The sequence below is a fragment of the Natator depressus genome, chromosome 6 (assembly GCF_965152275.1).
Source record: "Natator depressus isolate rNatDep1 chromosome 6, rNatDep2.hap1, whole genome shotgun sequence".
Taxonomy (NCBI): Eukaryota; Metazoa; Chordata; order Testudines; family Cheloniidae; genus Natator; species Natator depressus.
This window is the reverse complement of record NC_134239.1, coordinates 11,883,292-12,018,476: the sequence shown is the minus strand read 5'-3', so window position 1 is coordinate 12,018,476 and position 135,185 is coordinate 11,883,292. Positions and strand designations below refer to the sequence as shown.

General features: G+C 49.2%; 4 protein-coding genes and 1 long non-coding RNA gene across 8 annotated transcripts; 3 read left to right on the top strand and 2 right to left on the bottom strand.

Annotated features, from left to right (window-relative positions):
* Positions 1-15,050: 15,050 nt before the first annotated feature.
* LOC141988634 (uncharacterized) lies at positions 15,051-34,369 on the bottom strand. Its single transcript, XR_012639803.1, has 4 exons — positions 34,087-34,369; positions 33,646-33,688; positions 16,614-16,734; positions 15,051-15,801 (listed from the first exon to the last, which is right to left on the bottom strand). It is a non-coding gene; the product is annotated as an uncharacterized LOC141988634 (long non-coding RNA).
* LOC141988355 (uncharacterized) lies at positions 26,914-33,618 on the bottom strand. Its single transcript, XM_074954138.1, has 3 exons — positions 33,613-33,618; positions 28,663-29,793; positions 26,914-27,520 (listed from the first exon to the last, which is right to left on the bottom strand). Exons 1-2 carry the CDS (start codon positions 33,616-33,618, stop codon positions 28,732-28,734), a joined length of 1,068 nt encoding a protein of 355 aa, XP_074810239.1. The 3' UTR covers positions 26,914-27,520; positions 28,663-28,731.
* On the top strand, positions 34,172-49,022 carry LOC141988625 (uncharacterized). Of its 4 annotated transcripts, none has more exons than XM_074954467.1 (5): positions 34,172-34,392; positions 34,898-34,997; positions 36,278-36,404; positions 45,040-45,156; positions 47,469-49,022. In XM_074954467.1, the coding sequence occupies exons 2-5, from the start codon at positions 34,968-34,970 to the stop codon at positions 48,587-48,589; spliced, it is 1,395 nt and encodes a 464-aa protein (XP_074810568.1). In that variant the 5' UTR covers positions 34,172-34,392; positions 34,898-34,967; the 3' UTR covers positions 48,590-49,022. The 4 variants fall into 4 exon arrangements, with proteins under 4 accessions (XP_074810568.1, XP_074810564.1, XP_074810565.1 ...); XM_074954463.1 differs by having other exon boundaries at positions 47,466-49,022; XM_074954464.1 differs by lacking the exon at positions 34,172-34,392 and adding an exon at positions 34,457-34,556 and having other exon boundaries at positions 47,466-49,022.
* A 20,110-nt stretch (positions 49,023-69,132) lies between these two features.
* LOC141988628 (uncharacterized) lies at positions 69,133-74,390 on the top strand. Its single transcript, XM_074954471.1, has 2 exons — positions 69,133-69,202; positions 73,247-74,390. Exon 2 carries the CDS (start codon positions 73,390-73,392, stop codon positions 74,251-74,253), a length of 864 nt encoding a protein of 287 aa, XP_074810572.1. The 5' UTR covers positions 69,133-69,202; positions 73,247-73,389; the 3' UTR covers positions 74,254-74,390.
* A 3,808-nt stretch (positions 74,391-78,198) lies between these two features.
* LOC141989695 (zinc finger protein 92 homolog) lies at positions 78,199-108,280 on the top strand. The gene is made up of 6 exons (XM_074956630.1): positions 78,199-78,260; positions 97,615-97,867; positions 98,134-98,260; positions 98,934-99,050; positions 107,217-107,580; positions 108,140-108,280. Exons 1-5 carry the CDS (start codon positions 78,199-78,201, stop codon positions 107,573-107,575), a joined length of 918 nt encoding a protein of 305 aa, XP_074812731.1. The 3' UTR covers positions 107,576-107,580; positions 108,140-108,280.
* Positions 108,281-135,185: the final 26,905 nt, after the last annotated feature.

Genomic DNA, 135,185 nt, shown 5'->3' with positions numbered 1-135,185 from the left:
CCCCCCACATGCCTCTGCACCCCACTTTGTTGACAAAAGTGGGCATTTGTCCCATTTGCTCTTGCCAACTTATCGACTGTGGCCAAAAAACAGTTGGGATGGCCAGGACAGGGCTTACATAAGGGACTGTCCCGGCCAAAACGGGACGTACGGTCACCTGTGATGGTGTGAACTCACCCCGCACTGGACAGGGAAGGGTTAACTCCTCAATGTGGGCAGAGGAAGCCCCGCCCCCACATTCCTACTGGGCATGGTTCAGGTGTAGCGCCAGCATAGGCGCCAACTTCCCCTCTGCCCCACAGGGGCTCGACCCCCCCCCCCGGCCCTGACCCTGCCCCACCCCAATTCCACCCCCTTCCCCCAAGTCCCTGCCCCTGCCCCGCCTCTTTACCGCCTCCTCCCCGGAGCGCACTGTGTCCCCACTCTTCACCCTCCCTCCAGAAAGTCCTAAGCGCCGCCAAACAGCTGTTAGGCGGTGGGTGGGAATCGCTGGGAGGGGGAGGAGCGGGGACGCGGCACACTCGGGGGAGGAGGAGGCGAGGAGGGGGTGGGGGCGCAGGGAGCTTGGCTGCCGGTGGGTGCAGAGCACCCACTAATTTTTCCCCATGGGTGCTCCAGCCCCGCAGCACCCACAGAGTCGGCACCTATGAGCACCAGTGTAAGAAAGCGCAGCTCACCACCAGAGAGGAAGGATGCCCCTTGCCGGCTCCGGCACAGGAACCACGGGAGCCCTGGACTGCAGAAGTCAGAGGCGCTGAGACCCTAGCAGATGCCCAGCCACCTGTGGATGCCCCAGGGAGGTCTGAGCTACAGGGAGTTGCACAAGCTGAGGAACCTGGAGACCCCAAAGACGTTCACACCACCACAAGAGTAACATAGTAGGAAGTAGCCCAGGGCATGGCGGACTAGCCATTGTCCTGATGATGATCCGCGTGTTGCTGGCGGATCCCTGCTGACCCAGTGGCGGACACACTCGACGCGAAGGGCAGGTCTGCACTACAGGGTTAAGTCAACATAAGTTATGCAACTTCAGCTACGTGAATAACGTAGGTGGAGTCGATGTAGCTTAGGTCGACTTATTGCAGTGTCTACACCGCACTGGGTCAACAGGAGAAACTCTCCCGTCAACTTACCTTACGCTTCACATTACGGTGGAGTACTGAAGTTGACAGGAGAGCGGTCTGCAGTTGATTTTGTGGGTAGACCTGCTAAATCGACCCCCAGTGGCTCGATCGCTGCAGCGTCGATCCACAGTAAGTGCAGACATACCCTGACAGGGCTCAGGGCTGGGACCCGATGGAGCAGGGAGGGCCCAGGTCCCCCTACCTGGCCGCCACCACCCCAACTGGCCGCTAGTGTCACAACCCAATGGCCCCCTCCCTTGGGGAGTCCCCTGGGAAGGCAGATCAGCGCTGTATATTGCTAATGCTGTTGCAAGCATCGCAAAGCATTTTGGGGAGGGTCAAAGGTGTGCGAGTGGGGAGTGGAAGTTTCCTTTGTAGATCACGAGAGGCCGAGGAGGGGAGAGGAAAAAGAGAGCAGAGAACGAGTTAACTCAACCCTGGAGCGCTAGCTCAGTGCAAAGATAAAGATGCTGGACCCCGCCCAAGGACACTGTTCACAGCCGAGACTTGGCTGACGGCCTAGAAAGACAGGGGCTTGCAGGTGCCCGAGCAGCCATGAGAAAGAAGATTCCAAATGCACAGATCTGCAAGACAGCAAGGCCAGCACAGAAGAAAACAAAGTCTAAGACGGCAGAGATGGAAAACGCCGGCAAGACTGAGCCAAGCCTTGCGTCCCTGAAGCCAAGGTGTTTTGGGAAGCTGAAGAGCCCACGAACAGCCGGCTTGGACTGGCACAGAGGGCACCAGGAGCAGAGGTCCCCGAACAGAACACCCACACCCACCCCCCGACTTAAAACCTCTTGAGAGCTGCAGCAATTGGGAGAACACAGCAAATCCTTGGACGGCCTGTGCCCAGGACAGCACTCCCGTCCACCTCCCCCACCTTTCTTCTTCTTCTTCTGACGTTACACCCAGACTTGGCCAGTCTGCGTCATGTGTGTGCGTGAGGATGAAAGTGGGTTAGAGCTTGGGGCATTAATGCTTGCTTTCTTCCCCTGCGTGACGTGGGAGCGTTCCCAGCGCTCTCTGCTGTAATTTCATTATTTGGTACCATTACTACTGAAATAAAGACAGATCAGAATAAACCCGTTTCATTTAGTTTTGGGAAGGTGAATGTTAAACTGCATTTGCGCCCCAGGAAAGTTGATGAATGGTGACAATAAAAAACTACGGGGACCCCATTTTGTATAGAAATTACTACAAGGCCCAGGCTGGTTATGCCTTACTGGGATTTCAAGGTGTCATAAATATAAAGGGAAGGGTAAACCCCTTTTAAATCCCTCCTGGCCAGAGGAAAACTCCTCTCACCTGTAAAGGGTTAAGAAGCTTAAGGTAACCTCGCTGGCACCTGACCAAAATGACCAATGAGGAGACAAGATACTTTCAAAAGCTGGGAGGAGGGAGAGAAACAAAGGGTCTCTGTCTGTCTATATGCTGCTTTTGCCGGGGATAGACCAGGAATGGAGTCTTAGAACTTTTAGTAAGTAATCTAGCTAGGTATGTGTTAGATTATGATTTCTTTAAATGGCTGAGAAAATAATTGTGCTGAATAGAATAACTATTTCTGTCTGTGTATCTTTTTTGTAACTTAAGGTTTTGCCTAGAGGGATTCTCTATGTTTTGAATCTAATTACCCTGTAAGGTATCTACCATCCTGATTTTACAGAGGGGATTTCTTTACTTCTATTTACTCCTATTTCTATTAAAAGTCTTCTTGTAAGAAAACTGAATGCTTTTTCATTGTTCTCAGATCCAAGGGTTTGGATGCAAATTGGTGAGGCTTTTTACCAAACCTTGTCCAGGAAGTGGGGTGCAAGGTTTTGGGAAGTATTTGGGGGGGAAAGACGTTTCCAAACAGCTCTTCCCCAGTAACCAGTATTTGTTTGGTGGTAGTAGCGGCCAATCCAAGGACAAAGGGTGGAATATTTTGTACCTTGGGGAAGTTTTGACCTAAGCTGGTAAAGATAAGCTTAGGAGGTTTTCGTGCAGGTCCCCACATCTGTACCCTAGAGTTCAGAGTGGGGGAGGAACCTTGACATGGTGGCAGAGTGGTGGGATTAACCTGAAATCATTTTGAGATCCAGTTGAGATTTTTTGAACTAGAAATACAGATTTTAAAAAGGAAAAAATTTTTTCCTTTGGAAAGGAAGTCCAGAAAGCAGCTGAAAGTGAAAGCAGCTTGTTTTTTCTCTGCTTTGTGGCCAAGCAGAGACAAAAGGGGATTATCTTTGTGAATTGCAGGTTTTCTTTGCCTGGAGGCAGGATACTTAACTCCTGCAGGGAAATTCAGAGTTCTTTTTCCCCCTAAAAGTAAACGGGGGGGGGGGGGGTGTTCTACCCATTTGCCTGGAGACAAAAGTGGCAGGGTTTGGTTTTTTTTAGGATTTTGATTTTTTTACAAGGAGCACAAGTTTGAAAAGGAATTTTTTTTCCTTTAGTCTGCTGGTAAGCAGGTTTCCAAGTAGTTGGAGGTTTTTTGCTTTGATTTGGGCCCAGAGCAGAGACAAGGGAATTGTCTTTTTCTGTAGGCTGACAATCACTATCAGAGAATAGGTATTCTATTCCAGCACAGCAAAATTTTACAGCCAAGTTTTGTTTGTTTATTTCTAAACCTCAGGTGTAAAGTTAGTTAAAAACAGAGAGGTTAGAATGACAAAATCCACGGCTTGACAAAAGCTGGAATTAGCCAGATTTCAGGCTGAGGAAAAACAAAGGGAACATGAAAGACAGATAGAACTCATGCGGCTGAAGGAGGAGGAGACGGAAAAAGAGAGGAAGCAGGTACTGGAGATGGAGAAGGTAAAGGCTCAGCAGAATATACCAACAAACCCTAGCAATCCTTCTCCAGGTACCACTTCCCATCCCAGAAAGTTCCCCACTACAAGGCAGGTGATGATACTGAGGCCTTCCTAGAAAACTTCAAAAGGGCCTGCCTTGGGTACAACATCTCTACTGACCAATACATGGTAGAGCTGAGGCCGCAGCTCAGTGGACCCTTAGCTGAGGTGGCAGCTGAAATGCCTAAAGAACACATGAACAAGTATGAACTATTTAAATCCAAGGTGAGTGTCAGAATGGGGATAACACCCGAGCAGTCTTGTCGGAGGTTCAGAGCCCTAAGGTGGAAACCAGACGTGTCATTTACCCGACATGCCTACCACATTGTGAAACATTGGGATGCCTGGATATCAGGAGCAAGTGTTGAATCTCCAGTAAATTTGCCCTTCCTAATGCAAATGGAACAATTCTTAGAGGGGGTTCCTGAGGAAATAGAAAGATACATCCTAGATGGGAAGCCCAAAACTGTAATCGAGGCAGGAGAGATTGGAGCCAGATGGGTGGAGGTGGCCGAGAAGAAGAAAACTGGTCGCAGTGGGAGCGGAGACCAGAAGGGACAACCCCAGACCACACCCTATCACCGGGGGCCGCCCAAAGCCCCACATACCTCCCAAAGAACCCTCCAGACACCTTATCGTCCCACCACCCCGTTCTCCAGTAACCCACCTTGCCCCAGTGACCCGTCAGCTGGACGATGTTTTAAATGTAATGAGCTGGGGCATGTAAAGGCCAACTGCCCCAAGAACCCCAACAGATTACAGTTCATTGCACCGGGATCACACCAGAGGTCCGCAGGCTCAGATACCTCCCAGATACCCTTGGAGCGGAGGGAAACTGTGAGTGTGGGCGGGAAGAAGGTCACCGCGTGGAGGGACACTGGAGCACAAGTGTCAGCTATCCATGCTTCCTTAGTGGACCCCAATTTAATCGACCCAGAGATCCAAGTGACAATTCAACCCTTCAAGTCCAACTCTTTGGATTTGCCTACAGCCAAGTTGCCTGTCCAGTACCAGGGCTGGTCAGGAACGTGGACTTTTGCAGTCTATGATAATTATCCCATCCCCATGCTGTTGGGGGAAGACTTGGCCAATCATGTGAAGCGGGCCAAGACGGAGGGAATGGTCACCCGTAGCCAGGCTAAACAAGCCGTGAGGCCTAGCTCTATTCTGGAAACTTCTATCAGGACCCAGTCAGAGGTGATGGACCTGGACCCCAGGCCAATGTCTGCAACAGCAGTAGTGGATCCAGTCCCAGAGACCCAGACGGAACCAGTCCCAGAACCAGAACCAGCCGAACAACCAACACCAAACCCATTGCCAGCACTGAATCCAGTACTTGCAACCTCAGCACCAGAGGGCCCCACCGACCCTGAACTGGCAGCAGCCCATAACCCTACACAAGAGGCTCAGCCGGAGCCTGAATCCCAACATAGTGCACCAGCGGAGAGCGGTTCACAGTCAACGGAAACAGCCCCATCCCCTACATCGCTTCCAGAGGGACCAAGCATAGGTCCACAATCCAATGAGGATCTGATGTCTCCAGCATCAAGGGAACAGGAAGCAGATGAAAGCCTCCAGAGAGCTTGGACGGCGGCACGGAGCAACCCACTGCCTCTCAGCTCTTCTAATCGATCCAGGTTTGTTGTAGAAAGAGGACTTTTATACAAGAAAACTCTTTCTGGTGGACACCAGGAAGACTGGCATCCTCAGAGACAGTTGGTAGTTCCAACTAAATACCGGGCCAAGCTCTTAAGCTTAGCCCATGATCACCCTAGTGGCCATGCTGGGGTGAACAGGACCAAAGACCGTTTGGGGGGGGTCATTCCACTGGGAGGGAATGGGCAAGGATGTTTCTACCTATGTCCGGTCTTGTGAAGTATGCCAAAGAGTGGGAAAACCCCAAGACCAGGTCAAAGCCCCTCTCCAGCCACTCCCCATCATTGAAGTTCCATTTCAGTGAATAGCTGTGGATATTCTGGGTCCTTTTCCGAAAAAGACACCCAGAGGAAAGCAGTACATACTGACTTTCATGGATTTTGCCACCCGATGGCCGGAAGCAGGAGCTCTAAACAACACCAGGGCTAAAAGTGTGTGCCAGGCACTAGCAGACATTTTTGCCAGGATAGGTTGGCCCTCCGACATCCTCACAGATGCAGGGACTAATTTCCTGGCAGGAACTATGGAAAACCTTTGGGAAGCTCATGGGGTAAATCACTTGGTTGCCACTCCTTACCACCATCAAACAAATGGCATGGTGGAGAAGTTTAATGGAACTTTGGGGGCATGATACGTAAATTTGTAAATGAGCACTCCAATGATTGGGACCTAGTGTTGCAGCAGTTGCTCTTTGCCTACAGAGCTGTACCACACCCCAGTTTAGGGTTTTCCCCATTTGAACTTGTATATGGCTGTGAGGTTAAGGGGCCATTACAGTTGGTGAAGCAGCAATGGGAGGGATTTACACCTTCTCCAGGAACTAACATTCTGGACTTTGTAACCAACCTACAAAACACCCTCCGAACCCCTTTAGCCCTTGCTAAAGAAAACTTACAGGATGCTCAAAAAGAGCAAAAAGCCTGGTATGATAAACATGCGAGAGAGCGTTCCTTCAAAGTAGGAGACCAGGTCATGGTCTTAAAGGCGCTCCAGGCCCATAAAATGGAAGCATCGTGGGAAGGGCCATTCACTGTCCAGGAGCGCCTGGGAGCTGTTAATTATCTCATAGCATTCCCCACCTCCAACCGAAAGCCTAAAGTGTACCATATTAATTCTCTAAAGCCCTTTTATTCCAGAGAATTAAAGGTTTGTCAGTTTACAGCCCAGGGAGGAGACGACGCTGAGTGGCCTGAAGGTGTCTACTACGAAGGGAAATGTGCTGGTGGTGTGGAAGAGGTGAACCTCTCCATGACCCTTGGGCATATGCAGGGACAGCAGATCCAGGAGCTGTGCACTAGCTACGCGCCAACGCTCTCAGCCACCCCAGGACTGACTGAACGGGCATACCACTCCATTGACACAGGTAATGCTCGCCCAATTAGAGTCCAACCTTACCGGGTGTCTCCTCAAGCTAAAACTGCTATAGAACGGGAGATCCAGAATATGTTACAGATGGGTGTAATCCGCCCCTCTGGCAGTGCATGGGCATCTCCAGTGGTTCTAGTTCCCAAACCAGATGGGGAAATACGTTTTTGCATGGACTACCGTAAGCTAAATGCTGTAACTCGCCCAGACAACTATCCAATGCCACGCACAGATGAACTATTAGAGAAACTGGGACGGGCCCAGTTCATCTCTACCTTGGACTTAACCAAGGGGTACTGGCAGGTACCGCTAGATGAGTCTGCCAAGGAAAGGTCAGCCTTCACCACACATCTCGGGCTGTATGAATTTAATGTACTCCCTTTCGGGCTGCGAAATGCACCCGCCACCTTCCAAAGACTTGTAGATCGTCTCCTAGCGGGATTAGGAGCATATGCAGTCGCCTACCTTGATGATGTGGCCATATTTTCGGATTCCTGGGCAGACCACCTGGAACATCTACAAAAAGTCCTTGAGCGCATAAGGGAGGCAGGACTAACTGTTAAGGCTAAGAAGTGTCAAATAGGCCTAAACAGAGTGACTTACCTTGGACACCAGGTGGGTCAAGAAACTATCAGCCCCCTACAGGCCAAAGTGGATGCTATCCAAAAGTGGCCTGTCCCAAAGTCAAAGAAACAGGTTCAATCCTTCTTAGGCTTGGCCGGTTATTACAGACGATTTGTACCGCAATACAGCCAAATCGCCGCCCCACTGACAGACCTAACCAAAAAGAAACAGCAAAATGCCGTTCAGTGGACCGAAAAGTGTCAGAAGGCCTTTAACAAGCTTAAAGCGACACTCATGTCTGACCCTGTACTAAGGGCCCCAGACTTTGACAAACCGTTCCTAGTAACCACAGATGTGTCCGAGCGTGGTGTGGGAGCAGTTTTAATGCAGAACGGACCTGATCAAGAATTCCACCCTGTAGTGTTTCTCAGCAAAAACCTGTCTGAGAGGGAAAGCAACTGGTCAGTCGGTGAAAAAGAATGTTACGCCATTGTCTACGCTCTGGAAAAGCTACGCCCCTATGTTTGGGGACGGCGTTTCCACCTGCAAACCGACCGTGCTGCACTGAAGTGGCTTCACACCATCAAAGAAAATAACAAAAAACTTCTTCGGTGGAGTTTAGCTCTCCAAGATCTTGATTTCGACATCCAACACATCTCAGGAGCTTCTAACAAAGTGGCTGATGCACTCTCCCGTGAAAGTTTCCCAGAATCAACTGGTTAAAATCGTCCTTGAGATGTGGAAAATATTGTTAGTCTTTATGTACTTGGTAGTATATTTAGAGATGCATGTGTCTTATTAACTCTGTTTTTCCTAGAGCTCCAGGAAGAAATCCCAGCCAGTGTTTCACCCTAGCTGAGATTTGGGGGGCGTGTCATAAATATAAAGGGAAGGGTAAACCCCTTTAAAATCCCTCCTGGCCAGAGGAAAACTCCTCTCACCTGTAAAGGGTTAAGAAGCTAAAGGTAACCTTGCTGGCACCTGACCAAAATGACCAATGAGGAGACAAGATACTTTCAAAAGCTGGGAGGAGGGAGAGAAACAAAGGGTCTCTGTCTATATGCTGCTTTTGCCGGGGATAGACCAGGAATGGAGTCTTAGAACTTTTAGTAAGTAATCTAGCTAGGTATGTGTTAGATTATGATTTCTTTAAATGGCTGAGAAAAGAATTGTGCTGAATAGAATAACTATTTCTGTCTGTGTATCTTTTTTGTAACTTAAGGTTTTGCCTAGAGGGATTCTCTATGTTTTGCATCTAATTACCCTGTAAGGTATCTACCATCCTGATTTTACAGAGGGGATTTCTTTACTTCTATTTACTCCTATTTCTATTAAAAGTCTTCTTGTAAGAAAACTGAATGCTTTTTCATTGTTCTCAGATCCAAGGGTTTGGGTCTGTGGTCACCTATGCAAATTGGTGAGGCTTTTTACCAAACCTTGTCCAGGAAGTGGGGTGCAAGGTTTTGGGAAGTATTTTGGGGGGAAAGACGTTTCCAAACAGCTCTTCCCCAGTAACCAGTATTTGTTTGGTGGTGGTAGCGGCCAATCCAAGGACAAAGGGTGGAATATTTTGTACCTTGGGGAAGTTTTGACCTAAGCTGGTAAAGATAAGCTTAGGAGGTTTTCATGCAGGTCCCCACATCTGTATCCTAGAGTTCAGAGTGGAGGAGGAACCTTGACACAAGGATTACCTGTTATGTACGGGGCCAGTTTAGGAGGGATATTTCGCAGTCTTTTTAGAAAAGCCATGCCGCTTTTGAGAAGGGGATTTGAAATTATTAAACCCCACATGAAAACAGCCTCAAAAAACATAACCAGAGACATAGTGACCCACGTGTCGAGCGCCGTTATAAACAAAATAGGAGCGCACGTGCCACAGGAAGATTCCGGTTTAGTGGTGATGAGGAGAAAAAGACCAGCGTTGCGCCAGCCGTTGAAAGGGCCTCCTAGGACCTTTAAAAAAAAAAAGCTGTCAAAAGACGTCTTAGCCATAAACCTAAAAGCCGCCCTAAGAAGAGGAAGCGGCGCGTCACCCATGGTAAAAGGGATATATTTTAAAATGGCTTTTATTCATTGTGGCTCTGACGAATGCACCAAATAGGAACTGGATTTATTTCAAATAGCCCCCACACAAACCAGTATCAAGAATAGCTTTTATGTAGAGGTGCCACCTTTGGCTGCTTTAATGGTGAATGCCCCTCTAGAATTTTTTATTTCGGGGCCCGGGGATCATTACTTAGACCTTAACAACACGCTGCTGTACGTGTGCTGCAAGGTGGTAAAAGAAGACGGGTCAGACATTGATGACGACGCCAGGATTGCCCTAACAAACTACCCCATTGCCACCCTTTTTAACCAGCTGGATGTTACTCTAGGTGACCATCTCATCAGTCAGAGCAACAATGGTTACCCTTACAGAGCCTTGATAGAGCTGATTTTAAACTACAGCCAGGACACCCTCGCTACGCAGTTTTCGACAGGAGGGTTTCATAAAGACACGGCGGGGACCCATGAAAGCACCCCTTTGGTCAGCACGACTAATGAGGGGTTTGTGCACAGGGCCAGACTAACGGAAGGCAGCAGGAAGCTGGATCTGTTGGGGCCTCTACACAGCGATTTGTTTTGTCAAGAAAAACGATTGCTGAACAGCGTGGATTTGAAAATTAAACTGATGCGTAGCAAAGATGTCTTCTGCCTCCTGAGCGGGGATGCTGACCAGAATTATAAAGTTCACATTATTTCAGTGTCCCTGTTTGTAAATCGGGTAAAAGTGACCCCGGGGGTCCGTTTGGGGCATGCTGAAGCTCTAATGACCGCCAATGCTAAGTACCTGGTAGACAGGGTGGGCCTAAAGGTTTTTAGCATTCCAGCCAGCAGTCATGTCAGTAACCAGGAAAACCTCTTTTTGGGACAGTTACCCAAGCAGCTTGTAATCGGTTTTATAGATAACGATGCCTTCAGTGGCACCTACGTAAAAAACCCTTTTAACTTTAAACACTATAACATTAATTTTGTGGCCTTGTATGTGGATGGCGAACAGGTGCCAGCGAAACCCCTACAATCTGATTTTGAGAATGGAAACTGTGTGAGGGAGTACATGCAGCTGGTGCAGGCGACTGAGAAAATATGTAAAAGACCGCTCGCTCTTGATTGACTGTGGTGAATTTGCCCAGGGCTATATGCAGTACGCTTTCGATCTGACCCCGGACCAGGAGTGCACCGATCATTATTCGATCATTATCATTATTCGAAGCAGACTTCGACTCCCTCAGGGAACAGATGGCCAGGATCCCCTGGGGGACTAACATGAAGGGGAAGGGAGTCCAGGAGAGCTGGCTGTATTTCAAGGAATCCCTGTTGAGGTTACAGGGACAAACCATCCCGATGAGTCGAAAGAATAGTAAACATGGCAGGCGACCAGCTTGGCTTAATGGTGAAATCCTAGCGGATCTTAAACATAAAAAAGAAGCTTACAAGAAGTGGAAGGTTGGACATATGACCAGGGAAGAGTATAAAAATATTGCTCGGGCATGTAGGAAAGATATCAGGAGGGCCAAATCGCACCTGGAGCTGCAGCTAGCAAGAGATGTCAAGAGTAACAAGAAGGGTTTCTTCAGGTATGTTGGCAACAAGAAGAAAGCCAAGGAAAGTGTGGGCCCCGTACTGAATGAGGGAGGCAACCTAGTGACAGAGGATGTGGAAAAAGCTAATGTACTCAATGCTTTTTTTGCCTCTGTTTTCACTAACAAGGTCAGCTCCCAGACTGCTGCGCTGGGCATCACAAAATGGGGAAGAGATGGCCAGCCCTCTGTGGAGATAGAGGTGGTTAGGGACTATTTAGAAAAGCTGGACGTGCACAAGTCCATGGGGCCGGACGAGTTGCATCCGAGAGTGCTGAAGGAATTGGCGGCTGTGATTGCAGAGCCCTTGGCCATTATCTTTGAAAACTCGTGGCGAACGGGGGAAGTCCCGGATGACTGGAAAAAGGCTAATGTAGTGCCAATCTTTAAAAAAGGGAAGAAGGAGGATCCTGGGAACTACAGGCCAGTCAGCCTCACCTCAGTCCCCGGAAAAATCATGGAGCAGGTCCTCAAAGAATCAATCCTGAAGCACTTACATGAGAGGAAAGTGATCAGGAACAGTCAGCATGGATTCACCAAGGGAAGGTCATGCCTGACTAATCTAATCGCCTTTTATGATGAGATTACTGGTTCTGTGGATGAAGGGAAAGCAGTGGATGTATTGTTTCTTGACTTTAGCAAAGCTTTTGACACGGTCTCCCACAGTATTCTTGTCAGCAAGTTAAGGAAGTATGGGCTGGATGAATGCACTATAAGGTGGGTAGAAAGCTGGCTAGATTGTCGGGCTCAACGGGTAGTGATCAATGGCTCCATGTCTAGTTGGCAGCCGGTGTCAAGTGGAGTGCCCCAGGGGTCGGTCCTGGGGCCAGTTTTGTTCAATATCTTCATAAATGATCTGGAGGATGGTGTGGATTGCACTCTCAGCAAATTTGCGGATGATACTAAACTGGGAGGAGTGGTAGATACGCTGGAGGGGAGGGATAGGATACAGAAGGACCTAGACAAATTGGAGGATTGGGCCAAAAGAAATCTGATGAGGTTCAATAAGGATAAGTGCAGGGTCCTACACTTAGGATGGAAGAATCCCATGCGCTGCTACAGACTAGGGACCGAATGGCTAGGCAGCAGTTCTGCGGAAAAGGACCTAGGGGTGACAGTGGACGAGAAGCTGGATATGAGTCAGCAGTGTGCCCTTGTTGCCAAGAAGGCCAATGGCATTTTGGGATGTATAAGTAGGGGCATAGCGAGCAGATCGAGGGACGTGATCATTCCCCTCTATTCGACACTGGTGAGGCCTCATCTGGAGTACTGTGTCCAGTTTTGGGCCCCACACTACAAGAAGGATGTGGATAAATTGGAGAGAGTCCAGCGAAGGGCAACAAAAATGATTAGGGGTCTGGAACACATGACTTATGAGGAGAGGCTGAGGGAGCTGGGATTGTTTAGTCTGCAGAAGAGAAGAATGAGGGGGGATTTGATAGCTGCTTTCAACTACCTGAAAGGGGGTTCCAAAGAGGATGGCTCTAGACTGTTCTCAATGGTTGCAGATGACAGAACGAGGAGTAATGGTCTCAAGTTGCAATGGGGGAGGTTTAGATTGGATATTAGGAAAAACTTTTTCACTAAGAGGGTGGTGAAACACTGGAATGCGTTACCTAGGGAGGTGGTAGAATCTCCTTCCTTAGAGGTTTTTAAGGTCAGGCTTGACAAAGCCCTGGCTGGGATGATTTAACTGGGAATTGGTCCTGCTTCGAGCAGGGGGTTGGACTAGATGACCTTCTGGGGTCCCTTCCAACCCTGATATTCTATGATTCTCTGATTAAAACTGGAAACCTAAGAGCGGAGATTTGGTTTGCAACAGCAGAATGGCAGAAGGGCTATCGTTCGCGGTTTTAAAAAATTAAACCGGTACATGGCCATTGAAATCGAGGCTAATGTAAGGTACTGAAAGAGGTCTATACACTCAGTGACCACCTCCTCATTATCCTGTCCTGGGCTTTTAACAATCTGCTTCTCTGTCATTTTTATGACTTCATTTCTGAACCGGTCGCAAGCCTCTTGCAAAATTTCAACATCTTTTTGACAATAATAGCGCAGTTCTTTCTGGAGATCGAATTTGTTCTGGCGATTGTGTTGGTACCAGTTCAGAAATTCCTTTTTTCTTCAGGCATCATATATTCTACTCCAAAGTACTTTATCCCGGGCATAGGCCTCACATAGTTCTGAGTTTCAACTGTGTTAAAAAATTGTGGAAAGTACCCCTTGACTTACCCAAAGCTATGGGGTTTGAGGAACTTCTTAAGTTTCATGAGAAGAAAATTTAAAGAATCTATAAATCTGATGACTAAGTCCACCACCGTTACACACATTAGTTTCCCCCCTTGCGTTATGGGGCTGAAGGCCATTTTTTTTCTTTAATCAACTGTCTAAGGATAAAATAACAATCGTAACCTTTAGCGTTATGAGTGATAAATGTGTATCCCTTAAAGCGTTTGTCTACAAAGGTTTGAACAAACTCAATGCATTCTTCACCCTTAAATTCCCAGCTGGTTTCTTTATCTAGGTGCAAGGCATAAACAGACTTTGGCACGTGTACCCCCATTTCTTGCATGCATTCAAAATCATAAAACACATAATCCTTCCCCACTTCTGGAGACCAAATATTACGCATAGAACATTCGTGACCCTCTATGTTGTCGGTCTTCTGATAGCACTGGGGACATTTTTTGCTTTTACACCTGTGATTTTTAACCTCGTAGAAGCCACACTTATCACAAAGACTTTTGTTTTTACAATCAACTTTACCATCTTTTGCCAGAGCGCTGTGCCTTTCTAAACAGGCCTCAGACCTGAAAAATAGCTTGCAACTGGGCCATCTCTTTTTTTCAGTGGCCACTTCAAGGCACTCAGCGCTATTACACACATGACAGTGATTTTTACAGGCGTGCTGATGTTTGTGGCTGCACGTGGCGTAACAGCAGCTGCACAAATACGGCGTGCCTATAAAGGCTTTAATATTTAGGATGCCATAATAATGTTTGTCATGTAACAGAACAAAAACAGTTTTGGGGCGTTGTACACCAGCTGTTGTAAAAAAAGCGCCAATTTCCATTTTCATGATACATAACGGTAATAGCCACGCCTAAGCGCTCTTCAAAAGAGCTCATGTCTGTAAAGCTAATCTGTTTTTGGTCCGAAAACCCCAACTCCTGATGGAAATGTCCGGCCCCTTCTAATAGTTGGGCATCTGTAAGTTTTTCATCTGATAAAAGACCCAGCAAAACACAGATTGTTACCTTGGTTATTTAAATCAATTAAATGTTTTCTCTTTTTCCCGATGATTTTACTGTATGTGATAGTTTTCAAGGGTCTTACAACCCCACCTCCACCAGCCCTGTTTCTAATAATCGTAACAACCAGCCTTAGAGTTCCGGACCCCACAATCTCAGCGTTACTTTGCAACACCGTAATGATGTTATTTAAAAAATCTATGGTGTTTAATCTTCCCAAGGCTTCCGTAAAGAAAAGAGAGGGTGATTTAGCCCCGGGGCATCTAAGCTTAGCTGTACAAAATCTTCAGGGCCCACCTGATTATTAATATCACCTAGCAAATTTTGAATAGCGGTGTCAACGGCCGCCATCGCCTCTGTAAACCCCATTACTCTGTCCAAATTAGCGAAACAAAATTCTTGAAAATATTCATAAGCGTTAAACTCTCTTCAGGGTCTTATCCAGTGTCTTACATGTTCCAAATACACCGGAGGTGGTATATTAGGAGCGGGAGAATCTGGACCTTCAGAAGAGGGGGTCGGGGAGTCTATGTCTATTTCCCTTTCTTGGTTGGGGGACTGTTTTCTTAATATAACTCTGGCTTTTTTAAGTTTTTTCGCCAAAAGCCTCCTCAGTTTTTTAGATCTCTTCCATTTTTTCCTCCAACCCCTCTTTATGTTTTTAGGTTTCAGGTTTAGTCTCACCCTCCCTTCCCCCTTTAACATGCTTTCCAACTTTTCAAGCAGTGCACGGGTCTCTGTTATCTTTTGGTCCAAAACCACCCTTTCTTCTGGAGCATTTTGCTTTTGAAACACCTCAAGAATTAGCTTCGAAAACTTTTTATCTATTAAACGCTTAGGAGACGTACAAACACTAAACAGCTCATTACAAACAACAACTGATGCTGCAAGGCCTACGGGGTGGTTCTTATTTGTAGCAGAGGTTCTGCTTTGCCCAGAAGCCGGGGGGCTGGCCTCTTGACTCTGCTCAAACCCACCCCTCGACACAGCGGCTGCTACAGGATTGTTTGCCTTTACCCTTTTTAAAGCTGGTTCCTTCGGGGCTGTAAAGGCTTGGGGTTGTTGAGAACTAGGGGTTTTAATCCCTTTGGATCGCTTAACCAGTGTCCCTGGAAGCTGCAGAGGTAGATCTTTTGGCCCTGGTGGTGCAGGGCAGTTCAAAATCGGGGGGGTCTAACCCCCTTGCTCCCAACTGCTGCTGTTTCAGTGGTAGATTTTTTGGCCCTCTTTAAAGACAGTTGGTTCTGTGTAACAGTGGAATTGGATGTGCTGGGCTGCTCCAAATCGAAGTGTCTAATACCCTTGCTTCCAGCTGTCGCTGATTCAGAGGGAAATTTCTTGGTCCCCTTCAACGTTTCTTCTTCAGGGATAACACTTGATAAGTCTATCAATACACATAAACAAAATGTTTTTAGCACATAAACCTGTAGGTTCTTTTTACTAACAGCCACAAACATATCCCCTACATATATACATTTCACATAACCCAACCCGTCACGCTAAATATAATGTAAAATACAAAAGCGCTATTCCCTCTTATGCCACATGGCGGTAGTATAGCTCCAAAATTCTCAACAACGGCCCGCAAAACATTTTTACAGGGTTCAGAGTAGCAGCCCTGTTAGTCTGTATCCGCAAAAAGAACAGGAGGACTTGTGGCACCTTAGACCTTATGCTCAAATAAATTTGTTAGTCTCTAAGGTGCCACAAGTCCTCCTTTTCTTTTTACAGTAAAACCTCTGAGGCAAAGGCAGGGCCAGCTCCAGGCACCAGCGGGCCTGTGTTCAGGGGGCAGGATTCCCCGTTCGGCGGCAAGTTGGGTTTTTTTTGCCGCTTGGGATTTCTTTTTTTTACTAACAACAGCAAACCCCTAGAAAAAATGTACACTATTTTAATAGCCGTTATTTCAAACACATATTTAAAAACAAATCATACCGTCTCCTGTAATCTCAGGAAAACCTGTCTGTTGGTTTTGACTTCCATCTTGTTATAAATTTAAAAAAAACTTAAACTCCTTAAAACCATTTCTTTTAAAAATAAACCATAAATGTGTAAGCAGCTTACCAAAATTTAAAACTTCTCGTGCAGAATCTGGTATATCAAGAAAAAAGGCCTTTATATATATATATAAACTTTTAACTAAGCACAACACAGGTATAAAACAAGGGTAACACACACCATAGTCATTTTTCTTACCATGTCGTTGCTTCCCATGATGCCAAAAGTCTTGTATCAGCGGTGTTTCTTTAACAGCCTTGTCCAGTTTTCTGTCCTTATTTATAGGTTTAAACCTGTTGAAAAAAGGGCTTGGGGCCTCCTAAAATTTAAAACCAGGGTGTGTAAGGGTCATTTGTTCTAGGAAAAAAGATGGGGAGGGGGAAGTACAGGGGAAGAAAGGGGCTACATACTTTAGCTTCTTTAAACTTTAATGGTTAAAAAGTTCTTATTTTCTATAGTGTCTTTAAACAGTTAATAAAAAGACACTGTAAATGGTAATATGCCCATTAACATATCTGTAACCAAAAGTCTTTAAAAGCTACAGCCTTTATTCTTTAATTCAATTTATTCAATTGTTTATGGTATGTGTTGGTCAGCATTTGTTACAGGGTCCTGTTTGTTTAGATAAGAGCAGAGCAAGCACCTCTAAAGGAAAAAAAAAAAAAAAAAAAGCCAGGAATCCTGGGCTACATTCTTTAGCTTTAATGGTTAAAAAGTTTTTATTTTATATAGTAAGCCTATTTACAGTTAAAGTTACTGTTCTTTTTAGTACAAATCTTTGGTATCATTTTGTTTTAAAAGCAGGCCTTGGGCCTTCTTATCTGATTACAGAGGCTGCTTTTGCTAACAGGCTGGTTTTTTCACATTGGGCTTACTAAAAAATAGCCATGGTAGCCTAAAACTTTTTTGACAGGTTTCAGAGTAGCAGCCATGTTAGTCTGTATTTGCAAAAAGAAAAGGAGTACTTGTGGCACCTTAGACTAACCAATTTATTTGAGCATAAGCTTTCGTGAGCTACAGCTCACTTCATTGGATGCATAAAGTGGAAAGTACAGTGAGGAGATTTTATATACACATAGACCATGAAAAAATATACATTGTATGGAGAGTGATCACTTAAGATGAGCTATTACCAGCAGGAGAGTGGGGTGGGGGGAGAGAAAACCTTTTGAAGTGATAATCAAGGTGGGCCATTTCCAGCACATTTCCAGGAGTTAACAAGAATGTCTGAGGAACAGTGGGGGGGGGGGAGGAGGGGGGAATAAACAAGGGGAAATAGTTTCACTTAGTATAATGACTCAACCACTCCCAGTCTCTATTCAAGCCTAAGTTAATTGTGTCCAATTTGCAAATTAATTCCAATTCAGCAGTCTCTCGTTGGAGTCTGTTTTCAAAGTTTTTTTGTTGAAGGATAGTCACTTTGAGGTCAGAAATCGAGTGACCAGAGAGATTGAAGTGTTCTCCGACTGGTTTATGAATGTTATAATTCTTGACATCTGATTTGTGTCCATTTATTTTTTTTACATAGAAACTGTCCAGTTTGACCAATGTACATGGCAGAGGGGCATTGCTGGCACATGATGGCATGTATCACATTGGTAGATGTGCAGGTGAACGAGCCTCTGATAGTGTGGCTGATGTGATTAGGCCCTATGATGGTGTCCCCTGAATAGATATGTGGGCACAGTTGGCAACGGGCTTTGTTGCAAGTATAGGTTCCTGGGTTAGTGGTTCTGTTGTGTGGTGTGTGGTTGCTGGTGAGGATTTTCTTCAGGTTGGAGGGCTGTCTGTAGGCAAGGACTGGCCTGACTCCCAAGATTTGTGAGAGTGATGGGTCGTCCTTCAGGATAGGTTGTAGATCCTTGATAATGCATTGGAGATGTTTTAGTTGGGGGCTGAAGGTGATGGCTAGTGGCGTTCTGTTATTTTCTTTGTTGGGCCTGTCCTGTAGTAGGTGACTTCTGGGTACTCTTCTGGCTCTGTCAATCTTTTCTGTCACTTTTATAATCAGGTTTTTGTGTTTTTAAACCCTGAACTGTTTTTGCAGGCTTACCTTTTATTAAAACACTTATGCCAAGGGGGGGCTAAATGAAGGAATGTGTCTTCAAATAGCCTGTTTTTTAAAGGGGTCTTCTTTTTTAATCACTACCTTCAAAAGGCTGTTTTAAGTGGTTCTTACTAAAAACTTTTTCTTACTCAGGTTTAGGCTCTTGAATGCTTTTTTATTGAAACACCCCTGTAAGTAAAGGGATATGTCTTTAGGTGGGTTTTTCTTTTAAAGTGTTTATTTAATAAGTTAGAAAAGAGGGGATTTTAGGCATTACTTTACAAGTAAACTCATTTTTAAATTGTTTATAGTGTTTGCCAGTCACCTTTTGTTACAGGGCCCTGTTTGTTTAGATAAGAGCAAAGCAGGCGGCCTCTTAAAAAAAAAAAAAAAAAAAAAAAAAAAGCGGGGATCCTGGGCTACATACTTTAGCTTCTTTAAACTTTAATGGTTAAAAAGTTTTTATTTTATATAGTAAGCTTATTTACAGTTAAAGTTACTGTTCTTTTTAGTACAAGTCTTTGGTATCATTTTGTTTTAAAAGCAGGCCTTGGGCTTTCTTATTTCTGATCACAATGGCTTCTTTTTTCCCATTGTTCTTACTGACCATGTTAGTCTAAAACTTTTTTGTGTTTTTAATTCCTGAACTGTTTCTGCAGGCTTACCTTTTATTAAAACACTTATGCCCATGGGACTAAATAAAGGAGTGTATCTTTTCGAGGGTTTATTCCTTTACAAGACTTTCATCTCTCTTTGTTAAAAAGTAAAAAAAACAAGCTTCTTCTCTCTGATCCAGGGGTTAACAAAATAAGGGAAATATAAACTGTCTGTTACTAAAAACCTGGGGTTTTAAACCTGGGGTAATTCTGCCTGCTCTCTTTTATTGAAACACCCCTGTAAATAAAGGGCTGTGTCTTTTCAAGTCAATATAAAGCAGAGCTTTATTCCATTACAAAACTTAATGTAACTAACTTGTGTCTGTTAAAAAGCAGGTAAAAAAGCAGCCTTCTTCTTTCTAATCACAGCTACCAGCTGCAAAAGCCTGTTGTTTTATATTGGGCTTACTAAAAAAAAAAACAAAAAAAAAACCTAGGAAAAAACTTTTTAAAATTGTTTGTTACTAAAAGTGCATGGTTCTAACTTTTGTGAAAACCCCCTTCTAAAAAACTACATGGCAGGAAAAATGCTGGGGGGGGGGGGGTCCTGTTTCTTTAGATAAGAATAAGGCTGTTAAGGGGTGGGGGTGGGGGAATCTTGGGCCTATAAAATTGGTTCAGGAAAATAAGCTCTATAACGCCATTGTAGAACAACCTCTGATTGGCCCAATCCAAAGGTGAGGATAACAAGGCTGCAAGTTTCTAAACTGTGCAGCTGCCTCATTTTACAGAAAGACACACAAGGTAAAAATCTTTCTCTCTCTTCGATTCAGTCATGTGCTCTCTATCTTCCCCCTGTTCTTGCTTTTAATCTCCCCTGATACTGAGTGCTTTTTTATTCACTATTTTATTATGTGCTTAGTAAATTTCCTTTTTAAGCCTAGCTTTTAATGTTTTTAGACAGTTTTTGGCCATGTGCGTACTAAACAGGTTTTTAATATTGTTTAATGCTTTTTTATTCACTTTTTTATCATGTGCTCAGTACATTTCCTTTTTAAACTATTTTTATAGCTTTTAATGTTTTTTTAGCCAGTGTAGCAGCTGTGTGCTTACTAAACAGGTTTTGCCTTAGTTTTTAATATTGTTTAATGCTTTTTTATTCACTTTTTTATCATGTGCTTACTAAATTGCCTTTTAAAACCCGTTTTTATAGCTTTTAATGTTTTTTTTAGCCATTTTTGGCCATGTGCTTACTAAACAGTTTTGCCTTAGTTTCTAATATTGTTTAATGCTTTTTTATTCACTTTTTTTATCATATGCTTACTAAACAGGCTTTGCCTTACTAAATTTCCTTTTTAAACCTAGTTTTATTGTTTCTTAGCCAGTTTTTGGCCATGTGCTTAGTAAATTTCCTTTTTAAGCCTAGCTTTTAATGGTTTTTCAGCCAGTTTTTGGCCATGTGCTTACTAAACAGGTTTTGCCTTAGTTTTTAATATTGTTTAATGCTTTTTTTTCATTCCCTTTTTTATCATGTGCTTCCTAAATTTCCTTTTTAATCCTGTTTTTATAGCTTTTAATGTAAGGTAGAGATCCTCTCTAAATCTTGGGACTACAGGATTGGTTCCACAAGTGCATTCTGTGACCGAGCTGTAGAAGAACTGCTGATCGGCCCGCCAAAAGGAGGGGCTAGCTCCCTAGGAGCGCCGCCCAGAACAGCTATCCTTCCACTGCCGGCAGTCGGTGGGGTAGGCTGTTTCGCTCTGCATGTGTTCAGTAACACAAACACTCTTTTCTTTAATAACTTGCCCTTTACCAACAGTTCTCCTTATTCAATCACCTTTTTTCAATAAACCTCACCCAAACGTCTCTCACTCTAATCTTTCAACCTTTTGCTCTCAATGTATCACATTTTCTATTCTTTTCTAGCATACCATCATCTCTCTTTTCTTTAATAACCTGCCCTTTAACAACAGCTCTCCTTACACAATCCCCTTTTTTCAATAAACCTCACCCAAGCTTTAAACTTCTCTCAATGTATCCAAGCACAACACTTCCCCCATTCAAACGCACACAATTTTTTTTCAAAATGGCCGACGGCGCCAAACTTCGGCGCCAACAGAAACAGGGTGGGAGGGCGGGACATAAGCCCCAAAGGACGCATGGAAGCCTGTCCAAAAACGCATGGTGATGAGTGCTATTGACGTTATATTACTGTCCCTTCTGGACTTAAAATTTATGAAAGTAGAAACTCAGTGCTTAATTTGTGCCGAGGCTTGCCAGAGATGAGCGCCGGCACCTCCAGGCTTGGCAGTTCATAGACCCGGCACCTCTGGCCTCTCCTTGTCAGTTATGAAAGTAAAATAAATTGCTCGAGCCCCGGCACCTCTTTCATTACAAACTAAACACTGTAGAAACCCCAGATTCACAGGGTCAAATGTACTGTATTGCCAGATTCATGGTGCCACCAATTCCAAAGTCACAGCCACCCAACGCTGCACAATGCCACCACTCCCAAATTCAATATCTCCAAATTCACACGGCCACCAAATTCTTGTATTGCCAGCACCAAATTCAACAAACAAAAAGTATGTGTCAGGCCCCCAAGAGATCCGTGATACTGGCTTAGCAAATCATGAGATTTAAAAAATATAATAAATTTGGCAATCTCTTTACTTCCCATCCACGGTTTGAGCCTTTGCGGAGGGCTACATTTTCTGACTCTTCTTCCCAAGCATGAGGGCTAGGGATGGACCTTCTTTTTTAAATGACAGCGGAAGTTCTCGCATAATCCCCTGACTCTGGGAGCTGGGGCTTTAGGAAAAAAACACCAACCTTCATGAAACTCACAAACAAATCATGAGAGTCTGTGACACTGCCAGTCTAAGACCAGCGGGATGCTCAGAAAGCTGGAGACTATGCACAAGTGACTTAATGCTTCAGTTTCCATATTTGAATATACACAGCTTTATTTGCAGGGAGGAGAGGTCACCAGAGCTTAAGACTGATGAGGCTGCAGCATGGAGCCAGGAGAACTTCCTGGGTGATCATAATGGTGCCTTCTGGCCTTAGACAGCACGGATCTTGGTGCTGCTCCCAGCTGGCTCTGACCTCCCCTGAGGCTGGTGTCTGGGGATGTTTCATGGGTTCTTGAGGCTCTGCCCCTGTTCTCCTTGTCTTGGGCTGGGTGGAAGGGAGCTGTGGCCAGGTTGCTGGGCCCCAGTGCTGGCAGTTGCTTGCCAAAGACTAGGAGGGGGCAAATGGCTGCTTTCTGCCATCAGCTGGGTGGATGCTCTGGCTGGGCTGCTCCCAGCTCTGGCTGCCCCTGTGGGGGTGGGTCCGGCTGGCTGTGGCTAGAAGCAGGGGTTGAGCTCTCAGGTCCAGTGTCTCTCTTGCCAAATCGGGGCATTTCAGCTCCTAGGAGCAGTTCAGGCAAGAGCTAAAACTACCAGTGACTGAAACAGGTTCCCCCATCTCCCTCTAACCCACCACCACCATCACACTGCCAAGGAGTAGGAGCCAGAGCCCTCAGGCCTGTGACAGGAAGGTACAATATAGGGCTGCACGTTTGGGGTTTGATCCCTGCAGGGGTCCATGTGTCATAGCCCCCACTCTGCTCTTCCACTCCTGGGTGGGCGGGGGGGAAGTCTGCCCAGGTCTAGTGTGGAGGGCAGGGACACGGCTCCTCCACACATCAGCCCCTAGGTGTTACTGCTGGCCAGCTGTAAACAAGAGGGACACATCCTAGGTAGAATGATGCCTAGTTAAAGTTGTCTGATGCATTCACTTTAAGACCCTGTCTTCAGTTGCTTATGGCTTTTTCAGACTTGAGCCATTTGGGCTGAAATGCTTCATGCCAGGCGCCTGCCTCAGGCTGAATGTTCTGGAAAGTTTCAGTGGAAATCATAGAAATGCAGGGCCGGAAGGGACCATGTACTTCCAGCCCAGACAGGCTGTTTCACTGTTGATAAACTCACAGGAAGGAACCTTATATACTGGGGAAAACAGGTACTCCTGGAGCTGGTCTGTATCTCTCACGAGGGTGGTGTTGGGCAGGTTTGATCTCTGTCCGAACTTTCCCCACAGCCAGTTCAGAAACAATTCTGCAATTTGCCTTTTAGCCAGGTTCACCTTGACATGGTCTCTGTGTAAATCTACACCTTCCCTCTCACAGAAACTGTCGGGCATCATGCAATCAGCACTGTAGTCTGCCATAGCCCCGACCTAGTCTTCACTTTTAAAGTGTTAAATGAATGAGGAAAATACCCTTTGTCCCAGGCCAAGCCCAGGGCCTGCATTAGCTGGCTGAGCTACATAGGTAAGAAGTGGAAAGAGTCAATAAAACAAACATCCAAGCCCTTCACAATCAGGACTTTGCCTTCATGCGCGACCAGATCTACATCCATCTTCTCCTTCAAGAGCTGCCTCAGGATAATGTATCTGTCATCCCCTTCGCCACAGGGAGCGAGGAAGGTGTAATTCCAAAAGAGCTTAGCCAGAAAGGGCCTGGCAAAGGCTGCACAGGTTCCACACCTGTAAATTACCAGCAAATCTTGCTTTGCAAAAATGTAACCAGGGATCTGGTCAGGAGTCCCCTGCGCACAACATACACAATGTACTTTTCTGATGCCTTGGTTGCACTGATGTTGAGTTGTTGACCATGAAACACAGATGTCTGTCTTGACCAGTGGTTCTCAACCTGTTTATCATTGTGGGCCGCAGGTTGAGAACCACAATGTCCCCCCACCCTAAAACCATTCACAGTCCCTTATGCCCAGCGCCCCTGCCCAGAGTGGGGCCAGGAGTGGAGCTGGGCAACAGCGGGGACCTGGACCCACGGGGCCAGGCAGCAGCTGGGACCCCCAGCACCAGCCAGAAGCCTAGCACCTGGTGGGGCTGGTAGCCAGGACCCAAGAAGCGGGTCAGGAGCAGAGGCCCACCTAAAACCTGGGGCAAACCCCTAGTTCCCAGAGCCCCCCCCCCCAAAAAAACTTACCCACAGACCCACTCTCCTGCCCCCTACCCCACTGCAGCACTCATCAGCCCCCTGCTGGCAGAAGCGCTGGTGCAGGAGGCAAGATGCTGTCTTCCCCTGAGCCAGGCCTGCCCCCTGCCAGACCAGAGCAGCAAGTTTTGCATTTTTTTTAGCACACAGTTGGACTGCAGCTATGTGCTAATTGGGCCGCCTGAGGCCCAGGTGTTGAGAACTGCTAGTTTAGATCATCAGTCTTCAGCATCACCAGGGATCCTAGTTTTCCGTGATAAAAAACTACAGAATTTCTCATAAAAAACATAAAAATCCACATTTTTCAGCGATTAAGTGAAACGCTGAACTTTAGTTTCCCGATAGAATAGAATATTAGGGTTGGAAGGGACCTCAGGAGGTCATCTAGTCCAACCCCCTGCTCAAACCAGGACCAATCCCCAACTAAATCATCCCAGCCAGGGCTTTATCAAGCCTGACCTTAAAAATATCTAAGGAAGGGTTTCTGGCATCTTTTCATAACTTTACTTACTCACGTCTGGAGGCTGAAGTGAAATCTGAGATGCATTAAAACATGAACCCCTATATGTCCTTGAATAACCTCTCTATGCTGGAAGCAGTTTATTGGAGTATGTTTAGCGATGTAAATGTAAAGAGCATTCAAAGATCAAGCAGGATAGGGAGGTCGTGCACATTGAATACTGGTCCTTTCAGTAACATTTAGTGAATATATGTTTTTATTTTTCCACAAATTTAAAGATTGTCAAAATGCAAATTCTGCATTTTTCTGCAGCATACGGATTTCTATGATCCCTGAACATCACACAGCTTACAGTCCCGGCCTTTGCAAGGGTAGTCTTTTTCCATGTAGTACCAACACCTGTCACACAGCATCTTGGACTGGCTTTGCTTTGGGTTGCGTAGTGGAGCGGCTGCCCCACTCCAGCAGAACAGGGGTTAAAAGCAGCCCTGGAGAGGGCTGTGGCTGGGATAAAAGGAGTGTCAAGGTTCCTCCCCCACTCTGAACGCTAGGGTACAGATGTGGGGACCTGCATGAAAACCTCCTAAGCTTATCTTTACCAGCTTAGGTCAAAACTTCCCCAAGGTACAAAATATTCCACCCTTTGTCCTTGGACTGGCCGCTACCACCAAACAAATACTGGTTACTGGGGAAGAGCTGTTTGGAAACGTCTTTCCCCCCAAAATACTTCCCAAAACCTTGCACCCCACTTCCTGGACAAGGTTTCGTAAAAAGCCTCACCAATTTGCATAGGTGACCACAGACCCAAACCCTTGGATCTGAGAACAATGAAAAAGCATTCAGTTTTCTTACAAGAAGACTTTTAATAGAAATAGGAGTAAATAGAAGTAAAGAAATCCCCTCTGTAAAATCAGGATGGTAGATACCTTACAGGGTAATTAGATTCAAAACAGAGAATCCCTCCAGGCAAAACCTTAAGTTACAAAAAAGATACAGACAGAAATAGTTATTCTATTCAGCACAATTCTTTTCTCAGCCATTTAAAGAAATCATAATCTAACACGTACCTAGCTAGATTACTTACTAAAAGTTCTAAGACTCCATTCCTGGTCTATCCCCCGCAAAAGCAGCATATAGACGGAGACCCTTTGTTTCTCTCCCTCCTCCCAGCTTTTGAAAGTATCTTGTCTCCTCATTGGTCATTTTGGTCAGGTGCTAGCAAGGTTACCTTTAGCTTCTTAACCCTTTACAGGTGAGAGGATTTTTTCCTCTGGCCAGGAGGGATTTTAAAGGGGTTTACCCTTCCCTTTATATTTTGACACGCCCCCCAAATCTCAGCTAGGGTGAAACACTGGCTGGGATTTCTTCCTGGAGCTCTAGGAAAAACAGAGTTAATAAGACACATGCATCTCTAAATATACTACCAAGTACATAAAGACTAACAATATTTTCCACATCTCAAGGACGATTTTAACCAGTTGATTCTGGGAAACTTTCACGGGAGAGTGCATCAGCCACTTTGTTAGAAGCTCCTGAGATGTGTTGGATGTCGAAATCAAGATCTTGGAGAGCTAAACTCCACCGAAGAAGTTTTTTGTTATTTTCTTTGATGGTGTGAAGCCACTTCAGTGCAGCATGGTCGGTTTGCAGGTGGAAACGCCGTCCCCAAACATAGGGGCGTAGCTTTTCCAGAGCGTAGACAATGGCGTAACATTCTTTTTCACCGACTGACCAGTTGCTTTCCCTCTCAGACAGTTTTTTGCTGAGAAACACTACAGGGTGGAATTCTTGATCAGGTCCGTTCTGCATTAAAACTGCTCCCACACCACGCTCGGACACATCTGTGGTTACTAGGAACGGTTTGTCAAAGTCTGGGGCCCTCAGTACAGGGTCAGACATGAGTGTCGCTGTAAGCTTGTTAAAGACCTTCTGACACTTTTCGGTCCACTGAACGGCATTTGGCTGTTTCTTTTTGGTTAGGTCTGTCAGTGGGGCGGCGATTTGGCTGTATTGCAGTACAAATCGTCTGTAATAACCGGCCAAGCCCAAGAAGGATTGAACCTGTTTCTTTGACTTTGGGACAGGCCACTTTTGGATAGCATCCACTTTGGCCTGTAGGGGGCTGATAGTTCCTTGACCCACCTGGTGTCCAAGGTAAGTCACTCTGTTTAGGCCTATTTGACACTTCTTAGCCTTAACAGTTAGTCCTGCCTCCCTTATGTGCTCAAGGACATTTTGTAGATGTTCCAGGTGGTCTACCCAGGAATCTGAAAATATGGCCACATCATCAAGGTAGGCGACTGCATATTCTCCTAATCCCGCTAGGAGACCATCTACAAGTCTTTGGAAGGTGGCGGGTGCATTTTGCAGCCTGAAAGGGAGTACATTAAATTCATACAGCCTGAGATGTGTGGTGAAGGCTGACCTTTCCTTGGCAGACTCATCTAGCGGTACCTGCCAGTACCCCTTGGTTAAGTCCAAGGTAGAGATGAACTGGGCCCATCCCAGTTTCTCTAATAGTTCATCTGTGCGTGGCACTGGATAGTTGTCTGGGCGAGTTACAGCATTTAGCTTATGGTAGTCCACGCAAAAACGTATCTCCCCATCTGGTTTGGGAACTAAAACCACTGGATATGTCCATGCACTTCCAGAGGGGCGGATTACACCCATCTGTAACATATCCTGGATCTCCCGTTCTATGGCAGTTTTAGCTTGAGGAGACACCCGGTAAGGTTGGACTTTAATTGGGCGAGCATTACCTGTGTCAATGGAGTGGTATGCCCGTTCAGTCAGTCCTGGGGTGGCTGAGACCGTTGGCGTGTAGCTAGTGCACAGCTCCTGGATCTGCTGTTGCTGCATACGCCCAAGGGTCATGGAGAGGTTCACCTCTTCCACACCACCAGCACATTTCCCTTCGTAGTAGACACCTTCAGGCCACTCAGCGTCGTCTCCTCCCTGGGCTGTAAACTGACAAACCTTTAATTCTCTGGAATAAAAGGGCTTTAGAGAATTAATATGGTACACCTTAGGCTTTCGGTTGGAGGTGGGGAATGCTATGAGATAATTAACAGCTCCCAGGTGCTCCTGGACCATGAATGGCCCTTCCCACGATGCTTCCATTTTATGGGCCTGGAGCACCTTTAAGACCATGACCTGGTTCCCTACTTTGAAGGAACGCTCTCTGGCATGTTTATCATACCAGGCTTTTTGCTCTTTTTGAGCATCCTGTAAGTTTTCTTTAGCAAGGGCTAAAGAGGTTCAGAGGGTGTTTTGTAGGTTGGTTACAAAGTCCAGAATGTTAGTTCCTGGAGAAGGTGTAAATCCCTCCCATTGCTGCTTCACCAACTGCAATGGCCCCTTAACCTCACGGCCATATACAAGTTCAAATGGGGAAAACCCTAAACTGGGGTGTGGTACAGCTCTGTAGGCAAAGAGCAACTGCTGCAACACTAGGTCCCAATCATTGGAGTGCTCATTTACGAATTTACGTATCATGGCCCCCAAAGTTCCATTAAACTTCTCCACCATGCCATTTGTTTGATGGTGGTAAAGAGTGGCAACCAAGTGATTTACCCCATGAGCTTCCCAAAGGTTTTCCATAGTTCCTGCCAGGAAATTAGTCCCTGCATCTGTGAGGATGTTGGAGGGCCAACCTACCCTGGCAAAAATGTCTGCTAGTGTCTGGCACACACTTTTAGCCCTGGTGTTGCTTAGAGCTACTGCTTCCGGCCATCGGGTGGCAAAATCCATGAAAGTCAGTATGTACTGCTTTCCTCTGGGTGTCCTTTTCGGAAAAGGACCCAGAATATCCACAGCTACTCACTGAAATGGAACCTCAATGATGGGGAGTGGCTGGAGAGGGGCTTTGACCTGGTCTTGGGGTTTCCCCACTCTTTGGCATACCTCACAAGACCGGACATAGGTAGAAACATCCTTGCCCATTCCCTCCCAGTGGAATGACACCCCCCCCAAACGGTCTTTGGTCCTGTTCACCCCAGCATGGCCACTAGGGTGATCATGGGCTAAGCTCAAGAGCTTGGCCCGGTATTTAGTTGGAACTACCAACTGTCTCTGAGGATGCCAGTCTTCCTGGTGCCCACCAGAAAGTTTCCTTGTATAAAAGTCCTCTTTCTACAACAAACCTGGATCGATTAGAAGAGCTGAGAGGCGGTGGGTTGCTCCGTGCCGCCGTCCAAGCTCTCTGGAGGCTTTCATCTGCTTTGTTTGGTCTGGAACTGTTCCCTTGATGCTGGAGACATCAGTTCCTCACTGGATTGTGGACCTATGCTTGGTCCCTCTGGAAGCAATGTAGGGGATGGGGCTGTTTCCGTTGACTGTGAACCGCTCTCCGCTGGTGCACTATGTTGGGATTCAGGCTCCAGCTGAGCCTCTTGTGTAGGGTTATGGGCTGCTGCCAGTTCAGGGTCGGTGGGGCCCTCTGGTGCTGAGGTTGCAAGTACTGGATTCAGTGCTGGCAATGGGTCTGGTGTTGGTTGTTCGGCTGGTTCCGGATCTGGGATTGGTTCCGTCTGGGTCTCTGGGACTGGATCCACTACTGCTGTTGCAGACATTGGCCTGGAGTCTGGGTCCATCACCTCTGACCAGGTCCTGATAGAAGTTTCCGGAACAGAGCTAGGCCTTACAGCTTGTTTAGCCTGGCTACGGGTGACTATTCCCACCCTCTTGGCCCGCTTCACATGATTGGCTAAGTCTTCCCCCAACAGCACGGGGATGGGATAATCATCATAGACTGCAAAAGTCCACGTTCCTGACCAGCCCTGGTACTGGACAGGCAACTTGGCTGTAGGCAAATTGAATGAGTTGGACTTGAAGGGTTGAATCGTCACTTGGATCTCTGGGTTGATTAAATTGGGGTCCACAGAGGAAGCATGGATAGCTGACACTTGTGCTCCGGTGTCCCTCCACGCGGTGACCTTCTTCCTGCCCACACTCACAGTTTCCCTCCACTCCAAGGGTATCTGGGAGGTATCTGGGCCTGCGGACCTCTGGTGTGATTCCGGTGCAATGAACTGTAATCTGTTGGGGTTCTTGGGGCAGTTGGCCTTTACATGCCCCAGCTCGTTACATTTAAAACATTGTCCAGCTGACGGGTCACTGGGGCGAGGTGGGTTGCTGGAGAACGGGGTGGTGGGACGATAAGGTGTCTGGAGGGTTCTTTGGGAGGTAGGTTGGGCCTTGGGTGGCCCCCGGTGATAGGGTGTGGTCTGGGGTTGTCCCTTCTGGTCTCCGCTCCCACTGCGACCAGTTCTCTTCTTCTCGGCCACCTCCACTCATCTGGCTCCAATCTCTCCTGCCTCGATTACAGTTTTGGGCTTCCCATCTAGGATGTATCTTTCTATTTCCTCAGGAACCCCCTCTAAGAATTGTTCCATTTGCATTAGGAAGGGCAAATTTACTGGAGATTCAACACTTGCTCCTGATATCCAGGCATCCCAATGTTTCACAATGTGGTAGGCATGTCGGGTAAATGACACGTCTGGTTTCCACCTTAGGGCTCTGAACCTCCGACAAGACTGCTCGGGTGTTATCCCCATTCTGACACTCGCCTTGGATTTAAATAGTTCATACTTGTTCATGTGTTCTTTAGGCATTTCAGCTGCCACCTCAGCTAAGGGTCCACTGAGCTGTGGCCTCAGCTCTACCATGTATTGGTCGGTAGAGATGCTGTACCCAAGGCAGGCCCTTTCGAAGTTTTCTAAGAAGGCCTCAGTATCATCGCCTGCCTTGTAGGTGGGGAACTTTCTGGGATGGGAAGTGGTACCTGGAGAAGGATTGCTATGGTTTGTTGGTATATTCTGCTGAGCTTTTATCCTCTCCATCTCCTTCACATGCTTCCTCTCTTTTTCCTTCTCCTCCAGTTCTTTGGCCCTTGCCTCCATAGCTCTCCTGTGAGCAGCCGCTTGGTGTTGTTCTGCCTCTTTCGCTGCCTCCCTTTCTTTTTCCTTCTCCTCCTTTTTCAGCTGCATGAGTTCTATCTGTCTTTCATGTTCGCTTTGTTTTTCCTCAGCCTGAAATCTGGCTAATTCCAGCTTTTGTCGACCTGTGGATTTTGTCATTCTAACCTCTGTTTTTAATTAACTTTACACCCGAGGTTTAGAAATAAACAAACAAAACTTGGCTGTAAAATTTTGCTGTGCTGGAATAGAATACCTATTCTCTGATAGTGATTGTCAGCCTACAGAAAAAGACAATTCCCTTGTCTCTGCTCTGGGCCCAAATCAAACCAAAAACCTCCAACTACTTGGAAACCTGCTTACCAGCAGCCTAAAGGAAAAGAAAAATTCCTTTTCAAACTTGTGCTCCTTGTAAAAAAATCAAAATCCTAAAAAAACCCTGCCACTTTTGTCTCCAGGCAAATGGGTAGAACACCCACCCCCCGGTTTACTTTATGGGAAAAAAAAACTCTGGGTTCGAAGACTGAATTTCCCTGCAGGAGTTAAGTATCCTACCGCCAGGCAAAGAAAACCTGCAATTCACAAAGATAATCCCCTTTTGTCTCTGCTTGGCCACAAAGCAGAGAAAAAACAAGCTGCTTTCACTTTCAGCTGCTTTCTGGACTTCCTTTCCAAAGGAAAAAAAATTTCCTTTTTAAAATCTGTATTTCTAGTTCAAAAAATCTCAACTGGATCTCAAAATGATTTCAGGTTAATCCCAACACTCTGCCATCATGTCAAGGTTCCTCTCCCACTCTGAACGCTAGGGTACAGATGTGGGGACCTGCATGAAAACCTCCTAAGCTTATCTTTACCAGCTTAGGTCAAAACTTCCCCAAGGTACAAAATATTCCACCCTTTGTCCTTGGACTGGCCGCTACCACCACCAAACAAATACTGGTTACTGGGGAAGAGCTGTTTGGAAACATCTTTCCCCCCAAAATACTTCCCAAAACCTTGCACCCCACTTCCTGGACAAGGTTTGGTAGAAAGCCTCACCAATTTGCACAGGTGACCACAGACCCAAACCCTTGGATCTGGGAACAATGAAAAAGCATTCAGTTTTCTTACAAGAAGACTTTTAATAGAAATAGGAGTAAATAGAAGTAAAGAAATCCCCTCTGTAAAATCAGGATGGTAGATACCTTACAGGGTAATTAGATTCAAAACAGAGAATCCCTCTAGGCAAAACCTTAAGTTACAAAAAAGATACACAGACAGAAATAGTTATTCTATTCAGCACAATTCTTTTCTCAGCCATTTAAAGAAATCATAATCTAATACATACCTAGCTAGATTACTTACTAAAAGTTCTAAGACTCCATTCCTTGTCTATCCCCGGCAAAAGCAGCATATAGATAGACAGAGACCCTTTGTTTCTCTCCCTCCTCCCAGCTTTTGAAAGTATCTTGTCTCCTCATTGGTCATTTTGGTCAGGTGCTAGCAAGCTTCTTAACCCTTTACACATGAGAGGAGTTTTCCTCTAGCCAGGAGGGATTTTAAAGGGGTTTACCCTTCCCTTTATATTTATGACAAGGAGTGAGAGCAGTTGAGGGCGTAGCTGACCACAGGTGTGGCCAGCTCAATCAGGGCCCAGCTGGCCCTGATAAAAGGCTGTGGGGCCATGAGCTGAAGGAGCTTCACTCTAGTCCTGGAGTGGGAAGGGCTAGCTGCCTGGGAGCAAGGTACCCAAAGTGGAGTAGTGCTGGGGAAGGGTAAAGGGAGCTCCAGCCTAGTAAACCCCAAGGCTGCAGGCCTTGTGGAAGGCCTATGAAAGGTTCTGGGGCTACAGAGGGGCAGCCTGGGGATAGGCAAAGGCAGCAGGTCCTATCCCCTTGCCAATGTTGAGTAGCCACTATAGACTGCAGTCTGCCCCAGGGAAAAGGGGCTAGATGATGACTGGCAGTAGCCACTGAGGCAAGGTGGGCTTAGAGGGTTGGGGGTTCCCCTGGAAGGGGAGACCCAGAGTCTGAGGGCACTGTGGTGGGGTAGCACCCCAAGGTATGGGGCACTGGGGTGGGTGAGACATTGGCCAGCAGAGGATCCTCTGAGGCTGAAGAGCTAATTCCCAAGATGACCAGCTGGAGGTGCTTGGCCGGTGAGTCTACAGGTTGTGAAGGTCCTCTGTGTCTTTAAGCACCATGGGGACCTGCAGAACCCCCTACCAGTGCTGCATCTCTAGCACCCTCCGTACACTTGTAAGGATAAGGCCTTTTCCTGTAGCCATATTGCAAGGCCCAAAGCCTTTGTCTGCACCATATTAGACGAGCAGCAGTCATTAGCTAAGAAGCAGGAAGTCACATCCTTGCATTCCATCTAAATTACATTAAAGTAATATCAGGCTGTTAAAAAGGCAATCCTGTTCTAATAGCACCCACCATCACCAGATAAACCGATCTTCAGATGGCTAAAGACAACTCAGTTTGGTAGCATTCTGTCTGGCAAGAAACCACTTATCAATAGTTGTGGTTGTGAAATCCTCATTTCTTTGTTTGATCTTTATGGTCCACGCTTCTCTATTCTTTATCTGTATGATCTGTCTGGTTCTTTGACTGTTTCTGTCTACTACATAATTAATTTTGCTAGGTGTAAATCAATGAAGGTGGAGGGGTATGACTGGTTAGAGAATTTTGTTCCACTATGTTAGGAGTGGTTAGTAAAATGATTGGTGAAGGTACAGCTAAGCGGGACTCAAGTTTCACTATATAAACTGGGGTCCAAAAGGTAATTATTTGGAATCCACTCCAGGACACAGCCCCAAGATCAGAGCTGCCAGACCTCCACACCCTGCCAATAACACCATGCAGAACCTGGAGTCCCCAAGTAATCAAATCCTGAGAGGCCAGCAGGAAAAATTTGTCTGCTTTATTGGGAGTGGTGAGCATTGTATGCTTAGTGTGAGCATTCTGGTTTTCTTGATTGTTAATAAAGAGGATAAGGATATTGCTGTGTAAGGCTCTTTCACTGGTAAAAGATCCTGCAAACCCACAGCGTATAAGGGTTATGCCTGAACCCTAGGAACAGGTAAGGGAGGTGCCCCTAGCGTGTGTGAGTAACAGAGGTTTGGGCAGGTAACTCACTGTGTGCTCAGACAGAGTCTGCAGCTCTGGGGGCAAACCTGGCTATTGTTAGGGTTACGGTCATGCAGCAAAGGTCACAGAAATATCTTACCCCACACATTCTTCACATCCAAGACCCCAAAGTAATGATCACTCTGCAAGAGGATAAATGCTGTTTTTAGGGTATACAGGACCCTGGATTTTAAACTGCCCCAACGCCCCCCCCTTCTCATTGTACATCACCCCACTGCGGGTGACCGCTGCACCCCACCTCACTGAGCGTGAGCTTTTTTTGATGGGAAAAGCGTGATTTCTCATGGACCTTTCTCACCCTATCTACCAGCTCAGTGTGGGTGAGCTTCTTCTCGGATAGCACTGCCACCAGGCTGCCGGGGGTCGCCGCATTTTCAGCAGAGGGAGATAGGGTCACCCTACATTAGACATTAGAATCGCTGGCTGAAGATTGTATGGGGGGGGGGGGGGTTCGTGTGCAATGGTCCTGGGGGTGAACCGGGGGGTGTCTCCAGGCAAGGACATTCGGAACGGAACCGACCTTTGCATAACGAAGCCATGTGTACGGCTGTAATTCCGCTGCGGATTGTTTTGTCCAGGCCCTGTCCACGCACGCAAGTGGGAGACGGAGGCTGCCTGTCGCCGGAGCTGGCGGCGCGGGCCCCCTCCAGCCTCCGCTCGCTTCCGCGCTAGCCCGGGGCGGGGATTGTACCTGACCCACGTGTCCCCGCGCCCGGACTCCCGGGCCCGCTACTGCCCCGTTTCCAGCCCCAGGGAGCCCCTTGGAGAAGGGGGGCCGGGCGGCTCCTGCCCCCCGCCCAGCGGGGACAGGCTCCGGCCCGCACAGGTCTGCGCGGCGCGGGGCGGGGCGGGGCGGGTTACTGGCTGGGGCGCTAAATCCGCCCTGGAGCAGGCGGGGCCAAGGAGCCTTCCCGTGCCAGGCCGGACACCTGGGTCCCCAGCCCGGCCCGTGCACAGGGCGGGTCCCCGCTGCAGCCTGGGGGTCGGTCGGTGAGCGGGGCGCAGGGGAGGGGGAGAAACAGCCGCGGAGGCAGGAAATCGCTGCCCGGGGAAAGCGGCCGCCGGGGGGGGGGGGGTTAGGAGCCGAAGGGGGCTGGTGACCCCCCACCAGCCAGTGCCAACGAAAGGGGAGGGGGGTCTGCAACTGAGCTAACCTGGGGCTTCATTCCCACGCCCGTAGTAGGTCAGTGACGGGGGGGGGTGTAATCCCAGCCCCCTCCCTGGGATGTTACTGAGAATGTCACACCTGCCCCAGGCCCAGAATAACGGGGTCCCGCTCTCCTCGGGGGATTCCCTGGGAACTGACTTGGCCCCTTTTCTCCTCTCTCCAGACACACCCTGTCTGTCCCTTCCCTGCTACCAAGGACCTCGCCTTGCCCCAGACCCCAATAGCCCCAGACCATGGTGATGGCTGCAGCGGGGCCGGCGCAGGTAGGACGCGGGGCGGGGACTCTCCGGCCGGGCACTGGCTGGTCCCGGCTGGGGCCGAGGGGGGCCGGGACCCGGGTCCCTCCCGCGCTAGTGACCCCGGGGCTGGGGGCTGCAGCAGCTCCCCGGGGGGGGGGGGGAATGCTGACCTGGGCCAAGTGCTGCCCCAGGGTCGGGAGCGGCTCAGCGCGGCCAGGCAGGGCCTGGGGGCCTGCTTTGCACCAGCGCAGCCCGGGGGCTCAGGACTGCAGCAGCTGGAGCCGGGGAGAGGCTTTGGGGCCCCGGGACCCGCCCAAAAAAGCCAGGACTGTCCCTGGGACTAGGGAGGGGAGGGCCCTGGCCAGGCGGACATGTGGAGATGGGTGCCGTCCCTTTACCCTTAGGGCCCTGGCCTGGCAAAGGAGCCCTGAGGTGCCCGAGCCAGGGGCGGGAGTGGGGCTGAGCACAGGCCTGTGGCAGAGGCGGGGACTCCTGTTTCTTGCCCTGGGATTCAGGCCCTTCCCAGGGCCCTGACTCAGAACCCCCTGGGCAGAGATGAAAGTAAGCTGGCACACCCCGGTACGGTGTACCGGGAAGAGCCGGTGCGCTGTACCGGGGTGGATCGGCTTCCCCAGGTGCAATTTAAAGGGCCTACAGCGGCTGGAGCCCCCAGCCCTTTAAATTGCTACCAGAGCCCCGCTGCTGGAGCCCTGGGCCCTTTAAATTGTCCCCGGAGCCTGCCGGAGCCCTGGGGTAGCAGCGGCAGGGCTGGGGCGGTGATTTAAAGGGCTCAGGGTGGTAGCCGCGGCCGAGCCACTTCCCCAGGGCTCCGGCAGGCTCTGGGGACAATTTAAAGGGCCCAGGGCTCCGGCCGCCGCTACTGCCCGGGGCCCTTTAAACCGCTGCCAGAGCCCCCAGCTGTCGCTGCTACCCCGGGGAGGGGGAAAGAGGCACTTGCTGGTAAGGGGTGGGCCGGGGCTGGCTCTGACCCCCCCAGCTCCGCCCCTTCCTCCTGGGGCCCCGCCTCTTCTGGGGGCCAGAGCCGGTCTCAGCCCAGCCCCATACTGGTAAGTCCCTAGACTTACTTTCACCACTGCCCCTGTGAAGCCAAAGGCAACTCCTGTCCCCTCAGCAGGGCCCCGAGTCCCTGGGGGGCTGAGCGGGGCGGGGAGTCTCCCTGGGTCACAGCTGCTGGGCTGGGGGTTCCGTGGGAGTCACTCTCCTAGAAACAGCATCCCCTGCTGAGAGCCCGGGCTGAGGGGCTGGAGCGGAGGGTGCTGAGTGTGTAACGCTTGTGCCAGCAGCTCCGGGTGGCGTTTGAGGACGTTGCTCTGTATTTCACCCGGGAGGAGTGGGAGCTCTTATCCCAGCCAGAGAAGCAGCTGTATGAGGACCAGATGCTGAGGAATTACCGGGCCCTTGTTTCCCTGGGTAAGGACCAATTTCCCCTCTTTTATTCGCAGCTGTGAAATGTCTGGGTTCCCTTGAAGCCTCAGCTGCCATGTGCCACTGAGTGGCCAAGTGGTGGCAAATGTCAGTACTAGGGCTATCAAGCAATTAAAAAATTAATCGTGATTAATTGCACTGTTAATAATAGAATACCATATAAATATTTTTGGATGTTTTCTACGTTTTCAAATATACTGATTTCAGTTACAACACAGAATACAAAATGTACAGTGTTCACTTTATATTTTTTATTACAAATATTTGCAGTGTAAAAAAACAAAAGAAATAGTATTTTTCAATTCACCTCCTACAAGTATTGTAGTGCAATCTCTTTATCATGAAAGTTGAACTTACAAATGTAGAATTATGTACAAAAAAACTGCATTCAAGAATAAAACAATGTAAAACTTTAGAGCCTACAAGTCCACTCAGTCCTACTTCTTGTTCAGCCAATCGCTCAGACAAACAAGTTTGTTTACATTTGCAGGAGATAATGCTGCCTGCTTCTTGTTTAAAATATCCCCTGAAAGTGAGAACAGGCATTTGCATGGCACTGTTGTAGCCGGTGTCGCAAGGTATTTACATTCCAGATGCGCTAAAGATTCATATGTCCTTTCATGCTTCAGCCACCATTCCAGAGGACATGCGTCCATGCTGATGATGGGTTCTGCTTGATAATGATCCAGATCAGTGCAGACTGACCCATTTTGTTTTCATCATCTGAGTCAGATATCTCAGCAGAAGGTTGATTTTCTTTTTTGGTGGTTCAGGTTCTGTAGCTTCCGCATAATATGTTGCTCTTTTAAGACTTCTGAAAGCATGCTCCACACCCCGTCCCTCTCAGATTTTGGGAGGCATTTCCAATTCTTAAACCTTGGGTCGAGTGCTGTAGCTACCTTTAGAAATCTCACATTGGTACCTTTTTTTGTGTTTTAACAAATCTGCAGTGAAAGTGTTCTTAAAACGAACAACATGCTGGGTCATCATCCGAGACTGCTATAACATGAAATATATGGCAGAATGTATGTAAAACAATATAGAAGACATACAATTTTCTCTCTCCCGCCCCGTCCCCACCCCCAGGAGTTCAGTCACAAATTTAATTAATGCTTTTTTTTTTTTTAATGAGCATCATCAGCATGGAAGCATGTCATCTGGAATGGTGGCCGAAGCATGAAGGGGCATACGAATGTTTAGCATATCTGGCACGTAAATACCTTACAATGCCGGCTACAAAAGTGCCATGTGAACGTCTGTTCTCACTTTCAGGTGACATTGTAAATAAGAAGCGGGCAGCATTATCTCCCGTAAATGTAAACAAACTTGTTTGTCTTAGCAGTTGGCTGAACAAGAAGTAGGACTGATTGGACTTTTACGCTCTAACATTATTTTGTTTTTGAGTGCAGTTATGTAACAAATATCTACATTTGAAAATTTTCACTTTCACAACAGAGATTGCACTACAGTACTTGTATGAGGTGAATTGAAACATTTGCATTGTAAAAATGATAAAAAAATAATATATTTGTAATAAAAAATAATATAAAGTGAACACTGTACATTTTGTATTCTGTGCTGTAATTGAAGTCAATATATTTTAAAATGTAGAAAAACATCCAAAAATATTTAATAAATGTCAATTGGGTTTCTGTTGTTTTAACAGTGCAATTAAAATTGCAATTAATTGCAAATAATTTTTTGGAGTTAATTGCGTGAGTTAACTGCGATTTAATCTACAACCGTAGTCAGCATCTTTCAGGTCCGCTTCCTGTTGGAGGAGAGCTCAGGTCCATAGAGCCTGGGGTTAATTTTAGTGTAACTTGTTTACTTGCATATTATGTCCCTCAGTCCTGGCACAGCAGTGGTAGCAAACAGCCCATGAGCAACAACCTCTTCCAGGAATCCCAGCCCAGCCACTGATGGCAGCAGCTCTGCTCAAGGCATGGAGAAAATGTTACCCACACACTCTAGGGCACCTACCCTTACCCAGTTCCTAGGGCTCAGGGTGTAACTTTACACTCTGCGCATTTGTGGGTGTTTTTTTATTAGTGAAAGAACCTTATGCCTTATATCCTTAACCTCTGTTTATTAACAATCACCAAAATGGAAGGTTCACGCTAAGCATACAATGCTCACCACTCCCAATAAGGCAGACGAACTTTTCCTGCTGGCCACTCAGGATCAGGTTGGCCAGGGACTCCAGCTTCTGGGGGTGTTGAGGTCTGGCAGCTCTGATCTTTGGGCTGTGTTCTGGAGCTGGTTCCAAAGAACTTCCTTTTGGACCCCAGTTTATATAGTGAAACCTGAGTCCTGCTTAGCTGTACCTTTTACCAATCATTTTAAAGTACTGCAAAATAATTCTTTGACTGGTCCTAACATATTGCGAAACCATTCTTTACCCAGTCATACCCCACCACCTTAGTTGATTTAAATATAAAATTAATTATGCAACAGACAGAAACAATCAAAGAACCAGACAGAAACCATACAGATAAACAATAGAGAAGTAGGGACTGTAAAGGTAAAACAAAGTAGCAATTTCACACCCACAACTGTTGATAAGTGATTCCTTACCAGACAGAATGCTATCAAACAAAGTTTTCTTTAACCATCTGAAGATCTGTTTCTGTATCTGATGATGGTGGGTGCTATTAGGATAAGGTCTCCTTCTTAACAGCCTGGTATTACATTGTTTTAATGTAATTTAGATGGAATGTGAGAAGGTGACTTCCTGCTTTTTGGGCTCCTGGCTGCTGCTCTCCTAATATGGCTGCAGAAAAAGGCTTCAGACCCTGCAAAAAAACTCCTGCTGCTTGCACAGCCTCCCACTGCCCCCAGCCCACTCCTCTGGAAAAGAAGATACATCATAAATTTAACAACCGTGCAGCTGAACAGTGCTTGCACCCTAAGCAAAAAACCGTGCAGGTCTATGTGGTAGTGTTACCTAATGATACCTGCATAATGCATTATGGCCGGTCTCTTAATGACATGCTGCAAAGAGCTGTTGAAAACAGCAATAAGACGGCAAAGAAGCAAACCCTTCCTTCCTGAACATTTTTTCAGGAGACAATTGGGTACGTGAAATTATGGCCAGGAGAGAGAAGGTAAGGGGGGACTTTCTGTTCACCCTGTCTCCTAATCTGAGGACAAAGGGATGTTCAATGATATTTCAATGGGTAAAAGGAAATCTGTGTCACACAGTTGTCCTGCAGAACACACTGGTGCTAGATAGCACTGAGACAAAGATGGAATTTTTCTCTGGAACATTTAGAGTTATCCTAATGCTTATTTTTAAAATCTTTATCTCTTGCAAATTCAGAAGGATTATAGACCTTGCTGCTTCAGAGTATGACCTAAACTCACCTGGAGGGGTATGGGATGAAATCTCTCCTAAGGAAGGTTTATTCCGTTATTGTCCTGCTTGGGATCTTTTTCACTTTCCTCTAAAGCAGTGACCGAGATAGGGCCCCATTGCGCCACTCGCTGCGCACGCAGTGCCAGAGATCAGGTCCCTGTTGTGCCGGGTGCTGCACAGGCATATTATAAATGTAGCTCTCTGCCCCCAAAAGCTTAGCCCGTGTCTACACTACAGTACTATGGCGACAGAAGTTATGTCGACGACCAAAAAATGCTGTAATAACATCACTATTGTGTGTTCACGCTGTGCTCCCTCTGTCGGCAGAATGCAGCCACACTTGGTGCTCTGGCATTCACGGTAAGAGCAGTGCATTGTGGGTAGCTATCCCACGGTGCTACTCGCCACCTTGTGCTGCTATGACTTGTGGGCTGGCGGAGTGGATCGCAGCGCATCATGGGTGTGGACTCAACGTCCCATGATGCATTGTTTTCCGTCCCAGCATTCTGTGCTCTTCCGAGTGCCTTTCACTGCATTTTACAACGGCCCTTGTTTGCTGTGCGCCAACCATCTGTGTGTGAAAGGATGGATCCCACACTGTTCTGTCATTAACACATCGCAGATTTGCAGTGCACTTAAACATGAGGTTCCTGTCTGAACATGAGTCAGAGCTGCCTGACCTGCTGTGGGCCGTGGATAGAAACAACACCAGATTACTTCTGGCATTCATGGAGCAGCTGCACATGGTGGACCATCACTTCTGGGCTAGGGAAACCAGCACTGAGTTGTGCAATCACATCGTTATGCAGGTCTGGGATGATGAGCAGTGGCTGCAGAACTTTTGGATGCGGAAAGCCACCTTCCTGGGACTTTGTGTGGAGCTCACCCCAGCCCCGCGTCGCATGGACATCAAAATGAGAGCTGCCCTCTTGGTGGAGAAACACGTGGCGATTGCATTTAGGAAGCTGGTGACTCCTGACTGCTACCAGTTGGTCACGAATCAGTTCAGAGTGGGGAAGTTGACCACTGGGGCTGTGTTAGCACAAGTGTGCAAGGCCATTAATCACATCCTGCTACGAAGGACCATGTCTCTTGGCAATGTGTGTGAAATAGTGGATGGCTTTGCAGAAATGGGTTTCCCTAACTGCGGAGGGGCGACAGATGGCATGTGTAGCCCAATTTTGGCACTGGACCACATTGCCAAAGAATATGTCAATAGAAAGGGCTAATTCTCCATGGTGTTGTGGCGTTTCACTGACATTACTGCGGGGTGGTCCAGAAAAGTGCATGACACATGCATCTTCAGGAACACTGGCCTGTACAGAAAGCTGCAAGCAGAGACTTTCTTTCCAGACCAGAAGAGTCCAGTGGGGGATGTTGAAATGCCCATAGTGATCCTGGGAGACCCAGCCTACCCGTTACTCCCAAGGCTCATGAAGCCTTACACAGGAAACCTGGACAGCAGCAAGAAGTGGTTCAACAATAGGCTGAGTAGGTGCAGGCAGATCGTGGAGTGTGCGTTTGGCAGATTAAAGGAATATTCATATATAATATTCCCATGGTCGTAGCCACCCGCTGTACATTGCATAATAGTTGTGAAGCTAAGAGTGAAAGGTTTGCTCAGGGGTGGGGCATAGAGGCAGATCGCCTGGCTGCTGATTTTGAGGCACAGTTTGAGAGGACGCAATTCGAATCAGGGAGGCTTTGAGGCAACCTTTTGAGAATGAGAACCAGCGATGTATATTTCTATGGAGCAATCTGCCCTGATTCATTAAATCAGGTTTCGTTACGAAACACTTGCGATGGTTCGTAGACTAGGTTTTCGGTAAGAAAATAACTAAACTGCCTATATATGTTTTACTGCTAGCTGCTATCACAATCTGTAGTACGCAAATAAAGAATAGTTATCTTTCCGAGATTTTGTTTTTATTAAACACACACACACACAAAGGCTTGGTGGGAAGGGAGGTACAGTGAAGGGCAGATTGTCATAGCTGTGCATAAATCCAGTATCCAGAAGCTGTCCAAAGGAGTGGCGTGAAGAAGAAACCGAGAAGTCCCAGAAAGTTGAAAGGAATGTGTGGGAGGAGTTTGGGGAGGGCAAGGAAAACCGTTCCGAAGCGGCTGCAGTGGGAGTCGAGCATCCATCTGTTCAGAATGGAGCATGATTAGGGACTTCAACATCTCTGGTTGCCTCTTCATTACTTTTATCATCCACTCAGTGGCCTTTTGAACAATCTCCTAATATTCTTTTCTGTCCCGCCTTTCCATTTCTATCTACTCCCTGCATTCCCTTTTTTCTGTGTCAGAGAATTGTAGCATCTCCTGGAACATATCCTCTTTGCTCCGCCTTGGTCACTTTTGTGACGTTTCACTCCATATTCTTTATGAAAATATGCTTCTGATATGAATATGACATAACTGTGATAGGTCTTGTAAGATATCCTTGGAAAGGTTATAATTTACTGAATGCGATTATTCAATTTGAATGCCTGTATCATTTCTATATCTGAAGTTAGGAATATTGACTATGTATCTGTATTTCAACTATGCTACTTTGGGTGATGCCCACTGTTAACAGTTCAGGTACAACAATGGAAAAGTCAGACAGGGCTGATGACCATCAGTGAGGACAATGGACTGTGAAAAGTTTGGCCTTCCTGCGGACGCTCCATACTGCCACTGACTCATGGATGTTGTGATACTACAGAGTCAGGTGGTCTTGTCACCTGATACTAAACATTACCTGGGACTTCTTGTAACTTTCCACTGGAAGGTGGGGGAGGGGGCAAGTTTGGGAAACAAAGGATTCCCGCCTTATGTAAATCCTATTTAAGGGTGGGGAGGAAGGCAAACAAGACTCCTCTCCATGGTCTGTCTGCCCAAGAAGACTGCTAAAGCCACCTGAAGGGAAGGCAAGGGGGGAGACAGGGGTACAGTCTGAAAAGGAATAGAACTGGAACTCTGAACCACAGAAACTTTGCAACCTGCCTAAAATAACATTTACGGTGAGAATTTACATTTTATAACCTGTTTCTTAAGTATATTGAGCTTAGCTTGCGTATTTTGCTTTATTGGGTCAGTAACCTGCTTTGTTCTGTCTGTCATCTCTTATATTTACTTAAAATTCACCTTTTGTAGTTAATAAACTTATTTCTTGTTTATAATATAACCCAGTTTATGTAATTTCTAAGTGGGGGTGGGGGCAAGAGGTTGTGCATAACTCCCTCCACATTGAGGGAGGGGGAAAATTTCATAAAACCTTTGAGTTTGTACCCCTTAAAGGGAGTGGGCCCCAGAGTGCTGGGGCAAGCCCTGAAGGCTGAATCTTTCCAGAGTGGATCTGTGTCTCTCTGTACAGTTGGGTGTGGCCCTGCCTGTGTGCTTGGCTGGAAGAGGCTTGTGAGCCTAACCCAGCAAGGCCAGGTAAAGGGCACCCAGGCTGGCAGAATAGGCTGATTCATTGGCATCCCAGCACCTGGGGTGACACCCCAAAGGGCCCAAACCCATCACAGCTTTCTTATCTGGGAGAGGCGCTCTGCTGGTGTGTAAGGGTTCCCCTGAAGGCCACATCTGCAGAAGCACAAGACACGATACACAGAATCATGATTGTTTGTTAGTTCACACACCCCATTGAATCATTACAGTAAAATACACCTCTTGTAGCATCCCAAGCAGTTTCTCACTGACCCTAGGCAGGCAGACATCTTTGTGAACAAACACCCCCTAAGCATCATGAGTTCAGCCCAGTGTGTGTGTGGGGCGGGGAGGTGGGAGGGGTGTTCCAGCTTGGCAAAAGAGCGATGGTGATGATTCAAGGGTCACGGTGCAGGTGACTAGGAACAATGTTGTAAATTCTCCCATCCTTTTCCACCGGTGGGAATCATTGAAGCTGATATCTCACTCCTGAGTGTAAGCAAGGATGCAAGGGTGCAGCTACTGCATGCTTGTGGGTTCAGACCTGTTCCCTATGCTGCTCACCTGTGTGCCACTTTGGTCCTGCACAAGGGATTGCCGAGTAGCATGGGAAGATTTCCTATAATGGGGGAAGGAACAAAAGCAGCTCTGCCAAGGAACCTTTGGCAAAGGATTGGCAAGTACCTCCAGGAAAGTTTCCTAGAGATATCTCTGGAAGATTCCCATGAAATTCCAGTGTGCATCAACACACTGTTCCGCCACACTGCTTAGCTGCACAGGGGAATGTGCAGTGCACAGAAACACAGTAAGTCTTGTAGATTTCTAACCCTTCACCCACTTTCACACTACACAAAGCGAAGGAAAGCTGGAAATCATATAAACGAGAAGCATCAACTCAAGAAAGTCACTTACCAGCGGTCTCCTCTCCTGCTTTCTGCTCCCCATAGAGGGACTGGTGGGACTGGGTAGACACCTACAGAGTAGAAAAGAGGTCCTCACTCACCACCCCACCTGGAGACTGCCATCTCCACCTCCTCGTCCGTGATCTCATCCTCTGGGTTAGGTACACTTTCCACTGACTCCAGCCCTGCTGAAGTGTCCGCAGGGCTCTTGGCAGTGGAAGTGGGGTCACTGCCAAGGATGGCATCCAGCTCCTTACAGAAGTGGCAGGTCTTTAGTTCAGCACCAGAGCGACAGTTTGCATCCCTTGCCTTCTGGTACTCCTGCCTCAGTTCCTTTATCTTCGCTCTGCACTGCAGCATGTCTCTATCATGGCCCTTTTCACACAAGCCATGAGAAATGTGCCTGTTGGTATCGAACTTCCTACAACTGGAGCACAGCGGGGACTGGACAGCCTCCTCTCCCTATATACTGAGCAGATCCAACAGCCCCCGCAGGGTCCAAGCTGGAGAGCGTTTGCCATGTGGAGCCTCTGTGATCAGCTGGGAAAATGCGATGTGAGCTCTCCATGCCGACAAAACAGGAAGTGGAATTTCAAAAATTTGCGGGGCTTTAAGACGGGGGGCTGGATGCCTGTGTACCTGGCTGCAGGGCAGCGGAGTTCAAACTGCTGACCTGAGCGGGCAGGAGGGGCATTGTGGGGCACCTCCTGGAGGCCCTTTATAGCGACATAATCAAGCACAGTGTCTACACTGATACTTTGTCGCTAAAACTTTGCCTCAAAAAGCTCCATGCCTCTCATGGAGGTGGTTTTATTTGATCACCAAAACAGTTTTTGTCACCAAATGTTGCATTGTAGTATGTACACCTCCACTGTTTTGTCAACAAATCTGTGTAGTGTAGACAAGACCTTAGTAATAAAACTGATTCTTTCCCCTCAAACAGGTTATTCAGGTTCCATACCAGACTTAATCCAGCGGATCGAGGTAGGGGAGGAAGAGCTCTGGATCCGGGATGCCGAGGGCTCCAGGGAAAACTCAGGGCCTGAGAGCCCCTCCTCAGGTCAGTCATAATAATCCAATCCCTTCTGATTTCCCCAGCTGCTAGTGGAGGGCTCCTTAATGTAGAAGGCAAAGGCAGAGCGAGATCCACTGGCTGGGAGCTGAAGGGAGACCAATTGAGGCTGGGAATTAGGGGCCAGTGTTTGAATTCACCACTGGAACAGCTCGCCTAGGGATGGGATGGATTCTCCATCCCTGGGAGTCTGTCAGTGGAGATGGGGCGTCTCTCTCTCAAAGCTCCGCTCTAGCTCAGCCAGGAGTTACTGGGCCAGAAGCAGGAATCCTGGGGGAGATTCTCTGGCCTGGGTGAGGCAGGAGGCTGGGCTGGATGGGCACAGTGGGCTTCTATGGGCTTGATATCTATGACCCGGGATGGGACCTAAGAGAGATGGGGCCTCAAAGCAGTGAAAGGGACATGAATTGGAGATGGGGAGGGGATGAGATGGGATGAGGGGTGGGATAGTGGTATGGGACAGTTTGTGGGGGGGATTTGAGGGGCGCTGAGGGAAAGCGAGAGCTCTCGTAGGGGAAGGACATGGGGAGCTGTGTTTACACAGAGGTGCTCTGCTGGTGTGTAAGGGTTTCCCTGAAGGCCACATCTGCAAAAGCACAACAAACAATACACAGAATCATGATGGTTAGTTCACACGCTCCATTGAATCATTAAAGTAAAATGTGGATTCATAAGTTCTTGATTCAATTCCTAAAGCGCCTCACTACAGCGCTCCCTGTGCACCAGTTTCACCCTCTGTGTAATGGAGAGGGCCGTGGAGCCATGAGGATAACATTCATTTGTGTGTGTCGGGATCAGACTCTACAGAGCCGGGGGGGGGTGAGACAGGCCTGCTGGTCCATAGTCCACAAAGCTCTCTTCTAGGCTTCCTTGCAGATAGGACTTATTCTAGGGCAAGAGTTTTGAGCCATTTCCCCCTGCCATTTAACCAGGACCCCCAGCAATATGGGAAGGGCACAGTGGCGTTGACCCCAGGTCTAGGATCTACGTGAGGGAGCGCAATGGGACAATCTTTCTCTCATCCCCCTCTCTTCCTGCTCCCTCCTTGTCACAAACCCTTTGTCACTTCAAACTAACATTGCTTCAGTGCTAATGCTTAGCTCGCCCATCAGCCTAAATGAGGTCTGTGCTTGTCTGTAGATCACAGGCCCGCTGTGCAGGAGCCGTGAACACCTCCCCACTTAACAATATCCATTGATTGGCTTGTAAAATAATACAAAAGTGGTTTCAGGTTACATCACCATAAATCCTGAGTAATGTGTCCCCTCCCCCACACCTGCAAGAAAAAACAAACTTCCAATTTAGTTTTGCACAAGGAATGAAACATCAGGTCGAGGCTGAATAACTTCTTTAGAAGGAGTTCCTTGAAAAGGACTCACTCCCCCACAGGAATAAGCTATGTTGTTCTACATACCTTTATACCGGTCTAACTGTGTCCACATTAGAGGGTTGTAGCCCTTTAACTAAACCGGTTTCAAAGTGGTATAGTTAAAACAGTACCAAAACGGGGGAGGAGGCCTCATGCTACAAAACGGGTGGAGAGTGAAGAGCCAACAACATAAAATCCTCTGATTGAAATAAAAACAAAATCAGTTTGAAAAGAAAAACCAGACCTTGTTTGTACTGCATTACCATGTAGGGGCCCTTGTCCTGGATCAGAGCCGCGTTGTGCCAGTTGCTGCCCGTTTCCTGGGCACTCTACAATTTAAGCATAAAATGAGACCCAAGAGGTGCGTGGCTTATGTGGGAGCTGGTGCTAGGTGCTGCACAAACAAGTAAGGGTAGAACCACCATAAGTCAGACTGCAGATTTGTCACAGCATTTTGTATCCAATGGGCACTGACCATTCACAGCAGCACCCTCCACCTAGCACTATGACCCTAATCCTGGTCTGGTGTGGAGAGGCTGCGGGGTGGGAGGAGACTCGAGAGTGAACCCGCCCCGTGCTCACCCCACAGTGTTAGTCCCTGAAGCTCTCCTGGCTATAGGGCTTGTCCTGGTTCCCTGCCCTCACCGCACAGCAACAGCTCCTATCCTGTGGGGCTCAGGTTTGATCTGTCCTGGGTGGGACAGAGGGGCAAATGTGAGTGGGCACTTTGGCCCTGGATGCCAGGTTACACCACCTGGTGCAGGGCTTCGGGCCCAGCCCCATGGGACAGGAGTCACTATTGTGCAGTGAGTCACAGTCAAGTCACAGATAAATGGGAAAATCGAACTATCGATGAGATTATTCTCACTTTAACAAACCTGCAAACTTAACCGTGAGCCAACACCAGGATTCCCTCTGCTCTCTCCAGCAGGGCACGGGATCCGGGGAGGAACGAGTACACAGTCTGAATGTGGGGAGAGTGTGGGAGGAAAGCAGGATCCCACGGCCCACGGGGGGAGCCATGGACAGGATGGAGTCAATCCTCGTGCCGAGCGTGGGGATGGACTCAGCCCGAGACTGGACCTGGCTCCACACCAGAGGCTTGCCATGGGGCAGCAATCCCACCGCTGCGTTGACTGTGGCAAGAGGTTCAGCAACGCCTCGGCCCTGACCCAGCACCGGCGCACGCACAGCGGGGAGCGGCCGTACCGCTGCACCGACTGCGGCAAGGGCTTCATCCGAGCCTCCGCCCTGACCCAGCACTGGCGCACGCACACCGGGGAGCGGCCCTACTGCTGTGCCGACTGCGGCAAGGACTTCGCTCAGCTCTCCCACCTGACAGCACATCAGCACACGCACACCGGGGAGCAACGGTACCGCTGCGCCGACTGCGGCCAGAGCTTCTGCTGGGCCAAGTCGCTGCACCGGCACCGGCGCACGCACACCAAGGAGTGGCCGTACCGCTGCGCCGACTGCGGCAAGAACTTCAGCGACGCCGCCTCGCTGAGCCGGCACCGGCGCACGCACACCGGGGAGCGGCCGTACCTCTGCGCCGACTGCGGCAAGAGCTTCGGCAACGCCTGGACGCTGACCCAGCACCAGCGCACGCACACCGGGGAGCGGCCGTACCGCTGCGCCGACTGCGGGAAAGGCTTCAGCAATGCCAGCACGCTGACCCAGCACCAGCGCTCACACACCGGGGAGCGGCCGTTCCGATGCACCGACTGCGGCAAGAGCTTCGGCAACGCCAGCACCCTGACCCAGCACTGGCGCACGCACACCGGGGAGCGGCCGTACCGCTGCGCCGACTGCGGCAAGAGCTTCGGCAACGCCAGCACCCTGACCAAGCACCGGCGCACGCACACCGGGGTGCAGCCGTACCGCTGCGCCGACTGCGGCAAGGACTTCAGCCAACAGGCAAACCTTACCAGGCACCTAGCCACGCATGCTAATACCTCTCTACCACCACCCGGACCTGAGGGGCTTCCGGGGGCCGGGGGGCTTGGCACAGCTCCAGCAGATGCAGACCGGGCTGTGGTCCTGTCTTCATGATGTCCAGTGGAGAGTCCATGTCGGGGCAAGGAGGGGAATTTGGCTGAGCACTGTGGGGAAAGGGTTGACAGCTGGATTGTGGAGATGCCCATGAGCTTATTGTGCCTTCAGAGCAATTGGTCACGGCCTACTCCATTAGTGTGACCCTCCCACCCCATCTAGCTGGGATCCAGCCAGGACGCTCCCTGCCCTGCCATCTAGCCAGGACCCACCCTTCTCTCTCTGTCTCTCTCTCTTACACACACACACACACACGCGCACACACACACACACAGACACACCTCTAACAGGGACCCAGCCAGGAACTTCCCCCCACAACAGGGGTGGGCAAACTTTTTGGCCTGAGGGCCACATCGGGGTTGGGAAACTGTATGGAGGGCCCGCTAGGGAAGGCTTTGCCTCCCCAAACAGCCTGGCCCCCTGTCCCCTATCTGCCCCCTCCCACTTCCCACCCCCCTCAGAACCCCTGACCCATCCAAGAAGCCCCCCTGCTCCTTGTCCCCTGACCGCTCCCTCCCGGGGCCCCCAGTCTCTAACCACCCCCCCGGGACCCTACCCCCTATGCAATCACCCCCTGCTCCCTGTGCCCTGAGTGCCCCAATGCCTATCCACACCCCTGGCCCCTGACAGGCCCCCCCAGGACTCCCACACCTATCCAACCCCCCCACCCCGCTGTTCCCAGTCCCCTGACCGCCCCCCACGAACCTCCACCTTCCTGCTCCCTGTCCCCTGACTGCCCCCTTACCAAGCTCCTCAAAGCGGCAAGAGCTCGCAGCCATGCCCCCGGGCTTCCCGGCAGGAGTGGTGGGCCAGAGCGCAGGCGGCGTGCTGAAGCTGCGGGGGAGGAGGGACAGCAGGGGAGGGGCCGGGGCTAGCCGCCCCGACCGGGAGCTCAGGGGCTGGGCATGACGGTCCCACGGGCCGGATGTGGCCTGCGGGCCGTAGTTTGCCCACCTCTGCCCCACAACCATCAGCTCCAGCCAGGACACTCCAGAGGTGGGATTTGCCGTCCCATCTCAGCGTGGATTGGTCTGAGGGACAGGGCGGGACAGCCTGGTCCGTGTGATTGGAAGAAGACTCGGGAACTGCTCATGCTGTCTATTTTAAATAGAAACATGATCAATATGAAATATATAACAAATCTTTAACAAAGGTCTGTATAACTATATTTGATATTAAAGAAGCGGATCCATTCAGTTGGCATGTGGAGAAGCCATTGTGAAATGTTTAAGAGTAGCAGCCGTGTTAGTCTGTATTCGCAAAAAGAAAAGGAGGACTTGTGGCACCTTAGAGACTAACAAATTTATTTGAGCATAAGCTTTCGTGAGCTCACTTCATTGGATGCTGTAGCTCACGAAAGCTTATGCTCAAATAAATTTGTTAGTCTCTAAGGTGCCACAAGTACTCCTTTTCTTAATGTGAAGTGTAAATCTTTAAAGTGAACGAACCAAAGTGTTCTCGAAGGCCTAACTGACCATGAGGCCTGATGAACTGTGTGACTGGCAGGTGCCCAGAGAGTGTCACATGTGAAGTGATCCTACTGACCTTGTCACTGAGGTTTAGGAAATAAGTCCTGGTACGGAGGTGCATAGAGCTCTCTTGTGTTATTTCACTAACTGTTCTCTCCTCTTGCTGGTGGACCAAGCAAGTGAATCAAATGACTCTATATGGCTTTGTAATGAACTACTACCCAAGGACAGAGCGATCCAGGAGGGGGAAGAGACTTTCCATAGAGACTTTATTCTAACTTCCAGAACATTGCTGGAGATTGCTGCAGACAGTTAAGATGGAAAGAGCATGGAGTCATGCACAGTGGGCCAAAGGAGCATACCGCAGGGGGCCCACGGAAAGTAACTTGCAGAAATAGGTTACTGACTGGAGCTGAGCCAGCAGATGTTCAATGCATGGCCCAGCATGTCTGACCTAAGTGGAGATGGCACAAGGTGTTTTACACAAAGACACTGGAGTTTTCCAAAGTTGCAAGAGGCCTTGTTTTCTCATTGGACAATGAGAAGGGACATAACTCGTATCCTGGCTGGACATTCCAAGTTTTTGCCAGGAGTCCGGATCACTTCCTCATTGGACCACATTAGCTTTGCCCATCAGAAAAGGTATAAAATGTCCCGCTCCCTAAAATAGAAACATCTGCATGACAGTGATGGTGAGTGGGAGCATACTTGCCTGGCCAGGTTGAGCGCCCCGTGCTGGGTAACAAGTGAAATCTGGTCTCTGACAAGCACCACTGAGAAATCCACCCAGAGAACAGGCGTCTGGCTGTCACAGCACCTTGAGTGAATCACCTGAATGAACTCCCTCTCCGTCTCTAGATCCAGCCATCGCAGTGGTGAAGCTGAGCTGGAGAAGTCACCTCCATGCCAACTCCAACTTATATATGTAGCAAAATGACGTTTATCATAGAACAGGGGTGGGCAAACTTTTTGGCCTGAGTGCCACGTCGGGGTTGCAAAATTGTATGGAGGGCTGGGTAGTCAAGGCTGTGCCTCCCCAAACAGCCTGGCCCCGCCCCCTATCCGCCCCCTCCCACTTCCCGCCCCGTGACTGCCCCCCTCAGAATCCCTGACCCATCCAAACCCCCCTGGTCCTTGTCCCCTGATGGCCCCCTCAAGAGACCCCCACCCTAACTGCCCCCCCAGGACCCCAACCCCTCTGCTCACTGTTCCCTGACTGACCCGACCCCTATTCACACCCTCACCCTCTGACAGTCCCCCGGGACTCCCATGCCTATCCACCCCCCTGTTCTCCATCCCCTGACCGCCCCCCCAGAACCTCTGCCCCTTATCCAGCCCCCCGGCCCCCTTACCATGTCACTCAGAGCAGCGTGTCTGGTGACTGTGTGGCCCGCCGGAGCTCACAGCCCCGCCCCTTTACCTTGCCGCTCAGAGCGGCAGGAGCTCAGGCCCCGCCGGAGCCAGACACACCGCCCGCGCTGCCCAGGAGCAGCGGGCCAGAGCGCTGGCGGTGCAGTGAGCTAAGGCTGTGGGGGAGAGGGTGGGGGTAGCCTCCCTGGCCGGGAGCTCAGGGGTCAGGCAGGAAGGTCCCGGGGGCTGGATGTGGCCCACAGGCCGTTGTTTGCCCACCCCTGACCTAGGGGCTGATATGTGGAGGAGACACATGGCTGCCTGAGGAGCTGTGTCCCCACCCTCCACACTAGACCTGGGCAGACTTCCCCTTCCCCGTCCCCCCAGGAGTGGAAGAGCAGAGTGGGGGCTATGAAACATGGACCCCCAGCAGGGATCAAACCTCTATTGTACCTGCACTATATTGTACCTTCCTGTCACAGGCCCGAGGGCTCTGGCTCCTGCTCCTTGGCAGTGCGATGATGGTGGCAGGTTAGAGGGAGATGGGGGAACCTGTTTCAGTCACTGGTAGTTTTAGCTCTTGCCTGAACAGGGTCATAGAATCATAGACTATCAGGGTTGGAAGAGATCTCAGGTCATCTAGTCCAACCCCCTGCTCAAAGCAGGACCAACCCCAATTAAATCATCCCAGCCAAGGCTTTGTCAAGCCGGGCCTTAAAAACCTCTAAGGATGGAGATTCCACCACCTCTCTAGGTAATGTGCTTCACCACCCTCCTAGTGAAATATCCATGTCTTGTTTACCCAATTGATGTCTTGGTTGTGTTTAAACTAAATGCTTCATACCAGGGTTAAAACCCTCTGGACGACTAAAATCTGTGATGTGTATTTGTATTTCACTAGTCACGAGTTGTCTAGAAGTTACACTGAATCACTAACAGGCTAGGTCTACACTATGGAGCCTATGTTGATGGAGCTATTCCAGCATGGTTACCTAGTATAGATGGAGTGTATGCTGACAGAAGATGTTTTTCTGCTGGGGTAGGAACACCTGCTCCCCGAATTTTGAGCATATGCATGCTACTGCGGCGCATCTATGGCTTTGCAGTCATAGCACCATAGTGTAGGGTTTTGCAACATAGACGAAAGGGCTTATTCCATCGATTTGATCTTTAATAGGGCTGTCAAATGATTTAAAAATTTAATCGTGAGATTACAAAAATTAGTTGTGATTAATCGTGTGATGAATCGTGCTGTTAATAATAGAATATGATTTATTTAAATATTTTTGGATGTTTTCTACATTTTCAAATATATTGATTTCAGTTACAACCCAGAATACAAAACGTACTTCAAATTTATTTTTTATTACAAATATTTGCACTGTAAAAAAACAAAAGAAATAGTATTTTTCAATTCTCACATTACAAGTACTGTAGTGCAATCTCTTTATCATGAAAGTTGAACTTACAAATTTAGAATTATGCATAAAAATGCATTTAAAAATAAAACAATGTAAAACTTTAGAGCCTACAAGTCCACTCAGGCCTACTTCTTGTTCAGCCAATTGCTCAGACAAACAAGTTTGTTTACATTTTCAGGAGATAATGCTGCCCACTTCTTGTTTACAATGTCACCTGAAAGTGAGAACAGACGTTCAGTAGCCAGCATTGCAGGTATTTACGTGCCATAGATCCCTTCATGCTTCAACCACCATTCCAGAGGACATGCGTGCATCCTGATGATGGGTTCTGCTCGATAATGATCCAAAGCAGCGTGGACCTACGCATGTTCATTTTCATCATCTGAGTCAGATGCCACCAGCAGGTTGATTTTCTTTTTTGGTGGTTTGGTTCTGTAGTTTCCACATCGGAGTGTTGCTCTTTTAAGACATCTGAAAGCATGCTCCACACATCGTGCCTCTCAGATTTTGGAAGGCTCTTCAGATTCTTAAACCTTGGGTCAAGTGCTGTATCTATCTTTAGAAATCTCACTTTGGTACCTTCTTTGCGTTTTGTCAAATCTGCAGTGAAAGCATTCTTTAAATGAACAACATGTCCTGGGTCATCATCTGAGATTTCTATAACATGAAATATATGGCAGAATGTAGGTAAAACAAAATAGGAGACATACAATTCTCCCCCTGCCCAAGGAGTGCAGTCACAAATTTTAATTAATGCATTATCTTTTTAATGAGCGTCATCAGCATGGAAGCATGTCCTCTGGAATGGTGGCCGAAGCACAGATTCATAGATACTAAGGTCAGAAGGAACCATTATGATCATCTAGTCCGACCTCCTGTACAACGCAGGCCACAGAATCTCACCCACCCACTCCTGCGAAAAACCTCTCACCTATGTCTGAGCTATTGAAATCCTCAAATCGTGGTTTAAAGACTTCAAGGAGCAGAGAATCCTCCAGCAAGAGACCCATGCCCCATGCTACAGAGGAAGGCAAAAAACCTCCAGGGCCTCTTCCAATCTGCCCTGGAGGAAAATTCCTTCCCGACCCCAAATATGGCGATCAGCTAAACCCTGAGCATATGGGCAAGATTCACCAGCCAGATACTACAGAAAATTCTTTCCTGGGTAACTCAGATCCCACCCCATCTAACATCCCATCACAGGCCATTAGGCCTATTTACCATGAATATTTAAAGATCAATTAATTACCAAAACCATGTTATCCCATCATACCATCTCCTCCATAAACTTATCGAGTTTAATCTTAAAGCCAGATAGATCTTTTGCCCCCACTGCTTCCCTTGGAAGGCTATTCCAAAACTTCCCTCCTCTGATGGTTAGAAACCTTTGTCTAATTTCAAGTCTAAACTTCCCAATGACCAGTTTATATCCATTTGCTCTTGTGTCCACATTGGTACTGAGCTTAAATAATTCCTCTCCCTCTCCGGTATTTATCCCTCTGATATATTTATAGAGAGCAATCATATCTCCCCTCAACCTTCTTTTAGTTAGGCTAAACAAGCCAAGCTCCTTCAGTCTCCTTTCATAAGACAGGTTTCAGAGTAGCAGCCATGTTAGTCTGTATTCGCAAAAAGAAAAGGAGTACTTGTGGCACCTTAGAGACTAACAAATTTATTTGAGCATAAGCTTTCGTGAGCTACAGCTCACTTCATCGGATGCATCCTATGATCAACCAATACTCCAAGGTCCTTCTCCTCCTCCGTTACTTCTAATTGATGCGTCCCCAGCTTTATAACTAAAATTCTTGTTATTAATCCCTAAATGCATGACTTTACACTTCTCACTATTAAATTTCATCCTATTACTATTACTCCAGTTTACAAGGTCATCCAGATCCTCCTGTATGATATCCCGGTCCTTCTCTAAATTGGCAATACCTCCCAGCTTTGTATCATCCGCAAGCTTTATTAGCACATTCCCACTTTTTGTGCCGAGGTCAGTAATAAAAAGATTAAATAAGATTGGTCCCAAAACCGATCCCTGAGGAACTCCACTAGTAACTGCCCTCCAGCCTGACAGTTCACCTTTCAGTAGGACCCGTTGTAGTCTCCCCTTTAACCAATTCCTTTTCCACCTTTCAATTTTCATATTGATCCCCATCTTTTCCAATTTATCTAATAATGCCCCATGTGGCACGATATCAAACGCTTTACTGAAATCTAGGTAAATTAGATCCACTGCGTTTCCTTTGTCTAAAAAATCTGTTACTTTCTCAAAGAAGGAGATCAGGTTGGTTTGACACGATCTACCTTTTGTAAAACCATGTTGTATTTTGTCCCATTTACCATTGACTTCAATGTCCTTAACTACTTTCTCCTTCAAAATTTTTTCCAAGACCTTGCATACTACAGATGTCAAACTAACAGGCCTGTAGTTACCCGGATCACTTTTTTTCCCTTTCTTAAAAATAGGAACTATGTTAGCAATTCTCCAATCATACGGTACAACCCCTGAGTTTACAGATTCATTAAAAATTCTTGGTAATGGGCTTGCAATTTCGGGTGCCAATTCCTTTAATATTCTTGGATGAAGATTGTCTGGGCCCCCCGATTTAGTCCCATTAGAATCATAGAATCATAGATTATCAGGGTTGGAAGGGACCTCAGGAGGTCATCTAGTCCAACCCCCTGCCCAAAGCAGGACCAATCCCCAATCAAATCATCCCAGCCAGGGCTTTGTCAAGCCTGACCTTAAAAACTTCCAAGGAAGGAGATTCTACCACCTCCCTAGGTAATGCATTCCAGTGTTTCACCACCCTCCTAGTGAAAAAGTTTTTCCTAATATCCAACCTAAATCTCCCCCACTGCAACTTGAGACCATTACTCCTTGTCCTGTCATCCGCTACCACTGAGAATAGTCTAGATCCATCCTCTTTGGAACCACCTTTCAGGTAGCTGAAAGCAGCTATCAAATCTCTCCTCATTCTTCTCTTCTGTAGACTAAACAATCCCAGCTTCCTCAGCCTCTCCTCGTAAGTCATGTGTTCCAGTCCCCTAATCATTTTTGTTGCCCTCTGCTGGACTCTCTCCAATTTTTCCACATCCTTCTTGTAGTGTGGGGCCCAAAACTGGACACAGCACTTCAGATGAGGCCTCATCAATGTCGAATAGAGGGGAACGATCACGTCCCTCGATCTGCTGGCAATGCCCCTACTTATACATCCCAAAATGCCATTGGCCTTCTTGGCTACAAGGGCACACTGTTGACTCATATCCAGCTTCTCGTCCACTGTAACCCCTAGGTCCTTTTCTGAAGAACTGCTGCCTAGCCATTCGGTCCCTAGTCTGTAGCGGTGCATTGGATTCTTCCATCCTAAGTGCAGGACTCTGCACTTGTCCTTGTTGAACCTCATCAGACTTCTTTTGGCGCAATCCTCCAATTTGTCTAGGTCCCTCTGTATCCTATCCCTACCCTCCAGCGTATCTACCACTCCTCCCAGTTTAGTGTCATCTGCAAACTTGCTGAGGGTGCAATCCACACCATCCTCCAGATCATTAATGAAGATATTGAACAAAATCGGCCCCAGGACTGACCCTTGGGGCACTCCGCTTGATACTGGCTGCCAACTAGACATGGAGCCATTGATCACTACCCGTTGAGCCCGACAATCTAGCCAATTTTCTACCCACCTTATAGTGCATTCATCCAGCCCATACTTCTTTAACTTGCTGACAAGAATACTGTGGGAGACAGTGTCAAAAGCTTTGCTAAAGTCAAGGAACACCACGTCCACTGCTTTCCCTTCATCCACAGAACCAGTTATCTCATCATAGAAGGCAATTAGATTTGTCAGGCATGACTTGCCCTTGTTGAATCCATGCTGACTGTTCCTGATCACTTTCCTCTCCTCTAAGTGCTTCAGAATTGATTCCTTGAGGACCAGCTCCATGATTTTTCTGGGGACCGAGGTGAGGCTGACTGGCCTGTAGTTACCAGGATCCTCCTTCTTCCCTTTTTAAAAGATGGGCACTAATTAGCCTTTTTCCAGTCATCCGGGACTTCCCCGGATTGCCATGAGTTTTCAAAGATAATGGACAATGGCTCTGCAATCACATCCGCCAATTCCTTTAGCACTCTTGGATGCAACGCATCCGGCCATGGACTTGTGCATGTCCAGCTTTTCTAAATAGTCCTGAACCACTTCTTTCTCCACAGAGGGCTGGTCACCTCCTCCCCATGCTGTGCTGCCCAGTTCAGTAGTCTGGGAGCTGACCTTGTTTGTGAAGACAGAGGCAAAAAAAGCATTGAGTATATTAGCTTTTTCCACATCCTCTGTCACTAGGTTCCCTCCCTCATTCAGTAAGGGGCCCACACTTTCCTTGACTTTCTTCTTGTTGCTAACATACCTGAAGAAACCCTTCTTGTTACTGTGAACATCTCTTGCTAGCTGCAACTCCAGGTGTGATTTGGCCTTCCTGATTTCACTCCTGCATGCCCGAGCAATATTTTTATACTCATCCCTGGTCATTTGTCCAATCTTCCACTTCTTTTAAGCTTCTTTTTTGTGTTTAAGATCAGCAAGGATTTCACTGTTAAACCAAGCTGGCCGCCTGCCATATTTACTATTCTTTCTACACATCGGGATGGTTTGCCCATTAAGCTGTTTGAGTTTCGCTTGTACCTCAGATATGGTAATATCTACCTCCATATCCTCATTCCCATTTGTCATGCTACCATTATCCCTAAGATCCTCTTTAGCCTTATTAAAGACTGAGGCGAAGTATTCGTTTAGATATTGGGCCATGCCTAGATTATCCTTGACCTCCACTCCATCCTCAGTGTTTAGCGGTCCCACTTCTTCTTTCTTTGTTTTCTTCTTATTTATATGGCTATAGAACCTTTTACTATTGGTTTGAATTCCCTTTGCAAGGTCCAACTCTACTTGACTTTTAGCCTGTCTCAATTTATCCCTACATGTTCTGACCTCAATAAGGTAGCTTTCCTTGCTGATCCCTCCCATCTTCCACTCCCTGTATGCTTTCTGCTTTTTCTTAATCACCTCTCTGAGATGCTTGTTCATCCAGCTTGGTCTACAACTCCTGCCTATGAATTTTTTCCCCTTTCTTGGGATGCAGGCTTCTGATAGCTTCTGCAGCTTTGATTTAAAGTAATCCCAGGCCTGCCTTTAGATCCATAAATTCTTCAGTCCAATCCACTTCCCTAACTAATTTCCTTAATTTTTGAAAGTCAGCCCTTTTGAAATCAAAAACCCTAGTTGCAGATTTATTTTTGTTAATCCTTCCGTTCAGTTTGAACTGAATTAGGTCATGATCACTTGAACCAAGATTATCCCCTACAACCATTTCTTCTATGAGGTCCTCACTACTCACCAAAACCAAATCTAAAATGGCATCCCCTCTAGTCGGTTCAGCAACTACTTGATGAAGGAATCCATCAGCTATCGCATCTGAGCCCTATTATTATTACTAGCACTCGTCCTCCAGTCTGTATCTGGGAAGTTAAAGTCTCCCATGATCACGCAGTTTCCATTAGTATTTACTTTATTAAAAACATTAAAAAGGGCTCTATCCATATCCAAATTAGATCCCGGCGGTCTATAGCACACCCCAAGCACTATCCCAGGGGAGGCTCTAATAGTTTTCTTCCCCAGGGTAATTTTTGCCCAGACGGACTGTGTCTTATCCATTCCATCACTTCTTATTTATTTACATTCTACCTCATCATTGATATACAATGCTACTCCACCACCTTTGCCTTTATTTCGGTCTTTCCTAAGCAGCACATACCCTTCAATACCTGTAGTCCAGTCATGACTACTGTTCCACCCTGTTTCTGTTATCCCTATAATATCTGTTTTCACGTCCTGCACCAGTAGCTCTAGTTCCTCCATTTTGTTACCTAGGCTCCTCGCACTGGTGTACAAATCTCTTAATTTTTGCTGTTTGGCCTCGCTCACATTCTGTACCCTATTAGGCACAGTCATTCTACAGCCAGTATAACCTATTGGACTGGTATCCACACTGCCCTTCCTCCTTATAGCCATTCTCCTACCCATGGCTGTATCCTTTCTTACTTCGTTTCCTTCCCTCTCAATGCTAAAATCCAGCATGGAGATGACCTGGACATCTCCCAACCATCTCCCCCAAATTCCTAGTTTAAAGCTCTCTTAATCAGTTGTGCCAGCCTCCATCCTAGAAGTCTATTTCCTTCCCTACTCAGATGAAGTCCATCCCGAGAGAACTGTCCTCTGCCCATGAATGCCTCCCAGTGGCCGTACATCCCAAAGCGCTCCTTATAGCACCACTGCCTAAGCCATCTGTTGATAGTCATAATCTTGTCACACCTTTGTTGCCCTGGTAAGAGTTTTGTCAGCATGAAATGCCATCTGATAGAGCTGATGGAGGAAAAGATCCGAGGTTTGGAGATGCAGGTGGAAAGTCTGGTTGAGTTTAGGAAGGGGTTTGAGCAGATTATGGAGCAAAGACATGAGGTATCTGAAGGGAAAAGCTCAGCCTTGCAGATGGAAGCAGGACTGGGAATTCTGAGGGGAGACTGGGTGAGGAAAGTGGTCAGTGGAAGCATGTGACTAAAAGAACCAGGCATGAAGGGGCATACGAATGTTTAGCATATGTGGCATGTAACTACCTTGCAATGTTGGCTACAAAAGTGCCATGAGAACGTCTGTTCTCACTTTCAGGTGACATTGTAAATAAGAAGTGGGCAGCATTATCTCCTGTAAATGTAAACAAACTTGTTTGTCTTAGCAGTTGGCTGAACGAGAAGTAGGTCTGATTGGACTTGTAGGCTCTAAGGTTTACATTATTTTGTTTTCAAATGCAGTTATGTAACAAAAAAAATCTACATTTGTAAGTTTCACTTTCACAACAAAGATTGCACTACAGTACTTGTATGAGGTGAATTGAAAAATATGATTTCTTTTGTTTTATCATTTTTACAGTGCAAATATTTGTAATAAAAAATAATATAAAGTGAGCACTGTACACTTTGTATTCTGTATTGTAATTGAAGTCTATATATTTTAAAATGTAGAAAAACGTCCAAAAATATTTAATAAATTTTAATTGGGATTGTATTGTTTAAATGTGCAGTTAATTGCGATTCATTTTTTTTTAGTTAATCATGTGAGTTAACTGCGATTAATCGACAGCCCTAATTTTTAACTGTAGACCTCTCTGATGTTAGCTTTCCCGACAAAAGTACTCTTCCACTGAGGTAGCTGGGTCTATACAGGGATTTTGTCAGAATAGCTGTGTTGGTCAGGGATATGTTCTTTTTTTTCATACCCCTGACCGATGTAGCTCTATCAATATAACTTTCAAATGTTGACCAAGCCTCAGTTGAGATCACTGAGGCTGGAGAAACTCATTACGCTAACTAGAGTGCTTCTGTCAATGTAGCTAACGTCACTGAGGGAGGTGACTTTCCTTCTGTCTTAGCCTCTGTTAGCGTAGCAGACAATGTTCTATTTAGAACAGGAAACAGCTTCCCCATAGCAAAAGTTACTGCAAGAAACCCTGAGCGCATGTCTACTCTACAAGTGCTCCAGTAGCAAAGCGTAGCATTGTACTTACCACCGCCATGGAAGGGGTTTTCCTGTCTCTGTAGTAACTCCAGCCCTTTGAGAGGCGGTGGCAAGGTAGATGGAAGAATTCTTCCATTGACTTAGTTGCATTTACAGTGGGACCTAACTAAGTTGTGCAGGGTGTGAAACTTTTATATCTAAGTTTTTGGTGTTGACCACATCTGAATGTTTCAAAGGGTTCATCTTAGAAATCCTACGGATTTTTGTGGTCAAGAAAATTGACAGCTTCTTAGACAGAGGGGAAGGAGCTTTGAATTAGCTTGTGAGATAAAGATTTTTACTACTATTTAAATGTATGGTTATGGTGGCATAAGAACTGGTTAAATTCTAGAGAAAGTAGAATAGCTTCAAAATCATTCCCTACATGTTAGGTTTTGCTTTTAACGTGGAGTAGTCTTGTGCCTGTACAAGCTTGGCTCTGAGTATCCCCCGGCATTGTCCTTCTGAAATGAATTGACATTTCTTGATAATGAAGTAATTTGACTAAATTTCTAAATTCAACTGAGAATTGGTGTCAGTTCAACTAAACAAGAAGTCCTGTGAGTCCATTAGCAGATAAGCTTGAGTGGAAGAAGAATCTATATTGAAGGATCCATAGTCCCTTTCTGGTAGCAAAATCACCCACCCAGACTAGGATAGAACCAAAGTTTGTCTTTGTAAGAAGAGTGTGATAAAAAACCTTGCGTAATGGAATGGTACGTTGTAGGCACTGAATCTCACCCACCCACTCCTGCATTCACCTATAATCTCTGGACTGGTCACAATGGACTTTCCTGACAGGATCATTTTTACCTTGTCAAAGCCTTTCTTTTCATGCTACTTCACTGGGTTTTGGTTTTTAATGCTAGCCTGTGATAGCAGCCACAATCTCACTGAACCACTTACACATCTGCAGTAGTAATTAGCCAAGCCTATAAAAAACTGGATTTGCTTTTTAGTTTGGCATATAGGCCAGTTAACAATGGATTCCATCTTCAAGGGATGTAGATAGATGTGGCCTCCTCCTGCCCAACGTCCCAGATAAGAGAGTCTGGCTGCTCCTATTTTGTACCAGGACACTGTGACATTAAGCATAAGTATCCCTCTATTCACACCCTACACACCAGTGTAATAGTCTTTGCACAAAATAGGCCTTGGGAGGTATCATTTGATAATGAATAACAACCTGATCAGTAATGTTCTTGTGTGAGGTATGCACGCAGTGGGTATTCAGAGTTATGGAATATGGTGGAATTATCACTAAAGTGTGAGTAAGCCAGGTACGTCAAGGCAGTTGTTACACAGGTCTGTCCTAAAGTGAGGAATGTGTGTTTACCACAGTTTACATCTAAGCCATAAAGAGGACCATCAAGGCAGCAAGGGGAGGAGATGGCAGGTAACAGAACAGTTTGCATTTCAGCAAGTACAAGTGAGGGAAGAAAGAGCATGGAGCTTTCTTCCCCACCAGACTCCATGTCGCCTTCCTCACAGCTTGAATAAACTTGACTTTGAGGAGTGACCCTCAGCAGAACGCATTTAAAAGATTGACAGGACTATAAAGATATGGGCTCAACCTCAAGGGATGAGCAATTGGATCAACTGAAATGCTACTGTATTATAAAAGTGTACAGAGTGAGGTCTTTTCTTTTCTTCATCTGATGAAGTGAGCTGTAGCTCACGAAAGCTTATGCTCAAATAAATCGGTTAGTCTCTAAGGTGCCACAAGTACTCCTTTTCTTTTTGCGAATACAGACTAACAAGGCTGCTACTCTGAAACCTGAAAGCTAATGACACCCTGGTGATTAACATCATTATGAAATGTATGTCTTAACACTATATGAGGAAATGTGGGTACTTAGCAATACTACGTTTTAAAGTCTGTGGCCAAATAGGGAGAAACGGGTTCTCTCCCAGACAGGTGTCTCCTGTGTAAATTAAACATGGTGGAAAGAAAACAATGGAAGCTCCATTTACATACAGAGGGATGGGAAGCTCACAGGAAGGGAAGAACAGTATGAGGTCATCCTGCTTCTTGAAACAAGTTCATTGAACTTTGAAAGATATAAGCAAGGACAGAAGCTACCTTTTGGCATTCATTGCTAGACAAACTCAAAGGGGCAGAGCTCTTGCAAGCTGAGAAAGATGGGTCCTTCAACACCGGGAGGGTTGAAGTCTGGAACTGAATATAGGTAAGAAGCTCACATAACCTTGTATATATTTTGTTAATAAATTTAAGTTCACTATAAATAAAGTCCGTGCTGTGTTTTTAAAGGGAAGGGTGCATTTTCCCCAGATAAGTTAGGTACCATGTGCTTTGGGAGCTTTACAGGAAAAAGCAAACATCATTAGTTCTCTGAACTGTCCAGGAGAGAGCTGGACATTACAGAGCGCACTGTATGGGGAAAATTCAGGACTAGGAGTGTGTTGGGGGCACCTTGGTGTTTGTGAACAAGGCTGGGGAAAGTCAGCATGGGGCTATAGACAGGCTGTTGGTGTAAGGGACGATTTTAACAGCCCAGCAAAGTACCTAGGCCACTGCCAGTAACTGGAATATTGATTATTATGCTTATTGTCAAAAGCAGCTGCAAGGCGTTTGTAGCAGCCTTAGCATAACTAGGCAGGAGGGGCGAGGGAGTGACCACGAGACTTGAGCATGATCCGGCACCATCCTGTCTTCTTTCAAACTGCTGAAGTAAAGGTTTTGAAAGACAGGGCATCTATCTATATCTGACTTCTGGTGTGTTTGTCTGGATCTACAATATCGCAGACTTTGCAGCAACATATTTGCAACAACATAACTTTGCAACAACATAACTAACGGCTTGAAACTTGTTTAATAAACTGCTTGCTTAGCGGTTATTGGTGATTGACAAGCGATGTGATACTTACTAGCATAAAAAGGTGAAAAGGTCTCAGTTGGGTGGACTCTGCTGTGAACCCATCTTAAGGTCAGTGTAGTGAGGAGGCTGCCCCGCTCGGGGGAGAGAAGGGTTAAAGCAGGCCAGAAAGTCTGCACAGATGGGCAGCCAATCAGAAAGGGCCTGTGGGCAGGCAATCAGGGCCAGCCTGGGCCCTATAAAAGGGCTGCTAATCAGATGACCAGTAAGGGAAGAGGACTGGCTCCTGGTAGAAGGAGTAGTACCCTGGATAGAGTGGAGGAAGGCAGCAAGCAGCTGCCAGTCAAGGGTCCTTGGGCTGGGGCCCAGAGTAGTGGGTGGGCCTGGTCCCCCCACTCCCCTTTGCCCGACTGGCCGCTAGAGGGAGTGGCCAGCTAGAAGGACTGCAGCTTGCACCTGTGAGATGGGTTAGACTAAGCGGCCGCAGTTCGGCATGGGGCAAAACTGAGGACAGCTGATTCCCATGGAGAGGGGGAGACCTAGTTGGAGACACAGCCAGAGGGTTGTGCTCTGAAGAGGATGCTGCAAGCTGAGGAGCAACGTGGGTCCCAGATGGTGGAGAAGGCAACAGCAGGCAAGTCACTACCCGCAAAGGGCACTCCAGGGCTGGAGTTGAGCTAATTCCCAGGAGCAACTAGCAGGAGGCGCCATGACGGTGACTCTCGACTTGCTACAGTCAGCAGCAGCAGATGGTAGGCAGGTCACCGGAAGGCTGCTGTTGACCACTCCAGACCTTTGGGGTAACAATTGATTTGGGGTGCTCTATAACCTGTTGTGTTTGTATGTGCTTGTAACTAAATAAAGTAGAAGCTTTAAGTGAAAGCACTCTTGTGTTGTACAGCTTGTGCCAACCATCTGTACCCAGCAACACGTTAGCTCTATCTCTTATCTTCTCTCATTTTGCTAAAAGCCCCATCTGGTTGTAGGACAGACAACACACAGTGTCTTTCTTTGTTCTTACATATTAGTATATAAGAATATCAAACTGAAAGCTCTGTCTCAGGCTAACAAACAGGCCTATATACTAACATTAGGCATTTTGGGAAAACTTGCCCCTGGACCACTAGCGGTAGCCTCTGAAAAATGGCTAAAATGACTTTCCCAGCTTCACGCAGGGGGTCAGGATAAGAAAGCTGGTTTCCAGTGGCCACTCCAGAGTGTTAACCACAAAGCAGTGCCAACATCCCTCATATAGGTGACCTGTGCAATGTTGCAGTGATGACTCATGCCTCCTGACATGCCTGGATGCCATGGTGAAAAACATTGCAGAAAGTGCTATGTAGGATGTCATCAAGAAGCGAATTGCCAGGACCCCCTCCAACCAACAAATCGCCACCTACTTGAGCGGCTCCTTGGAAGGTGAATTTGGAAGAGATAGGGGAGACTTTGCTTCGCTCTGGACTCGTGCCCACAATGCTACACGATGACTGGAGAAGGATATCGGCTGCCACTGGACATGGTGGGAGGAACGCCAGGAGCTGGGAGTCCTGATGCCCCGGGTGAAGAACATGGAGCACACACTCATTAACAGCCAGAGACATGTGGAGAGGACTCTGACGGATGCCATCCTCTGCCAGTATTGTATATGTGAGCATACACTGGAAGGCTGCCTGGCTCCCCTCTCAAGCCAAGGTCAAGCAACCACTCAGGATGGGTGAGGGGGTGGAAGGTATAAGAGACACTAAAAAGCCAAAGAAATGCCTATCCCTGACCAAAGCATAACCTCACTGCCTACCCTTCCCACAGGGTATAAAAGAGGTGGTACCAAAGGCCCCAGGCCCAAGACCCTCCAAAATGGAACATGACCGTACATTGTAAGGGGTGGGACCAGAGGCGTGCGCTTAAGGTATATTTGGGCTTGTTAAGGAGGAGAAGGTGGGAACAGGAACACTGGGAAAAGGCCCTGTGGTGTCAGAGCTATGGATATGCTTGCCTAATTAACCCCAATAAACATGGCATTGCCTGCATTTCGGACTTCTGGTCTTCTGCTTTCTGTCTGTGTGACAAGAACCGGGCAAAGGGAAAGCCCTTAACACCCAATTCCCATTTTCAAAAGTGACAAACCCCTGAGGTGCCTGAGTCTCCATGAAAGCCAAAGGGATTTAGGACCCTATGTCATTTTTGAACATTTCACCCCTGCTCTGGCAGTTTCTGTTATCTGACAATGAGCTCAGCTGTAGAACAATCACAAGATACTGGGCTGGAGGCAGGAATTGCGGGGGTGGGCATGTTACTTGTCCTGGGTTACAAAGGAGGCCAGAAGGGATGGGCAAAATGGCCCCTTCCAGCCTCACACTATTTTCAAAGGTTTTATTTGCCTTTAAAAATGAACCTGTGAACTAAAACAAAAGCAGAGTAAATGAGTCCTTCCATCAACAGTAACTAGCACAGCACTGCCCATGGCGCATGCCCGAAAATAGTGAGCCAAGCCTCAAAAAATCAAGGCCGGTGAAAAACCATGAGACCTTACAAAATAGATTGTATTTGCCTTATTGTTTCATAGCCAGCAGGGGGCCGATTTCCAGGATTTTCTCTCAAGGCTTATCCTTTTTTAAAAAGACAAGTGAAGATTTTGGCATAAACAATTCTAGGAGCTGGGAATCTAAGGCATGTCACCCAAATATCACAAGGCTCATGCCACCACCACCCCTTCCACTTTGCAAATGGCTCTGGCGTGAGGACATGGGCTGTCTGGGGCCGTCGCAGTGACTGACCAAATATGTCTTGTTTCAGAGTAACAGCCGTGTTAGTCTGTATTCGCAAAAAGAAAAGGAGTACTTGTGGCACCTTAGAGACTAACCAATTTATTAGAGCATAAGGATTCGTGAGCTACAGCTCACTTCATCGGATGCATACTGTGGAAAATACATTTTTTCATGGTTTGTGTGTATAAAAACATCTTCTGTATTTTCCACAGTATGCATCCGATGAAGTGAGCTGTAGCTCACGAATCCTTATGCTCTAATAAATTGGTTAGTCTCTAAGGTGCCACAAGTCCTCCTTTTCTTTTTGCGAATATCTCTTGGGTCACCACGTCCCTGAGCTCTTTGCCTGTTCTCCGCTGGCCATGCCTCTTCTTGCCCCAGCTTTATTCTTGTGCAAGACCCACCAGCTGCTCCAAGCCTGAGCAAGTTAAGCAGCTGCCTAGGTCAGTAGATTCGTGGCAAGCTACGACGTGCTCCGGCCTCAACGAGCTTGCGGGGCGCAGACTGTCGATCCGCGACCTGGTGCACATTCACTGTTTCTTCATGCGCGTTGATCTGGTCCTCTTTGGAAGGGACCGAGCCCAAGGCGCATTTATAGATGTTTCACGTGCAGCTGCAGGGTTCACACGGTGTGCGCCTGGCCTACGCACATTAACACAACGACCCTGATCCCCACCGCAGGGACTGCTGGCTCCGCCGGGTGAAACGGGAAATCCCCCGGCCCGGCTGCTGGAGCTGGCGGCGCAGGCGCGGGGCCGGGCGGGAGGCGGCCCCGGGGAGGCACCAGCCGCGGGGCGGGAAGTCGCTGCCCGGGCGGAGGAAGCGGCCGGGGCCGGAGCCGAGCCCGGCGATGGCTGCAGCGGGGCCGGCGCAGGTAGGACGCGGGGCGGGGACTCCCCGGCCGGGCACTGGCTGGTCCCGGCTGGGGCCGAGGGGGGCCGGGGCCGGGTCCCTCCCGCGCTAGTGACCCCGGGGCTGGGGGCTGCCGCAGCCGGAGCGCTGGGGCCGGGGAGCGGCGCTGGGGGCCCCGGGCCGGGCGGACACGCGGAGCCGGACCGAGGAGCCCCGAGGCGGCCGAGCCGGGGCCGGGAGCGGGGCCGAGCACAGGCCTGGGGCGGAGGCGGGGACTCCGGCCGGGGGAGGAGCCTGGTCCCTGCCCTGGGATTCGGGCCCTTCCCAGCGCCCCGCCCCAGAGCCCCCTGGGGAGCCGAGGGCGACTCCTGTCCCCGGCCAGCAGGGCCCGAGTCCCCGGGGGGCTGTGCGGGGGGGTCTCCCTGGGTCACAGCTGCTGGGCTGGGGGTTCCCCGGGGGCCGCTGCCCTAGAGCCCGCGTCCCCTGCTGAGAGCCCGGGCTGGGGCTGGAGCGGAGGGTGCTGAGTGTGTAACGCTTGTGCCAGCAGCTGCGGGTGGCGTTTGAGGACGTGGCTCTGTATTTCAGCCGGGAGGAGTGGGAGCTCTTGTCCCGGCCAGAGAAGCAGCTGTACCGGGACCAGATGCTGAGGAATTACCGGGCCCTCGTTTCCTTGGGTAAGGACCAATTTATCTCTACTCATAGCTGTCAAATGTCTGGGTTCCCTTGACGCCACCCCTGGCATGTGCCACCCCATGGCTGAGTAGTGTCAAATGACAGCCTCTTTCAGTTCGGCTTCCTGTTGAAGAACTCAGGGCTACAGAGCCTGGGGCTAATCTTAGTTGTAACTTGTTTACTTGCATTACCTACCTCACCTCAGTCGTGGTACAGGGCTGGTTCCAAACAGCACATGAGCAAATAAGGGAGGAAGAAAACTCTTCTTCTGCTTGTTACAGCTCCCCACCTCCCCAAAAAGAATGAACATCATAAACTTAACAACCGTGCAGTTGACCAATACTTGCATCCTAAGCAAAAGAACTGATAAGTCTGTGTAACGGTGACACCTGGTGACACCTGCCGTGTCTAAGTCCCCAAAGCAAATTGAGACGGGTCATAGACATTGCTGCTTCAGAGTATGAACTGAACTTGCCTGTTGGGAGACAGGAAGAAATTTCCTCTAAGGAAGGTTTATTTCATTACTCTCCTGCTTGGGATCTCCTGCGCTTTCCTCTCAAGCAGCATCCGAGATTGGGGGCCCCATCATGCCAGGTGCTGTGCAGACACACCTTGACTGAGATCGGGGTCCTGTTGTGCTGTTTAGCTGTTAGCACTCAAGAAAGAGAACTCGGAGTCATGGTGGATAGTTCTCTGAAAACATCCACTCAATGTGCAGCGGCAGTCAAAAAAGCAAACAGAATGTTGGGAATCATTAAGAAAGGGATAGATAATAAGACAGAAAATATCATTTTACCACTATATAAATCCATGGGACGCCCATATCTTCAATACTATATGCAGATGTGGTCACCCCATCTCAAAAAGGGTATATTAGTATTGGAAAAGGATCAGAAAAAGGCAACAAAAATTATTAGGGGTATGAAACGGCTTCCGTATGAGCAGAGATTAATAAGACTGGGACTTTTCAGCTTGGAAAAGAGACAGCTAAGGGGAGACTGAGGTCTATAAAATCATGACTGGTAGAGAAAGTAGGTAAGGAAGTGTTGTTTACTACTTCTCATAACACAAGAACTAGGGGTCACAAAATCAAATGAATAGGCAGCAGGTTTAAAACAAATAAAAGGAAGTATTTCTTCACACACTGCACAGTCAGCCTGTGGAAGTCCTTGTCAGAGACTGTTGTGAAGGCCAAGACTATAACGGGGTTCAAAAAAGAACCAGATAAATTCATGGAGGATAGGTCCATCAATGGCTATTAGCCAGGATGGGCAGGGATGGTGTCCCTTGCCTCTGTTTGCCAGAAGCTGTGAATGGGAATCCAGGAAATGGATCACTTGATGATTACCTGTTCTGTTCATTCCCTCTGGGGCACCTGGCACTGGCCACTGTCAGAAGCCAGGATACTGGGCTAGATGGACCTTTGGTCTGACCCAGTAGGGCCATTCTTTGGTCTGCACCAACATATAAATGAGTCCCTGTCCCCAAAACTTTAGTAATAAAACTGATTCTTTCCCCCCAAACAGGCTATTCAGGTTCCACACCAGATTTAATCCACAGAATTGAGGTAGGGGAGGCAGAGCTCTGGATCCAGGATGCCGAGGACTCCAGGGAAAGCTCAAGGCCTGAGAGCCCCTCCCAAGGTGAGTCATCGTAACCCAGTCCCTTCTGATTTACATACCTGCTAGTGGAGGGCTCCTTAATGTAGAAGGCAAAGGCCAAGTGAGATCCACTGGCTGGGAGCAGAAGGGGACAAATGGAGACTGGGAATTAGGGGCCAGTGATTATCTGGGAGGGGAATGAACCCCTGGGAGAGCTCCTCACTGGAAGTCTGTCAGTGGAAATGGGGTGTGACTTTCTCAAAGCTTTGTTCTTGTTGAGCCAGGAGATAGGAATTGGGGGGGGGGGGGGGATTCTTTGGCTGGGATAGGCAGGAAGCCAGGCTGGATGGGCACAATGAGCCTGTCTGGCCTTGATATCTGAATCCTGGAAATCTTAGAAACACAGAATTAGAAGGCACCTCAGTAAGTCATCTAGTCCAGTCAGTCCCCTGCACTGAAGCAGGACTAAGTATTATCGAGTCCATGCCTGACATGGTCTTAAAAACTTCCCATGATGGAGATTTCACAACCTCTCCAGGTAATTTGTTCCAGTGCTTAACTACCCTTACAGTTTGGAAGTTTTTCCTAATCTCCAACCTAAATCTCCCTTGCTGCAATTTAAGCCCATTACTTCTTGTCCTGGCCACAGTGGATAAGAACAACAATTTATCACCCTCCTCTTTGTAACAACCTTTTACGTTCTTGAAGACTGTTATCACACCCTTTCTCCTCCCCCCCCCCGCCCCCGGCCGTCTTCCCTTCTCCAGACTAAACAAACCCAATTTTTTTTCAATCTTACCTCATAGGTTATGTTTTCTAGACCTTTAATAATTCTTGTTGCTCTCTTCTGATCCTCTCCAGCTTATCCACATCGTTTCTGAAGTGTGGGGCCCAGAACTGGACACAGTATTCCAGTTGAGGATTCACTTTGTTGACTCACTTAGTTTGTGATCCACTATAACCTCCGATGGTTTTCTGCAGTACTCCTTCCTAGGCAATCATTTCAATTCCGACCATTTCTCCATTTTGTCAAGATCATTTTAAATTCTAGTCCTGTCCTCTAAAGGGCTTGCAACCCCTCCCCAGCTTTGAATCATCCATAAACTTTATGAGTGCACTCTCCATGCCATTGTCTAAATCATTAATGAAGATACGGAATAGAACCGGACCCAGGACAGATCCCTTTGGGATCCCACTCAAGATGCCCTTTCAGCTCATTAGAGAACAATAAGAACCACTCTCTCAATGCAGTTTTCCAAGCAGTTGGGAACCCACCTTACAGTAGCTTTGCCTCAGCTATATTTCTCTAGTTTGTTTATGGGAAGGTCATGTAAGACGGTATCAAAAGCCTCACTAAATTTGAGATGTGACATCTACTGCGTCCATCCAGTCCAAAGCTTGTCACTTGTCAAAGAAGGATATCAGGTTGGTTTGACATAATTTGTTATTGACAAATCCATGCTGACTGTTAGTTATTACTTTATGTCCTTCTAGGTGCTCACAAATAGAATGTTTGATTACTTGCTCCCTTATCTTTCCAGGTACTGAAGTTATGACTGGTCTATAACTCCCTGAGTTGTCCTTATCCCGTTTCTATACCTAGGTACTATATTTGCCCTTTTCCCATCCTCAGGTCTCTCAACCATCCTCCACACATTCTTAGAGATAATCCCTAATGGCTCAGGGATCTCGTCATCCAGTTCCTTAAGTATTCTAGGATGTATTTCATCAGTCCCTGCCAACTTGAAGACCTCTAACTTGTCTAAGTAATTCATAACTATTTTCCTTGCCTATTTTAGGTGCAGATCCTACCCCGTTGACACTGATGTTGACTATGTTAGTCAGCCGATCACAGCTAACTTTTTTGGTGAAAACTGAAACAAAAGAGGCATTTAACTGTTCGGCCATTGCTGCGTTTTCTCTTATTGTCTTTCCCTCCATTTAGTAATGGGCCTAGGCTGTCCTTGTTTTCCTCTGCCTTCCCATGTATTTGTAAAATGCTTTGTTTTTTCCCTTTATATTACTGGCTAGTTTAATTCGCTTTTTTGCCTTGGCCTTTCTAATTTTGTTCCTACATGCTTGTGGGTTTGGTTTTTTGTTTGTTGGTTTTTTTTTAATATTCACCCTTTGTAATATGACCTAGTTTCCACTTTTTGTATGACTCTTTTTTTGAGTTTCCGGTCATTGAAGATCTCCTGGTTAAGCCAGGGAGTCTTACTATCATGCTTCCCATCTTTCATATTCATTGGATATCTGTGACCTACGATGAGACCTAAAAATGATGGGGCCTCAAAGCTGTGACAGAAATGGATCAGAGATGGGGAGGTGATGAACTTGGAAGAGATGTGGGGTGGTGGATGTGATGGGTTGGATCACAGAAACCCCCTTGGGATTGCCAACTGATGTGCCAAGGCTACTTCTGAACCTGTTTTCCCTGCCCTGGCAGCTTGGGACTTCAGTGCCCTGCCTGGTTTGAGCCAGACCCGCTAGCCTGCTGCAAACCCAGACCCAGGTCTTAACCATGCCCCCTAACAGCTGTCGGCTTAAACTGAAAGCAGCTTAAGAAGTGTTCCTGTCTTTAACACTCAGATGCCCAACTCGCAATGGGGCCCAAACCCCAAATAAATCAATTTTACCCTGGATAAAGCTTATACAGTAATCACTTATCACTGTAATGCTCTAAAACTGCTCCGTGTGCCAGGCTGCTACTGCTGGGGGCACAAACGCACATGGGAGCTAGAGGAAATTATCCTGTGTAGCACGACTTGGAGCATCCTGGTGTATGGGCTGGGTATGAGGGAGAGGGGGTGGGATGCCCTTTGTCACATCCCCCTTTCCTCCTGCTCTCTCAGTGGCACAAAATCATTGTCACTTACATTGCTTCAGTGTCAATGCTTAGCACGATCCTCAGCCTTAACATGGTCTGTGACTGTCTGTAGATCAAGGGCCTGCTGGGTGGCAGCCGTTCACCCCTTCCAGCTCAGCAGTGTCACTGATTGGCTTGTGACAGAATACAGACCTGTTTTTCAGGTTACATCACACAAACCCTGAGTGACTGGTCATCCCCTCAAACCTCCCCCCAACCCTCTTGAGGTTTTAGTTTAGTTTTGCACAAAGAGTGAAACAGGCTCAGGGTAAATGACTTCTTTTCAAGGAATTCCTTGAAAAGGACTCACTCCTGCACAGGAATAAGCTACGTTGATGTAAGCAGCTTTATACCGGTCTCAATGTGTCAACGAGGGGATTGTAGATCCTAAACCGGTTTCAAACCAATATCGTTTAAACAGAGCAAATACTGGGGAACAAGAGACGTGCTGTAAAACAGGAGACAGTACAGAACCAGCAACACGTAAATAAACCCCTCTGATGGAAATAAAACCAAAATCAGTGAAAACAAAACCCGGATCCTGTGTGTTAGCACTTAGAGCCCCTCGTTCTGGATGAGGGCCCCGTTGTGCCAGATGCTGCCTGTATCCTGGGCAGGCTACAATTTAAGCATTGAACAAGACCCAAGAGGTGCATGGCGCACGTGGGAGCAGGTGCTAGGTGCTGCACAAACAGCATAGGGTAGAACCACCCTGAGTCAGGCTGCAGATTTGTGTCAGCATTTCCTATCGGAAATTACGGAGCAGTTGTAGTAAATTTAGTAAAAGTCACAGGTCACTAAATTTACTGTGACCGCTCCATGATTTTTCACAAAACCTGCCCTCCTCCTCGCCCTGCCCAGGAACCCTCCAATACTGCAACCCTAACCGCAGGCTGATGCAGAGGCGTTGAGGCAGGCTGGAGAAGATATGAGTGGCAAGTCCATTCACTGAAGTTTGCCCCACCTCCCCCACCATCATGACTGGGGGTGGGGGCAAATCTGAGTGGCACTGTAAGTCCGCAGGCCAGGTCTCAGTACCCAGAGCGAGGCTTTGGGTCCAGCCCTGTGGGACAGGAGCCACCATTGCTGGGTGAGGCACCCATCCAAAAAACAGTCACAGACAAATGGGGAAATCGCTCCATCCTTGAAATTTTTCCTTCCTTGACAAACCTGTAGCCTTAACTATGAGCTAACACTGGGATTGCCTCTGCTCTCTCCAGCAGGGCTCGGGATACTGGGGGGACCGAGGACACCGTCTGAGTGTGGGGAGAGCGCGGCAGGAACGCAGGATCCCACAGCCCACAAAAGGATCCATGCACAGGACGCAGTCCGTCCCCCGAATAAACTCAGCCAGAGACTCCCCATGGGCCGGTGTCCCTATCGCTGCGCTGACTGTGGCAAGAGCTTCAGACAGTCCTCAATCCTGAGAATACACTGGTTTACGCACACTGGGGAGCGGCCGCACCACTGCTCTGACTGCGGGAAGAGCTTTGCACAGAGCTCAAACCTGAGACTACATCAGTGCACGCACACTGGGGAGTGGCCATACCGCTGTGCCAACTGTGGTAAGGGGTTTAGTAGTGCCAACACACTGACGCTGCACCAGCGCACACACACCGGGGAGCGACCGCACCGCTGTGCTGACTGTGGGAAGAGCTTTGCACAGAGCTCAAACCTGAGAACGCACCAGCGCACGCACACTGGGGAGCGACCGCATCACTGTGCTGACTGTGGGAAGAAGTTTTCACGGAGCTCAAACCTGAGAACACACCAGCGCACGCACACCGGGGAGCAGCGGTACTGCTGTGCCAACTGTGGTAAAAAGTTTGGTAGTGCCAACACACTGACACTGCACCAGCGCACGCACACCGGGGAGCGTCCGCACCGCTGTGCTGACTGTGGGAAAAGCTTTGCAGAGAGCTCAAAGCTGAGAATACACCAGCGCACGCACACCGGGGAGCGGCCATACCACTGTGCTCACTGTGGCAAGGGATTTGCACATAGCTCAAACCTGAGAACACACCAGCGCACTCACACCGGGGTGCAGCCACACCACTGTGCTGACTGCGGGAAGAGTTTTGCACGGAGCTCAAACCTGAGCAGACACCAGCGCACGCACACCGGAGAGCGGCCGTACTGCTGCGCTGACTGCGGGAAGGTCTTTGTACAGAGCTCAAGCCTGAGAACACACCAGCGCACGCATCAGGGAGCAGCCGCACCATTGTAATGATTCTAGTAAAAACTTCAACAAAACCAGTGCACTGATCAAGCACCAGTGCACGCACACTGCCAGGGAGGACATTCCGATGCATTGGCTGCAGCAGGAGCTTTGCACGGGCCTCCTCCTTGCTATCACATCGGTTCATTCACAGCCGAGGGCGGCTATACAGCTGTGCTGGCTGGGGCAAGCACTTTGCTAGATTGGTCAACCTCTCAGCACCCGGTCATGCACCCCAATGCCCTTCTGCCACCTGCAGGGCCTCAAGGGCTTCTGGCAGTCAGTGGGCCTGACACAGCTCCAGCAGATGCAGATCAGGACATAGTCCTGTCGCCAGGATGCCCAGCAGAGAGATGGGGGGGAGGGGGACAGGGAAGGGGACTTGGCTTAGCAGTGTGTGGAAGAACAGACAGGTGGAGTGTATTTAGAGCAGATGGTCACAGCCTACTGCATTAGGTGGGATCCAACCCGGTCTCTCTCTTTCCATCCCACACTCACTCACCCTCTCCCCCTCCCCCCGTCTCAATGGGACGAAGCTAGGAACTTCCCCCACACATCTACCTTGGTTCCAGCCAGAGGTTTACTCTTGGATGACATCAGAGGTGGGATTTGCAGTCCTGTCTCAGCATGGATTGGGCTGAGGGGCAGGACAACCTAGTGCAGGGGTGGGCAAACTTTTTGGCCTGAGAGCCACGTCGGGGTGTGAAGCTGTATGGAGGGCTGGGTAGGGAAGGCTGTGCCTCCCTAAACAGCCGGGCCCCCGCCCCTGAGGGCCCCTCTCAGAACCCCCGACCCATCCAACGCCCCCTGCTCCTTGTCCCCTGACCGCCTCCTCCGGGGACTCCAACCCCTATCCAACCCCCGCTGCTCCCTTTCCCCTGACTGCACTGATCCCACCCACACCCCCAGCCACTGACAGGCTCCCCAGGACTCCCATGCCTGTCCACCCCCCCCCGCCGTTCCCCATCCCCTGACCGCCCCCAGAACCTCTGCCCCATCCAACCCCCTCTCTCCCTGACTGCCCCCCCAAACCTCCGCCCCATCCAACCCACCTGCCCCCTTACCATGCTGCTCAGAGCGGCAGGACTAGCAGCCGGACCCCCCGGCCGGAGCCAGCCACGGTGCCCATGCAGCGGCGTTGCTGCGGGGGAAGGGGGGCAGCGGAGGAGGGGCCGGAGACTAGCCTCCCTGGCCGGGAGCTCAAGAGCCGGGCAGGACAGTCTCGCAGGCCAGATGTGGCCCACAGGCTGTAGTTTGCCCACCTCTGACCTAGTGTGTGTGATTGAAAAAAGACTCAGGAACTGCTCATGCCGTCTATTCTAAATAGAAATGTAACAAAGAAGAATTATGTACCTAATCTGTAACAGAAGTCTGTCTAACCCAGTGTTTCTTTCCTATTAAAGAAGCTGATGCATTCACACAGCATGTGGAGAAGCCAGTGTAAACAGTGTAACCAATCAAAATGTTCTTGGGCCCAACTGCCCATGAGGCCTGATGAACTGTGTGACTGGCAGGTGCACAGAGAGAGTTTCCCATTACTCTTGGGGGAATTCTGCGCCTAAAAATTCTCCAAACAAAATTTTAAAACTCTGCATATTCTATTTGTCAAAATAACACAATATAATCACACTGGTTTCAATTATTTTGAGAATTTATTTCAAAATCCCTGTCAGCAAGTATGTCTGTAACAATACAAAAAAGATTCAGTACTTGTGGCACCTTAGAGACCCACAAATTATTTGAGCGTAAGCATAAAGTGAGCTGTAGCCCACGAAAGCTTATGCTCTCATAAATTTGTTAGTCTCTACGGTGCCACAAGTCCTCCTTTTCTTTTTGCGGATACAGACTAACACAGCTGCTACTCTGAAAAAAGATTCTGTTAGTGTGTTTTGACGAATAGATTCTTTACGAGGCATATTAACACAGAACTTTGAGTAAGAATTCATGTAAACTACCATACAGAACCTTATTTCCCACGCCCCTCAGAAGCAGTGCAAAGGCTTGAGGGACTCAGGGGTAATGGAGGAGCTTAGGGAAAGGGAAGTAATTGCCGGGAAGGAACCTGGGAGTGAAGCAGGAGGGTTATTGGATGTCTTCCCCCCAGCCCTTCTGAACCCCAGTCTATGTGACCTTGCAGAAGTCCTGTGTGCCCTGCTCTCTGTCCCACCCCCCATCTTGCATGTTTCCTCACAGGTTGCTGTGAGGAATGCCACTTCTGCTATGGCTGTGAGTTGGCTATCCTCTATTCTGGCACCACAATATCTCCTGGTGGGCAATAGGTGTAACTGCAGTGCCTCTCTGGCAAAATGTATTTTCTGCAGAGGAAAAAAAAATCTGCGGGGGACATGAATTCTGCGCCTGTGCAATGGTGCAGAATTTCCCCAGGCCTATACAGGAGACCACTGTGATCATTCAGCCTGAGCTCCTGTATAACACAGGCCAAAGAACTTCCCTGAGTTAATACCTGTTTGAACTAGAGCAGAGCTTTGATTTTTTTAAAATCTAAACTTGACTTAAAAATTGCCAGAGATGGAGAATCCACCAGGATACTTCGGAAATGATAAATTGTACATGCATGGTTAAAAGTAGGGAAAGAGGTTTGGTTTTATTCTACCATCTGCCTGTTTAGAAGAGCCTGAAGTTGCCATTTCCCCCTCTGACAGTTCACACGGCAAATGAATTCTCTTTTGTAAAATCAACTTATGCACACAGGGGAGGGAAATGGTTGTGGACGTTCTCAGAGGAGAGTCAGACAGCACAATGCCTCTTGCAGGGGAGCAGCCATTGCGCCAGATGTGCAAAGGTGGGCTGAAGGCAGCAGTAGCTGGCTGCAGAGTGTGGGCTTCATCCCCCTAGGGCACCAGCTGCTTTTTTCCTTCCATGAAAATCTGTCTGATGCATTGATGGCTCCACCCCTTACACAATAGCTCCTTGGTTGGATTGACACAGCCCACTCTGACCTGTGCTTTGGGGCTGGAGAAGGAAAACAATGCCTCACAACATATGGAGTTTGGAGGAGGGAGAGTTGTTTGCCTTGGTTTTAGTTGAAATATATTATTCTCTTGAGATAATTTAAAGATGGGGCCTCTGTACATCTTAAAGTGCATTACAAAGCAGCTTAGTGCCTCAATCCCCATTTTACAGATGGGGAAACCAAGGCACAGAGAGCCTCACCCAAGGTAGCAGACCAGACCAGTAGCGAGCTGGGAATGCAACTCTGGTCTCCTGGCTCCCAGCCCATAGCTCAGCCCACTGAACCACACTGCCTTTAAAAACAGCTCTTCAGTGTGTAATGTCTTGCTGTATCTTTGAATGAAAACACTGGGCTTCACACACCCCTTCGTACAGCATGAAAGAGTAACAGCCCCCCACCTCCCAAATGTCAGTGCCAAACTGGGCAAGGAGAGATCTGACCATCCAGAACCCCCCAGCTTTTAATGAGATGAAAGAAGGGGGCAGTTCCACAGTATGTGCTTATTGTATGACTGGTAGGGTTGCCACCGGTCCAGGTTTTGGCTTCTGTGTCCGGGTGCCATTTAGGGTTGCCGGGTTTCTTGTTTTGGGGACCTGGTAACCCTAAATGGTGCCCGAACCTTTTGGTTACAGGACAGGAGAAGGCAGCAGTGCTGAGCAAACGTAAAGGAGCTGAGTATCAGAAGGCAAGGGAAGGAAACGTGGTCTGGTGTTGCAACTAAGACCTGCTGCTTCTGTAAGGAGTTGGACGCCATCCTTGGCAGCGACCCCACCTGCACTGCCAAGAGCCCCATGGATACTTTGGCGGGGCTGGAGGCGGTGGTTGGGGGCTCGAGCCTGAGGACAAAGTCATGGACAAGGAGGTCGAGTTGGAGGATGTTGGGGAGCCCATGGCCGGCTTGTCCAGTGGCATGGCAAGTCAGGAATTCCTCTCCACTCCAGAGGGGTCTAGACAGTCTCAGAAGTCCATTTGTGGCCCACATGACACAGGAAAAGAGAACCATGGAGTTCATTTTGAAGTTCATGATGCTCGGTTATACAAGGTAGAGCTGTTCTTTCCTATGTGTATTGTGGAAGTGGGTGAAGAGATAGAAATGTACAAGACTAGCTGTGTTTGCGTGTGCTTCACATTCCCCAGGGCAGCTAAGCAGTGGGGTGGAACAGTGTGTTAATGCACACTGGGATTTCACGGGAATCCTCCAGAGAGATCTCTAGGAAACTTTGGCAGAGCTACTTTGTTCCTTCCCGCATTGTAGGAAACTTTCCCGCACCACTCGGCAATCACTTGTGAAGGGACCAAAGTGGCACACAGGGACACGGCATAGGGACCAGGTCTGAACCTGCGCGTGCATGCAGGAGATGCACCCTTGTATTCTTGCTTACACTCAGGAGTGAGATATCAGCCTCAATGATCCCCACCTGTGGAAAATGGGGGCAGAATTTACAATATTGTTCCTAGATGTCTTCACTGATCCCTGATCTGCTGAAAACATCACCATGAAAGTAAGCGGTAGGCTGGGTCTCCCAGCATCGCTATGGGCATTTCAACATCCCCGACTGGACTCTTCTGGTCAGGAAAGAAAGTCCCTGCTTGCAGCTTTCTGTACAGGCCAGTGTTCCTGAAGATGCGTGAGTCATGCACTTTTCTGGACTACCCTGGGTTGATGTAAGCGAAACACAGATGATAATTCACAAGTGCCCACAATACCATAGAGAAGTACCCCTTTCTGTTGATGTACTCCATCGCAAGATGGTCCGGGTCCAAAATTGGAATATGCATGCCATCTATCGCTCCACCACAATTAGGGAATACCATTGCTGCAAAAATCATCCAATATTTCATACACATTGCAAAGTGTCACAGTCCTGCCTAGCAAGATGCAATTAATAGCCCTGCACACATGCATTAACGCGGCCCCAGTGATGGACTTTCCCACTCCAAACTGATTCGCAACTGAGCGGTAGCAGGCTGGAGTCACCAGCTTCCACACTGCGATCACCACATGCTTCTCCACCGAGCGGGCAGCTCGCATTTTGGTGTCCTTGTGCCACAAGTCTGGGGTGAGCTCTGCACACGAGTCCATGACGGTGGTTTTCTGCATACAAAAGTTCTGCAGCCACACCTCATTATCCCAGACCTACGTAACAATGCGATCCCACCACTCACTGCTTGTTTCCAGAGCCTAAATGTGACTGTCCACTGTGTAACTGCTCCGTGAAAGCCATAAGTAATCTGGTGTTGTTTCTTTTCATTTGCACACAGCAGGTCAGGCAGCCCTGATTCCTGTTCACTGTGGGAGCTCATGATGTGCATTTGGCCGTTTAAAAGCGCGCTGGCGCAGTTTACTGACTAGGTTAGATCTCAGCGAAACCAATATTCCAATTGTAATTGCTGCTTGCTGTGTGCTCCACAATATCTGTGAGAGTAAGGGGGAGATGTTTATGGTGGGGTGGGAGGTCGAGGCAAATTGCCTGGCCGCCAATTTTGCGCAGCCAGACACCAGTGCGATTAGAAGAGCACAGCAGGGTGCACTGCACATCAGAGAAGGTACCTAGCACATGTTCTTTCTGTACAAGGTCTAATTTTGCCTTTTATACTGAGTGCCTGTCAGGTTGGTGTGACTGCATCACACGCAGCTGGGCAACAGCATTCAGCTTTCAGGCAGCCATGGTAAGCCCTAGGGGCATGCGGGGTTCTGCTTCTTCTGAATTCATTACAATGCTTTTGAACTGAGGTGCTCCCCTTTCCCATGCCAAGCAATGCCTGATGGGTTGGCCATTTAAAAGGAGGGCCTGCGGTCTCTCTGGGATAATACACACACACACACACACACGCACGCACGCACACACAGACACCCCTTTAGGTGACCTCCTGAGGTCCCTTCCAACCCTGATATTCTATGATTCTAGGATTGTGTGGGCGTTCATATTACTCCATAAGGGTTTTGGGGGTGTTGTAATAAATGTAGGAATTTACATGCTAATGTAAATAAAAAGAGTATGATGTAACTAATCCAGTGCTTACTGGACAATTGGGTCCAGGGGAACAAGTACCGCAATAAAGAAGCCCATCTACTCAAATCCGCCCCTGGGTCAGCCTGTTCTTCAACACACCAGCACGCACACTGGGGAGCGGCCACACCGCTGTGCTGACTGCAGGAAGGGCTTTGCACAGTTGGCACACCTGAAAAGACACCAGCTCACACACACTGGGGAACTGCCATACAACTGTACCATCTGTGGCAAGAGTTTTGCAGAGAGCTCAAGCCTGAGAATACACCAGCGCGCACACACTGGGGAGCGGCCGTATCACTGTGCTGACTGCGGCAAGGGCTTTGCACGGGTCACACACCTAGGAATCCACCAGCGCACGCATACGAGGAAGTGGCTGCACCGCTGCACCGACTGTGGCAAGAGTTTTTCACAGAGCTCAACCCTGATAAAACACCAGCGCGCGCACACCGGGCAGGAGCTGCACCACTGCTGACTGTGGCAAGAGCTTTGCGGAGAGCTCAAAGCTGAGAAGACACCAGCGCACACACCGGGGAATGGCCTCACCGCTGCACCGACTGCAGCAAGGACTTTTCCCAGAGCTCAACCCTGAAAACACACGAGCGCACGCACACAGGGGAGCGGCCCTACCACTGTGACGATTGCAAGAAAAGCTTCGGCAATGCCAGTACGCTGACCAGACATCTTCGCGCACACACACCGGGAAGCAGCTGTACCGCTGTGCTGACTGGGGTAAGAAGTTCAGTCGTGGCAACAAGCTAATACCTGGGAATACACCAGCGCATTCACGGCGGGGAGCGGCTGTACAGGTGTGCTGACTGTGGCAAATGCTTTGCTCACTTGGGCAACCTCACCTGGCCCCAGTTGACTCACTAACACCACTCTGCCACCACCAGATCCTGAGGGGCTGCTGGCGGGCCTGGCACAGTGCCAGCAGAATCAGACCAGCGGGTGGTCCTGTCCCCAGGATGCCCAGCAGAGACTGTGTGGAGTTTGGGAATGGGACTTAACTGAGCAGTGTGGGGAAGAGCAGCCAGGTGGGGCAATCTTAGAGTAGGTGGTCACAGCCTTTCCCAGGAACCCTGTGTGTCCCATTCTGTCCATCTCCCCCATACTCCTTGTCTCCACACCTGATCCCACGGGCAGAGCACTGTGATGCATCCTCTGACCCCCTCCCTCTCTGTGGCTGGCTGCTCCCGCCGTAAGCCAGCTGCCCTCTCTTCTGGTGCCATAACAGTCCCCAGGGGGGAAAGGTGTAATTGCAGCGCTGCTCCATCCAAATCAATTATTCTGGGGTGACAAATAACTTGTGGGGCACATGAAGTTTGTGCTTGCGCAGTGGTGCAGAATTCCTCCGTGAGTCTCGCATATGAAGTGACATCACACATGTAATCATTGATGGGTACAGAAAAATCAAGCCCTGGCACAGAGGTGCGTAGAGCTGTTTGTGTTCTTTCCTCAACTGTTCTCTCCTGTTAGCCACGCCCACAGACTACGCAAATGAGTCAAATCCCTGTATATGTCTCTGGGATGAACTACTCTCCAAGGACGGAGCCACCCAGGAGTGGAAAGAGATTTTCCATAGAGATTGTTCGAACTTCGAGATGGAAATTTCTGCTAGGGATGTAAATACAATTTTAAAAGTTAACTGTTTAAACCAGCGGTGTCCAATAGCAATTTGATGCTAGCCGCACTTGTGGTTTGAAATTCGATGCTAGCCACACTTTTGGTTTTGAATGTTTCTTACTCACCACATTATAAAAAAGGATTTAAAAACGTATTACAGACGACCTTTCAAATCATTAACAGGTACTACTAACACAAAATTACTGTAGCCTAGCCACGTTAAGCTGTATATCGAAGCCCGCAACCTGTCTTCCAGTGCTGCTGTCTTCTATACACCAACGCATTGCTCATGCATAGCCTATTGAATTGTGGCTAATTTGCCACATGCGGCTAGTGGTGAACGTATTGGACACTGCTGGTTTAAACAATTAAAATATGGCATTTATGGGCCTGCTCTGGCTGGCTGGTGCTGTTCCGGCTGGGCTCGCTCCAGCTGGCGCGGGGGTTAACGGTTAAGGCGGCTAACTGGTAAGACTATGCTTACCGGTTAACCACTTTACCTTTTACATCCCTAATTTCTGCACACAGCTCAGAGTGCTGATGGAAGGAGCATGGAGTCATGCAAAGCTGGCCAAAGGAGCACAGGGCAGGGAGCCCATGGAAAGTAGCTTGTGGAGGTAGGTTACTGACTGGAGCTGAGGTTCACTCCATGACCCCATAGGTCTGACACCAACTGGGATGGCACAAAGTGTTTTACACGGGGATACTGGAGTTTTCCAAAGTCTCAAGAGGCCTCTGGGATGGAATATACCCCTGTATTCAAACCCTACACACTGCTATAATAATCTTTGTACAAAATATGCCTTACATGATAGGTATCATTTGAAAACTTATAACTTACTGGCCAGTATTATCATAGTGAAATGTATGCAGCAACTTTGTATTAAAAAATTAGGAACAGAAGCTGAAATTGCAACTGAAGTGTGTTGACCAGACATGTCTCGGGAGTGGGTAAAAGTGTTTCTCAAAAACAAAGGAGAAGTTAACACCTCTAGCCGAGCATGAAACCTCTTTCCCACCATGTTCACGTCTTCCCGCTCAGCTGAGAACTTTATTTAGGGGTTGCTTTGAGAAAAGTCTGCATTTCAAAGGGTGATTGAACTATAAAAGAGAGGGGCAGAAACACCTCTTGTTATTTCTCCCTGTTCATCTCTCCTTATCACCTAAAAGGACAAAAAGGAAAAAAAAAAAAAAAAAAAAAAAAAAGCAGCCCTTGGACCTCAGGAACTGATCCTGAACTGGAAACTTGGTCAGCAGTGCTACTGGAATCCTGTTGCAAGGGACTTCACTTTGCACCACGTCTAGTTTGTTCAGTTTAGTACTAGGAAGTGTTTTTATTTTTATTTTTCTTGAGACCATTTCTGACTTTGATGCCTCATCACTTGTACTCACTTGAAATCTACCTTTGTGATTAAATAAATTTGTTTTCTTCTTTAATTAAAATGAAGTGAACTGTGTGGGCAGCTCCATTTGGGGTGGGAAAAATGACTGTATATTGATCCCCCTTAGAGGGGCAATGGACCTATTCTATCAGGACTGTCTAGGAGAAGGCTGGACAATACAGGCCACACATTTCTGGGGGAAATCTGGGACTGCATGTGTATTGGGATCACCCTGCAGTAATAACCAAGGCTGTGAAAGCCAGAGTGTGAGCTGAGCATGGCTGGCAGGCAGCAGCTACACACAGACACCTGGGGTAAGACCGGATGCTGGAGGCTGTTTGTGAGTGGTCCAGGTTGGGAGCTACAGCAGCAAATCATTACTGGGCACCCCAGGTTACAGGGCAGGCGGTGACATGCCCCCCCACCTCTCCTCACTAGTTTGGGTTACACCCTGGATTGTGATAGCCTCATTGTCTCCTTGGATAGTGAGAATGGACACAACTCATATCCTAGTTGGATGTTCCAAGATTCTGCCATGAGTATGGGTCATTTCCTGATTGGCCCAGGCCAGCTTTGCCCAGCAGCGTGACCAGGCTGCACCATCCAACAGAAATGGTATAAAGTGTCCCATGTTGTTCAGCACGTCGCTTCCTCAAGTCAAAATGTCTGTACGAAGGAGACGTGAGTGGGACCAGCATCGCCTGGCCATAGAGGACACCGTCTGCTGGGTAACACCTTTAGTCTGGTTGCTGACAAGCACCCTACTAACTCCCTCCTGTAAAGTCTGATCTTGGGCAACCGCTGAGAAATCCACCCAGAGAACAGGCGTATGGATGTCACAGCACCTTGAGTGAATCGCCTGAATGAACTCCCTCTCCGTCTCTAGAACCAGCCACTGCAACGGTGAAGCTGAGCTAGAGAAGTCACCTCCATGCCAGCTCCAATGGATATGTAAAAAAAAAAAAAAAAAAAAAAGTCATTTTGCTATATATTGGTTAATGAACCATATTTACACACTGGTTAATGAATTGACAGCGTGGTTGTGTTAAGCGAACTGCTTCATACCTGAGTTAACACCCTTTGGGCGCCTAAAATGTCTGATGTGCAGAGGCGACTGGTAACAGCTGGCAGTGGTGAGGGGCACAATGTAAAGGCTCTGGTGGTGTGCTGCAGGTTCAGGGCAGGTACTCAAGCGACAAAGGAGTTTTCATTTCTAGACCTACTTTTGATGTCATTGGGTCGGGTTGCCCCCCGCCGCCCGGGAGGCCCCCTGATATATTGGGGTACCAATGAGCCCACCTATTCCATCAGCCTGGGCTCCCTTACCCTGTCCTGCTGAGCCAGGCCCTCCAGCCTCCTTCAGCACACACAGGTACGGCCACACCCAACTGCAGAGAGACACCGACACTGAAATCAGCACTGCATGGGAAGGCTTCAACTAAGGAATTGCTCAGCACTCAAGAGCACAACCCCTCTGGAGTGTAAACCCAAACTTACATAGTCGTGCACTGCATAGAGAACTATACGACATAAGCTCATGAAATTCGCCTCCGTCCTCAGTGTGGAGGAAGATACGTACAGCTTTTGCCCATCAGTTATAAATTTCAGAAACTGGTTTTAGCAAAAACAAAACCAAGTTTATTAACTACAAAAGATTGATTTTAGTGATTATAAGAGAGAGCAAACAGATCAAAACAGATTACCTATCATCTAAAACAAACATGCAAGATAAACTCAATACGCTAAAGAAACTAGTTATCAGCATCAATTTCTCACAGCATCTTGGGCAGGGATTCAGTGAAAAACAAACACTGATTAGGTCGCTCCCCTGCCTTAAATAGGTTTCACATATGGCCGGAATCCCTTGATTTCCAGTGTGAGTCCATCCCCAGTCAGTGGAAAAGTACTAATTTTAACATGGAGTTCGGTATCTGGCGACGTGATCACATGACCCTGCAGCCACAACTCAAAGTCTGTTTGCTGGGTCCACAGGAAGGCTTTCCAGGAAGGTGGGATATTGGAATCTTAAAAGACCTATTGTTTTTCCTCGTAGCCCATCCAGACTGATTGCATTGTCTGGTGGGCGTTCCCCAGGTGAAAACCCACTTGTAATTGATTCATAATCAGTATTCCTAACTTCAGATACCAAAATGAGACATGGTTACAAATAGGATAATCATATCCAGTAATCATAACCTTTCCAGTGAGACCTCACATAACCCATCTTGCATAAAATACATCTCAGTTATGCTATAATCATGTAATAACAATATTGCTATGAAGAATATGGGGCATAGCGTCACCATCATGTTTTACGAAACTATGTAATAGCAGACAGAGACTGTTCGAAAACAGAGCTACACATGAAGCAGCTCTGGGTTGCACTGATGTACTGTATCAATTTGAAGGACAGAGATATTTGCAAACTAAACCTTTGATATGGTCTTTTGGGGCTCTTGTGATAATATCAGCACCCAATCATTATGTCAGGAATCAGTTCTAATTTAACCATATACAATTATTTCCCCTCTGCATTTGAATCCGCTCTCTCTGCTGGATTTACAAGGAAAGCTTGGCTCTCCTGGGCATCACAAGTATCAGAAATCTCATGCTAACCCTTCTGGGGACTATGACGTCTCTCTCCTGGTATCTATAGGTTCACAGAATGCTGAACATGGGGCATCAGTAGCAAAGCTGGAAACACAGGTATCATGGCAGCAGGGGAGGGGTTTGAAAGAATTTTTGGAACGTTAATTAAAACAGATTTCTGTGCTCAATCTCCTGTGCCCAGCCCAGTGAGCAGGGACGTTCTAGTCACCTATCTGAGGTTGCCTACAATTCCATTTTCTCTTTACAGTTCACTTTTAACTAGAGATGGACCCCAAACTAGGACACAGAATCCAGGCCACTCAGAAACATGAGGAAAGTCAGATCTAGGTGCAGATTTCAACTTCACAGCACAGGTTTCTTTTTATGGTGGCCCATTTCAGAACTCAAATCCCAACACTCTTTTGAAGTGACTTGAGTTTGGATCTGAAGATTAGGAGCTTGAATTTGGATCAAAGCTTCACAACTAACCCACTTGTGCTATTAATGTTACAAAGTTGAATTGTGTGACTTTCCAGTTCTTAATTATTACTCCTTATAATATATTCTAGCATTAAGGCCTAATCCAGCAAGCTCTTAAGCATAAGGTCAATTATAAGCATGTGAGCAGTCCCACTGAAATCAACGGAACTGCTCAAGTGCTTGGATTTAAGTTCATTCATGTACTCTGCTGGATGAGGGTCTTAAGAAAAAATGAAATAAAATATTGTCAGTTTCAGGGGAACTACACTTGTATTCCCCTCATCTTCCCATTGCCCTGGCCCCCACTGCCTCCTCACCCACCTCCCCATTGCCTTGGTCCCACTCCTCCCCCTCCCCCGCCCCCAGGCTCTGGCAATCCCCTCTTACCCCTTCTGTCTTCCCCATGCACATCCCCATCATCCTGGTTCCCTGCTGCGTCCTCCCATCTCCCCAGCTATCCGTTCTGGCCCACGATGCCTCCCCCCGGCTCCCCAGCCATCCCCACATTACCCCTGGCCCGTCCAGCTTCCTGCGGGCTCCCCCCACCCCCAGATTTGCTCAAGCTTCCTTCTGCAGTCAGCCAGCCACATCACCACTGTTCTCACCAGCCTGGATTATCGCAGTGTGACCCCAACACACCCCCAATCCCAGATTTTCCCTCAGAAATGTATGTTCTGTCATGTCCAACCCTCTCCCAGGCAGTCGAGAAACGCTAAACTTGTTATTCCTTTAAAGGGAATAACATACACCAGCTTATTTCCATAAACAAAGTTACTCTGACACTTTATTTAAACACACTGGGTTAGATGAAACCATGAATCAAGTTTATTAACGACAAAGAGAGATTTTAAGTGAGTACAAGCAATGAGGCATAACAGTCAGAAATGGTTACAAGAATAATAAAAATAAAACACTGTCTTGTGCCTACTTGAGCTATATTAGATTAGATTACTGACCAATCAATTTAGGTCAGGACCCCTCCTCTAGAGTCCAATCGCTGTTTCCTTTGTCTTCTCAGATGCAGAGAATGAGATGGGCAGGGGGAGGGAAGAGTGGTGTCTTGGGGTGTTTGCCCCTCCTTTTTATACTTTCTGTTCCTCTTTGGAAAGCATTTGCAGGTAAGACCAAGAGACAGGTGGACTGGTTAAGGAAGGAGACTTCATGGTATTTCTTTGCTAAAATGAAGATCTATTTGTCCCTGCCCTCCTTTTCTTGCCAAAGAATGGCTGCTTGACAGGTAATGACCCATCAGTGGTTCTCAACCTTTCCAGACTACTGTACCCCTTTCAGCAGTCTGATTTGTCACTAGAAAGTGACCCTCTTAAACTGTGTAACGTTAATAGCACAAGTTTCACCTCACTTAAAAACGTTAATATGCCCAAGTTTTACCTCACTTTAAAACGATACGCTTAGAAAATCAGACATAAAAATACAAAAGTGTCCCATCACACTAGTACTGAAAAAATGCTTGTTAGGGGGCTTATTCCTTCACCCACTTACTTCCCTGGTCCTTCTCGCATGAACAGAGAGCAACAATACCCGAAGTCCAAAGGTGCAAACAATTCGATGTTTATTGGGGTGAACTTCCAGCAAGCATGATTCCAGTTTCCTTCCTTAGTATCCTCCTTCCCAGCTCTGACACCACAGAGCCTTACACCTGTGTCCTTGTTCCCATTCCTGCCCTTAGCCAAACATGATTCCAGTTTCCCCATCCCCATTCCCTGTTCCCATTTCCCCCTTTAGCAAAACATGATTCCAATTTCCTTACCCCCATTCCCTGTTTTCATCACCCACACCCACCCACTCACTCACTTCCTCACTGACTACAGATTATATAGTAAAACTTGAGTTCTGCTTAGCTATACCTTAACCAATCATTTTCCTGAAATTTAACTCACCAATCCTAACATATTGTAGCATGATTATGTAACCAATTATATCCCACCACCTTAATTAGTTTACACCCAGCAAAATTAATAATACAGCAGACAGGAACAATCACAGAACCAGACAGAGATTATACAGACAAACAATAGCAAAGTAGGAACTATAATGACAAAACAATACAGAAGTGAGGATTTCACATCCCAGCTATTGATAAGTGAGTTCTTGCCGGACAGGATGCTATCAAACTAAGTTTCCTTTTACATTTTCTAGGCACTTCCCTTTCTCTGGAGGTGATAGGAATACAATCCTGTCCTGATAGTGCCTAACAGCCCAATAGCACCTTCTTTCAGTGTGACTGGTTTGGAATGTGAGGATGTGACTGTTCACTTCCCAGCTTATGGCTGCCTCTGCTGCTTAGCCAAAGGCCTTAGCCTAAGCACAGGGCCTCAGACTGTCACAGTAAGAGAAGGCCCTTACACCAGCAGACAGTGATTTTGATTCTTTCTTTTATACCTCTAGAACTAGCCAAGTGATAAGAATACACCTAAATTCTTAAAGTACAGGCCTTTGCAGACAGGCCTGAATATCTTTATCCTAACAATGCTTATTTTCTCATTTTTACCACATAATGATAAAATAAATCAACTTCAGTATATATATTGTACTTATATTTCAGTGTATTATAGAGCGGTATAAACTAGTCATTGTCAGTATGAAAGTTTAGTTTGTACTGACTTTGCAAGTGCTTTTTATGTAGCCTGTTGTAAAACTAGACCACTATCTAGAGGAGATGGTGTACCCCCTCAGCATACTGTACTAATAGACTGTACAGGAGTGTAACAACATATTCAGGAAACAGAAGGGTGCAGCTGCAGACTTGGGAGTCCCGCAGTCATGGGCGCTGGCATCCGTGGTGGGTTCTAGACCAGACGTACGGGCATTAGGAAGCACGGACACAGTAGTCCAGCTGCCTGGTCAGCTGGCATCACGGGAGGCTAGTAACCCCAATACCAGAGCCATGGGGGAGGCAGCAAAGAGGGACGGGACCCTTCTGCCTCTTTCCAAGGGGAGGTGAGGACCTCTCTCGGCTGGAGAGGGCTCTCACCAAGGTGGGATACAATCCCTGGGGTTCCATGATGGAGCTTCAGAGAAGTGTGCATTCTTGGCAGGATTCGTTGCACCTATAAACCGAGTATGAAAAGCAGAATGGTAAAAACCTAGCGGCAGCTGTGGGATCAATTTGGACTGCAGCAACTATGTGGTTGTGATGGGTGCACCCCATGAGGCTTTAAGGGGATATGATTATAAATGATTTATGACATAAGTGGAATATGTTTTATGCTACATATGCCATGTAACATATCTCTGTAAAGGTTTTGATCTACTGAATATATTCATCCTATTTGTATGCATGTGTCATTTTTGTGTTCAAAGTTATGAATACTGGCTATGTACTTGGTTAATTTTAAATAGCCTCAGTGAAGCAGTTGGTCAGCTGCCTAAGCAAAGACTATTCTCAGTAAGTGCTCAATCAAGAACCAATTAAGCCAACAATGAACTTGGAGACACCAATCCACATCTGAGCTTTCCCAGGAATGTGGCTTGGCTGGTAAGGAACTCAATCTTGCAGGGACATGTGACTCCAAAACTCCATTTTGCAACTGGATTCTACATCGGTCCTGCTTTGAGCAGAGGGTTGGACTAGATGACCTCCTGAGGTCCCTTCCAACCCTGACATTCTATGATTCTATGATGGGGGAAGGAGGGGTGTCCACCCACAGGAGAAAGTCTATTTAAACCCCTGGGAGACCCCTCCATTTTGTCTTCAGCTGGCTTAAGGGATAGCCTCTCCACCCCCAAGGATACCTGAAAGAAACTGGAACAAGGGACAATAACTATAGGGGGTGTAAGTGACTGCTAGACGCATGCTAGAAGGAGTCTAGTCTGTACAAGGAAGCTTACTGGCAAGGTTTTTATCTGTATTCAGTTTTTATCACTGTATTAGAAATAGATTTGCATGTTTTGTTTTATTTTATTTGGTAATTCACTTTGTTCTGTCGGTTACTACTTGGAACCACTTAAATCCTACTTTCTGTGCTTATTAAAATCACTTTTTACTTCTTAATTAACCTGGAGTCATCTTAGTACCAGGAGGCAAACAGCTGTGCATATCTCTCTATCAGTGTTATAGAGGGCGAACAATCTATGAGTTTTCCCTGTTTAAGCTTTATACAAGGTAAAACGGATTTATTTAGGGTTTGGACCCCATTGGGAGTTGGGTATCTGAGTATCAAAGGCAGGAACACTTCTCAACTGGCTTTCATTTAAGCCTGCAGCTTTGAGGCACGTGTTTCAGGCCCTGGGTCTGTGTTGGCGCAGACTGGCATGTGTGGCTCAGTAAGACAGGATGCTGACATCCTAAGCTGGCGGAGAAAGCAGGGGCAGAAGTAGTCTTGGCACATCAGGTGGCAGCCCCAAAGGGGGTTCTGTGATACCAACCCCTCACAATAATCACAGTAGTTTCAATTATTTTGATAATTTATTTCAAGCCACCTATTAGCATCTATGTTCGTAACAATACAAACAAAAAAAGATTGAGAAAGTGATTTTTCACAAATAGATTCGTTACTAGACCTTTTAACAGAGAACTTTGAGTAATAATTCATTTAAACTACAATATAGAAATGTATTTCCCGCACCCCTCAGAAGCAGTGCAAAGGCTTGGGAGAGCCAGGGGTAATGAAGGAGCTGAGGGAGAGGGAAGTAATTACTGGGAAGGAGCCTGGAGTGAACTTTGAGAGTTGTTGGGTGTGGGTGGGAGAAGTATGGAAGAGGGGGATTTGGGGGGAGAGGGGAAGAGTGAGTGATTGACAGAGAGTTGCAGAGCCTCCCATATGGAACCCTGGCTCACCCTTGGCCTCTCCCATTGAGTAAGGCACATCTGCCCTCTCTCCCCATGTGTCCCTGCATCCCCCCATCCTTGTGTGTCCCTGCCCCCCCTTCCACTCCTATGTGTCCCTGCATCCCCACTTGCATTCCACCCCTGGATCACTGTTACCTCACTAGCTCCAGTGAGACCCCAGGAGCCCTGTATGCTCCATTCTGTCCATCTCCCCCATATTCCTTGCCTCCACACCTGACCCCACCGTGAAGGATCCTCTGACCCCCTCCCCCTCAGTGGCTGGCTGCTCCAGCCATAAGCCAGCTGCCCTCTCTTCTGGTGCCACAGGAGTCCCTAGTAGGAAAAAGGTGTAATTGCAGAATAAAATCAATTATTTTGGAGTGAAAAATAATATGTGGAGCACATGAATTTTGTGCTTGCGCAGTGGTGCAGAATTCCTCCGTGAGTATCACATATGAAGTGACATCACACATGTAATCATTGACGGGTACGGCAAAATCAAGCCCTGGCACAGAGGTGCGTAGAGCTGTTCGTGTTCTTTCCTCAACTGTTCTCTCCTGTTAGCCATGCCCACAGAGTACGCAAATGAGTCAAATCCCTGTATATGTCTCTGGGATGAACTACTGTCCAAGGACGGAGCCATCCAGGAGGGGAAAGAGACTTTCCATACAGATTGTTCGAACTTCTAGATGGAAATTTCTGCTAGGGATGTAAATACTGTTTTAAAAGTTAACCGTTTAAACAAGTAAAATATGTCATTTAAACGGTTAACCATTTAAGCGGCAGCGCCATCTAAGAGAAATGGTATAAAATGTCCTATGTTGTTCAGTACGTTGCTTCCTCAAGTCAAAATGTCTGCATGAAGGAGATGTGAGTGGACCAGCATCAGGGAGAACACCACCTGCTGGGTAACAACTTGAGTTGGTTGCTGACAAGCACCCTATTAACTCTGTCTGTTCTAGTCCAGTCTTGGGCAACCACTGAGAAATCCATGCAGAGAACAGGCGTCTGGCTGTCACAGCACCTTGAGTGAAAAACCTGAATGAACTCCCTCTCCATCTCTAGAACCAGTCACTGCAACGGTGAAGCTGAGCTAGAGAAGTCACGTCCATGCCAGCTCCAATGGATATGTAGAAAAAAATCATTTTGCATATTTACATATTGGTTAATGAACCATATTTACATACTGGAAAATAAACTGACAACATGGTTGTTTCAGAGTAACAGCCGTGTTAGTCTGTATTCGTAAAAAGAAAAAAGAAAAGGAGTACTTGTGGCACCTTAGAGACTAACCAGTTTATTTGAGCATGAGCTTTCGTGAGCTACAGCTCACTTCATCGGATGCATAGCATATTGTGGAAACTGCAGAAGACATTATATACACACAGAGACCATGAAACAAAACTTCCTCCCACCCCACTGTCCTGCTCGTAACAGCTTATCTAAAGTGATCATCAAGGAGGGCCATTTCCAGCACAAATCCAGGTTTTCTCACCCCCCCCCCCCACAGACACACATACAAACTCACTCTCCTGTTGGTAATAGCCCATCCCTCTTTGAAACCTCTCTTTATAATGCGCATGATAATCAAGGTGGGTCATTTCCAGCACTAATCCAGGTTTTCTCACCACCACCACCCCCCCCCACACACACACCCCCCTCCAAAAACCACACACACAAACTCACTCTCCTGCTGGCAATAGCTCATCTTACAATGTGCACAGCAACATGGTTGTGTTAAGCTAACTGCTTCGTATGTGAATTAACATCCTCTGGGCGACTAAAATGTATGAGGCGCAGAGGCGACTGGCAGGGCCGTGCCTAGCTATTCTGGGGCCCTACACAGCCCGCTCACAGGGCGGGGTGTGTGGGGACCCAGGTCTCCATGATGTGGGGGGACAGCTGGCTTGGAAGTCAGGGGGGGAACATTAGAATCTTAAAAGACCTATTGGTTTTCCTAGGAGCCCATCCATAGAACTATAGAATATCAGGGTTGGAAGAGACCTCAGGAGGTCATCTAGTCCAACCTCCTGCTCAAAGCAGGACCAATCCCCAACTAAATCATCCCAGCCAGGGCTTTGTCAAGCCTGACCTTAAAAACCTCTAAGGAAGGAGATTCCACCACCTCCCTAAGTAACCCATTCCAGTGCTTCCCCACCCTCCTAGTGAAAAAGTTTTTCCTAATATCCAACCTAACCTCCCGCACTGCAACTTGAGACCGTTAATCCTTGTACTCTCATCTGCTACCACTGAGAACAGTCTAGATCCATCCTCTTTGGAACCCCCTTTCAGCTAGTTAAAAGCAGCTATCAAATTCCGACTCATTCTTCTCTTCTGCAGACTAAACAATCCCAGTTCCCTCAGCCTCTCCTCCAGCCCCCTAATCATTTTTGTTGCCCTCCGCTGGACTCTTTCCAATTTATCCACATCCTTCTTGCGGTGCGGAGCCCAAAACTGGACAAAATACTCCAGATGAGACCTCACCAATGCCGAATAGAGGGGAATGATCACGTCCCTCGATCTGCTGGAAATGCCCCTATTTATACAACCCCAAATGCCGTTAGCCTTCTTAGCAACAAGGGCACACTGTTGACTCGTATCCAGCTTCTCGTCCATTGTAACCCCTAGGTCCTTTTCTGCAGAATTGCTGCCTAACTATTCGGTCCCTCGTCTGTAGCAGCGCATGGGATTCTTCCGTCCTAAGTGCAGGACTCTGCACTTATCCTTGTTGAACCTCATCAGATTTCTTTTGGCCCAATCCTCTAATTTGTCTAGGGCCCTCTGTATCCCATCCCTACCCTCCAGGGTATCCACCACCCCTCCCAATTTAGTGTCATCTGCAAACTTGCTGAGGGTGCAATCCACGCCCTCCTCCAGATCATTAATGAAGATATTGAACAAAACCGGCCCCAGGACCGACCCTTGGGGCACTCCGCTCGATATCGGTTGCCAGCTAGACATGGATCCATTGATCACTACCCGTTGAGCCTGACAATCTAGTCAGCTTTCTAGCCACCTTATAGTCCATTCATCCAGCCCATACTTCTTTAACTTGCTGGCAAGAATACTGTGGGAGACTGTATCAAGTTATCTTGTCACAGAAGGCAATTAGGTTAGTCAGGCATAACTTGCCTTTGGTGAATCCATGCTGACTGTTCCTGATCACTTTCCTCTCCTTTAAGTGCTTCAGAATTGATGAAACCATGAATGAAGTTTATTAATGACAAAGAGAGATTTTAAGTGAGTACAGCAATGAGGCATAACAGTCAAAAATGGTTACAAGAATAATAAAAATAAAATGCTGTCTAGTGCCTACTTGAACTATGTTAGATTAGATTACTGACCAAACAAATGAGGCCTCCGCTCTGATCCAGTCTGACTTAAGTCACAGGGAATAGCCAGTGGTTCTCAACCTTTCCGGACTACTGTACCCCTTTCAGCAGTGTGATTTCTTTTGCGTATGCCAAAGTTTCACCTCAATTAAAAACCACTTGCTTACGAAATCAGACATAAAAATACAAAAGTCTCCCAGCACACTAGTACTGACAAAATGCTTACTTCCTCATTTTTATCATGTAATTATGAATCTACTGCAATATAAATATTGTACTTGTATTTCAGTGTATAGTATATAGAGTGGTATAAACAAGTCATTGTCAGTATGAAAGTTTAGTTTGTACTGACTTTGCGAGTGCTTTTTGTAACCTGTTGTAAAACTAGGCCACTCTCTAGATGAGATGGTGTACTGCCTGGTGTACCCCCTCAGCATACCCCCAGGGGTATCTGTACCCCTGGTTGAGAACCATTGACCTCAGTGATTTGCTCAAGGTCAGAGAGGGACCAAGTGGCAGAACTAGGAATAGAAACCACGAGTCCTGTAGTCCAGCCCAGCACCATAACTACAAGCCGAGCCTCTCTCCTTCATTCAAGGCTGAGAACGCCCCCTGTTAAGAGTTTGAATATATTTGTATCTTGTAATTTTATAGTGTTTTTAATGAGGTTTTATAATGTTATCCCCTCATAATCACTAAAATCGTGATTATCCAATATGGAGTCAGACATTTAATATGGCATCTCTTTGCCACAAGCAACAAGACTCCATCTTGTTTCAGCTGGGGGGTGGTGGTTTTGCACCCTTTTTGAACTTTGGCGGGAAAGGGCAGCTAACAGGCCACTCTGAACTGGTTCTGTAACTGACAGTTTACCTCAGGTCTTCCCGTCACAGAACCGTTAAAAGGAACTGCGTGACGTCACCACAATGCTGTCTGTCACAGAGGCAGCCGATCGCAGTGGCGTTAGCACGGTCCTCAGATCACGAGTCAGCAAATCCTGAAAGACAGCTCATCCTCATCCATCCCATCCACGTACCTGCCGCATCCAGGGTGACACCTGTAACACCTTGGCAAGGTCGGGCCTGAGCCAGAGAATTCAAAAAGGCTGCAGCCCATGAGCCCGGCTGACAGGACGCAGCTACGAACCTTCCCTTGATGGCCACCTCAGTGGATGCTTTCGTCAAGACCATGCTCTGGCACTGCTCAGTGATGTTTGCCAGGTTGGTGTTGAAATCAAGGTTGGGTCCCCCTGCTGCAGTGCACAGAGATGGAGCGTCACAAGGAAGATACAGCTGGGACCCCACTCGAGGGCAATGCTGACTCCGAGCCCCCTCTGCTTCAACCCACCACGATCTACTCCCCTCCCAGAGCCTGGGATAGAATCAAGGTGTCCTGACACTGAGCCCTCTGCTATAACCCACCATCCCCTTGCAGAGCGGAGATGGGACCCCGGAGTCCTGAGGCCCCTGGTGACCCTCCCTGCCCCAAACTACCTGTTCCAGGGCCCTTCACCTCTTCAGCCATCGTTAGCTGTTATCTGGGAAGCTGGCAGGGCTCTGCAGCACTCCCTCTGGCTGGGGTTGTGTCACTCAGACACAGGATCCATCCCTTCCTCCCCATAACTTTGCAGGCAAAGTGCAGGAGCATGACAAGCTTCTGGAAGAGCGGGTTGTGCTTGGCTTCCCGCGGGCCCTTGATGTGCTTCACCTTGGACCATTTGTTGTGACCAGCAAGGGTGGCACCTGAGGTGTGCAGGGCCCGGCACAATGAGCAGGGGGCAGGGGCAGCTGCTTCAGCGCCAGCACCGAGGCCAGAACACACCATCTGTATGGGGCACCTGCTCTCCCCATGGCACTCGGCAGTGATATGGGTGTGAACTCCTGAAACACACATACACACTACAGCCACCTGTGAGCTCCTGTAACGCTCATGAACACACCGCCCTCCTCTAACTCACACACAGTTGTCGTTTAACACACACATTACAGGGGATCACACCCCAGGCTGTCATCCCCTGTAAGTAACACACACACCAACATCACACAGCCTAACAACAAACACACCACACATCCAGAGCCTTGTCTTATTGTTTCAGAGTAGCAGCCGTGTTAGTCTGTATTCGCAAAAAGAAAAGGAGGACTTGTGGCACCCTGGGAAAAAAAAAATTTTTTGACTCCAACCAGAGACTGCTGAATTGGAATTAATTTGCAAATTGGATACAATTAACTTAGGCTTGAATAGAGACTGGGAGTGGTTGAGTCATTATACTAAGTGAAACTATTTCCCCTTGTTTATTCTCCCCCCCCCCCGCCGCCGCCCCCCAACTGTTCCTCAGACGTTCTTAAAAAGAAAAGGAGTGCTTGGGGCACCTTAGAGACTAACCAATTTATTCGAGCATAAGCTTTCGTGAGCTACAGCTCACTTCATCGGATGCTGTAGCTCACGAAAGCTTTTGCTCAAATAAATTGGTTAGTCTCTAAGGTGCCACAAGTCCTCCTTTTCTTTTTGCGAATACAGACTAACACGGCTGTTACTTTGAAACCTGTCAGACGTTCTTGTTAACTCCTGGAAATGTGCTGGAAATGGCCCACCTTGATTATCACTTCAAAAGGTTTTCTCTCCCCCCACCCCACTCTCCTGCTGGTAATAGCTCATCTTAAGTGATCACTCTCCTTACAATGTACATTTTTTCATGGTCTGTGTGTATATATAAAATCTCATCACTGTACTTTCCACTGTATACATCCGATGAAGTGAGCTGTAGCTCAAGAAAGCTTATGCTCAAATAAATTGGTTAGTCTCTAAGGTGCCACACGTCCTCCTTTTCTTTTTGTCTTACTGTGACACACACACACTCCACAGTCACGTTGTGATCTGTAAAACACTCACGTTACACAGCCTTCCTGTACCCCTCAGACCCACACACAGCTTGGGGATTGATCTCCTCAAATGCACACACCAACCTCAGGCAGCCAAGCAGCAACCACAGCCCGAACCGTGTGTTACTGTGACACTCCCACGCTGCACAGCCTGGCCAAGGCCCTCTTGTACCCACTAGTCCCCGCTCTCCTCCCAGAGCCGAGGGAGTCCGGGCTCCCAGCTCCCCACAGCACAAGGGGGCCCCACGCACATGTCAGGGGCGGGGACCGGGCTGCCCCCTTACGGGCTCCTGCCGCCCGGGGACCAGGTGCCGCGAGCGCCCCCAGCGGCCGGACTCGGGACCCAGGCGTCCGGGGGCGGGGGGCTGGGCCGGAGGGTCGCTGCGCTGGGGCCTCCCCCGGCTGCTGGAGCTGGCGGCGCAGGCGCTGGGGCCGGGCGGGGAGCGGGCGGGAGGCGGCCCCGGGGAGGCACCAGCCGCGGGGCGGGAAGTCGCTGCCCGGGCGGAGGAAGCGGCCGGGGCGGAGCCGAGCCCGGCGATGGCTGCAGCGGGGCCGGCGCAGGTAGGACGCGGGGCGGGGACTCCCCGGCCGGGCACTGGCTGGTCCCGGCTGGGGCCGAGGGGGGCCGGGGCCGGGGCCGGGTCCCTCCCGCGCTAGTGACCCCGGGGCTGGGGGCTGCCGCAGCCGGAGCGCTGGGGCCGGGGAGCGGCGCTGGGGGCCCCGGGCCGGGCGGACATGCGGAGCCGGGCGCGGCCCCTTCCTCCGGGCGAGGCCCCGGGCTGGGGCTGGAGCGGAGGGTGCTGAGTGTGTAACGCTTGTGCCAGCAGCTGCGGGTGGCGTTTGAGGACGTGGCTCTGTATTTCAGCCGGGAGGAGTGGGAGCTCTTGTCCCGGCCAGAGAAGCAGCTGTACCGGGACCAGATGCTGAGGAATTACCGGGCCCTCGTTTCCTTGGGTAAGGACCAATTTATCTCTACTCATAGCTGTCCAATGTCTGTGTTCCCTTAATGCCACCCCTGGCATGTGCCACCCGATGGCTGAGTAGTGGCAAATGACAGCCTCTTTCAGTTCGGCTTCCTGTTGAAGAACTCAGGGCTACAGAGCCTTGGGCTAGTCTTAGTGTAACTTGTTTACCTACCTCAGTCCTGGCACAGGGCTGGTTGCAAACAGCATATGAGCAAATAAGACTAATAAGGCAGGAAGAAAACAGCTCCCCACCTCCCCAGAAAGAATGAACATCATAATCTTAACTGTACATTTGAACAATTCTTGCACGCTAAGCAAAAAAATGGTAGGTCTGTATAACAGTGACACCTGCCAGGACTCAGTCCCAAAGCAAATTGAGAAGGATCATAGACATTGCTGCTTCAGAGTACGAACTCAACTTGCCTGGCGGGAGACGGGACGAAATCTCCTCTAAGGAAGTTTAATTTCTTTATTCTCCTGCTTGAGATCTCTTGTGCTTTCCTCTCAAGCAGTGTCTGAGATTGGGGCCTCATCGCACCGAGTGCTGCAGAGACAAACACTGACCGAGATCGGAGCCCTACTGTGCTGGGATGCACCGACATATAAATGAGTCCCTACCCGCAAAACTTTAGTAATAAAACTGATTAATTCCCCCCAAACAGGCTATTCAGGTTCCACACCAGACTTAATCCACCAGATAGAGGTTGGGGAGGCAGAGCTCTGGATTCGGGATGCTGAGGACTCCAGGGAAAGCTCCGGGCCAGAGAGCCCATTCCGAGGTGAGTCGTAATAATCCAATCCCTTCTGATTTACGCACCTGCTAGTGGACGGCTCCTTAATGTAGAAGGCAAAGGCAGAGTGAAATCCACTGCCTGGGAACTGAAGGGGACAAATGGAGGCTGGGAATTAGGGGCCAGTATTTATTTTGGAAGGGAAGAAGTTACTGGGCTGGAGGCAGGAATCACTGGGGGAGTTTCCCTGGCTGGGATAGGCAGGAAGCCAGGCTGGATGGGCACAATGATTGATATCTATGAATCCTAGAAATTATAGAAATGTAGGACTAGAAGGGACCTCAGTAGGTCATCTAGTCCAGTCCTCTCTACTAGAGACAGGACTACGTATTATCTAGTCCAGGTGTTTGTCTAACCTGTTCTTAAAAGCCTCCCATGATGGAGATTCCACAACCATCCCAGGTAATTTGTTCCAGTGCTTTACTACACTTAGAGTTTGGAAGTTTTTCCTAATATCTACCCTAAATCTACCCTGCTGCAATTTAAGCCCATTACTTCTTGTCCTGGCCTCAGTGAATAAGGAGAACAATTTATCACCTTCTACTTTGTAACAACCTTTTATGTACTTGAAGAATCTTGTTAAGCCCCCCTCAGTCTTTCCTTTGCCAGGCTAAACAAATCCAATTTTTTCAATCTTTCCTCGTAGGTCATGTTTTCTAGATCTTTAATCATTCTCATTGCTCTCCTCTGACCCCGTCCAGTTTGTCTACATCCTTTCTGAAGTGCGGGGCCCAGAACTGGACACAGGAGTCCATTTGAGACCTTACCCGTGCTGAGAGGAGTAGAAGAATTACTTCTCACATCTTGCTTGCAACACTCCTGCTAATACATCCCAGAATATTTGCTTTTTTTCTTTTCAACAGTATTACATTGACTCATATTTAATTTGTGATCCACTGTAACCCCAGATGGTTTTCTGCAGTACTCCTTCCTAAGCTGTCATTTCAGTTCTGACCATTTCTCCAGTTTGTCAAGATCACTTTAAATTCTAATCCTGTCCTTTAATGCGCTTGCAACCCCACCCAACTTTAAATTGTTCATAAGAATATTAAGTTGGTTAGACATAATTTGTTCTTGACAAATCCATGCAGACTGTTACTTATTACTTTATTTCCTTCTAGGTCAGGAGGTCTCAAACTATGTGGCCTGTGGGGCTCCAGCAGTTTTGGGGCCGGGTCTCTCCCTTGGCCCCACCTGCCACCCCTCAGGTGTGGTCCCCCGCCCCCGGCAACTTACAATGGCCCGGGGCCCCGGCAGTGCAGCAGAGCTGAGCGGTGTCTGCCTGCTCACTCCACGCATCTGCCAGCCCCCACTAAGCACATTAAGTTGGTGGAGGGCATCCACAGTACCATGGCTAGCATTGACTCTTGGAACGGTGCACTTTGGGTAGCTATCCCACAGTTCCCGCAGTCTCTGCCGCCCATTAGAATTCTGGGTTAAGCTCCCAATGCCTGATGGGGAAAAACATTGTTGCGGGTGGTTTTGGGTGCATGTCGTCAGTCGCCCCTCCCTCCGTGAAAGCAATGGCAGACAATTGTTTTGCGCCTTTTTTCTGCAGCAGACGGTGCAATAGGATTGATAGCTGTCCTCGTAAACGGTGTATGGCTCCACCACTTCTGCTGCAACTCTGCTCTCCTGTGAGCTGGAGGCTTCTGCCTCGGGCTGCTCTCCCAGACGGCAGCACAACGCGGTCGCGCCTACCCCTTGCTCCCGTGGCTCATGAAGCCTGGACAGTAGTAAGGAGCATTTCAATTATAGGCTGAGCAAGGTGGTTTTGGGTACATGTCGTCATTCTCCCCTCCCTCCGTGAAAGCAACAGCAAACAATTCTTTTGTGCCTTTTTTCCTGGATTACCTGGGCAGACGCCATAGCACGGCAAGCATGGAGCCTGTTCAGTTCACCGCTGCAGTTGTGACCATTGTAAACACCTCGCACATTATCCTGCAGTATGTGCAGAATCTGCAAAACCGGGCGAGGAAGCAATGACAGTGCGATGACGATAGTGATGAGGACATGGACTCAGATGTTCCTGGAAGCACAGGATGTGGCAGTTGGGAGATCATGGTGCTGTTGGGCCAGGTTCATGCCGTGAAACGCTGATTCTGGGCCTGGGAAACAAGCAGACTGGTGGGACTGTATAGTGTTGCAGGTATGGGATGATTCCCAGTGGCTGTGAAACTTTTGCATGTGTAATGCCACTTTCCTTGAACTTTGTGACTTGCTATCCCCTGTCCTGAAGTGCAAAGATACCAAAATGAGAGCAGCCCTCACAGTTGAGAAACGAGTGGCGATAGCCCTGTGGAAGCTTGCAACGCCTGACAGCTACCCGTCAGTCGGGAATCAATTTGGAGTGGGCAAATCTACTGTGGGGGCTGCTGTGATGCAAGTAGCCAGTGCAATCACTGACCTGCTGCTATCAAGGGTAGTGACTCTGGGAAACGTGCAGGTCATTGTGGATGGCTTTGCTGCGATGGGGTTCCCTAACTATGGTGGGGAAATAGACAGAACGCATATCACTATCTTGGCACCAGACCACCAGGGCAGCCACTACGTAAATCGCAAGGGGTACTTCTCAATGGTACTGCAAGCACTGGTGGATCACAAAGGACGTTTCACCGACATCGACATGGGATGGCTGGGAAAGATGCATGACGTTTGTGTCTTCAGGAACTCTGGTCTGTTTGAACAGCTGCAGGAAGGAACTTACTTCCCAGCCCATAAAATTACTGTTGGGGATGTTGAAATGCCTATCGTTATCCTCGGGGACCCAGCCTACCCCTTAATGCCATGGCTCATGAAGCCGTACACAGGCACCCCGGACAGTAGTCAGGAGCCGTTCAACTATAGGCTGAGCAAGTGCAGAATGGTGGTAGAATGTGCATTTGGACGTTTAAAAGCTCGCTGGCGCAGTTTACTGGACCTTGACGAAACCAGTATTCCCATTGTTATTGCTTCTTGCCGTGTGCTCCACATTATCTGTGAGAGTAAGGGGGAGACGTTTATGGCGGGGTGGGAGGTCGAGGCAAATCGCCTGGTGGCCAGTTTCACGCAGCCAGACACCAGGGCGATTAGAAGAGCACAGCTGGGCGTGCTCTTGCTGCCTTTCCCGCGTCAGATCCCCCAGACAGCGGAGCAGTTTGCTCCCCCATTAGCTTGAGCATGGCGTCCTGCCTGCTCTCATCGCGCGCCTCCCTCCTCTCATCGCATTCATTGAACGCTTTCCGGGACTCTGCCATTGTATGTTTCCGTGCATTCAGCTGGGCTCTGTCAGTGCGGGAGGACTGCCTAAGCTCTGAACACATGTTGTCCTGAATGCATCTTTTTTCGCCTTCTAATCTGGGACAGCCTCTGGGACGGAGATGATAGGGGGAGCATGGAAACATTTGCACCTGCGGGAGGAGAAAAAGGGAGAGTAGAATTTTAAAAGATACCAAAGGGGAGACTCTTTCTCAGTGAAACATGCAATTCATGGTACATTTAAAAGGAGAGCCTGCGGTTTCTGTGCCGATGCGCAACACGACCCCCCTCCACCACCACCACCACGTGGCTCTGATCAGGGCTGAGCCCTTTAAGCCAAACGCGAACAGCCTAGCGTGAGCGGACTTTTCCAGTAGCATTACTGGCCATTCCAGTAGCATTAATGCATCCCAATTCTTCAGGGCAAAGGAATCATTAAACACACTTTCTTTTAAACCCTGTCTCGTATTTACAAAGGTACACCAGAAGTGCCTTCTCTGGCATCATAGTGCCAGAGCCCGCCTTGGGAGGGGGTGGAGGGTATTGGCTCCAGGGTGATGAACAGTTCCTGGCTGCCGGGGGGAATGGATTCACCGCTTGCTGCCTGTGCACTGCCCTCTTCCTCCTCCACAAAATCATCCTCCCTGCTCTGTGAGACCCCCCTTGCAGGTGTCCACGGACAGTGGTGGGGTAGTGATAGCATCCCCTCCCCAGATTTGCGTGCATCTCATCATAGTTGCGGCATGTATGGGGCTGTGACCTCAAGTGACCGTTCGCCTCTTTTGTCTTTTGGTAGGCTTGCCTGAGCCCCGTAATTTTCACAGGGCAGTGCTGTGTATCCCTGGAGTAGCCTCTGTCCGTCATGCCCTGGGAGATTTTCTCATATATGTTGGCGTTCTGATTTTTGAACAGAGTTCTGCCTGCACAGATTCTTCTCCCCATACTGCGATGAGATCCAGTCCAGTACCTCCCGGAGCTGGAGCTCATTTGCGCATCTGGGACTGCATGGTCACCTGTTTGTGCTGGTGAGCTGTGCATGGTCACTGATGAGCTCACCATGCTGCTCAAACAGGAAATGAAATTCAAAAGTTCCCGGGGCTTTTCCTGACTACCTGGCTAGTGCATCTGAGTTGAAACTGTTGTCCAGAGCGGTCACAGTGGAGCATTCTGGGATAGCTCCCGGAGGCCAATACTGTGGAATTGTGTCCACAGTACCCCAAATTTGAACCGGTGATGTTGATTTTACCACTACTCCCCTTGCCAGGGAGGAGTACAGAACTTGATTTTAAGAGCCCTTTAAGTCGACAAAACGGGGTTCGTTGTGTGGATGGATTTCGTTTTAATTCAACCTAACGCGTTTAAATTCAACATAATCATGTACTGTGGACCAGGCCCAAGTAATTCATAACTATTTTCCTTTCCTATTTTAGGCTCAGATCCTACCCCATTGACACTGGTGTTCACTATCTTAGTTGACTGATTACTGCTAATTTTTTTGGTGAAAACGAAACAAAAGAGGCATTTAACAGTTTGGCCATTGCTGCTTTTTCTCTTATTGTCTCTCCCTCTTCATTTAGTTATGGGCCTAGCCTGCCCTTCGTCTTCCTCTTGTTTCCCTTGTATTTATAAAATGCTTTCTTGTTCCTCTTTATATCCCTAGCTAGTTTAGCTTTTTGTTTTGCCTTGGCTTTTCTAATTTTGTCCCTACATGCTTGTGGTGCTTTTTTGTTTGTTTGTTTGTTTTTAAATATTCATCCTTTGTAACTTGACTTAGTCATACAAGAAGTTGTCAAAGTTCCTTGCCCACTCTGAACTCTAGGGTACAGATGTGGGGACCTGCATGAAAACCCCCTAAGCTTATTTTTACCAGCTTAGGTTAAAACTTCCCCAAGGTACCAATTATTTTACCTTTTGCCCTTGGACTTTATTGCTGCCACCACCAAGCGTCTAACAAATATATATAACAGGGAAAAAGCCCGCCTGGAAACGTCTTTCCCCCCAAAACCCTACATCCCGTTTCCTGGGGAAGGCTTGATAAAAATCCTCACCAATTTGCATAGGTGAACACAGACCCAAACCCTTAGATCTTAAGAACAATGAAAAAGCAATCAGATTCTTAAAAGAAGAATTTTAATAGAAGAAAAAATAAAAGAATCATCTCTGTAAAATCAGGATAGTAAATACCTTACAGGGTAATCAGATTCCAAACATAGAGAATCCCTCTAGGCAAAACCTTAAGTTACAAAAAGACACAAAAACAGGAATATCCATTCCATTCAGCACAGCTTATTTTATCAGCCATTTAAACAAAAGAGAATCTAACGCATATCTAGCTAGATTACTTACTAAGTTCTAAGACTCCATTCCTGTTCTGTTCCGGGCAAAAGCATCACACAGACCGCGAGAACCTTTGTTTCTCCCCCCCTCCAGCTTTGAAAGTATCTTGTCTCCTCATTGGTCATTTTGGTCAGGTGCCAGCGAGATTATCCTAGCTTCTTAACCCTTTACAGGTGAAATGGTTTTTCCTCTGGCCAGGAGGGATTTTAAAGGTGTTTACCCCTCCCTTTATATTTATGACAGAAGTAGAAACTCTTTTTTTTTGAGTTTCAGGTCATTGAAGATCTCCTGGTTAAGCCAGGGAGTCTTATTATCATACTTCCTCTCTTTCCTACTCATTGGATATCTGTGACCTAGGATGGGACCTAAAAATGATGGGACCTCAAAGCTGTGAAAGAGAAGTGGATCGGAGATGGGGAGGTTGGGAGTTGGAAGAGGGTGGGATAGTGATATGGGACAATGTGTGGAGGGGGAAGATTTGAGGGATGCTGAGGGAAAGAGAGAGGTCTCTGTGGTGGGGGAGCATATGGGAGCTGCATTTACCTAGTGGGTAGGACATTGCAGTAGGATTCAGAAGATCTTGGTTCAGTTCTAGAAGCGAGTCACTACAGCTCCAGCATGCCTCAGATTCCCCAGCTGTGTAATGGAAAGGGCACTGGGGCTATGAGGATAAAATCCATCTGTGTGTGTCAGTGGGTCTGGCACTGGGGGTCAGACAAGCACCTGGCTAGAAAGACACGCCTGCCGGTCCATAGACCGCAACACCACCTTCTAGGCTTCCCATATCTCAGAAAATCATACCAAGCCGGGGTGCCCAAGAGATTTTTCAAATGGGCTTCATGCCTGCCCCTCCTGACTCAGGCTGTACGTGCTGGTGCCCTAAGGCCCTTGGCACCTGGATCCAGAAATACTTCAGATGGGGACAAAAACCTCCTTGCAGCCTGGGAGAGCATCCCAGAGTCACTGGCCCTTGGCAGAGAAGGCGCTGTCCTCTCGAGGTTTCCACCTCACCCCCTCTCTGCTGCTTCACTTCACACATGACCTCTCAGGCTGGAGAAACCTGCCCCAGCGAACAAGGAGAAAGATGGGCGTGACTCAGGGCAGGGCAGGATCAGTCACGTGTGATGAGTGTGAGGTAACACCACACGGAGGACGCCATTTTGTAGAGCAGGTCTCCGGCACTTCCAGCGCTTCACTGTAACGCTCTAAAACTGCCCCACGTTCCAGGCAGCTGCTGCTGGGCATGTTTGGTAGCCAGACGAAATCGTCCTTCAGGCCACAGCTTGGAGTACCCTGGTGTATAGGCTGGGTGTGAGGGAGTGGGGGTGGAATGGCCATTGTTACATCCCCTCTCTTCCTGCTCTCTTAGTGGCACGAAATCGTTCTTACTTACATTGCTTCAGTGTCCATGCTTAGCCCAGCCCTCAGCTTGAATGCAGTCTGTGGCTGTCTGTAGCTCAAAGGCCTGCCAGGTAGCAGCCATTCACCCCTTCCAGCTCAGCAGTGTCACTGATTGGGTTGTAAAACAAGACATGGTTTTCTGATTGCATCACACAAACCCTGAATGACTTGTCATCCCCTCAACCCACTTCCCACCCCCAAAAAACCCCCTACCCTTTTGAGGGTTTTAGTTTAGTTTTAGTTTTGCACAAAGAGTGAAACGTCAGGCAGAGAGTAAATGACTGCTTTAGAAGGAATTCCTTGAAAAGGACTCACTCCCCCGCAGGAATAAACTGCGTAGTTCTAAGCAGCTTTAGACCGGTCTCACTGCATCAGCATGAGCTAGTTTTGAACCAATATGGTTAAAACAGCGCAAACACTGTGGAACAGGCCTCATGGTATAAAACAGGAGAATGTGAAGAACCAGCCACATGTAAATAGAAACCTCTGATTGAAATATAACCAAAATCAATTTGAAACAAACCCTGGACCCTATTTTTTAGCACTTAGAGCACCTAGTTCTGGATAAGGGCCCTGTTGTGCCAGGCACTGTCTGTATTCTGGGAAAGCTACAGTTTAATCATCAAAGAAAACCCAAGAGGTGCATGGCGCACGAGGGAGCAGGCGCTAGGTGCTGCAAACAACATAGGGTAGAACCACCCTGAGTCAGGCTGCAGATTTGTCATGGCATTTTGTATAAAAAATTACAGAAAATTTAGTAAAAGTCACAAGTCACTAAACTTCCTGTGACTGCTCCTTGATTTTTAACAAAACCTGCCCTCTTCCTCGCCATGGGGCACCCACCCAGCACCTCCCCCAGTGCTGCAAACCTGACCGCAGCCTGGTGCAGAGGGGTTGGTGCGGGCTAGAGAGGATCTGGGTGGCAAGGCCATTCACTGTAGTTTGGCTTGCCTCCCCTACCATTATCACTGGGGGGCGGGGGCAAATCTGAGTGGTGCTGTAACCCCGCAGACCAGGTCTCAGTACCCAGAGAGAGGCGTTCTGTGAGACAGAAGCCGCCATTGCAGGGTGAGGCACCCATCCAAAAAACAGTCACAGACAAATGGTGAAATCGCTCCATCTGTGACATTTTCCATCCTTGACAAACCTGTAGCCTTAACCATGAGCTCTCTCCAGCAGGGCTCGGGATCCTGGGGGGAACGCGGACACAGTCTGAATGTGGAGAAAGCACGGTAGGGAAGCAGGATTCCACATCCCACAGAGGGATCCATGCACAGGACGCAGTCCATCCCCGGGGTAAACTCAGCCAGAGACCAGACCTTGCTACACACCAGAGACTCCCCATGGGCCAGCGTCCCCACCACTGCATCGACTGCGCCAAGAGGTTCAGCAACCCGTCCGCGCTGAACCAGCACCAGTGCACGCACACCAGGGAGTGGCTGCACCGCTGCTCTGACTGCGGCAAGGATTTTGCACAGAGTTCAACCCTGAGAACACACCAGCGCACACATCGGGGAGCAGCCGAACCACTGTTATGATTCTGGTAAGAATGTGAAAAAAACCAATCCACCCACCCAGCACCAGTGCACGCACACTGAGGGGAGGACATTCCGACACACTGGCTGCAGCAAGAGCTTTGCACGGGCCTCCTCCTTGCAATCACATTGGTTCTTTCACAGCCGAGAGCAGCAGTACAGCTGTGCTGACTGGCGCAAGCACTTTGCTAGATTGGCCAACCTCACCCGGCACCCGGTCACGCACACCGGTGCCCCTCTGCCACCGCCAGGGCCTGAGGGGCTTCTGGCAGCCCGTGGGCCTGACACAGCGCCAGCAGATGCAGACCAGGGAGTGGTCCTGTCCCCATGATGCCCAGCAGAGAGACTGGGGGGCAGGGGAGGGGATTTGGCTGAGCAAGTGTGGGGAAGAGCAGACAGGTGGAGGGAGTTTAGAGCAGATGATCACAGCCTACTGCATTAGGGAGCCCTCCCCCTCATGTAGGTGGGATCCAGCCATGTCTCTCTTTCTGTCCTACACTCACTCACTCATTTCACTGGGGTGTAGCCAGGATAACCCCTTCTCTCTCTCTCTCTCCTCCCGTCTAGATGGGACCCAGCCAGGAACTTCCTCCCCCCCACACCTAGCTCTGTTCCAGCCAGCGGGTGACTCTTGGGTGACATCTAGAGGTGGGATTTGCAGTCCTCCTTCAGCATGAATCGGGCTGAGGGGTAGGGTAGGACAGCCTAGTGTGTGTGATTGAAAGAAGATTCAGGAACTGCACATGCTGTCTACTTTAAATAGGAATGTGATGAAGAAGAACTACGCCCCTAATGTGTAACAAAGGTCTGTCTAACCAGGTGTTTCTTTGCTATTAAAAAAGCTGATGCATTCACACAGCAGGTGGAAAAGCCAATGTAAAGTGCAACCAATCAAAGTGTTCCAGGCCCTAACTGACCATGAGGCCTGATGAACTGTGTGACTGGCAGGTGCACAGAGAGAGTTTCCCATTACTCCTGGGGGAATTCTGCCCCTAAAAATTCTGCAAACAATATTTTAAAATTTTGCATATTTAATTTGTCAAAATAACACAATATAATCACACTGGTTTCAGAGTAGCAGCCGTGTTAGTTTGTATCTGCAAAAAGAAAAGGAGGACTTGTGGCACCTTAGAGACTAACACATTTATTTGAGCATAAGCTTTTGTGAGCTACAGCTCACTTCATCAGATGCATGAACACTAGTTTCAGTTATTTTGGTAATTAATTTCAAAATTCCTGTCAGCAAGTATGTCTGTAGCAATGGAGGGAACAAAAAAAAGATTCAGAAAGTGTTTTTTGACAAATAAATTCTTTACGAGGCATATTAACACAGAACTCTGAGTAAGAATTCATGTAAACTATAATACAGAAACCTATTTCCTGCACCCCTCAGCAGTAGTACAAAGGCTTGGGGGAGTCAGGAGTAACAGAGGAGCTGAGAGAGAGGGAAGTAATTGCTGGAAGTAGCCTGGGAGTGAAGCAGGAGGGTTGTTGGGTGTGGGTGGGAGAAGTATGTAACAGATTTGGGGGGGGAGGCTCCCCAACTCTCTAACAATCCCCGCCCCATGCTTCCCTGGCTGACTCCCTAGCCTCTCCCATTCAGTTAGGCACATCTGCCCCACTCCTGTGTGTCCCTGCACCTTCCTTCCCCTATCCCTGTGTGACCCTGCACTCCCACTCAGCCACACCTGCCCCTGTGTAGCCCCTGTCCCTGTGTGGTCCTCCTGGGGGGAGGGTCCACTCCCACTTAGACCCTCACCCCAGTCTTCCCCCCCACCAGCCCTTCTGAACCCCAGCCTATGTGATCCCCGCAGCAGCCCTATGTGCCCTGCTCTGTCTGCCCCCCCCCCCCCGCATATTGCCTGCTTCCTCACCTGGCCCTTTTGGGCAGTTTGCTGTGAGGAATGCCACTTCTGCTACAGCTCTGAGCTGGCTGCCCTCTGTTCTGGCGCCATAACAGCTCCTGGTGGGAGAAAGGTGCAACTGCAGCGCCTCGCTGGCAAAATGTATTTTCTGCCAAAGGGAAAAAAAAAGTCTGCTGGGGACATGAATTCTGCGCCTGTGCAGTGGCGCACAATTTCCCCAGGTCTATACAGGAGACCACATTCAGCCTGAGCTCCTGTATAACACAGGCCAAAGAAGTTCCCTGAGTTAATGCCTGTTTGAACTACAGCAGAACTTTCCTTTTTTTTTTTAAATCCAGTCTTGATATTAAAATTGCCAGAGATGAAGAATCCACCAGGATGCTTCAGAAGTTATGAATTGTGCATGCATGGTTAAAAGTAGGGAAGGAAGTTTGTTTTTATTTTACCATGTGTCTGTGAAGAAGAGCTTTAAGTTGCCATCTCTTCACCTCACCTCCCCTCCCCTCCCCTCCCCTCCCCCTGACAGCTCACACTGCAGTGAAGAGATGAATTCTCTGTTGTAAAAACAGCTTATGCACACGGCGAAATGGTTGTGGATGTTCTCAGAGGAGAGTCAAACAGCACAATGCCTCTTGCAGGGCAGCAGCCATTGCACCAGATGTGCAAAGGTGGGCTGAAGGCAGCAGTAGCCGGCTGCACAGTGTGGGCTTCATTTCCTTTGGGCAGTGGCTGCTTTCTCCCCTCCATGAAAGTCTGTCTGATGCTTTGATCATCCCACCGCTTACACAATAGCACCTTGATTGGATTGACACAGCCCACTCTGACCTGTGCTTTGGGGCTGGAGAAGGAAAAAATCCCTCACAACACTTGGGGTAGGAGGGTTGTTTAATTTGGTTGTACTTGAAATATATTATTCTATTGAAATACTTGAAGATGGGGGCCAGCTTTGCGATGTACAGCCACTTAGTGCCACAAAGCCACTTAGTGCCTCAATCCCCATTATACAAATGGGGAAACCAAGGCACAGAGAGCCTCACCCAAGGTCAGTCAACAGGCCAGCAGCAGAGCTGGGAATGGAACTCTGGTCTCCTGGATCCCAGCCCATAGCTCAGCCCACTGAACCACACTGCCTTTAAAAACAGCTCTTCAGTGTGTAATGTCTTGCTGTGCCTTTAAATGAAAACACTGGGCTTCACACTGCCAAACTGGGCAAGGAGTGATCTGACCACACAGGAATGCCCCAGCTTTTAATGAGATGAAAGGAGGGGCCTGTTCCACAGTGTGTACTTATTGTATGACTGGTAGGGTTGCCACCTGTCCAGGTTTTGGCTTTTGTGTCCGGGTGCCATTTAGGGTTTCTGGGTGTCTGGCTTTTGGGATCTGGCAACCCTAAATGGTGCCCGAACCAAAAGTCCGGTTACGGGGCGGGAGGAGGCAGCAGTGCTGAGCGAAGAGAAAGGAGCTGAGGCAGGCGTACCAGAAGGCAAGGGAGGCAAACCGTCACTCTGGTCCCGCGCTGAAGACCTACCCCTTCTATCAGGAGCTGGATGCCACCCTTGGTGGTGACCTCACTTCCACCGCCAAGAGCCCTGTGGATACTTTGGCGGGGCTGCAGGAGGTGGACAGGGGGCTCAAGCCCAAGAACGAAGTCCTGGACAAAGGTCAAGCTGGAGAACATTGTGGAGTCGGTGGTAGGGTCATCCGGTGGCACAGCGAGTCAGGAATTCTCCACTCCGGAGGGGTCTAGCCGGTCTCAGTGGTCTGTTTGTGGCCCACAAGACACGGGAGAGAAGAACCGTAGTAAGTGTTCATTTTGGAGCTCATGCTGCTCAGTTATATGAGGTAGACCTGTTCTTTCCTATGTATATTGTGGCAGTGGGTGAAGGGATAGAGAAATTAAAAAGAAAAAAATAAATAAAACCCAAAAGCCTGCACACACAGCCCCAGTCACAAACCCCTCCCAGCCCTACTTCCCAAAACGAATAAGCATTCATTCAAGACAACTTATGAACCACCATAAGCATACATTCAAATTAGTTTTATAGATGTCATCCACTCACATACACATTCATACTTGTTTTTCAGCATTATTTTATACAGAATACGCACACAGCCTAGCTTAAAGGAAATCTAACAGTGTTCAATTGTTCAATACACCCCATGTAGACAAAATGTAGGGCTAGTTTACACTATTTTATGTTAGAGTTGATTGCACTTTTTACCAGAGCTATAAATGTTGTTTTCTGACCTCTCTACACACATACAGACACATAACACTTTAACATCCACCCTTCCCTCCTCTTTCTCAAAACAATTAAGCATACACTCAAACCAAACTGCATATTATTTTATAGATAAACTACTTTAAGCATACGTTCAAGTTAGTTTTATTGACAGTTAAGTCTCACAGACCATCATACTTGTTTTCAGCAGTATTTTATACAAAACACACAGAGCCTGTCAGGTAAATCTAACAATGTAAAGTTGGACAATACACCCACGTATGAGACAAAATGCAGAGCTGGTTATTGATTTATTTGGCACATTTAGCAAAATACTAAAAAAGAAATAAGAAACTCATGAAACACTTAGGCCTGGCAGAAGCTATAAAAAGCCCTAGAAACATCTGCATTTTGCCTCTTCCCTGCACTGATCTCTGGACTATGGACTTATAATAAAAGGAGCGTTCTAACCAATTGACTCGGGACCTTCCATTCTTTTGGATGCCATCAGAGACTTAACAAGCCAACAGTTTATTCCATCACTGCTTCAAACCGGACACAAGCACTTTGCAATGTGTGTATGTATTTGATTCCTTTAACAGTTTTTACCCTCACCTCTTTCTTTCGCTTATACATAAACCTTTAGCTCAGGGGTCTTAAACACATGGCTTTCAATCAGGGGTCTCAAACACGCAGTTCCCTGTTCCCGGCCAATGGGAGCTTCGGGGGAGGTACCTGGAGGAGCAGCCAGGGCAACACACAGACCCCTGTACCCCCCCTCCCCCAGGTTCCGTCCGCTTCCCGGAGCGGCGCGGGGGCAGGGCAGGCAGGCAGGAAGGGAGCCTGCCCTGCCCCGGTGCGTGCCAGGCCAGAGCCTGCCCCCCAAAACCCCTCCTGCAGCCGAACCCCCTGCCCTGAACCCCCTCCTGCACCCCGACCCCCTGCCCTGAGCCCCCTGCTGCACCCCACACCCCTCCTGCACCCTGAGCCCCCTGCTGCACCCCACACCCCTCCTGCACCTCAACTCCCTGCCCTGAGCCCCCGCCACACCCTACCTGCACCCCCTGGGGGCAGGGAGGGGGCGGAGTTGGGGTGGGGATTTTGGGGAAGGGGTTGGAATGGGGGCAGGGAAGAGGCAGGGCAGGGGCAGAGCCTCATGGAAGGGGTGGAGTGGGGGCGGGGCTGCAGGTGGGGGGGGTGTCAATGATGCAGCCCTCGGGCCAAGGTACTAATCCTCATGTGGCCCTCGTGGTCATTTGAGATTGAGACCCCTGCTTTAGATATTAGATACCAAAGGATTGGCAACAGCGATTATTGGGCAAGATCTGAGCTGTATATTAACCTGGGTTTGTGGCTGGGCCTTTGGGCTCAGAAGAACTCCTTGTTTGATGAAGTTGGTTTTCAATAACCACTCATCATTAAGTCTAGTGTGTGGGTGATGAAACAAGGCCTGGGATACCTAAGGCGGCTGCATTTCTGACTATTAGCCACTGTGGTGAGACAGGAGTTTACTTTTGTTGCTGGTTTGGTATATCTTCTGGAAAAATAACCAGCAATTTTGGCGTGTGTCTGCCCTATTTCTCAGCAGTTTGTCCTGAATCTGGTATTTCCCGGTGTGACCCACTGAGTGACACGAGCACAGGATGATTATCCCCCCCCATCCGCTACTGCAGGATTCTTACACCAACCTCTGCAGCCTCTGGTGCTGGAAACAGGACACTGGAGTGGACACACCTCTGCTCTGATCCCGTCTGGCAATTCCCTTTGACCAAAGGTCACAGAGGCAGCAAGTGGCAGAGCTGGGAGTAGACACCGGGAGTTCTGTAGCCCAGCCCTGTAGCCACAAGCCCAGCCTCGCTCCCTCATTCAAGGCTCCCAGTGCCCCTTGGCAGAGCTGTCCCTAGCTATTCTGCGGCCCTATGCAGCCCCCCCAGGGGGGGCAGGCCTCTGTGGGAGGGGGCGGGGCTGGCCCCAAGCCTAGCTGGGGCAGGGCAGGGAGGACCCACCCCCCAGCACTCACCGGCGGTGTGGCTGGGGCCAGGCCGCTGCACTTCCCGCTGCCAGTGAGTGCAGGCCCTACCCTGCTGCCGTCCTCAGGGCAGTGGGGGCAGAGCAGGGGTGGGGAAGGGGCAGGGTGGGGCGGAGCAGGGCAGGGGCTTTGGCGAAGGGGTGGAGTGGGGGCAGGGCTGGGTCAGAGCAGGGGCGGGAAGGGGGGGTCATGGGGAAGAGGCAGGGCAGGGGCTGGAGCAACAGGCAGCTGTGCAGGACACCAGGAAATTTGCCCTACGCAGCTGCGTACTTTGCGTATGGGTAAGGATGGCCCTGCCCCTCGGCATGGCCCAGACAATGCAGCGAGGCTGCTGCTCATGAGCCCCTCTGCCTTGTGAGCTGGGCTGCCTGGATGCGGCTACGTACTCCTCCCTCGATGGCCATATCAATGGGTGCTTTGGGCATGCTATTGCTCCAGCAGTGCTTGATGTTGTCAGCCAGGTTGGTGTTGAGATCAGGGTTGGGTGGGTCCCATCTCTGCAGGAGGCATCACAAGAAGACATGGCTGAGATCCCATTTCAGGGTAGTCCTGGCTTCCAGCCCCCACTACTTTAACCCACCAGCCTCCACTCCTCTCCCAGAGCCAGGGATAGAACCCAGGTGTCCTGACTCTGAGACCCCCCTGCTCTAACCCACTATCCCGCTTACAGAGCTGGGGATGGGACCCAGGTGTTCTGAGGCTCCTGGTGACCCTCCCTGCCCCACACCACCTGTCCCAAGGCCCTTCCCCTCTTCAGCCACCGTTGCTGTTACCTCCGGCTGCCTGAACCACAGGGACTGGACTGCCCCCCTCTTATGCGAAGCAGCTGCTAGATGGGGGAGGGGGATCAGAGACCCAGCCACCTTAAGGGAGGTGCTGTGGGACAGAGGAAAGGTCCCGCAGAGGAAGGATGAGAAGGGGAGACACTACCCCATAGACCAGCATCCTCTTCATCAGCGAGGGACGGTGCTGGCCTTGGGTTAACAAAGGTTAGGGGGTGCTGGAGTTAGGGGCAACAGGGTCCTGTAACAAATGCACACTACAGCCAGAGAAGGCTCTTGCATCTGAAGAAGTGGGGGTTTTACCCATGAAAGCTTATGCTCAAATAAATCTGTTAGTCTTTAAGGTGCCACTGGACTCAGTCTGTATCCACAAAAACAAGAAGAACACGGCGATCCCCTGATACTTACAGCCAGAGTGTGATCTGTAAAATACCTCTGTCATAAATATAAAGGGAAGGGTAACCACCTTTCTGTATACAGTGCTATAAAATCCCTCCTGGCCAGAGGCGAAACCCTTTCACCTGTAAAGGATTAAGAAGCTATGGTAACCTAGGTGGCACCTGACCCAAAATGACCAATGAGAGGACAAGATACTTTCAAATCTGGAGGGGGGAACAAAGGGTTGTTCTGTCTGTGTGATGCTTTTGCTGGCAACAGATCAGGAATGCAGACTTACAACTCCTGTAAAAAGAAAAGGAGGACGTGTGGCACCTTAGAGACTAACAAATTTATTTGAGCATAAGCTTTCGTGAGCTACAGCTCACTTCATCGGATGTTGCTGTAGCTCACGAAAGCTTATGCTCAAATAAATTTGTTAGTCTCTAAGGTGCCACACGTACTCCTTTTCTTTTTGCGGATTCAGACTAACATGGCTGCTACTCTGAAACCTAACTCCTGTAAAGTTAGTAAGTAATCTAGCTAGAAATGCGTAAGATTTCCTTTTGTTTAATGGCTGGTAAAATAAGCTGTGCTGGATGGAATGTATATTCCTGTTTTTGTGTCTTTTTGTAACTTAAGGTTTTGCCTAGAGGGATTCTCTAGGTTTTGAATCTGATTACCCTGTAAGGTATTTACCATCCTGATTTTACAGAGGTGATTCTTTTACCTTTTCTTTAATTAAAATTCTTCTTTTAAGAACCTGATTGCTTTTTCATTGTTCTTAAGATCCAAGGGTTTGGGTCTGTGTTCACCTGTACAAATTGGTGAGGATTCTTATCAAGCCTTCCCCAGGAAAGGGGGTGTAGGGGTTGGGGGGATATTTTGGGGGAAGACGTCTCCAAATGGGCTCTTTCCCTGTTCTTTGTTTAAAACGCTTGGTGGTGGCAGCATACGGTTCGAGGACAAGGCAAAGTTTATATCTTGGGGAAGTTTTTAACCTAAGCTGGTAAGAATAAGCTTAGGGGGGTCTTTCATACAAGTCCCCACAACTGTACCCTAGAGTTCAGAGTGGGGAAGAAACCTTGACAACATCACACAGCCTTCCTGCAACACTCATACCTACACACCATACACAGCCTGGGGTGTGATCTCCTGTAACACACACACCAACATCACACAACCGAGCAACAAACACAACCTGACCCATCCCTTACTGTGACACACACGCTGCACAGCCTGGCCTGGGCCCTCTGGTACCCACTAGTCCCCCTCCCATCCCAGAGCCGGGGGCGGACCCAGGAGTCTGGGCTCCCAACCCCCAGCCTTAGCCAGCTCCCCAAGGCACAGCGGGGCCCCACTCCCAGCCCAGGGGGCTGGCCTGTAACGGGCTCCTGCAGCCCAGGCATCACGTGCAGCGAGCGCCCTAGCGGTCAGACTCGGGACCCAGGCGTCCGGAGGGGCTCGGCCGGAAGGTCCCTGCGCTGGGGCCTTCCCTGGCTGCTGGAGCTGGCAGCGCACGCGCGGGACCCTTGAGCCGGGGCAGGCGGGAAGCAGCAGGGCTGGAGCACCTAGCGAGCTGGGCCAAGGGAGGAGCCTTCCCGGGCCAGCCTGGACAATGCGCAGGGCAGGCCCTGGCTGCAGCCCCAGGGTGGGGAGCAGGCGAGAGGCGGCCCCGGGGAGGCACCAGCCGCAGGGCGAGAAGTTGCTGCCTGGGCCGGAGCCGTGCCTGGCAATGGCTGCAGCGGGGCCGGCGCAGGTAGGACGCAGGGCGGGGACTCCCTGGCCAGGCACTGGCTGCTCCCGGCTGGGGGCCAAGGGGGCCGGGACCCAGGTCGCTCCCGCGCCAATGACCCCGGGGCTGGGAGCAGCTCAGCGCAGCATGGCCAGGCAGGGCCCAGGTCCCGCTTTGCACCAGCGCAGCCTGGGGGCTCAGAGGCTGCAGCTGCCGGAGCGCTGGGGCCGGGGAGCAGCTTTGGGGCCCTGGGACCCGCCCAGAAAGCCGGGAGCATCCCTGGGGCTAGGGAGGGGAAGGCCCTGGCCGAGGCGGACATGCGGAGCCAGGTGCGACCCCTTTACCCCCGAGGCGCCTGAGCCAGGGGCGAGAGCTGTGCTGAGCAGAGGCCTGGGGCAGAGGTGGGGACTCCGGCTGGGGAGGCGGTGGGGAAGGAGCCTGTTCCCTGCGCTGGGATTCAGGACCTTCCCAGAGCCCGACCCCAAAGCCAAAGGCGACTCCTGTTCCCTGCCAGTAGGGCCCCAAGGTCCCTGGGAGCGCTGGGAGTGGGAGTCCCCCTGGGTCATAGCTGCTGGGCTAGCAGCTCCAGGTGGCGTTTGAGGATGTCGCTCTGTATTTCACCTGGGAGGAGTGAGAGCTCTTATCCCAGCCAGAGAAGCAGCTGTACCGGGACCAGATGCTGAAGAATTACCGGGCCTTCGTTTCCCTGGGTAAATACCAACTTCCCATCTTTTACTCACACCTGTGAAATGTATGTGGTCCCTCAACGCCTCAGCTGCCATGTGTCACCCAGCAGCCCAGTGGTGGTAAATGTCAGCCCCTTTCAGGTTGGCTTCCTGTTGAAGGAGAAGTCAGGGCTACAGAGCCTGAGGCGAATCTTAGTGTAACTTGTTTACTTGGATTATATATCTCAGTCCTGGCACAGGGGTGGTTGTAAACAGCACATGAGCAAATAAGGCAGAGAGAAAACTCTTCTGCTTGTAACACCTCCTCAGCTCCCCAGAAAGAATTAACATCATAAATTGAACAAGCGCACAGTTGAACAATGCTGCATCCTAAGCAAAAGAACTGATAGGTCTGTGTAACAGTAACACGTGCCGTGACTCAGCCCCCAAACCAAATTGAGAAGGGTCACAGACGTTGCTGCTTCAGAGTGTGAACTGAACTTGCCTGGTGGGAGAAGGGAAGAAATCTCCTCTAAGGAAGGTTTATTTCTTTATTCTCCTGCTTGGGAATCTCTTGCGCTTTCCTCTGAAGCAGTGTCTGAGACTGGGGCCTCATCGCGCCCAGTGCTGCGCAGACACACCCTGACTGAGATCAGGGCCCTGTTGTGCTGGGCTGCACCAACATATAAATGAGTCCCTACCCCCAAAACTTTAGTAATAAAACTGATTCATTCCCCCCAAACAGACTATTCAGGTTCCACACCAGACTTAATCCACCAGATCGACGTAGGGGAGGCAGAGCTCCGGATCCCGCTGATGCCTCGTCTCCATTTTGTCTTCAGTCCTGCTTCTTACCTCTGGAGGGACTTTGCTACAAATGGAAGCTCTACACAAAGGACTGAATGACCCATCCCAGCTGTGGATGCACTCCAGAGACTTGATTTGAACCTGCAGTTTATTCTATCACTGTAACGATGCTGGTTCTGGCAGGACTCAACTCAGAGTGCCAATTCAGGACAAATTGCTTCAAGGAGGGCAGTTAGAGCCCAAGACTGGGGTTTTTCCACCTCTAAGGCAAACCAAACCAGCCAAACAGAGAGGACTTTGATTTTACCCACTGACTAACCACAAGTCACACAAGCAATTCCCTTAGACACTCCCGTTTCCCAGTATCACTACCAGTGCCACTCGCTATGGGGATGAATGGTTATGAAAACCAATACCCCAGTAAAAGGAAAAAGGTTCTCTCACAGGACCCCAAAAGACCAAGTCCCAGACCCAGGTATATAGACAAATCAGATCTTACCCACAAATCACGCTGTTGCCAATCCTTTAGAATCTAAAATCTAAAGGTTTATTCATGAAGGGAAAAAGATATAGATGAGAGCTAGAATTGGTTAAATGGAATCAATTACAGACAGTAAAGGCAAAGTTCTTGGTTCAGGCTTGTAGCAGTGATAGAATAAACTGCAGGTTCAAATCAAGTCTCTGGAGAACATCCACAGCTGGGATGGGTCACTCAGTCCTTTGTATAGAGCTTCAGTTTCTAGCAAAGTCCTTCCAGAGGTCTGAAGCAGGACTGAAGAAAAGATAGAGGCAAGGCAGCAGCCTTTTCTAGTCTTTTGCCATGTGGTCTTTGCTTTCTTTGTCCCAAGGACACTCTATCCAGCACGTGGCATAGAAAAACCTTAGAGTTCTGTCCAGAGGCAGATCCCTGCATACCTTGCTGAGTCACAAGGTGTATCTGCCTTCTCTCAATGGGTCGATTGTATAGCTGATGGTCCTTAGTGGGCCATCAAGCAGGCTAGGCAGAGCTGACACCAAATTGTCTGAGGGTGTTCCCCAGAAGCAGAGCACAAGTTTGAAATACAGACAGTATAGAGCCAATAGTCATAACTTCAACTACAAAAATGATACATATACACAGATAGCATAATTATAATCAGCCCATCATAACCGCTCCCTAGACCCCTTACACGACAACCTTTATACAATATTGCCTGCAAATATATAACAGTGGTCGCAACAGTGATCTATAGAGTTACAGATTATGTCAATAATGTCACGGGAGGTGACACGGCATCAGTGGACTGATATTGGAATACGGCCTCCAGCTTTGGTGTCCTCATTTGAAAAAGCTGTTGTGAAATTGGAGCTGGGGCAGCAAAGAGCCACCAAATGTTCTGCGGGCTGGAGAAAAACGCCTTCTCGGGAGCGACTGAAAGAGCTCGACCTGGTCAGCTTATCAAAAGGAGATTGAAAGGGGACTTCATTGAAGTGTTGAAGTGTCTCAATGGAGAGAAGCTATTGGGTATGAAAGGGCTCTTTAATCTAGCAGAGAAAGGCATAACAAGACCCAATGGCTGGAACAAATTCATATGCCAAATAAGGCATATGAAAAGAGACAAATTCATATGCCAAATAAGGCACAAATATTCAACAGCGAGGATGATTCACCACAGGAACAAGCTACCAAGGAAAGTGGTGGATTCTCCATCTCTTGATGTCATTTAATGAAGACTAGATCCTTTCTGGAATGTGTTTGCCCCAAAAGTAGCTGTTGTGTCATACAGGGGGCCTGTGATATGCAGGGGGTCAGATTAGATGCTCTAATGGTCTCTCCTGGCCACAAAGTCTACCAATTTCTGAAAAACTGAGTGGAGCATTGGGAGCAGCGTCTGATGTCTTACGGTCTAGCCGGCTTGCTTCCGAGAACGAACACTCCTTGAGTGGGGTGATCCACAGGGAGTAGCTCAAACCTCCAAAGTGCCTGGCCAGCGGCAGGACATTAGCACAGCAAGGGAGGGGTGTGGCAGTGACATCACAAAGGCCTTTTGCAGGAACTCAGACTATTGGTCCAAGGTGATGGGGAGGTGGTGACCTCACAGAGAGATGCTGACATCAGCCAGGGAGGACAGGGGTGAGGGGCCAGGGAAACCTCACAGACCCATGTGTCTTTGCTTCAGCAAGTCTCCTTCTCCAGGTCTCTCTTTGAGGACTGAGAGCGTATTAGGGTTCACATACGTGAGCGCCAGGAGGAACCTCTTTCGAGTTTTCTCTTTTCCTTTTACTGATTTGACTAGAAAACAGACGTTCCTGTTTAGAAGGTAAGAGCCTCCTCGAGGTTTGAAACCTGCTCAGTCTGATCCATCTGGTGACAGCTGAATTCTAGGCGTGGAAGACACGAGTTTAAGGAGGCAGAATTTTATTCTCCACCTAGAATTTTGTCTCTTTGAATCACTGGGGACATTAGGGTTTGTCCTTTTTGTTTCACCTTCTCTTCCATCCCTCCCTCCTTTCTCTTCTTCTCTTGCTTCTTTTGTCCTTTCTCTTGTTCCCCTCCCAACACCAGGAGGTGTTTCTGTGTGTGTGTCACAGGGGAGAGCTCTGCAGCTCCCATTGTGGGAGGTCCCCCCAAAAATGTGGGGCTGAAATAGTGCTCGGGCAGTGATCCCCACCAGTGACCTGGGACATCCTTTGGGCTCTCTGGTGAGAACCCTCAGCCTCCCATCCTCAGTCTCTACCCTGATTGCCTGAGCAGGGGGTTATTTACAGGGAGGAGACTCAGGTCCTTGTTGTTCTCCTTTGAGATCAAGTAAATAAGTCATAACCAGTCATATGTTTGACGAATTTTGCTGCTTCTCTGCATTAATTGTCTCTGAGCAGTTCATGATTCTCTCTAACATTCCAGTTCTCCTAAAATACTTGCTGAATAATTCCTGTGCACTGTTGTTGGTCTGGAGCTCATTTGAGAGCACTTTATTCAGGTCATTCAATGTATGAAATTCAAGATCCGATGGTAAGTTTGAAAATCAGGGCTCTTGGGTCCTATTCCCAACTCTGCCGCTGACTGGCTGTGTGACCTAAGACAAGTCAATTCTCCTTTCTCAGCCTTAGCTTCTCCCTCTTTCAAGCAGAGATAATAATGATCCGCTCCTACCTACCTCTCGGTGGGTGGAGGATGGGGATCCATTGGAGAGTGTCACTAGGAGTAGTGCATAATAGGAGGTGTCCTATCACGTGTACTCAGATCAGATTATGACATCATAGAATAGCTGAAATATTCTATTTTATTGGTATTTTTTTATTTTGAAATTGTTAAGAGCAGCAACTACTTAGCTCAGACTGAAGCATCTCATCTAATTTTCGAGATCTAAGTGTCTCCTCTTTGTGTGCGACGAGACAATTTAACACACTGTGACAAACAGGAGATGCTTTTGTTTTGCAACAAAATATTTGTGCAAAGAACTTTCATCCCACTTGTTATGATTTCAAGAAACAAACTGGTGTAGTCTGAATGGGATTTTCTGACAGAAACAGGGGTTTCAATGAAATTTCCCCACCATCTCGATTCCTGGGCTCTATCCCTGCCTCAGCGGGGGAGTTGTGCCATGGCGGGGTGGGGGTTGTGGTCTGTTAGAACGGGAGTCAGGACTGGTGGCTTCTCTTTCTGGCTCTGCCACCACCTTGCTGTGTAGGCCCTTGGGTAGGTCACTTCCCTTCTCTGTACCTCAGGCTCCTCCCCATCTGTCCAATGGGAACAGGGACAATTCTCGAACTCTGGGCAGTCGTGAGCCTGAGTGAGAGAAGGGGCGCTAAAGCCCTCTGTGAAGGAGACAGGGGAATTTCCCGGTGTTTAGCACCAAGGAATTTTAAAGTTTGCTAAAACGTCTAGTCTGCGGAAACAAGAAATGGTCGGGGCCAAATTTTGTAACCACTGCCTTTTTTAAAGCCCATTCAGGGATGTGAGTCCCTGTCTTTTAGGTACCTGGGGTTCTTTACCAGCAGGAGAGAAGAGGTTCCTGCCTCCATTTTTGTGGCCTTAACAAACCAGGTGCTGTGCCCCAGTTCTCGTCTGAGATCCCTGAAAAAGAACATCTTCCCATCCGTTCCCAAGACAGGACCTATCTTTAAAAGGGGAACAAAGAGAACCCTGGGACTTACAGACGAGCTAGCCTCACTTCCATAGCTGGAAAGATACTGGAATATATTCTTAAACAATCAGTTTGTCAGCACCTGCAGGATAATTTGCTTCTTAAGACTAGTGAGCATGGATTTGTCAAGAACAAATCATTCCAAACCAATCCTATTTCCTTCTTTGGCAGGGTTAGGTCTTTGGCCTCATGGACGGTCAGGCCTGGGAAAGAGAGAATGACATTTGTCATTCTGGCTGCAGTGCTTGTGTCCTTCCAATCCCATTGGTGGCTGCAGAGTGGTCAGAGTCCTCACTGTGTGCCTGGTCCAACCCAATTGCAGGGCGTGGTGTAGAAGACAGAAAGAGAGAGAGAGAGACTCATCCTCCAGCCGGGGTCAGTCTGAGAGAAATTGACTGGGGTCCCAGTCACACTCTTCTCTCAAGTGCCATTTCCCAGCTGTCCCCGATAATGTCACGGCTAACCAGGTGGCTGAACTTTGTGACTTTGTCCTTACCCATAACTATTTTACATTTGGGGACAATGTATACCTTCAAATCAGCAGCCCTGCTATGGGTACCCGCATGGCCCCACAGTATGCCAACATTTTTATGGCTGACTTAGAACAACGCTTCCTCAGCTCTCGTCCCCTAACGCCCCTACTCTACTTGCGCTATATTGATGACATCTTCATCATCTGGACCCATGGAAAAGAAGCCCTTGAGGAATTCCACCATGATTTCAACAATTTCCATCCCACCATCAACCTCAGCCTGGTCCAGTCCACACAAGAGATCCACTTCCTGGACACTACAGTGCTAATAAACAATGGTCACATAAACACCACCCTATACCGGAAACCTACTGACCGCTTTTCCTACCTACATGCCTCCAGCTTTCACCCTGACCACGATCCATTGTCTACAGCCGAGCTCTGCGATACAACCGCATTTGCTCCAACCCCTCAGACAGAGACAAACACCTACAAGATCTCTATCAAGCATTCTTACAACTACAATATCCACCTGCGGAAGTGAAGAAACAGATTGATAGAAGTCACCTACTACAGGACAGGCCTAACAAATGTAACCCTTCTGCCCATCAGAGTTGGCAGCAACAAGGGCCGGGTTCAATATCTAGGGGATTCATTCCAATAACACAAGGCAAACCGGCTCGAGCCCCCACCCAGTGACCTGGGACAAATATATACCACTCCCACTGGGTGCCTCCAAGAGGCAATACTTCCCCTCTCGCAAGCACAGAGTCTGAGTGTAGCAAAAGCCTTTTAATAACAGAGAGAAACAATGTGGCATTATGTTGGGGAAACACCACCAACGGGATTTGTAACACAACCCATGAGCAAAAACCCACCCCAAACAAATTGGGGCATGCTCTTTCCCTTTGGTTCTTGAGTCCAACAACCCCAAATCACCCAAAGTCTCTTTCCCTGGTCAGGGCAGCCCCAGAGTTCGAAAGTTTATCTGCAGAGCTTTACCTCCCAACCTGGGTGGAGATGCGGGGGGTGGGGAAGAGAGGTAAGGGGCACCTTATATGATCTGAAGCTGACCACCCCACAGCTCCATAGGCCTTCACTCTGCTCCGCCAGCCGCCCCACGAACTGCTTCACTTGGCTTCGCTCCGCTCCACTGCCCACAAGCAGCTCCTGCCATCCCACAAACTGCTCCACCAGCCGGTCCACGAACTGCTCCACTCCACGTCCCACAAGCAGCTCCCGCCGTCCCACAAACTGCTCCACCAGCCTGTCCACAAGGCACTCCAGCCGTCCCGCAAACTGCTCCACAATATATCTTCAGGCTCCCCCCACTACTTAACACAATACTCAGTGATTTCAGCTCTTAGGTGAATTCAGCTTGTAGTAGGGGAGTCTCAGGGCTGGTGCACCATTAGCCCAAAGTGAGCTCAGCAGCCTGTAACTAGACTCCTAAGGGAATCAAAATTAGCTCTAATATTCCACAGTGGAGAGAGGAGGAAGTACAATTAGCATATAAGGCCCTCACCCAGGGGCACATGCCACCAGGCATTAATACTTGTCCCCAGCCTCTCTCAATTCACAGAGTTTTGGAACCCATGACCCTTGCCTAGCGAGTGCTACTTAGTTGATGGTGAATTCCTCCATCATAACAAAAGGCCAAGTACAGTTCCAAGCACAGTTCCCATAATCAGGGTAATAACAATTTATTCTTCCTGCCCCAATAACAGAGACACTGGGGATCCCACAGCAGCCAAAGTGACCATTTGAGCAGCTATGGCCTCATTCTAGGCGGCGTGGGTGTGCCTATGCAAATGAGATCAGCCCCTGAAGTTCTTTTCCACAACTTGCCACACCTCACCACCAGATGTCAGGGTGGAGCTCATCCTGACACTGCTTACACAAAGAAAATAACAGAACACCACTAGCCGTCACCTTCAGCCCCCAACTAAAACCCCTCCAACGCATTATTAAGGATCTACAACCTATCCTGAAGGATGACCCAACACTCTCACAAATCTTGGGAGACAGGCCAATCCTTGCCTACAGACAGGCCCCCAACCTGAAGCAAATACTCACCAGCAACCACATACCACATAACAGAACCACTAACCCTGGAACCTATCCTTGCAACAAAGCCCGTTGCCAATTGTGCCCACATATCCATTCAGGGGACACCATCACAGGGCCTAATAACATCAGCCACACTATCAGAGGCTCGTTCACCTGCACATCCACCAATGTGATATATGCCATCATGCGACAACAATGCCCCTCTGCCATGTGCATTGGTCAAACTGGACAGTCTCTACGTAAAAGAATAAATGGACACAAATCAGATGTCAAGAATTATAACATTCATAAACCAGTCGGAGAACACTTCAATCTCTCTAGTCACGCGATTACAGACATGAAAGTTGCGATATTACAACAAAAAAACTTCAAAACCAGACTCCAGCGAGAGACTGTTGAATTGGAATTCATTTGCAAATTGGATACAATTAACTTAGGCTTGAATAGAGACTGGGAGTAGCTAAGTCATTATGCAAGGTAACCTATTTCCCCTTGTTTTTTCCTACACCCCCCCCCGCCCCAGACGTTCTTGTTAAACCCTGGATTTGTGCTGGAAATGGCCCACCTTGATTATCATACACATTGTAAGGAGAGTGATCACTTTAGATAAGCTATTACCAACAGGAGAGTGGGTTTGTGTGTGGGGGGGAGAGAGAAAACCTGGATTTGTGCTAGAAATGGCCCAACTTGATTATCATACACATTGTAAGGAGAGCGATCACTTTAGATAAGCTATTACCAGCAGGAGAGTGGGGTGGAGGGAGAGAAAACCTTTTGTAGTGGTAAACACCCATTTTTTCATGCTTTGTGTGTATAAAAAGATCTCCTACACTTTCCACAGTATGGATCCGATGAAGTGAGCTGTAGCTCACAAAAGCTTATGCTCAAATAAATTGGTTAGTATCTAGGGTGCCACAAGTCCTCCTTTTCCATTTCCCAGCTGGGTTCCTTACCCCTCTGCTGCAGCAGCAGTTGGTAGAGCCGCTAAACCGCCTCCTTGGCCTGCCAGGTGATGTCCTTGGCTGGGTCACCGATGAACAGAGCCAGCTATGCCACATAGTGACCCATCCTGGGGAATTTGACTGAGTTCTAATCGAAAGGAGAGGGAGCGGGAACTTCATCAGCATTTTCCTGTCAGCTCCCAGTCCCCACCTGGGCCAGGACTCTCCTTCCCCTCAGCTCCTCTGCAGGAGATGCTAGAGGATAGGAGCAAGAGCGAGATCCTTAATTGTCTCTGCCCGCAAGGAAGCCTGGAGCACAGGGGTGCAGGCAGGGCTCTACATGAGGATTTGCTTCCCCAGCTGCTCCAGGATGACAGGAAGGCATGAATCTGGAGCATGGTCCCCTTAAAAGTGAGAGTTGGCACTTAACCAGGACAAGAAGAACTTGACTCAAGCCAGGCTCATTCTCTGCTTCGACTCTGCCTCCCCAGGAGGAGCACTCCTAACCCACAGCCCCTGCAGCAGCAGATCCTACAGCCCGTTGGAGCCGGCCCACCTACGCCTGGAGTCAGGAAGCTGGGGTCAGAGGCCACTTATGTCAAAGTCAGGGAAGGTGATGGTGGATCTGAGCAGGACCGTGCTGCTCCTAATGGCCCCGGCACTCTCTCGCGACACCCTGGAAATGATCCAGTAGTTAATGTGCTGTGGGGAAAGGAGGCAGCTCAGGATCAATGGGCAGGTGCATGTGTTGTGCTAATGAGCCCCTCCCCATCCCCAGGGGGCTGAGACATTGTATGCGGGGTGGAATACCTGATAATTCATTGATCGCAGAGCTTTAAAAGGGGATTGTTGCCCCCAGGACGATGCTTGTAGGTCACAACTTGTCATTGTCTCTCTACATTGGGACAATGCTCGGTGTCGGGGCTGGTCCCATCCTCCCTGAACTCCTGATTCCTGAAAAGCTCACCAGGAAGGAGACAGACCCCTCACCCCTCCCTTCCTCAAGTCCTTGGTTGGGTGAACGGACTGAGTATGAGCACAATTCCCCCAGGAATCTCGGGCCCGTCAGAGACAAGGGCTCATTCTCTGGAGTCCTCCTATTTCTCGAGGAACAAGCGTGTGACTCTTCTCTGAGGACCATCTTCTGGATCTCCCAGGAGGGGTTCAGACTCTCACTCCCCAAGCCAGCCAGGGGCCCCATGGTTAGTGCTTAACAGAACCGGGCAGAACTCTGGCTTGAAGTCCCAGCTCCTTCCTCTGTCTTTCAAGGAGGAAGGGCATGACACTGCATTGCACTGACTGCCCTGACCAAGGACGGTGCACTGAGGGCCCAGCTAGGAGGACAGACTGGAAAAGGGATCTAAGAGTTAAGGGAGAATTGCCCCCACCCCTCTCATGGGGCTCACCTCCAAGATGTAGTGGAGCCTGTTGGTGTCTGGGGACTCTGTCAGCAGGTTCCCCTGCATGGCATCCAGGAGGTCTGGCAAGACCCTATGCAGATCCTGCAAAGCAAGGGAGAGTCATGGGTCAGAGTTAGGGAAACTGGGGCTACACCTGCCACAGGATGGGAAGAGGGGGTCTCTGGGAAGCACTGGTGAGACCCCCAAACACATATCCTGGCCTCTTTCATTCACATCCCACTGCAGGCAATTCGCAAGGATTCGTGGCAGGATGACAGCTGGCTCTTCAATCTGGGATTTAGCACGATCTACCTGGACTTGGGCGGTGTCCTTCTCTGTGCCCAGAGTGAAGACTGCATGCAGGGCAGCTCGAAGGAGGTGGGTCTCCAGCTCTGGCTCAAGGGCAGGTGTCATGGTGCTGGCAAGAGAGAGGAGCCGGTATTAGACTGTGCAGTGCAGGGGTGGGACTGGCACCAACACGGACGTGAAACTGCAGGGAAAGAGGCAGAGGTGGGCGAGAAGGGAAACTGAGGCACCAAGCCAGGGACTGATAAGGCCAAGGTCTCCCACACAGACAGTGGCAGGGTAGGAATGGTGCCTGTTCCCTGGACCCTGCTGCCCCTCCTGTATCTGATCCTGGGAGTCAGCCTCTCCCCAAACCCATTGCAATGTTACTGGAGGGAAAAAAACAGAGCATCCAGGAGAGAGAGTGAACCTTCCCGCCACCTCTGCCAGAGGAGACACCCTTGGGACGTGACCTGGGAGTGGGAGGGGCAGTGACTCCCAGCCATGGGCCTGAGCAGCACCAGGGTTAGGGGAACCGGGCAAGAGGGTCTTGGTACCTGAGGTTGCCCACAGCAATCAGGGAGTTGGCCAGGACGGCGCCGGGGGGAGAATCATCAGGAAGCTCCTCAATGAGCTCCTGTGAGACCCAAAGGAGACAAAGGAGCGTGTGAGCTTTGGACCTCAGTCACGCTTCCCAATGGGGAGATTACACAGCCAGCACCTCACGCAGCCAGCAGGATCCCCCCACCTGCCTCCCGCTCCTCCGATTCCTGCCCACTATTTCTCCCGTCTCTTCTCCCCAATCTTCAGCCCCAGCAATCCCTGCCCTCAGCTGCCCCTCCAGCACCAGACATCCCCCGACCATAGGCCCGAGGAGACCCCTGCCCCTCCCATGGCTCTGTCCACCCTCTAGCTGCCGGGCGCTCTGTCTCGCTCACCAGAATCCTCTCCACCACAGCCGCCTTGCAGCAGTGCGGCTCCAGTGTGTCCTGCCCTCTCTGCTGTGCAGCGAGACACGCGGGGTGGATGGTGTGCAGGAACATGAGCTGCTGGGCCTCATCCTGTACCCACCAGGAGTGGGGTTAGGGGAGATGGAGCCAGTTAGCCAGAGACCTCCCTGCCCCAGCCACACCAGCTCCAGGACTTAGGCGTGAATGGGGGATAGTGCGGACCCGCCCATTGTCCAAATCCCCCACGACTCCTACACAAGCAGGGTCAGGAACTGGGACAGTGCCTGTGGGGGAGGAGACCCCGGGTGGTGTGGGACAAACACTCCTATCTTGGGGGTCCTAGATCATGGAGGAGAAAGGTCCCCATTAGGGGTGGTGGCGCATGAGGGCCAAGACCCTCTGCAGGGGGTTGGGATGCTGGGAAGGAGCAGGACAATCTCGGTTCCAGCACAGCTGGGGAATGTTTGTACCTTTTCTTGGCCCTGGAGCTGCTCTAGGATGTTTTTGAGAGCAGCCTCCTCTGTCAGCACGTCCACCCTTTCCTCCTCCTCCTCATCCTCTGAGTCCTTGGCGGTCCCTGCACCAGGGAGAGAAGGGGACAGGGTGACTCCTGCTGCCACTCAGGGGAAGGACAGGGGCATGGTGGAGCAATGTGCCCCCTTCCCACCTCCGGGACCTAGGGCAGATTGGGCCCCATCCTTCCCCCTCTCAGTGATGCCTTCAGCCCTCAACTCCTTCAGGAGCCCATAGCAAAGAGACACCCCCACACACACACTCTCCTGGACTCCCTGGGAGGTGCCTCTCCACCTGCCCTCCTGCCTCCCTGCCCAATGGAGCACCAAGGACCAAAGTGGCAGCACCTAGTGTCAGTGGGGTTCACGTGGCTCAGGCCAGACACCTGGGCTGGGGACCCACCCCCATAGCACTGGTCGAGGGCCTGGGCCCAGGGGGTTCACAGCCCCCTCCTCATCCCTCCCTGAGCCCAGCCTGGCTCCTCACCTGGAACAAAGCAGAAGCGTCCGTCGGCCTCGCTGCTGCCCGAGTCCCACTCACTGCTGCTGTCCCATGGGGCGAGAGCCGAGCTTGCTGGTGCTGGGACAGGGATCCTCCACCTCCTGCCCTGGGAAGGCTGGAAGGTCCTCAGGGACCAGGCAGGGCGATGCCTCCTGCTGGAAATGAGGGCTGGGCTCCTGGGGCCGCTGCTGCCCCAGTGCCACCCTGCCCGGTTCCGCTCCTGGGCTGGGTCCTGCCTGCCCAGCCGCATCCTGGCCCAGCTCCATTTTGGCCTGGCCACTGCCTCTCCCACCTCGGCGCCTGCGCCAGGAGCGGGTTTCCTCTGCCAGAAGGCTGGGCACTTCCACCTCCTGGCCCGGCTAGGGGCTCCTTCCCCACCAGCGGGGACGGAGGGAACGCTCTGCTCCTGGGGAAGATGGCAGCTGCTTTCCTCAGGCTCGGGGGCCACCTGCAGAGCCTTCTTCCTGAACCTCCTCAGGAGCCTGGCCATCCTGGAACCGAGCGGGCAGTAGGCGTGAGTCTGGGGTCAAGGCAGCCTCTCACTAACCAGCCTTATTCGTCCCTCCCCATCCCTGCCCCAGCCAGAGCAGCTCCTACGTCCCCCCACAGGGGTGCAGGGAGTGCAAGCAGGAGTTCATTGCATGATCTGCTCCCAATGTTCCCCCTCGTCATCCCTGGTGCTGCAATAACCGGGGAGTCTCGTCCTTTTCGAGCACTGGGGTCAGTCACAAAGACCATCGGTCACTTTGGACAAGCAGCTCCCTCCTGCCATCCCAGGCCACACTTCCCCCTGCCCAGGTTAGAGAAGGAACAGAACCCAGGAGTCCGGACTTCTCCTGGGAAACCATTCCCCACTTCAAAGTCCCTAGGCTTAGCAAGGCCAGGGCCCCCTCGTTTCCCATTGATTTCCATGCTCAGCAGCTCACAGCGTCTGGCCCAGCTCAGAGACTCTCAGCCTGGGGAACTGTCTCCCACAAGGGAAGGGCTGGGAGCCCCATTGCTGGGACCTTTCCAAACACACAGGAGATGGCTCTGGAGAAGCCCCTCCCCGGTCTGAGAGTGAGGGGCTCCTGGGGGCTGTTTGTAAATCCAATCTCCTTTGGGAGAGATTCTCTCCCCCTCTTTCTGCCTCTCCCCAGACAGGCAGGGAATGCCACAGAGGAACTCTAATGCCACTCACTTGCTCTAGGTGATGGAGCGATGGATGGAGGATGTTCAGTATCGTCCCTCGCCCTTCTCCTCACTCTCCAAGCCAAGGCAGGCTGGAGAGGGTGGTGACCTGAGGAGTTACCCAGCCCAGCCAGCAGGCAGGGTGATGACACTGAGCGATCGACTGGCTGTGAAAACAAGAGTCTGTCTTATTGGCAAGGGACAGAGAAACTCGGTCAGCAGCAGGGGGTACAGATCACTGCTGTAGTGCGGGGGTGACAGCGCCTCCAGGATCCTGACATCCCAGCACTTTACACACCTCCCTGGATCCTCCCAGCCCCCTGGGTTGTAGGGACTGCGACTCCAACCCTACTGATGAGAAACAGGCCCCAGGAGCCCCTCACTCTCAGACCGGGGAGGGGCTTCTCCAGAGCCATGTCCTGTGTGTTTGGAAAGGTCCCAGCAATGGGGCTCCCAGCCCTTCCCTTGTGGGAGACAGTTCCCCAGGCTGAGAGTCTCTGAGCTGGGCCAGACGCTGTGAGCTGCTGAGCATGGAAATCAATGGGAAACGAGGGGGCCCTGGCCTTGCTAAGCCTAGGGACTTTGAAGTGGGGAATGGTTTCCCAGGAGAAGTCCGGACTCCTGGGTTCTGTTCCTTCTCTAACCTGGGCAGGGGGAAGTGTGGCCTGGGATGGCAGGAGGGAGCTGCTTGTCCAAAGTGACCGATGGTCTTTGTGACTGACCCCAGTGCTCGAAAAGGACGAGACTCCCCGGTTATTGCAGCACCAGGGATGACGAGGGGGAACATTGGGAGCAGATCATGCAATGAACTCCTGCTTGCACTCCCTGCACCCCTGTGGGGGGACGTAGGAGCTGCTCTGGCTGGGGCAGGGATGGGGAGGGACGAATAAGGCTGGTTAGTGAGAGGCTGCCTTGACCCCAGACTCACGCCTACTGCCCGCTCGGTTCCAGGATGGCCAGGCTCCTGAGGAGGTTCAGGAAGAAGGCTCTGCAGGTGGCCCCCGAGCCTGAGGAAAGCAGCTGCCATCTTCCCCAGGAGCAGAGCGTTCCCTCCGTCCCCGCTGGTGGGGAAGGAGCCCCTAGCTGGGCCAGGAGGTGGAAGTGCCCAGCCTTCTGGTAGAGGAAACCCGCTCCTGGCGCAGGCGCCGAGGTGGGAGAGGCAGTGGCCAGGCCAAAATGGAGCTGGGCCAGGATGCGGCTGGGCAGGCAGGACCCAGCCCAGGAGCGGAACCGGGCAGGGTGGCACTGGGGCAGCAGCGACCCCAGGAGCCCAGCCCTCATTTCCAGCAGGAGGCATCGCCCTGCCTGGTCCCTGAGGACCTTCCAGCCTTCCCAGGGCAGGAGGTGGAGGATCCCTGTCCCAGCACCAGCAAGCTCGGCTCTCGCCCCATGGGACAGCAGCAGTGAGTGGGACTCGGGCAGCAGCGAGGCCGACGGACGCTTCTGCTTTGTTCCAGGTGAGGAGCCAGGCTGGGCTCAGGGAGGGATGAGGAGGGGGCTGTGAACCCTCTGGGCCCAGGCCCTCGACCAGTGCTATGGGGGTGGGTCCTCAGCCCAGGTGTCTGGCCTGAGCCACGTGAACCCCACTGACACTAGGTGCTGCCACTTTGGTCCTTGGTGCTCCATTGGGCAGGGAGGCAGGAGGGCAGGTGGAGAGGCACCTCCCAGGGAGTCCAGGAGAGTGTGTGTGTGGGGGTGTCTCTTTGCTATGGGCTCCTGAAGGAGTTGAGGGCTGAAGGCATCACTGAGAGGGGGAAGGATGGGGCCCGATCTGCCCTAGGTCCCGGAGGTGGGAAGGGGGCACATTGCTCCACCATGCCCCTGTCCTTCCCCTGAGTGGCAGCAGGAGTCACCCTGTCCCCTTCTCTCCCTGGTGCAGGGACCACCAGGGACTTAGAGGACGATGAGGAGGAGGAAAGGGTGGACGTGCTCACAGAGGAGGCTGCTCTCAAAAACATCCTAGAGCAGCTCCAGGTCCAAGAGAAGGTACAAATGTTCCCCAGCAGTGCTGGAACCGAGATTGTCCTGCTCCTTCCCAGCATCCCAACCCCCTGCAGAGGGTCTTGGCCCTCATGCGCCACCACCCCTAATGGGGACCTTTCTTCTCCATGATCTGGGACCCCCAAGATAGGGGTGTTTGTCCCACACCACCCGGGGTCCCCTCTCCCACAAGCACTGTCCCAGTTCCTGACCCTGCTTGTGTAGGAGTCGTGGGGGATTTGGACAATGGGCGGGTCCCCACTATCCTCCATTCACGCCTAAGTCCTGGAGCTGGTGTGGCTGGGGCAGGGAGGTCCCTGACTAACTGGCTCTATCTCCCCTAACCCCACTCCTGGTGGGTGCAGGATGAGGCCCAGCAGCTCATGTTCCTGCACACCATCAACCCCGCGTGTCTCGCTGCACAGCAGAGAGGGCAGGACACACTGGAGCCGCACTGCTGCAAGGCGGCTGTGGTGGAGAGGATTCTGGTGAGCGAGACAGAGCGCCTGGCAGCTAGAGGGTGGACAGAGACATGGGAGGGACAGGGGTCTCCCCGGGGTGATGATCGGGGGATGGCTGGTGCTGGAGGGGCAGCTGAGGGCAGGGATTGCTGGGGCTGAAGCTTGGGAAGAAGAGACGGGAGAAATAGTGGGCAGGAATCGGAGGAGCGGGAGGCAGGTGGGGGGATCCTGCTGGCTGCGTGGGGTGCTGGCTGTGTAATCTCCCCATTGGGAAGCGTGACTGAGGTCCAAAGCTCACACGCTCCTTTGTCTCCTTTGGGTCTCACAGGAGCTCATTGAGGAGCTTCCTGATGATTCTCCCCCCGGCGCCGTCCTGGCCAACTCCCTGATTGCTGTGGGCAACCTCAGGTACCAAGACCCTCTTGCCCGGTTCCCCTAACCCTGGTGCTGCTCAGGCCCATGGCTGGGAGTCACTGCCCCTCCCACTCCCAGGTCACGTCCCAAGGGTGTCTCCTCTGGCAGAGGTGGCGGGAAGGTTCACTCTCTCTCCTGGATGCTCTGTTTTTTTCCCTCCAGTAACATTGCAATGGGTTTGGGGAGAGGCTGACTCCCAGGATCAGATACAGGAGGGGCAGCAGGGTCCAGGGAACAGGCACCATTCCTGCCCTGCCACTGTCTGTGTGGGAGACCTTGGCCTTATCAGTCCCTGGCTTGGTGCCTCAGTTTCCCTTCTCGCCCACCTCTGCCTCTTTCCCTGCAGTTTCACGTCCGTGTTGGTGCCAGTCCCACCCCTGCACTGCACAGTCTAATACCGGCTCCTCTCTCTTGCCAGCACCATGACACCTGCCCTTGAGCCAGAGCTGGAGACCCACCTCCTTCGAGCTGCCCTGCATGCAGTCTTCACTCTGGGCACAGAGAAGGACATCGCCCAAGTCCAGGTAGATCGTGCTAAATCCCAGATTGAAGAGCCAGCTGTCATCCTGCCACGAATCCTTGCGAATTGCCTGCAGTGGGATGTGAATGAGAGAGGTCAGGATATGTGTTTGGGGGTCTCACCAGTGCTTCCCAGAGACCCCCTCTTCCCATCCTGTGGCAGGTGTAGCCCCAGTTTCCCTAACTCTGACCCATGACTCTCCCTTGCTTTGCAGGATCTGCATAGGGTCTTGCCAGACCTCCTGGATGCCATGCTGGGGAACCTGCTGACAAAGTCCCCAGACACCAACAGGCTCCACTACATCTTGGAGGTGAGCCCCATGAGAGGGGTGGGGGCAATTTTCCCTTAACTCTTAGATCCCTTTTCCAGTCTGTCCTCCTAGCTGGGCCCCCAGTGGGCCGTCCTTGGGTCGGGGCAGTCAGTACAATGCAGTGTCATGCCCTTCCTCCTTGAAGGACAGAGGAAGGAGCTGGGACTTCAAGCCAGAGTTCTGCCCGGTTCTGTTGAGCACTAACCATGGGGTCCCTGGCTGGCTTGGGGAGTGAGAGTCTGAACCGCTTTTGGGAGATCCAGAAGGTGTTCCTCAGAGAAGAGTCACACGCTTGTTCCTTGAGAAACAGGAGGACCCAGAGAATCAGCCCTTGTGTCTGATGGGCCCGAGATTCCTGGGGGGATTGTGCTCATACTCAGTCTGTTCACCCAACCAAGGACTTGAGGAAGGGAGGGGTGAGGGGTCTGTCTCCTTCCTGGTGAGCTGTTCAGGAATCAGGAGTTCAGGGAGGATGGGACCAACCCCGACACTGAGCATTGTCCCAGTGTAGGGAGACAATGACAAGTTGTGACCTACAAGCATCGTCCTGGGGGCAACAATCCCCTTTTAAAGCTCTGCGATCAATGAATCAGGTATTCCACCCCGCATACAATGTCTCAGCCCCCTGGGGATGGGGAGGGGCTCATTAGCACAACACATGCACCTGCCCATTGATCCTGAGCTGCCTCCTTTCCCCACAGCACATTAACTACTGGATCGTGTCCAGGGTGTCGCGAGAGAGAGCCTGGGCCATTAGGAGCAGCACGGTCCTGCTCAGATCCACCATCACCCTCCCTGACTTTGACATAAGTGGCTTCTGACCCCAGCTTCCTGACTCCAGGCGTAGGTGGGCTGGCTCCAACGGGCTGTAGGATCTGCTGCTGCAGGGGCTGTGGGTTAGGAGTCCTCCTCTTGGAGAGGCAGAGTGGAAGCAGAGAATGTGCCCAGCTTGAGTCAAGTTCTTCATGTCCTGGTTACCTGGCAACTCTCGCTTTTAAGGGGACCATGCTCCAGATTCA

What these genes read in the sequence shown, in the direction of transcription:
- LOC141989695 (XM_074956630.1), top strand. Translation starts at nt 78,199, where the DNA reads ATGACACAGGAAAAGAGAACCATGGAGTTCATTTTGAAGTTCATGATG. An exon ending in CCGGGCCCTCGTTTCCTTGG is followed by an intron (nt 98,261 to 98,933) that starts GTAAGGACCAAT and finishes CCCCCCAAACAG; the next exon opens with GCTATTCAGGTTCCACACCA. An exon ending in GCCAGAGAGCCCATTCCGAG is followed by an intron (nt 99,051 to 107,216) that starts GTGAGTCGTAAT and finishes TCTCTCCAGCAG; the next exon opens with GGCTCGGGATCCTGGGGGGA.
- LOC141988625 (XM_074954463.1), top strand. Translation starts at nt 34,968, where the DNA reads ATGGTGATGGCTGCAGCGGGGCCGGCGCAG. An exon ending in CCGGGCCCTTGTTTCCCTGG is followed by an intron (nt 36,405 to 45,039) that starts GTAAGGACCAAT and finishes CCCCTCAAACAG; the next exon opens with GTTATTCAGGTTCCATACCA. An exon ending in GCCTGAGAGCCCCTCCTCAG is followed by an intron (nt 45,157 to 47,465) that starts GTCAGTCATAAT and finishes TGCTCTCTCCAG; the next exon opens with CAGGGCACGGGATCCGGGGA.
- LOC141988628 (XM_074954471.1), top strand. Translation starts at nt 73,390, where the DNA reads ATGGGCCGGTGTCCCTATCGCTGCGCTGACTGTGGCAAGAGCTTCAGA.